At 38.6% G+C, this 133,114-nt stretch overlaps 5 protein-coding genes and 1 long non-coding RNA gene across 7 annotated transcripts; 2 read left to right on the plus strand and 4 right to left on the minus strand.

The window, feature by feature from the left end:
* The first annotated feature begins 8,946 nt into the window (after window positions 1-8,946).
* Window positions 8,947-14,076, plus strand: LOC130737753 (E3 ubiquitin-protein ligase RGLG2-like). Of its 2 annotated transcripts, XM_057589603.1 has the most exons (13): window positions 8,947-9,298; window positions 9,570-9,646; window positions 10,083-10,400; window positions 10,731-10,815; window positions 10,910-11,050; window positions 11,143-11,256; window positions 11,360-11,457; window positions 12,243-12,322; window positions 12,403-12,508; window positions 12,610-12,737; window positions 12,852-13,101; window positions 13,551-13,607; window positions 13,704-14,076. In XM_057589603.1, exons 3-13 carry the CDS (start codon window positions 10,095-10,097, stop codon window positions 13,782-13,784), a joined length of 1,446 nt encoding a protein of 481 aa, XP_057445586.1. In that variant the 5' UTR covers window positions 8,947-9,298; window positions 9,570-9,646; window positions 10,083-10,094; the 3' UTR covers window positions 13,785-14,076. The 2 variants fall into 2 exon arrangements, with proteins under 2 accessions (XP_057445586.1, XP_057445585.1); XM_057589602.1 differs by lacking the exon at window positions 9,570-9,646 and having other exon boundaries at window positions 8,948-9,298.
* Window positions 14,077-17,573: 3,497 nt separating this feature from the next.
* LOC130736196 (inactive poly [ADP-ribose] polymerase RCD1-like) lies at window positions 17,574-20,542 on the minus strand. The gene is made up of 7 exons (XM_057588041.1): window positions 20,267-20,542; window positions 19,565-20,205; window positions 19,226-19,485; window positions 18,736-18,851; window positions 18,071-18,214; window positions 17,892-17,987; window positions 17,574-17,621 (listed from the first exon to the last, which is right to left on the minus strand). Exons 1-7 carry the CDS (start codon window positions 20,540-20,542, stop codon window positions 17,574-17,576), a joined length of 1,581 nt encoding a protein of 526 aa, XP_057444024.1.
* Window positions 20,543-29,063: 8,521 nt separating this feature from the next.
* On the minus strand, window positions 29,064-29,770 carry LOC130736197 (uncharacterized). Its single transcript, XM_057588042.1, has 3 exons — window positions 29,699-29,770; window positions 29,301-29,615; window positions 29,064-29,186 (listed from the first exon to the last, which is right to left on the minus strand). The coding sequence occupies exons 1-3, from the start codon at window positions 29,768-29,770 to the stop codon at window positions 29,064-29,066; spliced, it is 510 nt and encodes a 169-aa protein (XP_057444025.1).
* Window positions 29,771-45,403: 15,633 nt separating this feature from the next.
* On the plus strand, window positions 45,404-46,862 carry LOC130735291 (uncharacterized). The gene is made up of 5 exons (XR_009018373.1): window positions 45,404-45,509; window positions 45,611-45,738; window positions 45,853-45,887; window positions 46,337-46,393; window positions 46,490-46,862. It is a non-coding gene; the product is annotated as an uncharacterized LOC130735291 (long non-coding RNA).
* Window positions 46,863-52,397: 5,535 nt separating this feature from the next.
* Window positions 52,398-54,556, minus strand: LOC130736198 (inactive poly [ADP-ribose] polymerase RCD1-like). Its single transcript, XM_057588043.1, has 6 exons — window positions 54,345-54,556; window positions 54,006-54,265; window positions 53,503-53,618; window positions 52,836-52,979; window positions 52,661-52,756; window positions 52,398-52,433 (listed from the first exon to the last, which is right to left on the minus strand). Exons 1-6 carry the CDS (start codon window positions 54,554-54,556, stop codon window positions 52,398-52,400), a joined length of 864 nt encoding a protein of 287 aa, XP_057444026.1.
* A 1,208-nt stretch (window positions 54,557-55,764) lies between these two features.
* LOC130736199 (inactive poly [ADP-ribose] polymerase RCD1-like) lies at window positions 55,765-56,538 on the minus strand. Its single transcript, XM_057588044.1, has one exon. The coding sequence runs from the start codon at window positions 56,536-56,538 to the stop codon at window positions 55,765-55,767; it is 774 nt and encodes a 257-aa protein (XP_057444027.1).
* Between the last annotated feature and the right edge of the window lie 76,576 nt (window positions 56,539-133,114).

The following is a 133,114-nucleotide window of genomic DNA, read 5'->3' on the forward strand; positions in this document are numbered from 1 at the left end:
ATATCAAAGTACCACCACCACCTTCGGGGAAAATGACGAGATCTGGAGCGGCGGCGGCGAGATCTCAATTCCCCAGATCCCTTAACCTTTTCTTCTCCTTCTGCATCTGGCGCCGGCGACGACGAGATATGATGGAGCGACAATTCTTTCTCACGTGAAGGCCAATTGCATAAATCCATCAAAGGAACCACCTTGATACCATGAGAGGCCCATATTTTTCAAGATCTGTTTGAATTTTTTAGTGAGGGTGAGGGGGTTTTAGTGAGTCGTAGATCTGGAGGAAGGAATCGTCGTCGATCTGGTCTCCGAAGGAACCATCTTCGATCTAGAGAGTGCTCGCTGTTGGAGCTTCTGGAGGAAACGTCTTCCATTGTCACTTGAGCAAACATATTCAATTTCTCGTGATGCTTTCCTGTGCTGACTGAACGAGAGAATGTTAGAGGTTCAGGTTAGAATTTTGATGGGGTTGAGAATGGAGCTTTGGATTTTGATGGAGGGTGTTGAAGAAAAGGTTATGAGAAGTTTGTGGTTTCAGAGTTTCATGGGGGAGAAGAAGATGTTGGTGATGGTGAACGACTGAACGGTGATGAAGCTTTAGAAAATTAAGATAAAGAATAAAAGAAATCCTTGGATGATTAATTAATATCTGTTTTATAAATTAAGATTTATATTATAATTTAAATGAAAAATAAATAAATAAATCCACCTGGCCTCATTAATCCCACGTGGCCATGCCACATGAGCCACCGGAGCTCCGACGTTGACTCAGAGCTCCGGAGGGACCAAAACCAAACATTTTGACAAAGGTTAGGGACTAAAACCCACCTTTACTCCGGCGAGGGACGAAAACCAAGCATTTGGTAAAGGTTAGGGACCAAAAACTTATTTAAGCCTAAAATTAATTTCACATAATTTGTGTGATAAAAGGTAGGAGGTGAGATTTAAGTAGTATATATATAAGAAATTATTCTATTTAATCCATTTTTTATGTTTAATCAAACATTGTAATTAATCTTATGATATATTTTATAAGTTCATTTACTAAGAATGCTTTCACTTGGTTCACAACTTTGCCTCCTAATTCGATTCGTAATTGGAATCAATTGGAGGCAATTTTTCATGGGCAACTCTTTAGAGGTGAAATGAATAAGTCTAAAAGAATATACTAGAGGTGAAATATAAGTAAATGAGCCAATTAACGATTATCTAAACAAGTTTAAGCTAATTAACTCAAAGTGTTTTACTGAAGTGCCTGAACATGAGTTGGTTGGAATGCTGCTTGATGATTGATTATCCAATTAGAAAGAAGTTGCAAATTGAGTATTTAAGACTCGAAAAACTTAAGTATGCAAAAATTCCTAAGAGAGAAAAAGATTTTCTACATTAAAATTGAAAGTAATATAGGTAGAAATGAACCGGTCTATTATAATGATGATAAATATTTCTAGGAAAGTGAGGTCCATGTCGCTGAATTAAAGCTAGGAGCTCCTTACGTCAGTAAATCTTTAAGGTCGTGTGAAAATAAAACTTGCGACAAAAATAATTCGAAATTTCTTGTAAAATTTTTTATGTGACCAAATGTGATGTAAAATAGGATATTCATGTAAAATATAGTCAAATCGAAGTTTCAACTAATCAAAAGCGGAAACCTTTAGAACAAAGGAAAGGTTGAAAGTTTTGTAAGTTTAACAATTCATTTAAGGCTTAATTGCACTTTTCGTCCCTGATGTATATCCATTGTGCAATTTTGGTCCCCTTTATTTAAAACGAGCAATTTTGGTACAACATAAATCTAGATGTGACAATTGGGTCCTTCCGTTAGTTTTCCGTCAAATTTCAAACAGAATATTCTTATCTTGATTCTTTTTTAATAACTACACCAATGACATGTCAGTAAATTAAAAAATAAAAAATAAAACAAATTATTTAATATGAAAGATTATCCTAAAATCACTCTTCTACCATCTTGACCCTATCACCACATTAAAATAATAAAAAAAACTTCATTATAAATCTTCCACCACATTCACCCAAACATTCAGAAAATCACAAAATCCAGAATTTTTAATGATCTTCATCTCCCCCTTCATCCTCAATCCTCCCCCTTCATCCATTTCCTCTAACAACCCACAAAACCTAGAATTTTTTTTAACGCTCCTCATCTTCATCTTCATCTTCCCCTTCATCCTCAACCCACCTTCATCTAAAAAAATTTCAACGCTTTTAACAACACCCTCCAACACTCTATGTGAGTTAGCACCATAGATTGATATTTGCAACAAAACAAGAATCAAGAGAAATTGATCTCTTTAGGGTGAATGGGTACTCACCACCCCTGCATCTGTGCCTTTAGTTTCACAAACCCTAGACCCACCTTCAACTTCCAAGTTCCAATCGGCCTTCATCATCTACCATATTCCTCAATTCAGCAGAATCAGAAGCACTATTTTCCATTCCTTCACCAGATTCACCACTATTTTTCAATCTCCCCCTTTCATCCTCAACAGTCAACCCTCCCCTTTCATCCCTTACCTCTGACAATCATGATTTGAAACCCATAAAATCCAGGAACCACTGCGTTGTCCTCCTTATCTACGCTTATTACCACCGCGTGATTGCCCTCTTCATAACCACCATCATCCAAACTCAAGCCCAGAACCACAGATCTGCGCCACCCCTTGCCTCCACAGATTTGGTACAGAAGATGGGCGTGGTGATGAATTCAATGGAGATTGGGGTTTTTGAGTTATGGGCAGATAGAGGGTGACGCTTGAAGAAGAAAAAGAAAAAGATGGTTAGATGAATGGAGTTTGGAGAAGAAGAAGAGGTGATACCGTGATATGTTGAAGAAGATGGAGATTTAGAAGAAAAAGGAAAAATAAAATAAAAGAAAAGGAATTAGAATTAGAGATAATTTATTTTTAAAAGAAAAAAATATGACATGGCATCCTATAGCATCCTAGTGGCACACACTGTCAAGTCCACCTCATTAACGAGGTCCACATAAGCAACATCTGTTAGCAATTGGACGGTAGGGACCCAATTGTCACAAATTGATCTTTCGTGTACCAAAATCGCTCATTTTAAACAAAGGGGATCAAAATTGCACAGGGGCTTAAGGTCAGGGACGAAAAGTGCAATTAAGCCTTCATTTAATCATTTGACTAATAGTCATGTGCGTTTCAGGGATTTGGTCCAGCAAGGGATTAAAGATGGCAGATTGGAATTTGAAGAGAAAGACAAAACAACGATAAATATTGATTCAGATCCACTACAAATTAGTAGCACTAACTATGTTGAACCTATTTGTATCATGATGGTTGATGTTATTGAGAACTCCGATGTCAACATGAGTGAAGTAACTAGGGTTGAGATATTTGAAGTCGAGAAGACCAGGTTGCCTGAAGCTAAGGGGTAGGCCAAACATCTCATTATCGTGGACTGGAAACTATCTCGAACACTCACACTTCAAGCATCCTAACGCCTCGAATACGCAAATTTTGGGGCAATTATTACGGGAAATGGTAGGCTCAATGTACTTTGCCCCAATATCAATAACGTCTTCGGAACATGAGGATAAGGACTTTAAATAATGTTATTCCTATAATTCAAAATATGATTTGTTATATCTTCAGATATCTCTATCATATCATTGATAATTTCTTCCAGATTTGATATACCATATATATATATATATATATATATATATATATATATATAAATATACACTATGAGGCACACCCAAGAACACACTTCATTCAAACTCTTTATTTTTTCTTCAACTTTGCTGACTTAAGTGTCGGAGTGTCTAGCAGGTACATATCTTTCATGCCCACCAAATTGCTGGAATGAGAAGATGAAGTTCTTCTTGGAGAAGAGCAATCCAACAAAGCACTATCATTACGCTATTCGTTCTTAGTCCAATCAAATAATCTGTTGCCAGAACAATACCAACATGGTAATCTTTAGTAATTAGTATCCAAATGGAAAAGTTTTCAATGTTTGAGTGAAGAAAATTTTACTTAGAAAGTCAAAAGTCTTGCAAAAAAGAGTTGAAAACTAGTGAGTACAGAACTTATAACATAAAAAACTCAACAAGATGCAAGTACTTACTAAAAAGTGAAAATATATTATCCAATAAAAATTATGGAAAGTAAAAAAATAATACCAGGCTGTCATATAAGGACCTTTTATTAAAAAAAAAATAAGAACAAATTTTATTTCTGAAAAATAAGAACCGCTTATAATTTAATTAAATGTCTAATGATTTATTTAGAATAATAATTTATTTACACTTTTAATTTTTTCCACTCTATTTTTACCAAAATTTATTTATATATATATATATATCCTCTCTTTTTCCATCATACCATATCCAAATCCTCTCATCATTTGTTAATCTCACATTGTCCTCGAATGATAGCTTAAGTCGTAAGAGACAGAGACATAAGGTTGGGTGAGATGAATGATGAAAGGTCCAGGATTCGAACTCCGAGGATGACTAATTTACTAACATTACTAACAACTGACATTTGCATATAAAAAGTGTTAATCTCATATGATCATGTCATGTGAAGATTTGAGTATCTAATTCTATTTTAATGAAATTTGGGGCTCAATGGATATATGAATGGTGAAAATTAAAAATTATGTGAAAAATATTACCGACCATAAAAAAATAATTAAAGATTCAGATCTTTAACATTACATGATCATGATCACAACTTTTGCCAAAAAACTTTATCAATGAACTTTTCCTCTGTTAGGGTTTCTGCTAACCCTGCGCCGCCAGCTTCCACGGAAGGAGGGGTGTCGAGGAGCGGCGGTTCCCTTTCAATGGCTGCGCTCGCGGATGACGATGAAGCTGAAGGAAAAGATGGAGATCAGGCGAGGAGGAGTGGGTCTTTTTCTGTGGGTGGCTACACTCTGTTCGTTGACGGAATTTCAGAGGCAGTGGGTTACCCCCAAATCAGAGCCCTTTTTGCTCAGATTGGGAGGATAGGGAAGGTTTTTGTGCAACGACAGCGGAAGATCGGAAGAAGATTTCGGTTTGGTTTCGTCTCTTTCTTAGCAAGGATTCATGCTGAGATGGCGGTGGCTCAGCTCAATGGTTCTAAGGTAGGCGGCTCCCACCTGTCCATGACGGTGGCGAAGTTCCCCCTGTCGTTGGGTTCTTCGAAGGCCCTGGCTTCCAGTCTTAGTGGAGCTCATCATGGTTTGCAGAAGGTGGGAGGTAAGGGGTTTGGGACATGTATGTTGCCTGGGTCGTGGCGTGATGTTGTTGCGGGTAATCTCGGTGTGCGGCGGAGGCGTGATCTAGTGGTGGCTGAAGAATGCATGTTTCTGGCATCTTGGAGGGGGTGTGAGGAGGTTGCTAGGCTGCCGGTGGAAGTTCTTTTCCCGGAGCTCGTCGCTGATCGGTGGTCTGTGGGGGTTCAATGCGGAGTGAAGGAGGCAAATAGGATGCCGTTGGATGCTCTGTTTCCCGAGTGGCGTTTTGAGGAGAGCAGCTTGGAAGGTGGAGAGGACCTGTCTGTTCAGGAACTGGGTAGTGATGCTGTCCAAGTGACTGAGGAGCCCCCCTTTCCCTCTTCCTTGGCTGGTCTTGGTTCTCCGGTTGCTGGTGGAAATTGTTCTAGGCTTTCTTCTTCTGAGGTGGCTGATCTTACCTCTGTTGATGCTGCAGTAGGATCGTTGGGGCTTCCTAGACGGCGTGGTCGTCCTAAAAAGATCCGTGACGATGTTACTGGCAGTGCTTTGGTCGTTGATCCTGGAGAAGGGTCCTCTAGGGGTTGCGTTTCTCGCCCCCGAGGGAGACCCAGGAAAGGGGTGAGTTCGTCTTTGGGTTTAGAGCCTGTGAGGTCTTCCTCCCCAAGCTCGGGGGAGGGCGTTTTGGTTGCTGCAGAGAATCAATTGGTGGTTTTTGATCCTCAGAGAGACAAGGGTCCTTTGGGTGTTATGACGCGTGCGAGAGCGGCGCTGGCCATAGGGGTTCGTTTGGGTTTGTCTTACTCTTGCTCTGACGATGAGGCTCTCCAAAGCATAGCAGCTAATATCAGGTCCCGTGGGCTTAGTTAGTTGGTTTTTAGAGGTTTCTTGGTGGTTTGCCAGTGGTTCCTTTTGGTTGGTTTGTTTTCCCTGGTTTAAGGATTTTTTTTGGGGCTTTTCTTGGTGTTCCTCTTTGGGGGTGGAGTTTAGTGATAGATGATTAGCTTTTTAGTCTACTAATCATCAGTTTCCCCTGTTTTTTCCTGAGTCTTGATATATATATATTTCCCCTTTTGCTTTAAAAAAAAACATTACATGATCATATAAAATTAATACATGAGATGATACAAATATTTTTTCTCCCTCTTCTCTTTCAATCTCTCACCTGACACCTCCCCTCACTCTTTTCCACTAAAATAAGGCGTCCACAAACTATGTAATGTAATGGCTTATAAAAAAACAAACTATGTAGTAATAATTTATCATTTATTTAATGTGTTCATATCCTTTACGAAATGTCCTTGAAAATAATACTATTATTAATATTCACGAATTGAACATGAATCCATTAAAATTTGAATCTCAGAAAAAGAGACACATGAAAGACAAAAATTAAAGTAAATAATAAAATGACAAATGACGTCACCGTGGAAGACAAACCGCGCGCCACCATTCCAGTTGAAGCAACAATTGACTCCAACCTCATATCATGGTGGCAGTCACCATCATTTTGCTTTCCACTTTGTCATCTCAGAAAAAAAAATATGAATAATGCAAAAAAAAAAAAATTACTAAAAAGGGGTAAAAAAAATGGTATTTACACGAATGGTGTGTTTTTGGCCAGCTGGGAGCTTGTGTGGTAAGAGAGTGAGATTCGCTCCACCCAACACGAATCCAAAGCATTGAATTCGCCCCACATAAAACGCATGCAAGGCATCATCAATCCGTCAGAGAAAATTCGCCTCAAAGAAAACGAATGATGTTTGTAAAGGATTCGCCTCATACCAAGCGCATCCCTGTCATGTACTACAAAGCTCAGATCCCACCTTGGGAAACGAAGGAATCTCACTGAATCTGGCACATGGAATTCGTTTCATATAGGGCGAATCCATATGCATGCGTTTTATGTGGGGCGAATTCAGTGCTTTGGATTCGTGTTGGGTGGAGCGAATCCCACCCCCTTGCCACACAAGCTCCCAGCTGGCAAAAAACACATCATTCCTGTAAATTCGATTTTTTTTACCTTTTTTAGTAATTAATTTTTTTTTCCACATTATTCATATTTTTTTTCGTCATCTCACATGATTCATGCCTATCCCCCGAAGCCTAGAAATCCAGCTTGTAAGTTTCATTTGAGTGTAACACTTATGGAATAAAGAAAGTTCGGTAAAAGGAGAAATAAGGAGCAATAGCAACTTTTATGGATCTACTATGAATATAATTTATTTTAACTTTTTCAAATAAATATAAATTTAGAAAATAAAATTGACTGAAGCCAACTTTTATGTATCTACTTACTTAGTTTTTTAAGGTTAAATATGTTTGTATCCCTAACTTATACATCATACCCTAAAATAATTCTTCTCAAAAAGTTTCATAGTTTTCAGATTTTGGAAAAAAATTGTTTGATCGAAAATAATGTTTATGACATTAGAAAACATTTTTAAACTATTTTTTACCAAAGTTATCATTCAACGTGACAACTCTATTGAGAATTTAAGTGTGAGTAATTAGTCCCACATTGGAAGATAAAGATAAGTTTGAGTAGTTTATAAGTGTGAGTACCCATACACCTGTTGCCTTAAGGTTTTGGGTGAAAGATGTGGTGTCTAGTCCACTTATGATTTGCTTTTTAGAGCCCACTGTGGAGTTTGATCCTCTTGTTTTAAACCATCTCCTTTGTTTGGGTCTTTCTTTGGCCCAACAGTGGTATCAGAAACGATGATTGTTTGATCATGGGCTTGGGTCTCTGAGACTCAGCAGCACAAGTCTAGAATGACGACCTCTGAGGGGTTCTGGACGAGTACAAGCCCAACTTTCATTTGAGATTGACTCACACTTGAGGGGGAGAATGTTGTGTATCAAGTGTGAGTACGTCCCACATTGGAAGATAATGATAAGTTTGAGTGGTTTATAAGTGTGAGGACCCATACACTCATTGCCTTAAGGTTTTTAGTGAAAGATGTGATGTCTGGTCCACTTATGGTTTGCTCTTTAGCCCAATGTGGAGTTTTATCCCATTGTTTTAAACAATTTCCTTTGTTTAGGTCTTTCTTTGGCCCAACAAATTCTAGTCAGATATAGATGACTACGAGTAACTTTCACATCAGTTTTAGTCATTTAAAATTTTCTTTTATCAAATCTAGTCATTCTCTTATTTTCCCTTTCTTCCTCTTCTCACTCTAAAGATGGCGTCTTCTGCATCGAAAACCTAGGCAAGACCTTTTATTATCAATTGTGCGAATTGGAGCCCTAGGTTTTCATTTTAGGGTTTTTCTATTTGTTATCCCAAGTCTTGATCACACGAGGGGCACATGCGTCGGCCAAGTCATCACTCTCTCCCGACTTTGGGTATGATATCCTTCTCTTCTCCTTCCATTAAAAAGACTAGTTTCTAACAGAGGTACAAAAGTACCAACACAGGTTGACTCGGTCGATAAGTTATAACATTTTTCCATAAAAAATTGTGTGTTTACTTTTCACCGCAGATGTAAGGACCGTGTAGATGGACAATCTATAATTACCATTATTGATAACCTATAGTTTCGAAGTGCCTCACCAGTAGTGGTGGCCGGACACAGTCTCAACTTTTATACATCTATAATGAAGATGGTTTTTTTTTTTTGAATAGCAATGAAGATGGTTAGTTAGATTTGTTTTAATAACAGAACTAAACTAAGTTACTTAGATTTATAAAAAGATTCGGAGGAAGTATAAATGAGAAAAAGATTCCCGTAGTACATTATTTATCAATTTTTGTTGGGTCTTCAATCGAATGATAGTAGTTGCAGCAGACTTCTTCCTCTTGTAACCAAGAAATAAAATAAAATTGCAACAGACTCCATTTGCATTTGCATCCCTTTACCATCTTCACCTTCATCTTTTTCACTACAAAACACAAAATAATCTAAAAAAGCAGAACAAAAAGACTGCGTGAGTCTGTCTCACTCTCAGCTTTTTCAAGAATCAATTATCCAAACAAACAACCTCTCTCTCTCTCTCTCTCTCTCTCTGCATCGCCGCGCTGTCAAACTTCGACGGCGATTCCAGAATATTCCAAACGCTATGTTCCATCACCGTCCAGATCAAGGTAATTTGAGTTTGGATATAAAATTGATTTTGATTTAAAGTGTCTCTGAAAAGTTACCTTCATTTTCATGATCCAATTGAGTTTGTTTGATTGCTGACAAAATCAACTTTAATTTAAAATAATCAAACACATGAACTTTTCGTAAAATCACGTTTTGAAAAAATCAAAGTAAACGTGATTCTGCGATTGTGATTTCACGTTTTCTGCAATGTTGTTTCGTTTTTCGCAAATCATTGCTGATGATGTTGTTCTCTCTGTGTTGGTGAATCAGGGGAAGATGATTTATTGCACTTGATAAGCATCGAAATCGAAATGTGAATGTGTAGAAATTGAATTGCTATTGTTAGGGTAATTTAATTTAATTTTATATTTTTTTTCCTTGTACCGTTGAATGTGATTTTGTCTTGTTTTGGTGTTTGGACAACAACCCAAGTTGCCGTGTGTTGATTGTGTTTGAAGATCTATGGCGGCGCGCAATAGGCTTTTATTTTTACTTCTGTATTTATGATGATTACTTAAAGAGGTTGTATTTGTTTTCAGTCGGTGGGTTTTGTTTGTATGAATTGAATTGGTCTTGTTGGTTTGTTTCAGAATTTGCTTGGAAATTAGGAAACTTCAACCTTACAGAAGCTAACTTTATCCATATATAGCATCTGGAATTAGTTTGTGTTCATATTTGCTATCTGGGTATTTCATTTTGTGAAGCATTTTTGGGAAGGAGATAAGAGGGAGATATATAGAAATTTAGTAAAAAAATTGTTGGTTGTTATTTTGGTTTTTTCAGAGAATTGAGTTGATGGGGGGTCAAAGTTCTAAGGAGGATAATAATTTGAGGCAGAATTCATCTCTGCGTTCGAGTGCCTCTCGTTCTTCTTGGAGTCCATATCCTGACCCGCATTCGGGTTATGGTCAAGGGGGTTATTCCTATGACCCACAACAGCCGCCTTCTTATCCTACACAAGACTATTATGCTCCCCCACCTCCTCCTCAAAACTATGGCTATGAACCTCATGCTAGTGGTAGGGTGACTGGCCGTGATGATAAGAGGAGGTTAGAGAGGAAGTACTCGAGAATCGCTGATAATTACAACTCCATAGATGAGGTAAGAGTCCAAGAGATGCTCTGCATGTAACTTCTGTTGTTGTTGTGTTTATCTTTAGCTTATCATGAAATTAACCCCTGCATAGATATTTTTTATCCTTCCGGAAATTGAATTACTTTTCATCACCTTTAGAGCTATGCATTTTTCTACTTTTATTTTCTTTTGATAGGCATGAGTTTGATGAAAATAATATGGTCTTGCAATCTATATATTCTTTTCTCACTGATGGCTTCTACTTATTCATCTCTACGTTTCAGAAAAACTTTGGATTCTTTGTGATTATTTTAATTCTTAACATTCTAGTTTTTTCGTTCATATATTTAATTACAGGTGACTGAGGCTCTTGCACGTGCAGGCCTTGAGTCTTCCAATCTTATTCTTGGTATTGATTGCACTAAGAGCAATGAGTGGACAGGTTAGACATAGTTATATGTTTGTAATTTTTTAAACCAAAGTTGAAATACATGCAGTGTTGTTGTGAAATATATGCTGAGCTATGTTGCTTTCAGGAAAGCATTCATTTAACAGACAAAGCTTGCATCACATTGGGAATGTTCCGAATCCATATGAACAAGCAATATCCATTATTGGGAAAACCATGGCTGCATTTGATGAGGATAACTTGATTCCTTGTTTTGGATTTGGCGATGGTATCTTTTTCTACGTTCTCACACTTGTACATTATAGAATTTTGGTTTGTAGTTTACATGTGCTAATGGGCATTACTGTGGTATCATTGCAGCATCAACGCATGATCAAGATGTCTTCAGTTTCTATCCAGATGAAAGATTTTGCAATGGATTTGAAGAAGTGCTGAGTCGGTACAGGGAAATTATTCCTAATATTCGACTTGCAGGTTATAAATCTACTACTTGTCTTGCTGTTTTCATGGGAACTCTTCTTATTTCTGCCATAGATATTGTAATATTGAGCTAACAAAACTTACGGTTTTATGTCAGGCCCTACTTCATTTGCACCAATCATTGAAATGGCCATGACAATTGTTGAGCAGAGTGGAGGCCAATATCATGTTTTGGTGATAGTTGCAGATGGCCAGGTATTCTGTTCTTCATCCAATTTGCACGGAATTGACTCTGAAATCTGAATGTATCAGATAGAGTACAAAATTCTCATCTGTGACTGAGTTCCCCACCCCTTTATCCTTTCATATTTTTAACATTCTGGGTCGAACTCAGTAACTCGGGTTTTTAAGACTCAATTGCTTCATATCTTACCAAGATCAAACTGCAGTTACAAAAAAATACTACTTAAGTAGTTATTGTGGAGGAGAAGGAACCGAACTTGAAGATGTTTCTAAAACACTATTGTTATTTGCTTTGGCATTTAATGTTTTATTCATGGTATTTAAGAATCTTGTAACCATCATCATACACCCACATATACAAATCTCTAATAATCCTTTCCTTCCACCAATTTCCATTTTTATTTTTAATGTTGTAAGAAGACATTCCCATTCTAAGGGATGAACTCGGTTAGAAGCTAGCTAATGGCATTTTTTAGTGTCTGAGCTTTATAGTTTACTGACTCCTGGGCATGTTTTGAAAGATAGTGTGTCCAAACAAAATTTTCTATTTATTTTCTAAAACATTATGAAAAAAATACAAACAGAATCAAATAGGGCTTGTGCCTGTGACAGATGGTATGCCACTTGCTCTCATCACAAAATGAATAGTTGGTGGAGTTCATGATATATTTTCTCCAAAGTTTTAACAATTGATACTTTGGGCTCCTGATTCTTCGTTTGTTTATTTTCTTGTGTTTTCCTGACTCTGTATGGTTTCAAAACTTCTGATTTTATATGTATGATTTTGTTTGGTGCAGGTAACAAGAAGTATTGACACTGAAAGTGGGAGGCTAAGTCCACAGGAGCAAAAGACTGTTGATGCTATTGTTGAGGCCAGGTGATTATTATGTTGTATGGTTTTGCTCAACAGTGTTTTATTTGTACGAATACATATCTTACTTAGCTGCTTTGTCACAGTAAATTTCCTCTTTCAATCATATTGGTTGGTGTTGGAGATGGACCTTGGGACATGATGAGAGAGTTTGATGATAATATCCCCTCTCGGGCCTTTGATAATTTCCAGGTAAGAAGATGCATACAAAATATTGAGTACTTTTTAAAATGTTCTAAATAATTGGAATTCATCCACTGATTTATTGTGGGGTTCTCTTTGTGCTTCTTTAGTTTGTAAATTTCACGGAAATTATGTCAAAGAACATCCCTGCTTCACGAAAAGAAGCAGCATTTGCTCTTTCAGCATTGATGGAAATTCCTTCTCAATATAAAGCAGCAATCGAGCTTAATCTACTGGGGTAAATTTGTGATTCTTTACCTTCGGTATCATCCTTTTTTTAGAAAAAAATTCGAGTTCTTCTTGAGACAATTTTGGTTGCTGATTGTGCTTACTGCTTATTACTCTCAAACAGTAGTCGGAATGCTACTGCTCCCCAGAGAGTTGCCCTCCCAACTCCTTCATATGGTGCAACATCTATGGGCGCTTCAAAACCTTTTGGTTCAGCGTCTTTTGGCCCTTCAAAACCTTTTGGTTCAGAATCTTTTGGCACTTCAAAACCTTCTCATGCGACTAGCTTTGAGCCCAGTGTCCCTTCTTTCAATGACAATAGCAGTGTAGTTGGCACAGCTCCTCCGGCTCCAAGTTCTGCTTATGATAATCAGGTACGACCTGCAAAATTTTTATAATAGAAGTGTGTCATGTTCTTAATCATGTCTTTTAGGAAAATTCTTGGGTTTATGTGAATATATGTTATTTTTTCTTGTTCCTATCTAGCTTTTTTCAGCATTTCCTTCACATGCCTCAGTTAAGAAATTAGATTAGCTGTGTAACAAGCCAGCTACTTGGCCAAATGAGGATAGAGTCATGGCATCAATTACCTACTGCTAAATCTTGTTGCTTAGTTTCGTGGTCTTTTGCCGTTTTATATCTATAATTTAATGACTGAATAGTTGTCATAAATCCAGGTTGTAGTTTCATTATTTTAGTGTCTTGTTGCTTGCTGTGCATTTTTTATGCCTAGTGTAGGGACTGAATTTGAAATGATTCTTGTTATTAATTTATTATAGAAGATTGGCGTACCTTATAATTAAACTTAATTGGTCTTGTGCAGCTTTGCCCTATATGTTTGACAAATTCAAAAGACATGGCTTTCGGATGTGGGCATCAGGTAAAAACAATATTTTCAATTCTTTCCAATTTTCTTGATGTGGACCTTAAGATAAGGAGAGTGCTTATGATATCTTTGTTTATGTTTACATGACAGACATGTTGTGAGTGTGGGCAAGATCTTCAGTCGTGTCCCATCTGTAGGAGCCCCATTAACACCAGAATAAAGCTTTACTAAGCGGGTTCTTTCCTTGGGGAGTAATTAATTTGTATGGTGTTGGCGAAAATTCTTTAAATTATTTTATCTGGTTTCATATAACATTTGATCAAATCTCTGTTTCTACAAATGAAAAGATGTACCTACAGCATGTAATCATTCCATGATTTTTTTTTCTTTTCCTCATTGCTTTTGGTTCATGACTGTAACGATTTGAAGAGTTACAGGCCTAGTGTGGTGTTTGTACAGTGTAAATGGATTATTTTGGTTTGATTTGTATTAATGAAAGCTTAGAGGTGACTTCCCAATAGAAGGAAGGGCGTGTTGTCTCAAAAAAAAATTAGGTGTAGTCTATGGCCCAGTTTGGAAGAGCTTATTTGAGCTTATCTGACAGCATAAGCTCTTATGCCAGTGTTTGGGAGAGCTTATGCAAACAGCTTATGGTCTGCCATAAGCTATTTTCAGCTTATTTTCATAAGCTACTCAGGATAGCTTATGAAAAACAGCTTATGCTTATACACAGCTTATTTTTAATTTATTTCAATAAATTTTTAAAAATAGCTTATGAATAAGCGCTTATGTCATAAGCGCTTATGACCATAAGCGCTTAATTAAGCTGTTTATCCAAACGGGGCCTATAGATGCTTGTTTGATTAATGATTCCCTTTTTTTTGTTGAAATTTGAAAATTATTTTAAGAACAATCTTTGCACCTTTGATAAGAACTAGGTAAAGCTGAATGTGGATTTTATTGAAACACTCTGGAAATTCCCTCCTTTTATCTAACTGCTAATATGGGACTGGGCAATCTTCCCAGCAGGTTACAACTAACAACTGACACACTAACACCTATTCAGGAGAGTCATAATTCTCTGCAGCTCTCTTAGGCTTCCTTCAGTAGACCTTCCTGCATCCTAGCTGCTGATTCCCAACTGTTCTAATAGCAACTGTACCAACACCTTAACATCCCCTAATAGTAGTTGGCCACACCAACAATTTCTGATCTTCACTGAACCTCAGGTAGTGGGTGAGGCTGTTAGTCCCCACCACCTTCTTTAAAAGAAAAATATGAAAGACTGGATGGACCTTGGTAGAAGGTTATTCCAGTCTATAGGTCACTTCCCCCACCCTAGAAAGCACCTTAAATGACCCATAAAACCTGAGCGTCAACTTGTCAGTCAACTTTGTAGGCCAAGGCTACCTTTGTTGAGGTTGTGATTTAAGAAAAACCCAAACTCACCCCCCCCCCTCACCTCAATCTCAACAGCATGGCGGTGTTTGTTAGTAGAAGCATGTATCAAATCCTGGGATTTAAGCAAATTGTCCCTCAAATCCGGCAACAACTCATCCCTGATGCTCATCATCTGATTTACCTCTTTCATGCGAGGAGGATCTTGGCCATATAAGGCCTTAAAAGGGGTAATTTTACTTGAAGCATTATAATTGGAATTGAACGAAAATTTTGCCCAAGCCAAGCATATACACTACTTCTTAGGTCGTGTACCAGTTAAACACCGCAAATAAGCCTCTGAACCCCTATTAACCACTTTAGTTTTCCTATTCGATTGAAGATAATAGGCTCAGCTAAGTTTCTGTTCAGTCCCTGTAATTGAAAAGAATTTTCCAAAAATTACTCGGGAAAATGAAATCTCAAGTGGAGACAATAGTGCAAGGAAAGCCATATAACCTCATAATTTCCTGCGCAAATATTGTTGCAACCTCACTAGCAGTGTATGGATGACTCATCTCAAAGGAAGAAAATGAGCCTAATGATGGTGTCCTTCCCCTTTGACGTTGGTAAAGCCCCTCACAAAATCCATAGATATCCAAATAGAAGTAGGAACTTGTAAAGGTTGCAGCAGGCCAGCAGGGGACGGAGTGGCATACTTGTTCCTTTGGCACACATCACAACCAACCACAAACTCCTTAATAAGTATTTTCATGTCCTCCCAATAAACTACATTGGCTACATTGGCAATCCTCTAAAATGCTTGAAAATAACCTGAATGTCCTCCCATGAGTGGAAAATGAAAATTCTTTCAAGATAATGAGAATTCTTGTAGAAGCCTTGGGTAATATCACAATGTAGTTTTAGAATAATTTATGATCCCTTAAAACATTTATGAGAAGTTGGATTCACTAACAAATCCTGAATAATGCTCTTCAATTTTTCATCTTGTTGGACCGATCTTGCCACTCTTCGAAATTCTGCATTTTTAAAATGGAAATGGAAGAATAACAGCTCGTTCTTGACGTGGTATCAAATGCTGAATTATCCTTCCCAGGTTTGTACTATACTTCAAAATCATAGCTGGACAGTGTAGTAATCCCCAATCTGTAATCTGTATGGAATTTCAAACTTTTTTCGTCAGTCGTCCTAGCAATGAAATGAGTGAAAATGCTTTCATTTTTTGATTGCTTTTACCACTGCCATCAATTATCTCTCATAAGCTGGCTTCCTTTGTTTCCTTTTTGATAAGGTGGAACTCTGAAAAGCTAGAGGTCTCCTTTCTTGCAACAAGATAACACCTAAACCAGTCCCTAAAAAATTTGGAATTGCCATTTTAGGAAGCAGGCAAAGTATTGAAACATCATCAAGTTTTTCGTAGAAGTCCTTCTGTTTCATTTTCTAAAATTTGATGAATGAAGTACATAGCGTTTATTGGTGTTTTATATTCCCACTGTCCCACATAGAATAAACTCATTCCATTAAAGATTGTGACAAATGCCTTCTTTGGCACTGCAAAGATTCCTATGGATTATAACCGACATAATGCAAGTTCAATACACAAAGTGCGCCTATTTTGAGGAGAAAACCAGTACGACCTCTTTTATAAGGGGAAAACTTAGATGCAGCTCATGTACTGTTATTACTGTTCTCCAACCAAAATATAACACTTTGACATTTTTTCCATGTCATCATCCTTAATCATCTTTCCCCTTTCCCCTTCACCTATGCGCCCCTTTTCCCCTTAACTTCTGCGCACAGGAATTTTAATTTGATGGAGAAAAACCCATGTTTATGGAGCTGGTGATACAATTTCACCAGTTGTAGTGACAATTGCCATTATTTGAGGATCCACCCTCTATATCCCGCTGCAGCAAAGCTAATCTTAGTTTTCATGGAGCTAGATTTTTCATGTGCACTCCCAAAGTAAATACCTAATTTTGTGGATGTGCCTTCTCCTCACTGTTCTAATCTCCAGTGTCCCGTTATTGGTCATGTATGGGTGTGGGAGTTGAGTAATTTTGAGAACCATGAACTGAGGTTGGGTGTAGAGATTTGTACAAACGAGTCATGGTGGTGCGGTTTAAAGAGACGGAACAACCGAAGGTGGGTGGTGGTGGTTGTCTCATCATGGGGTGATGGATGGTTGCGAGAATCACATAGAAGTATGAGAGGACTGGAGAGCAGAGCCATGATCAGTTATGGTAACCAAATGGAGAACAGAGTCATGGTGGTCTGGGGTGAGAGAGACCGGAACAGCAGAGCGTGAGAACGAGGGAAAAAGAGTTGGTGTGACATGGAAAAAATGTCCAAGTGTTATATTTTGGTTGGAGAACAGTAATAACAGTACATAAGGTACTGCACCTAAGTTTTGCCCCTTTTATAAAACCTTAACATAAGGAGTCTAACCTATGAAAAATCTAATAATTAAGTTCCAAGTAGAAATAAATAGCGAAAAGTAATGGAAAAATAAATTTCATAGTAACAAAAAATATCACAAAATCATTTTGATTGCAAACAAAAAATGTTGACAACAGTTAACTCCTAGTGCAAAGTTGTCTAGATCCTCATACAAAGTCCGCCTCAACCTTCATTCAGGTTCAAGCCTTCCAAATCACCATTTGATGGAATCTGCAAGAAACCAAATATATATTAAATATTTAAGAGACATAACTATATAGTAAAAGACTACACATAAGATATCACAATTTATTTCTTAAAGAAAGCGGTAGTCTATTATATATTTAACAAGTAATTTCCTCTTATGTATAACCAAAACATTCCCGTCAAAAAAATAAAATAAAATAACCAAAACATTAGACAATGCACCAGCATGGTAATTCAATGTTAAATTAAATCTTTATGAAAAGTAAAGTAATATGATACAAAATAAATTTATACCCGGAATTGAAAACTTTCTATTGTAGCTCTTAATAGAGGGTCTCCAACTATCAACCTTAGCTCCTTTACAAAATCACCACGGGAAATCAGTTGTGCCTAATTTAGAATAGTTTATATATTAGATGCATTATATCAATAAAGATCTATATATGGGAAAGAATGGGAGCTATTGTACATACCTTGTAGAATTCATAATGTGCATTTATAAGACTTATATCACTAGGAGTAACCTTGTCAGTGATAGCAGCTATAAGCATTGAAAAAGGCAGCCAAGAAGATTTCGGAATTTTTTGGATGCTAACAATCCCATTTGATGCTATTCCCTAATATATTCCATAACAAAAGAAGTTCTTCATATAGGCACTAAAGATAATAAAAATGATTTAAAAACATAAGACAATTATAAAAAGCTCAAAGTCCCTACAAGTTGTGCATGAACACATGAATATGTTTATCAAAAAACCTCACATGAAGCACTAAAGGAAACAAGATGAGTTAGTAAAACAATGGTGACTTGAAGATGTACCCAATCACATAAAAAGATTATTACATGATCATATCCCTTAAAATTGGCATCATATTTGTTTGTTCAACCTAGAAATTCTTCCACAAGATAGACATATTAAGATAACCCCCTTTGACTTTTTAAGATAGAAAAACCACGTCATCTTTCTCACCAAGATAAACTAAAGCTAAGGAAATGATATTTAAAGTACAAGGTGAAAAGGTGAAAGCATTCTTACATAAAAACAACAATTAAAAAATTGGTATCAATATTATCTTTTATAAAGAAAAAACTTAGATAAACATAAGATGCAAAACTCATATATATGAAGTAACTTACATTATCCACTATAGAGGGTGATTGTAACAAGCCACCAGAACCATGACTAGATGAATTGACCCCAAAAGAATTAGCCCTATAAACATTATTCTCTCCCACATTTCCACAAAAATGGCCTGTAAGAAAACATCATATATATATTGGTGATAGAGAAGAAAACTTTTCTTGAAAGGAATAGTACTAAATATTTTAGCAATAAAAATGGTTGTTTGGTTGTTTCATTAAACCAGAGTGTTATCAATATGTTGAATATAAGAGAGCCCATATACAAGGAGATAACAATTTATCGATGGAGCCTTGTTTCCTAAGACCAGTTTTTAGAACTATTTTATCCAAAATGGAAACAATGAATCATAAATACCAGCTATTTTGTCTTTGATCAACCCATTGATAATTAATAATATAAATGCACAAACTATTTCTTCTAGGAAATCATATGTTAATAACATGTCATTGCAAACGCACATAGAAAGGGAACAATGTATAATACCTTCAAGATCACCGGAGACCTTAAAACTAACAACAAATTCAGGGTAGATGTGGGTGTTTATATTCACATTCCATACTGTGTAGTTTCTTGGACATTGAATGTCATCCACCCCATTATCATATTTAAAGTTGTTGGGTTGAAACTGACCATTGTTGGTGCTCGTGCTAGTGCAAGGTTGAAGAAGCTCCATCTTCCCCATTATTACACGACAAAGGACCAAGTGTCGAACACCATTTTCATCAGTATCATAATAGCGAGCACTATAAATATGGAACAAAAATTAGTATTAGTTTACAAAAGATCATGTTATTTTAAAAAATTGATCATATAAAAACTAACCTGGCATAAGGGCAAGTAACAGCTGCAAGATGAACACCAATTCCGTATGAGCATTTGGTTGCACGTAGTGGACAATGCCCAAGCCCATACTCCATCATTTTAGATAATTCTCCTTTATTAAAAGGAAGCCAAGCATATCGAACATTAGCATCCCCATGTAATTCTTTTATAATCTTAGCTTGCATCCGGAATAGCTCAAATCGCGCAGGCATTGATGAACCTGAGCAGCGGTATGTCTCAACTATCTCAAAATCAGTACTGCCAAAACTACTCATTCCATTACGAAACAACTCTTGTACATAATGTAGATCTATTTTTTCATGTACACATTCAGCACAAGAAGCAAAAAGTAACTCTTGATTTTTCTCAAAAGCTTCACCAACATAGTCACAATCCATTTTATTTTTCCTATTTCCAACTTTCACTCGAGTATACTTAACTAAAGCATTGGGCTCCCCAAACTCACTCAAGTTGGATTCAGTAACCCCCTTCACTTTGATTTGAATGTATAATTTCATACCCTCATATTTGCATAAATTATAGGATTCTTCATCCGAAGTAGCATATACTTCAGGGAAAAAGCATTTGCCTTCCTCATCAATCCAAGCAATGGGTTGTTGGAGACTAGTTCTCAAGTCCACCTGACACGTGTAAAAAATCTAGCATAAGATCTTGGTCATTTAACTTTATTTCCACAATTGCCTTTTTCATTTCAAAATCTTTGTTAACCAAGTCAACAACATATTCTGGGTATTCCAACCATTCACCATTATTGTAGCACATCATACTCTCAAGTCTTCCACTTCTCTTATAGTTTAAATAATACCTAAGATAGGATTTTCGACTCAAGTTTTTGACATCGCTACTTGGTGTTATTGCAAAAGGTGGTTGTTGAAATATCGTTGGTCGCAAAGCTCCCTTAAGATGTGCAGCACATTGGGTAGCTGGACTTTTCTTCAGTGCAGTTTTAGCTTCCATTTATGTGTACTAGATTGATATCTATAAACACATACAATTATAAAATGTCAGGCGCAACAATCAAATAGAACCGTAGACCTAGAGAAGGTTAAAGAACATTGTGGCAGTGATGGTGAATTCAAAGAGATCGAGAATATTTTATAGTCCCTAGATACTTAAACTTTTTAGAACATTGGACTAATATATATGATCATGTATAAAGTTGACACTATAGGTAAGACCGTAAGAGGATTTAATTAATAAAATAATTTCTTGTATCACAAACCGAGTAATCTGAAGCATTTACACTGACAAAATATTTCAAAAGCACATCTCAAAAACAATTTGATAAAACAAAATTTACAACTTGTAAAATAAACAAACTGATGAGTATTCAATATCATGCCATTAGTATGTTAGCTTTAAATTTTAAAGACTTAAATAAGAAGAATTTCAATCAAAATTAAAAGATAATGTCATTTAATTTCATTTTTAGTAAATTTCGTGCATCAAACATTTTTAACTATTTAATACTATTTGGTCTTCATGAGGCCAAATATAACAAAACCCCAAGAAAATACAAGTTGGAGGATATGAAAAATTGATAACACCAAAGACATATATACAGTATATTTCTTAACTGATTGTTTGTTTGTGCAGAATAATAAGGGAGGAAAAGAGAGGGAGAGAAACCGATCGAAAAATTAGTTTCTTCCATTTGTTTGAGTAGCGTAACCCACCAATTTTTTTCGTCCCTAACATGAAAAGAAAATTGCTTGAGAAAGCAAATTTTTTTAAAACAAATATGCCCTTAATTATTTCAGTCTACGTGAACACTTATTTTGACTGGTATTAAAATGATGAAAGTTATTATATATCTATCGATTTCCCCATTTCTTCACCCTTTTCCATCCAAGCTAGATCCAACCAAGAAAACAGAAGTAAAGCTCTCAAATTTCTTTCTTTCCTTTTCTATCTAACTAGATCATATAAAAAAATTTCTTCCTTTCTTTTCTTTCTTATAATTTCGCAATTAATGTTTCAAAAACAAAAAAATAATAATAATAATAATACAGGTCTATATATAGTTAGTTCTTTTGAGCCTTATTATTACTAGATTAGATTTCATGAGAAGAACAAATCCAAACAAGAAAAAAAAACCCAAATATATAGTTGTTTAATTGCAATTTTAGAAAAGACTTAATTGCAGTTTTGCTCCCTCATCACACTCACAAATTTACGGTTATTTTCATGAAAAATAAAGAATAATTTACCCTTTCTATCATCATTGAAAATAAAGGCCAAGGAAAACTGAATTTTTTTCTCAAGTAGTTCAGTTAATGCTTGTATCTAAAGATTGAAGCACCAACGACACAATTCAAGCATAAGAAAAAATATTAAAAAATTTGATAAACTAGAGAAAGGGCACTAAATTGTCAAAAAATACACAAGAAGAAACCAGCAGTATTGTTGGTGTTCACTCTATACAAGTCGTGCCCAAAAACAGGTACACTCATTATAATGGAATTTTTTTTTTGAAAAAAATAAGTTTTGTATAGTTTAATAAACCAGGTTTTTTTTGAACGTTAATAAACAAGGTTGTATCAATAACCGAACTGATCCAAACTACACTATGATAATCAACCCCGACCAAATGATGAAAAAAAAGAAAAAATGGGTTCAAATTCAGAGAACAACATAAAATGACCTCTATATATTGAAATCAATCTCTAACTAGACAAATAAAACAAACATTAAAGTTTTGCAAAACATAAGAAGTCACTCAAATTTCGAATGAGAAATGCATGGAATGAAAAAAAACTAAAGAGAGAAGGCTTAAAACTCTACCTGCCTCAAAGCACAGAATACAACCCACAGAATGAACCTAATAAAACCTTTACCGCTGATTATCTCTCTTTTACTAAATGCTTTAAAATGTGTGTCGAATAAGAGGGTAGAGAGCCCTATTTATACAAAAAATGGGGGGGGGGGGGGGATATGGTAGAATTTGGTGGATATGGAAGCAACGAGACTACAAAGTAAGATGGTTGATGGCGGGTTTTTTTCCCCTCTATGGCTCTGCTAGTCTTCCCCTTTATCACTTTTCCAAGAAAACCTAACCCTATGCGAAATCATCACATGGAGTTTGATGTAGTTACCATGAACTTCAATAACATACATCACACCTTTTTTTTGTGAGGGAAATAACATACATCACACCTTAACACTCTGTTTGTTTTAATGGAAAAGTGCAGAAAGGAATAAGGCTGGAAAGGAAAAGGAAAGGAAAAAGGAATCTTTGTCTATTTGGAACAGGCTGGAAAAGGAAAGGGAGATGAAATTGGATGGTGAATAGTACCAAATTATTTTCCGCGCATCTTTGCCGTGAAAACGAAAAAGGGAACGTCATTTTGTTAAAAAGACAATAAAAGCCTTTAAATTTTATGCAACACATCACTTGCCACTGAAGAATTAGAGCTATGACTCTCTCCTATTGTATTATCCATATGCAGCTTTTACTACTTATTCAATATTGTCGGTGTTATTCAATTATTTAATCCTAATAAATAAGTCATCATAAATAATTAACGTTATCAAATGTCCTATTAAACCATATGTTATATCTATAATGCAAACCGTTTAAAAAAAAACGCAACCAATGTTTTATTTAATCATAATTTAAATTTGTATATAAACAACAATAGTTTAATAATTTAATTTTTTTTATCAAAGAAACAATTATTAAATTTTAAAAAGTTAAAATTTTTTGATAATCAGTTAAAAAAGTTATATATATATATATATAAACTACAAACAAGAGGATAAAGTTGTCATTGCATAACATACTCATTCTCATTTTTCTTACTTTTCCATCTATTATCCTTTCCTTTTCACACAATCCAAACAACTTCAAAATCCTTTCATTTTAACTTCCTTCTACCTTCTTTCCTTTCATTTTCATTCCTCCTATTTTCACTTTACATCCAAACAGAGCGAGCTTGAACAATTTCATTTTTTTTTCTTAAAATGGAACAATTAGTTAAATTTTTTTTATAAACAAATTAGTTACAAAGTTAAATTCTATATTAAGTACTTTTATGATCTACTATATATTATTATGTCGATGATTTATATTCTAAAATAGTATTATATTTAAAAGGAATCTTTGTCTGTTTGGAAAAGGCTGGAAAAGGAAAGGGAGATGAAATTGGATGGTGAATAGAACCGAATTATTTTATGCGCATCTTTGTCGTGAAAACGAAAAAGGGAACATCATTTTGTTAAAAAGAAAATAAAAGCCTTTAAATTTTTTGCAACACGTCACTGACCACAGAATAATTGGAGCTATGACTCTCTCTCATAGTATTATCCATATGCTGCTTTTACTACTTATTCAATATTGTCGGTGTTATTCAATTATTTAATCCTAATAAATAATTCATCATAAACAATTAACGTTATCAAATGTCCTATTAAACCATATGTTATATCTATAATGCAAACGGTTTTAAAAAAAAAAATAGCGCAACCAATGTTTTATTTAATCATAATTTAAATTTGTATATAAACAATAATAGTTTAATAATTTAATTTTTTTATCAAAGAAATAATTATTAAATTTTAAAAGGTTACATTTTTTTATAATCAGTTAAAATTATATATATATATATATATATATATATATATATATAAACTACAAACAAGAGGATAAAGTTGTCATTGCATAACATACTCATTTTCATTTTTCTTACTTTTCCATCTATTATCCTTCCTTTTCACACAATCCAAACAACTTCAAAATCCTTTCATTTTCCTTTCATTTTCATTCCTCTTATTTTCACTTCATATCCAAACAGAGCATAAGAGCTTGAACAATTTCATAATTTTTTTTCTTAAAATGGAACAAGTAGTTAAAAAAAAAAAATTTAAACAAATTAGTTACAAAGTTAAATTCTATATTAAGTTTTTTTATGATCTAATATATATTATTATGTTGATGATTTATATTCTCGATTAGTATTATCTTTAAAATGGATATCTATATAATATACTAAATGAATGTTTTTTTCTAGAAGGTTTTGCCACGTGTCACCCCCATATCATCCTAATAAAAAACATACAAATTTTATTTTTCAATATTAATATGCATTAAAAAACAAATTTTGTTTTTTTAACTTTGAAATACATATTTAAAAAAAAAAACAAATCCGTGCAACAAAGAAAAGAATATATACAAAAGTGCAATATTTGTGAATATTTTCTATTTTTAATCAACATGCACAACAGGTACCTTATCATGGATGGGTAGTCAAGACTATAAAAAGGGAAGCAAAAACCCTTCAAACCTATTTGGGAATAGTTCACCCAAAACAAGAATCACCCTATAAATCTTGTAGTCCAAATTTCTCCATGATCGTTTTTTCTAATGAGGGTCAAAAACCTTTGTTTAACGTCACATTATCAGAGTCACAAGCATCTGGCACCTTCGTTTAACGTCACATTATCAGAGTCACAAGCATCTGACAGTCAATTGGTACTGATTATTTATCGTCATTTATTTTAATGATACAAATTCGTTATACTTATTAGTTATTCACTATTTTTATGCCTCCTACACATACAATTCCAAAACAAATTGCCCAAAATTATTTTTCTAATACAACTATTTTAGTTCAACTAAGAGATCAAGTCAGTACTTAACATACATGCAAAGTCTTGAAGGGTTGTAAGGGAAAGGAGAGCCTGGAGTTTGGATCAGGGTGGAAAGAGTTTTGCACATCGAATGACGTCCGTGAAGGGGATATATGTTGTTTCAAGTTTCAACATATAAAATCAAATATTGTTGATGTATCTATAGTCTATCAAGTGGTTTAGGATTTCGAGCAGTGTTTACATTTGGTTTGTTTTGTTTTAGGTTGGTTTTAATCCACTACTCTATTGAACTATTCAATATGAATTTTAATTTTTAAGAAAATTGTATATTATGCTACATTAATTTAGTTCTTATAAATTTCTTTCTTTCTTTTTTCATACTTACCTCATTTGAATGCTAAAGCTTTCTAATTAGCTAGAACATGACATACCTTAAAAAAAGGGTAGAACATGACATGAAAAGGTCAATAAGTAAAAAAAACGGAACAACCTAATTGTAAGTTAAAATTTTCAAATTTACTTCAAAATGTTATCATGATCGAACATAACAACAATAATTTTTTTTGGTAAACACATAACAACAATAATGATATAGAAAAAGGAATCAAACAATATTTGTTCAAATTTATTTGATCACGTTCCAAAATTCAAGTTTGGTGGACCATGTGGTGGTTAAATTTTGAAGTTTGCAAAATTTAATGATATTTATTAAAAAAATAAAATTTATATCTTTCTAATTTCAAAAAAATAAAATTTATTGTTTCTTTTTTTTGATAACAAAAAGAAATTTATTAGATAGAGGCCAAACCAACAAAGGCCTAAATGTCCCCATGCCAAAACACACCTAGAGATTGAGCCTCATTAAAACCTTCAAAAGAAAAATCCAAAGAGAAAAAACCAATGAAAAAAAAAGAGTACTACAATCACTAGATAGGCAAGGGAACAAACCAATATTCAAGAGGAACAACTCATCTCTTTACAACAAAACCTGCACTCATGCACTAACCTTCCTAAATCAAACCGTATATAATAAACAAGCACCCGTAGGCCTAAAATTTATTGTTTCTTTTTTATGATTAGTTTTATAAAAATAATATTATTTAATCAAATTTGAACTGCCAATTTGATACGTTCAAAAATCATCTACTTGAGATCTTGGATGTAGAAAACATAAAAATTTTTGTATGCACCTATTTTTATTAAACCTATCTACAACTATTAAAAAAGAATTTTTAGAATATTTGCTTAATCTTTAACAAAATCAATCTCGGTTGGAATCGATAAAAAAGTCAAATTTAAAAAAAAAACTAATTTCATTTAATTACATGGCGTAATATAGTTTAGATTGAGAATTAAAATTAAATGAAATTCGTTTACTTGCTCTTATAATTTATCTTTTAGTTTTTATATCCAAGTGTGGTCTTTGATTTAGACGGGATATTAGAAGTGTCGAATGCCACATATTTCTAAGTCTTGATTTAGACTGAGTTGAGTCCAAAGCAGTTTAGGTAGTACTTCTTAGTTCTTACTTTTTAAATATTTAAATTTTAGGTATCCAACAATAGATAACATGAGCAAATCACACAAGTGGATTGGACACCACATTTTTGGATGTATGAGAGATCTTTCACTTATAAAGTGCTAAACACTCCTCTAATCATCCAATGTGAAACTTTCTCAAACATAATATTTTCCAAATATTACAAAGTAATTAAAAATATAATTTTTTTGATAAATTACAAAATAGTTAGAGTAAAAAGTTACATAAAATATTCATGTTTAAAAAAATATATATCTGTATTTCATTTTTTATTTAATTCTGTATTTAAAATATTAATTTCTAACTTTTTGATTATTTATGATGTATTTTTGTTTCTTCTTTGATATGTTTTCAAATAGAATCCCAAGTTAAGGTACATAAAAATTTGAAATAAAGTGGGCCATGCTCCTATTTAATTAAATTAGATAATAGTAACTGTTAGAATATTTGTTGAGTTAAAAAAAACTTTTAGAATATTTGTTTAATCTTTAACAAAATCCATCTCGGGTGGAATCAATAAAAAAACAAAATTTTCTTTAAAAATAGGAAACGAATTTCATTTAATTACATGGCGTTTAAATTTGGTTATTTCCTATTTAAATCAATTTGTCAATCTATTTTGTTTTGAACTACCAATTTGATTGTTCTTTTTTTAACAGTATTCCATTTAGTCAATAATCTTTAATTAATGCAATGATTTTACAAATTAACTTAAGTACCTTCCTACCTACTTCATAATTATGAACAAAGGTTCTAGAACGATTTGTGAGGGACCTGGAAGCTACCCTCAACGCTGAGTTGCAGAACATGAAGCCATTTCTGATTTTTGAGTTTTTTTTTGGTTCAAAAAATTTATGAGCTTTAACTGAACCCTAACTGAAGGGAAAACCTGCCAGTATTCTTTTTTTATTGGGCTGACCCAGAGAAAAATGGGAAAGGAGCCCAATCTTATTTGGTATTGAGGTTAAACTTCAAATATACTGCACTGTTTTGCCACTCTCCGGCCCTTCATTCTTCATTCACCCGGTGTTAGAATTCAAGTGTGGGTAAAAATCTTTTAAAAAGTCACACATTGACCGAAAATGTGAATGTTGAATAATTTATAAGTGAAATGTGAGTGTCGAATAATATATAAGTGAAATGACTAAGTGAAGCTGCCGATGGCAGCCAAGACGGCTTCAACGCCGCGGCCCATGGTAGGAAGAGAGAAAGAGGTTCTTACGGGATGAGAGAGGAATGATTGAGTGTAAGAATAGAATGGAAGGTGGGTGAGTGATTTTTCGTGGAATGTGTGTGGTGGGAAAGAAGATTTGACTAGTCAACATAATTATAATAAGATTTAAAGTTTAAAAGTTGACTAAAATTAATTCGTGGAATGTGTGTGGCGGGAAAGAAGATTTGACAAGTCAACATAATTATAATAAGATTTAAAATTTAAAAGTTGACTAAAATTAATTTTTAAAATTTTGAAAAAAAATCAATTATATCATAATTAAATAAGAAAAAAGGTGATGGTAGATTAAAACACATTGTACTTCTTAAAAAAAAAACCACAATGTTGAAAACATATATAGTTAAAAAAATTATTAAGATGTATTTACTAAAAGGTAAAAAAAAATAGTGTCACACAACATTTAGATTTACAATTTTATTAAACAAAAGTCACCCGTACGTGCAGGGCACGGAATATGATAAAAGTCACTCGTGCCTTGCACGGGTGATTCTGCTAGTTTTTTTTTGTTACAAGAGGAAAATATTCTGCTAGTTTATATACTAAAAGAGTCAAATTTATATTAACGTTCTAGGAAACAAATATTTGAAATCATATTTGATATGGTAAACAAGTGAGAGTCAAATTAATTTTAACATTTTAGAAAAGGGCATATCTGAATTCATATTTAATTTGGTACTACATTTAATATTTTTCAGTAATGCAATATTTCTATATTTAAACTCATAATTTTAATTTCATGAGGTCAAACTAATAATACAAGGATAATATTTTAATACAAAATCTAATTTTGAATAAATAACATAAAAAAATTCTTCCAACCCTTGTTTGCATAAATTTTAAAACTTTACAGCTTGTAAAGTTTCATATTTAATTTTCTCATAAATAATTTTTCTTAAAAATGAACATTTAGTTAAAAATAAACTATATTCTATTTTAAATAATTTTATGATTATATAGATTACTCCCTTCAAAAATGATTATATATATTACTATACCATTAATTATTTTTTTTATTGATCATGAAAATTTTACATTTTTTCCTTTAAAGTGGATATTTGTATATTTAAAATTAATATTTTATCTTTTTTTTTTTGAGTAAAAGTTTTGGCATTTAATTAATCCAAGAAAGTAGCATCTACAAACAAGGCATGTGCAACCACAGGTGGAGGATCATGCCACCAAACATGAAAAGGAAAATCACAAGCTATAGCAGCCAATTCATGTGCCACTCCATTGGCCTATCTACGAGCATGACTGAAACGTATTATAGGAAATAGAGAAATTAAAGTCTTGCAATCCACTATCACTGCTTCTATTTCTGGTGGACAAGAATGGGTCTTTAAGGCATGTACTATCGGTAATGAATCAGATTCTATCACCACATTTTCCATTTCCATTTCAGCAGCCATTTGAAGACCCCAGCGAACCGCATAAGCTTCAGCCAAGAGAGAGTCCAGTCGATTATGTTCCAATTTTGTAGCTGCCGTCATAAACTCACCTCTTCCTGATCTAGCAACCAGACCAAAACCAGTAGAACTACTTCCAGTCCAACCAGCATCAACATTTAGCTTTATAACTCCTTGCGGTGGTGCTTCCCATCTAACATCCCTTGGCTGATCATCAATTATCACTCCTCGTCGTTCCTGCGCCTCCAACCACTCAAAGTGCTTCTCCAAGGATAAACGTATTGACATTCCAGGATCAGATACAAGTAAGCCTTATTACGTGCCCTCCAAATAACATGAAGTACCTGTATAACAGCAGCAACCCAATGTTCATCATTTTGACGAAATCCCTGTTTCAGCCATTCATTAAATTCCATAACAACAGAATCAGAGTGTAGGCCTAGTGGATGAGCAAACCAAGCAGCTCGTGCCCAATTACAGTGCAGAAAAAGATGGGTGAGATTTTCTTCCACTTGTTGTTGGCAAAGCAAACACTCTTGTTGAACCTGCAATCCTTTTTTCGCCAGATTAGCTCTACAAGCCAAGGTGTTTGTTACAGCCTTGTATGCAAAATGCTTGAATTTGTTAGGGACTTTAGCTGACCAGAGTGCTTTCCATGAGAATTGAGAAGTGACAGAGGGACCTGCTAGGCTGCCACATTACTCTCCTTCTTTTGCTGTAAATGAATATACGTTGATCTGACTGAGAATTCCCCAAATCCGCTCCACCTCCAGAAGGCTCTGTCTCGTCTTTCTTCCCAACTCAGCGGAATAAGCTTGATCTTCAATGCTTCCTCATGGGTAAAAATTCGGTCTATTAGTAGCCCATCCCATCTTCTGCCCTCTGGTAAAATAAGTGAAGATACTAAAGCATTTTGAGGGAGTATGGATTGAGGAGAACGGACAGTACAATCCCCACAACCAGGGAGCCATGAATCATGCCAAATTCTAATGTCTTGTCCATTTCCAACTCTCCATTTCAAGCCACCCCGTACAGTTCTAAGGGTTTCCCAAACGCTCCTCCAAGAATAGCTAGGCTGATAGCCAATTTGTGCATTTAGTATAGAGGTCCTTGGGAAATATCTTGCTTTCCATACCCTGTACAATAGTGAGTTCTCAGCCGAAAATAGCCTCCATGCTTGTTTGGTTAATAGCGCATGATTGAAATCCACTAAGTCCCGGAAGCCCATCCCACCTTTATTTTTCGGCTTACATAAATGCTTCCAACTGATCCAATGAATTTTACGTTCATCCCGCTGCTGTCCCCACCAAAAACTAGCCATGGAACCCTCAATTTTGTGGCAGATTCCCTCCAGAATTTTAAAGCAACTCATGACATAGGTAGGAATAGATTGGGCTACTGATTTGAGAAGAACTTCTTTACCTGCCTTAGACAAAGTTTTCCCCTTCCAATCTTGTAGTTTTCGCCACACACGTTCTTGGACTCGTGCAAAGATTGTTTTCTTGGATCTTCCAATAACTGTAGGCAAACCAAGGTACTTATCATAGACCTCCACAGCCTTTACCCCCATCCTTTCTTGGATCATAACCATACTGGTGCTTATCACATTTCGGCTAAAAGAAATTTCAGACTTGTCCATGTTAACCAACTGACCTGAAGCTTGCTCATACAGTTTTATGACCTTTAAGATACAATCTGCCCCCTCCATAGTTGCTTTACCAAAAATCAAACTGTCATTAGCAAAGAAGAGATGACTAATCAATGGCGCCCCCCTTGCTATTTTCACACCATGAAGCGAATTACTTCTCACTTGCTCAGACAATAAACTAGAGAAAACTTCTGCACATAAAATGAAGAGGTAAGGGGAAAGAGGATCTCCCTGTCTAAGACCTCTATGAGGGGAGAAGAAAGGGGCATGTTCTCCATTAATCAAAGGTGCATAAGTAACCGAAGATACACATCTAATAATAAGTTGTGTAAAGCCAAGCGGGAATCCCATAGCTAGTAAGACCTGATGTAAAAAATCTCACTCAATGCGATCATAAGCCTTTGCCATATCCAATTTGAGTGCCATGTACCCTTTTTTACCCTTCTTCTTTTTCTTCATATAATGGAATGCTTCAAACCCCACTAAGGCATTATCAGTTATGAGCCTCCCCGGAATAAAAGCACTTTGACATTCATCAACCACAGAATCAAGCATAAACTTCATACGGTTAGCAATACACTTGGTGACAATTTTCATGATCACATTACATAAACTGATGGGCCTAAATTCCTTGGGTCCTTCCGGAGTTTTAACCTTTGGAATCAAGCAAATAAAAGTCTGATTAATACCTGCAGGATCTTCCCCATCATTTAAAATTGCCAAGACCTTGTTAGTGACCTCATCTCCCACAATTCTCCAATATTTTTGATAAAATAGGGCAGGAAAACCATCTGGTCCCGATGCTTTTAATGGATGCATTTGTTGGAGAGCTTCCACAATATCTTCTCTTGTGAAAGGGTGTTGTAACTCTTGCACCATGATTGGAGAAAGTTTAGCCCGTAAAGCACTACAAGCTTCTTGTACTCTACTTGGTTGTTCTGATTGAAATAAGCCCATAAAGTAGTCCCTTCCCATTATCATTCCGCAATCTCTTAATTGTATTTCTCTTCTTTCTTTGATTTGCTTTCCCATGAAAAAATTTTGTATTATGATCCCCATCTTTAAGCCATAAAGCCCTTGATCTTTGACGCCAATACAATTCCTCCTTCTCTAAGAGTTCTGCAAGTTCTTTGCCAATTTCACGCTTCCGTTCATAATTTTCAGGAGTTTCTGGCCATGTCTGAGCCTTTTCCATCTTCTTCTCTAGTATCACAATTTCCTTCTTAAAATTTCCTTTTTGGTTGCTCAACTGTGAACATAATTCCCGGGCAGCCTGCATTTTACTAGTGAGATCATTACCTGCTTCCGACCAAGAACCCCGTAAATGAAATGCTAAATCAGAATCACGTGTCAAGTGCTCTTCAAATCTAAAAATTCTTTCCTTGCGTCTTTTACTTTCTATTTCCTGTGAGCTTGAATGGATCAAAAGGGGTGAGTGATCAGAAGTATACTGTAACAAGTGACGGACTTGAGAAGCACCCAACACATCAAGATAGTTCTGAGTAGCCATGCACCTGTCCAAGCGTTGTTTAATGCTTGCTGCACCTTCTCTTCCATTCGACCAGGTGTAAGGATAATTACCAATAAAGCCCAGATCCAGTAAATCACATGACCAGAGACAATTTATTAGAAGATGCTACAAATTTCTAGAAGTTACTATATGATACCATTGTAAAACTAGAAAAGTCTAGACTATGTGATATCATGTAAAATCTAGAAGCTCTCTAGATTGTACTAATTATAAAGAATGTTTATGATGAGCCTATAAATAGGCCATGAACCATTGTAATTGATCATCAACAATCAATACAATTTCTTCCTAAGTTAACCGACTTGTGCCACTATCTTTCCTATATACCTTGGCCTCCAACAACATAATTATATTCTTTCAACTACTACTTCAATTACTAACAAGTGGTACCAGAGCTACGTTCGATCATACATTGGGCGTAGTTATATTACCTCCCTACTATTTCAAAACTACCCCACCTACTACTAAAAATTTCCCTTGCACTTATAACCCACTTCCATAATTTTTCTAAGCTATGGCCAACGCCTCCCAACCTTCATCTATCACTGTCCCTATTTTCAATGGGGAAAACTATGATTATTGGAGTGCAAAAATGAAGACATATTTTTGCTTCCAAGACTGTTGGGATGTCGTAGAAGAAGGATATACTGCTCCTGCAGATACTTCAGCTCTCACTGCGGCACAAAAGAAAGAGCTGAAGGAGAATAAGCTCAAAGATTCAAAGGCGTTATTCATTTTGCAACAGGCAGTGACCGACGCAATTTTTCCAAGAATATTGGGTTCTAAAAGTGCAAAAGAGGCTTGGGATAAGTTAAAGGAGGAGTTCCAAGGTAGCGACAAGGTACGTGCCATCAAACTACAGACTCTAAGACGAGATTTTGAATTATTGAAGATGAAAGAGTCTGAAACTGTTAAAGACTACTATTCTAGAATTAAAGAAATAGTAAATCAAATGAGAGCCTTTGGGGAAGATATTCTTGACAAGAAAATTGTAGAGAAAATTCTAATTACTGTTCCCCGAAAATATGACTCAATCGTGACAACGATTGAGCAGACCAAAGATCTGTCTACTCTATCAGTGACAGAACTAATGGGCTCTCTTGAAGCATATGAGCAAAGATTGTGTAGGCATGATGAAGATACACTTGAAAATGCCTTCCAATCAAAGCTCAAATTTCGATCTCAAAATAAAGGAGATGGAGGAAGAAGGAACTATGGAGAAAGTTCTAGAAAAAGAGAAAGTTCTAGAAATTTCTCCAAGAGCAATCCAAATAAATATCCTCCATGCAGCATATGCAAAAGGCTAGGTCATGCAGAAGTAGATTGTCGATACCGTAATAGGCCACAATGCAACTACTGCAAGATGTTTGGGCACGTCGAGAAATATTGTCGCAATAAAAATAGGCATCAAGCCAACCTTGCAGAAGAGGAAGAACAAGATCAGTATCTTCTCTATGCCACTCAAGACTCAGTCGAAGAAAAAGGAGGAAGCTGGTATTTGGATAGCGGTTGCAGCAATCATATGGCCAAGGATGAGAGTATCTTCAAAAATATTGACGACTCTGTCAAAGTGAAAGTTCGTATGGGAAATGACACCGTGGTGGAGTCAAAAGGTAAAGGCACTGTCATGGTGGAGACGAAGAAAGGTACGAGACTCATCAGCGATGTTTTACTAGTTCCTAACCTAAAGGAGAATCTCTTAAGCATTGGCCAAATGATAGAAAGAGGCTACGCTCTTCACTTTGAAGGAGATGCATGCCGGATCTATGATAAGAATGATAAAAGGGTTGAGATAGCCAAAGTGAAGATGCAAAAGAGCAACCGAAGCTTCCCGTTAAATTTTAAATATGTAACTAACATTGCCATGAAGGTGCAAGTTGACGATTCATGGCTTTGGCATCGAAGATTTGGCCACTTCAACATACATGCCCTGAAGCTGCTATATCATAAGAAGATGATGAGAGAACTTCCATATTTAAAGGAGAGCAATGAAGCCTGCGAAGGATGTCTCCTCGGAAAGCAACACAGAGTGTCGTTCTCAACAGGAAAGGCATGGAGAGCAAAACACGTGTTGGAATTGATACATACAGACGTATGTGGACCGATGAGGACGCCATCACATGACAACAACAGGTATTTCATCCTCTTCACTGATGACTTCTCTAGAATGACATGGGTCTATTTCCTAAAAGCAAAATCAGAAGTTTTTGGGGTATTCAAAAAGTTCAAGGCCCTTGTCGAGAAACAAAGTGGAAAACATATAAAAGTACTTAGAAGTGATCGTGGAAAGGAGTATACATCCCGCGAGTTTGACAAATTCTGCGAGGATGAAGGCATAGAAAGACAACTTACAGTCGCATATACTCCACAACAAAATGGTGTGTCGGAAAGAAAGAATCGCACAGTTATGGAGATGGCTAGATCGATGCTCAAGGAGAAGAGAATGCCTAACACCTTTTGGGCAGAAGCAGTCTACACGGCTGTCTATATACTCAACAGATGTCCAACAAACGCAGTACAAAATAAAACTCCAATTGAAGCTTGGAGCGGCAAGAAGCCATCGGCAAAGCACCTAAGAGTCTTTGGATCTATATGCTACATTCATGTGCCAGATGTAAAGAGGCACAAACTAGAAGACAAGACTGTACGAGGTATCTTCCTCGGGTATAGCACAAAGTCTAAAGGCTACAGGGTCTACAACCTACAGACAAAGAAGCTTATGATCAGTCGAGATGTTGAAGTCGACGAGAATGCTGCCTGGAATTGGGATGAAGAAAAAGTGGAGAAGAACATCCCCGTACTAAAGCATCTACCTCACGAAGAAGAAGGTGAAGAAGCAGCAGAAAACCCAGGTGAGCCTCCTTCACCTCCACAACAACCACAAGAAGAAATTTCTTCACCTGAATCTACTCCTATACGAGTAAGATCATTGGCAGACATATATGAAACCTGCAACTTGGCCATACTTGAGCCTGAAAGCTTTGAAGCTGCATCAAAGCAAGAAGTATGGGTCAAGGCAATGGAAGAAGAAATAAAGATGATTGAGAAAAACAACACATGGGAGTTAGTAGATTGCCCACATGGAAAAGACATCATTGGGGTTAAGTGGGTCTACAAGACAAAGCTCAACCCTAATGGCACTATACAGAAGCACAAGGCGAGGCTAGTAGTGAAGGGTTACTCACAACAACCTGGCATCGACTATAATGTGACATTTGCACCAGTAGCTCGTCTTGATACGATAAGAGCTCTAATAGCTCTTGCAGCACAAAAAGGTTGGAGCATCCATCAACTAGATGTCAAATCAGCCTTCCTCAACGGTGTACTCGAAGAAGAGATCTATGTGGAGCAACCACAAGGGTTCGTGTGCAAAGGAAATGAAAGCAAAGTGCTAAGACTTAGAAAAGCTCTCTATGGCTTGAAGCAAGCTCCTCGAGCATGGTATAGTCGGATTGATCAGTACTTCATCGATCGAGGATTCAGGAGGAGCAAGAGTGAGCCTACACTATACATCAAGACTCAAGGTCAGCATACTCTCCTACTCTCCTTGTACGTAGATGATCTTATCTACACAGGAAATAATACGAAGATGATGATGGAGTTCAAAGAAGACATGATGAAGACCTTCGAGATGACCGACCTTGGCTTGATGAGCTACTTCCTCGGTATAGAGGTAAGTCAAAGAAATGATGGGATATTTATCTCACAAAAGAAATACACGGAAGGCTTACTCAAGAAGTTCAAGATGTATGACTGCAAGCCTGTAAGTACGCCACTCGTGACAAATGAGAAACTACAGAAGGATGATGGAGCACCAGAAGCTGATGCATCGCGCTACAGGAGTCTAATTGGAAGTCTTCTATATCTGACGGCTACACGGCCAGACATTATGTATGCTACAAGTCTACTATCAAGATTCATGCAAAGCCCAAGTCAGATTCACTTTGGAGCAGGAAAAAGAATTCTAAGATACTTACAAGGCACAAAGGAGTTTGGCATTTGGTACACTACCACATCCAACTTAAGATTGCTCGGCTACACCGACAGTGATTGGGCAGGTTCGGTTGATGACATGAAGAGCACTTCTGGCTATGCTTTCTCACTTGGATCAAGAATATTTTCTTGGGCATCTAAGAAGCAAGCTACAGTAGCACAATCAACAGCTGAAGCAGAGTACATGGCAGCTGCTGAGGCAACGAGTCAAGCAATATGGCTACGGAGAATACTCGAAGATATGGGAGAAAAACAAGATGGACCTACTACCATCAACTGCGACAACAAATCAACAATCGCAATGGCGAAGAATCCAGTGCATCACAGCAGAACAAAGCACATAGCAATTAAATATCACTTCATCAGAGAAGCAGAGACAACTAAAGAGATCCAGCTTGAGTATTGCAAGACCGAAGAGCAAGTTGCAGACATATTCACAAAGGCATTACCGAGACCAAGATTTGAAGAGCTACGCACTATGCTTGGAGTTAAAGAAATTTGCAGCAAGGAGGAGTATTAGAAGATGCTACAAATTTCTAGAAGTTACTATATGATACCATTGTAAAACTAGAAAAGTCTAGACTATGTGATATCATGTAAAATCTAGAAGCTCTCTAGATTGTACTAATTATAAAGAATGTTTATGATGAGCCTATAAATAGGCCATGAACCATTGTAATTGATCATCAACAATCAATACAATTTCTTCCTAAGTTAACCGACTTGTGCCACTATCTTTCCTATATACCTTGGCCTCCAACAACATAATTATATTCTTTCAACTACTACTTCAATTACTAACACAATTCTTAAATGCATTCAGTTGATCTACCGTTCGATCGACACCCCCTTTCTTCTCATCATTTGACACAATAGCATTAAAATCTCCGAAGCAAAGCCATAGACCTGTTATCATGACACGGATCCGTCACATAAGTGCCCAAGTTTTATATTTATTTTGTTCCTCTGGATGACCATAAAACCCAGTCACACTAACTGTCCTTCCCTCTACATTCCTGCACTGACCGTATATATGATTAGGAGAGTAATTTATAAGCACAAAATCAACCTCCTCCTTCCAGAAAACAGCCAAGCTTCCCCCCCTTAATTTTCCTTCCCCACGACAATCAACACCAAAGAAAAACTGCATACCAATATGTCTACCAACACTTCCTAATTCTCCTTGCTTTCTTCTTGTTTCAGAAAGAAAAACAAGGTCGGGATCTTCGAAATTAACAAGCCTTTCAAGAACTCGTTCTGCACGAGGGTTCCCAAGCCCTCGGCAGCTCCAACATAATGTTTTCATGGCTCTCGGCAGTGCTGGCCTCCAGCACCGCCGAATCATCTGCTTGAGACATAACAGACTTGTTTCTTTTTCCAACACCATTGAGATTATCTTTATCATCCACTTGAGACTTTGATCTTTTTCTACCATCACTGCCTGAATTTTGTCTCCCACCTCTACAAAGTTCTCCTGTACAAGCCACCCTTTTTCTCTGTTTGAGATTTGGTTCTTCCATGTCATGACTAGAACTACCGAGACACTCAAGTTTAGATTGTGTTGGAGAGACATAACCCTCATTGGCAGTGTCTAATTGCTCAGTAGAAGCAGCAATCTGAGCATTATTAATGATCTTCTCTGTGCTTAGTTCATTTAAAATGGGAGGGGACATCACAGCAAGAGTATTGTCTGCCACTTTCTCATGTTGCACCAGTGGACTGAACATTTCAACGTGTTTTCCCTTCATGGTATCATCTTCATTCCCAAGACCTACGTTATCTCCTCGCACTTGTTGGTGGATCCCTAGATCAGATAACCCCAACTCTGAGTCCATGGAATCAGTGTTCATAATTGACTTATTCACTTTATTCTGCATGGTAAAAGAGGCTAATTTTCCCAAAATCTCCGAAGTGAAGACCCTTTTAACCTGGCCTTGACGATGTGAACTTGATGGGTTTTGGGAATTCTTTTTGTCCATAACTTTCCTCCCCTGCATAGTTGCTCTCAGAAAAGGACCAAGGTTCCTAGAAGCGTCATAAGTTTCTGGTCCTGCTTGAAGAATTTTATGACAAAATTGATCACTGTGTCCAATAATGCCACAAAAGTAACAGAATTGAGGGAGTTTTTCGTATTTGAAGTCTACCCAAAACAATCCATCCTTCTGGTTTCCTGTATATATTCCTGGCATCAGTGGTTTCATCACATCAAGTTCTACAAGTACCTTAACAATAATTTTCTTATCAGGCAACTCAAAAAGATCCACATCCAAAACTTCGCCCACCGATGCACCAATCTTGGCTCCAATCTTTACCGTACGACAATGAAGAGGCAGTCCCCAGAGTTGTATCCAAGTAGAGGCATATTTAAAAACCATATCTGTTGGTTCTAGATGACGGTTCCAGGGTTTGATAAGCAACCAGGAATTTCGGAAAACCCATGGACTTCCTTGACAAATACGTTTCGCATCATTCTCATCATCCAGTCTGATTAAGTACGTTTTGTCACAGACTTCTTCAAGACGGAAACCTTTCGGACTGCACCAAATATTGCTAAGAGCACTGAAAAGTGAGCCCTTGTGAATTGGCATTTCAGTAAGAAATTTCCCTACCAGGCTGTTTTCATACTCTGCCGCTGCTTCATCTGCATCATCTTCATCAAAAACAACTATCGGAACGTCCTCAGATGAGGGACTTCTTTTTTCATCATCCAAATCCCGTACCTCTGAGTCTCCTTGAGAGGAAACCGTCGTCATCCGCACAAAGGCGACAACAATCCCGACTCGGACGACTTGAAATTCACGACACGCGGTTGAAGATTCACTATACGAAGTTGCTCCCAATAGGAAACCCTAGCAGAGAGTCATAACCGTCGTAAGGAGTTTGCAGTTTGTAGTTATTAATATTTTATCTTAGACATATCAATAATCATATAATTTTTTATTAATTATAATAACTCAAAAAAAATTCTGTCAAGTGTATATTTGTATATATATCAATCTAATATAAGGTTGCAGGGGATCTAGGAATGGGGAGCCCCACTGGCTCTGCTAGGAATGGGGGTGTTCGGGATCAAAGACAGAGTGAGAGTTGTGCGTTTACAGTCTTTGTCGATGGCGTGTCTGACAATGTAACATATTATGAATTCAGAAACGTGTTCGCACGGTTTGGCGCATTGCATGGGGTGTTCTTGCAGAGGAGGAAGAAGCCTGAGAGAAGCTGTCGGTTTGGTTTCATTAGATTCAAGTATGACCAGGACGCATGCGAGGCTATTCGATGCCTAGATGGGGCATGGCTTCTGGAATCCTATTTGGTCGTGAAGAAGGCGCGCTATGATCATATGTGCAGGGGTTACGACAAGAAACTCAAGGTTTGGAGGCAGAATCAGGTGGATGTGGAGCAATTTGTGAGGCAGCAACCAGTTAAAAAAGTGTGGCGGGAGAAGGTTCAAATGCGAGTAGATCAAGATGTGATTTTCCGCACAACGGATGAGGACCAGAAGAGGTTAGAAACTTGGGCGGAGGCATCTTTAGATGAGTTGTATACTATTGGCGTTTTACAAGAGTTCCTCAATATGAATGGCCTCGGGTCAGTGAGAGTGAAGCCCTTAGGGGCAAAGGAGGTGCTGTTACAATTCCAAAATAGAGATGAGATGATGGATATTATACGAGATGGGTTTTTACTGCAAAAATTTCAGGCAGTACACCTTGCACGATGACCACTCGTTATAGAAATCATGCAACATGGTTCAAGGTTAGGAATGTGCCAGTATATGCATGGAGTTATGAGTTCTTTGAGTCACTTGCTTGTTCTTTCGGGCGTCTAGTTTGTTTGGATGGCCCGACCTCGGTTGGTGATCGGTATGATGTGGCCCGAATGCTGATTGATACGTCTGTTCCGGTATCATCTGTTCGTGAAATAAAAGTCCTGCTAGATGGGGTGTTGGTTAAGGTCACGGTTGAGCCAGATCAAATATCAAGTGTTTACTCGGGTATTGGATTACGTTCGAGGAGGATCAAGGCAGTATCTTTGTCGTCAGATGAGTCGGAAATTGGGGAGGAAGGGATCAACGTGGAGGAGCATGGTGTTTCGCCAGTGGTAACGGAAAAAAAAAAACGGTCATGCACGTTGAAGATGAGATGGGTGAAACGCTGCAACATTTATTGGATGCTGGTTATTCTTGGGAGGAATTAAAGGATTTTCCAGGTTTGAAAAATTGGGACTTAATGAAATATGAGGAAGCTGGTTTTGCGGATTATTTTCAGGGTCAAGCTTCAAAAATTGAAAATTGTGATTCACGTTTGGTGCAATTTAGTGGGGAGGCGGTTTCTGGTGATTGCAAATCAAGGGGAATATGCATTTTTAACCAAGGAATGACTAGTGTGGAGACTATTCAGAAATTAAATGTGTTTAATAACCCAGTAGGCTTAATTACAACTTTGGTCCCCGACGTTTACCAATGCCACGATTTTGGTCCCCCACCTAATTTAATTATATAGATGGTCCCCGACGTTGTAGGCTGCGTGCAACGTTAGTCCTACCGTTTATTTCTTAATGGAGGAGGCTTACGTGGACGTCTAGTTGGAGAGAAAAAGGAGATCTGAGGAGAGAGGGGAGCACGTGAGTATCACGTGAACCTTATATGAACCCATTATACCCAAATCTGAAACCCTAGGGATCTAAATCGCGTTACCTTCTTCGTTCCAGGGAGGTCAGGGGTTTGGGTATAATGGGTTCAGATAAGGGTCACGTGATACTCACGTGCTTCCCTCTCTCCTCATACCTCCTTTCTCTCTCCAACTGGACGTCCACGTAAGCCTCCTCCATTAAGAAATAAACGGTAGGACTAACGTTGCACACGGCCTACAACGTCGAGGACCATCCATGTAATTAAATTAGGTGGGGGACCAAAATCGTGGCATTGGTAAACGTCGGGGACCAAAGTTGCAATTAAGCCTAACCCAGTATTTATGCCCTCTTAGTTATCAGATTCTAATTTGGGTGAAAATAATGGTTATTGGGCCATGGGTGAGACAACCCGTTTGAAGGGTGAGAATGAGTCACAGGAAATTAGTGGGAGCTTGGGTCTTGGAGCGGGTCGGGTAACAGAGCGGGTTGTGGGGCAGAGTGTATTGGTACATGGGGTAAATCCAACGCGGAAAACAGAAAAGAAAGCAAGGACAGTAACCTTCGACGAAAACATCCAGAAATTATTTTTTTCTCCAGAAACGAGCAAACCGTCTCTGGCCGGTGAGGGCTCTTCAGATGCGACTCCAGTGGCTTTGTCTGCGGCAAGCAAAGAAGGTTCTTCTGACACCAAACGTGGGAGAGGGTGTCCCAAGGGCAGTAGAAATAATAAGTTTGAGCCAGTTTCACTGGTGATAGGAGCAGAGTCTGATAATGGAATCTTATCAAATGCTATGATGCCGGTTTCAAATGTTTGGAGAAGATGTGAAGGAGGCGTAACTGATTCTGATCATAAAAACACGAGGAGTGAGGTAAAGAGTGTGGGTCAATGTGGAGGGGGAAAGTTGGTTCAGAAGGTGTGACAAGGATGGCTTGGCTGCTGAAAAAATCTTTCAATGGCCCAAGAATGTCTGTGCGTGATATTAAGGCTTTGGCAAGGACCATTAAGCCTAAGGGACTATCTGTAAAGATATTGTCTCAGGCAAACAATGTTGTTGATGGTCTTGCAAAAAAAAATGTTGTTGATGGTGGGACAGCGACAATTAATTGTTTTGCAGAGGAGGAGGGGCCATTCTATGAGCATCAAACCTACATTCAGTCCTCTGAGATTGCAAAAACTGAGTTCTCTGATGACGCAATTTTAGCAGCGGTGAAACAAAGGAGAGGGGGTTATAAAGGAAGGTTTTCCAGAAGCAATCGAGGTAGAAAGGTAGGGGGCAAAGCAAAAGCAAAACGAGGCAGACCAAAGGGGAGTAAGAATAAACCAAAAATACTGCGAGAGGAGGAAGAGAATTCTGTTTGGTCAGATGAAAAATCAGAGGATGAGAGCATAGCATCGAGAGCTAGACAGACGTGGAAATTGGCGAAGCATTTGGGGGTCGTGTATGATGGTGCCGAGGAGGAGATAATCAGAAGGTTGGAGAATCAGATCAGAGAAAATCATCCCAACCTGCACTAACATAGTTTAGTCTTGGAATGAATTTCAGCATGGATGTTGGATTGATTACAGCTTGTTTGGGAGGGTTGGTATGAGTGCTGAATATATGTGTGAGTTATTGTGTGTTGGGCTTTGGCTGAGCTGGTAGGAATAATGCAGGTAAATGGAAGAGCTGTGGTGACATGAGTTATTTTGTCATGGTGGGCTATATGCAAATGGTTAATATTGGGTTGGTATGAGTGCTTTATGTTAATATTGTGAATGTGAGGTGTTTTGGCAGATGGTGGAACTGTGAGCTGATGAGGAGGAATCGTGGGATGGAGATTCTTTTGGGCTTGGCTCAATGAGATGGCTCTTGGTACTTTTGGTCTTGGAGATAATCCCGTATGGTAGAATGAGATACTTATTGGCTTTTTGGGAGTCTATTTTCCGGTTATGTTTAGAATGTAATGGTGTGGTCTGGCAAGGTGGCATGTTTTAAGCTACTTATGATTTTGGTGTGTTTTGTTTGTAATTTACTAAGAGTATGGTGTACTCTTTTTCCTTCACTAGGTTTTTATCTCTTTTGAGTTTTTCCTAATAAGGTTTTAATGAGGCTCATACTCTAATAATATAGGTATTGGTTGGTTTGTATATTTACCTTCTTGAGCATGTTGTTCTCATGAAGAATTCATTTCAATAAAATATCTTTTCTGCTGTAAAAAAAAAGTGTATATTTGTATATTAAAAGACCCAAATTCATATTTACATCCTAGAAAATTTATATTTAAATTCATATTTATTTTGGAAAGAAATTTAATATTTATAATTATACATAATGACGTTTTTGTTATGGTTTAACTGGGTTTGGTTTGGCATTCCCCTTATTAATGAGAGGGGTGTTCTCTTGTTGTGTTATATTCCAATAATATTTTCAGCTTTCAAAATAAATTATACATAACGATTATTTATATTTTTGAATTTGGAGTCAATATTTTATACATTTAAATAGTCAAATTCATATAATCATTTAAGGAAACTTCATATGTGAATTCATATTTAATTGGCTTAAACATGTTTTTGGTCCCTAACCTTTACCATATGCTTGGTTTTCATCTCTCCGGAGCTCTGGGTCAACGTCGGAGCTTCGGTGGCCTATATGGCAATGCCACATGGTATTAATGAGGCAAAGTGTTATTTTTATTTATTTATTTTAAAAAAAGGAAATTAACTCAGTAATTAAAAAACCCTTAACTCAGTTTCAAAAAAAAACCATTAACTTACTAATTAAAAATCTCAATTAACCTAAACTAATCCCTCACTACTAATTAACACTCATTCACCACCAACTACCTCATCAACAATTTCAACTTCTCCCCTGAAAACCTCTCCACTCGAGTTTCTCTCGACAACTCAGACTCGACTCAACAGCCCACAGTTTCTCTCCTCCGATCCCAACACCGCCATTCTTTCCAAATTCAACTTCCTTCTCTCAAAGGGTGCTTCATGTTCTGATCTTGTGCAAATCGTCACCAGGAACCCCTTTGTTTTGCACCTGGGTTTGGAGACTAACATGACCACTCGTGAGATATCCATGGTGCATGCGGGCATCTGAGGAGAAAATTCAGGCCATGATGGAGTTTTTGGTCAACCGCATGGGTTGGGACTTTCTGGTGCTTGCCAAAACCCCAATACTGCTTCTGCTGAGTTTGGAGAACAATTGGAAGATCATGTGTTGCCTAATTTGGACTGGTGGGATTCCATAATGAAGGTTGGATCTGAGATGCCGGTGGAAATCTGGATTTGAGATGCATGTGAAAACCCAGATCTGGGTTGGATTTGGGTTTCAATGAGTGCCCCTCTACATCTCGTTCTCTCCTCCTCTCCTCCTCCTTGTCCTTTCAGTCGCACCCTTTGTATAACCACTGATGGCTTCACAGTGGCTCCGGCCATGGTGGTAAGTGTTTGAATAAAAGGTTGGATTTGGGGGAATGGGTTGTTTAAAGTTGCGATTTTGAGGAAGAATCAGTGGTGAAGATGGGGTGGAGATGGTGTTGGGGTTGCTAGGGTTGGGATGGAATGTCTGTAAACAATTTCTGGGCTTGGGATGAGGATAAAGGAGAAGAAGACGAGGAAGGATGATGGTGTTGATGATGATGAAGAAGAAATCTGGGTGAGGGTTTTAATTAATTAAAAAAGAGGTTAATTAGTGGGAGTTAATTTCCTATTTTTTTTTTAAATAAAAATAACAACTGACCTCATTAATCCCATGTGGCATTGCCACATGGGCCACCGGAGCTCCGGCGTTGACCTAGAGCTCCGGAGGGGTGAAAACCAAACCTTTTGGCAAAGGTTAGGGACTAAAACCCACCTTTGCTCCGGCGAGGGACGAAAACCAAGCATATGATAAAGATTAGGGACCAAAAACTTATTTAAGCCTATTTAATTTGATAAAAAAATAATATCTGTTCTTCTACATTTTTTTTTGACAACAAAAAAGATTTATATATATAAATGAAAGGAAATGCGCTTCAAAACAGCACACCCAAGAAAGTTCAAAAACTGAAACACAACCAAAACAGCACACTAAACCCCCAACCTGGCCAAAGGATGATCTTTGAAAATGAGTCTGATTAAAACCTTTCTAAGAAAAATTCAATGAGATAAAAACTTAGATAAGGAAAAAGAGTACCCAAAAATTTCAAAGAGGGCACTAAAAATACAATTACCCCCCTCTCTTGTACGAATACATATCTTACTTAGCTGCTTTGTCACAGTAAATTTCCTCTTTCAATCATATTGGTTGGTGTTGGAGATGGACCTTGGGACATGATGAGAGAGTTTGATGATAATATCCCCTCTCGGGCCTTTGATAATTTCCAGGTAAGAAGATGCATACAAAATATTGAGTACTTTTTAAAATGTTCTAAATAATTGGAATTCATCCACTGATTTATTGTGGGGTTCTCTTTGTGCTTCTTTAGTTTGTAAATTTCACGGAAATTATGTCAAAGAACATCCCTACTTCACGAAAAGAAGCAGCATTTGCTCTTTCAGCATTGATGGAAATTCCTTCTCAATATAAAGCAGCAATCGAGCTTAATCTACTGGGGTAAATTTGTGATTCTTTACCTTCGGTATCATCCTTTTTTTAGAAAAAAATTCGAGTTCTTCTTGAGACAATTTTGGTTGCTGATTGTGCTTACTGCTTATTACTCTCAAACAGCTCCTCCGGCTCCAAGTTCTGCTTATGATAATCAGGTACGACCTGCAAAATTTTTATAATAGAAGTGTGTCATGTTCTTAATCATGTCTTTTAGGAAAATTCTTGGGTTTATGTGAATATATGTTATTTTTTCTTGTTCCTATCTAGCTTTTTTCAGCATTTCCTTCACATGCCTCAGTTAAGAAATTAGATTAGCTGTGTAACAAGCCAGCTACTTGGCCAAATGAGGATAGAGTCATGGCATCAATTACCTACTGCTAAATCTTGTTGCTTAGTTTCGTGGTCTTTTGCCGTTTTATATCTATAATTTAATGACTGAATAGTTGTCATAAATCCAGGTTGTAGTTTCATTATTTTAGTGTCTTGTTGCTTGCTGTGCATTTTGTATGTCTAATGTGGGGACTGAATTTGAAATGATTCTTGTTATTAATTTATTATAGAAGATTGGCGTACTTTACAATTAAACTTAATTGGTCTTGTGCAGCTTTGCCCTATATGTTTGACAAATTCAAAAGACATGGCTTTCGGATGTGGGCATCAGGTAAAAACAATATTTTCAATTCTTTCCAATTTTCTTGATGTGGACCTTAAGATAAGGAGAGTGCTTATGATATCTTTGTTTATGTTTACATGACAGACATGTTGTGAGTGTGGACAAGATCTTCAGTCGTGTCCCATCTGTAGGAGCCCCATTAACACAAGAATAAAGCTTTACTAAGCGGGTTCTTTCCTTGGGGAGTAATTAATTTGTACGGTGTTGGCGAAAATTCTTTAAATTATTTTATCTGGTTCATATAACATTTGATCAAATCTCTGTTTCTACAAATGAAAAGATGTACCTACAGCATGTAATCATTCCATGATTTTTTTTTTCTTTTCCTCATTGCTTTTGGTTCATGACTGTAACGATTTGAAGAGTTACAGGCCTAGTGTGGTGTTTGTACAGTGTAAATGGATTATTTTGGTTTGATTTGTATTAATGAAAGCTTAGAGCTGACTTCCCAATAGAAGGAAGGGCGTGTTGTCCCAAAAACAATTAGGTGTAGTCTATAGATGCTTGTTTGATTAATGATGATTCCCTTCTTTTCTTGTTGAAATTTGAAAATTGAAATTTTTTTTTAGAACAATCTTTGCACCTTTGATAAGAACTAGGTAAAGCTGAATGTGAATTTTATTGAAACACTCTGGAAATTCCCTCCTTTTATCTAACTTGGAAATTCCCTCCTTTTATCTAACTGCTAATATGGGACTGGGCAATCTTCCCAGTAGGTTACAACTAACAACTGACACACTAACACCTATTCAGGAGAGTTATAATTCTCTGCAGCTCTCTTAGGCTTCCTTCAGTAGACCTTCCTGCATCCTAGCTACTGATTCCCAACTGTTCTAATAGCAACTGTACCAACACCTTAACATCCCCTAATAGTAGTTGGCCACACCAACAATTTCTGATCTTCATTGAACCTAAGGTAGTGGGTGAGGCTGTTAGTCCCCACCACCTTCTTTAAAAGAAAAATATGAAAGACTGGATGGACCTTGGTAGAAGGTGATTCCAGTCTATAGGTCACTTCCTCTCATGTTACCAAAGATGGGATCAGACAGCATAAAGTCGACAGGAGTAGGTTGCTGGTTTGGAGGAGAACTCTCTTTCTCGTCAGCGTTCAGATGGCTGACGGTAGGAGAACAGAGGCGAGGAGAAGGTGAGATGGCAGGAGCTTGATCCTCGTCGTTACAGACCATTTCGTGGATTGGGGAGGCTCTGGGTGAGCTTACCTCAGCTTGTCGGGATGTATGGTCAGAAGGGGATGTTGTTTGAGTGGGATCAGAAGCGGCGTTCCCGGAGGCACCTTGACCAATAGGAGTCTCCTTGAGAAAAGGCGAGGGTTCCACCCCGCCCTGGGGATTTGGTTCGTCCTCGCCCACCACGCCATGGCGAGGAACGAATGACATGTCGGTTTTGACCCCTTTGGCTTTCTTCTTTTTCTTTTTTAGCAGAGGGATAGCGATTATAGTTCCTCCGTCCGTGCCAAGATCAGCCTCTTTGGATTTGTGGGATTCTCCCACTAGGGAAGGGAGAGCCTTGTTGGTAGAGCCCGGCGCCGACTCGTCAGTCTCAGGAGGAATGACAGCGTCAGGCGTTGGCTCGCTGGACCAGGAGCTGCAATGTGTGGCGTTGCTCCGCCGGCCTCAGGAGAGGCAGTGTTGACTGTGGATCCTGGCGCAGGCTCAACCGATGTGGACCCTCGTACCTGTTTCTTTGGGGAAGGGACGGTGGTCTCGGTGTCAGCATCCACAACAGTGCGTTTTCTCTTACTTCCGCTAGTATTGAAGACGGGAGGAAACTCGAAAGTTTTGGCGGCCAGGGCACGCTCCAGTTCGACTTTAGTGAAATTTATTCCTCCCAGGAATGAGTCAAGGGTGTTCTTGCGAGCGGCCTCGAGCAATTGGGAGCACTCAAGGACCGAAAGCCCAGAAAGAAAGCTAAGGACGATTTTATTTTCATCACTCAGCAACGCGTCTGAAGGCAGCGGAACAGCGCGGGGGCTCTTGGTCCAGTAGAAGGGAAACATGGCAGTCCCGTCCCGAAGGGTGAAAGCTTCTGGATAAGTGGGATGCACGATTATGCGGAAGTATCGGCGCCCAGGCCCCATCTTGACGTTGCTCTTGTAGGGGTGAAGACGCTGGCGGCATGTGCATGATTTCAGGGAAACCCACCCTGGGGTTTTGGTTTTAAAAGTTTTCGGCTCCACAGCGTAGAAGTAAAAGAAGTGGGCGGTTTTTGGTTCAAGGCCAATGACATCGCAGAGAATCTCAAAACAACGAATGAAGGCCCAGGCGTTCTGATGGAGTTGGAAGGGGGCCACATTGATTTCCCTCATAACTTGGCGAAGGAAGGAGGAGAAGGGCAGTTTGATTCCCAGGTCGAGGAATAGATATTCGTAGACATAAAAGAAGTGGGGTCTCTCCACGCCATGGTCAACCGCACGGTGCTGCTAGGGCCGGCGAATTGTTGGGCACCTCCCGGTGACAAGAACATCTTCGAGAGATTTCTCGTAACAAAGCCCACCAGCCTGGCGGGCCATCTCAGTGACAGACTCATCGGAGGACAATTCAGAGGTTTGACAAATGGTCTTTTGAACGGGGGTTTTATCTGCGGACTCTGGAAGGGTGGCAAACACCCTGCGCCAGAAGGCGGTGATTCCCCCCTCGCCCAGGGGAAGTCCTCCGGAGGGAGGAAGGTCAACTGAAGGCGGAGGTACAGGAGCCGTGCTTCGGGATCGAGAAGATTTTTTAGTACGGCGTGGGGAAGTGAGTAGCGGTTGGGAAATCGTGTCCCATCGTGGTAAGATGAAATGATTACACTGGGAGAACATGACGCGATTTTTGGGGAATGGGAACGGCACAATAAGTGAAAAGTTGCAACCGCTGAAGTTCATTGGTTTAAATTCAAATTGGTAGGCTTTATTGTGGTTTGAAGGGACATATCAGAGATAGCGGTTAAGATTTTGTAGATTCGTTGGACTTTGTGTTATTCTAATGCGTTACATGTGGCTTACACGCGTCAATCCATCATGGTCCACGGCGATCACTGCTGGAGCGGGGCGAGGGATCCGAGCGCTGTCGCCACGAGCCAACTTGTGGACTCGTGGGATCGAAGGAACTCGTTAGGAAAATCAAAGAATTAGTCTTAGGCTCTAGTTATCAAGCCATGTTGGCAATTGTTTTAAGTCATTAGACCTCGGCATTAGGTAGCTTACTCATGATCGTCGCCTTGTGTTTCTTCTTAAAAGACACACTCAACTCTCATGCTTTGAGCTCGGTGTCTTGTGGACTGGGCGAGACCCTAGGGTCCCTCGCCCAGGCGCGCCAGCCCAGGGCGACATACAAGCCAGGAAATTGGGCCTTCTCCCGGGAGGCCCAACCGGCCCATTAGGAGAAATTAAGGGCGCCGAGCCCAACCCCCGAATCTATAAATAGGAGACGATTACCAATTGTAAAGGACTCTTAGCTCATTTGAGAAATAAAAGCTTGAAATTCAGTTACTTTTTCTCTCTAAGCGGTTACGCTCTAAAATCTCTCTAGATTCTCACATCACAATCCTCTCACTACGGGTACCGTACCTCATCTCTATGTTCTTGGATTGAACAGAAATAGATAAAGGCAGGAAATGTAATTTGAAAGTGAGAAAGGAAATAAATTTAATGACAAACGTAAAAACATAATGAAGTAATTGAGGGAATAAGAAGAGGGGAAGAAGAAGATGAAGAGCTGGGTTTGACGAAAACAAAAACAAACAAAATACCATTACATAAATGAATCAAGAAAAAAAGCTAAAGTAGCATATATTCACTAAATTTGAATGGACTTGTATGTACAATATTACATTATACAATAAACGTGTAATTCAAATTTTATAATTTCCTTTAACATGAGACAGAGTATATGTTTTGGATTGTTCTTACATAACGGCCTGAAAATTTGCTCTGCCCAGCCGAAATCTTTTCAGAGGTAGCTCCTCAAAAAAATTGAATTCCTCCAACACCTTTTTGCCAATCCTATTTTCAGAGGTTAAAAAAATGTTTTCAACCTTTCATATTTCAAGAGACATTCAACGCACATGATATATCACATGAAACTTTTCTTTCTTAAATCAATCGTTATGAGTGAATATTAAAGGGGGAGAAAAAATCGATTTTAACATTATAGACAATATTTTAGAAAATAGAATCTAGACTTCACCAGTGCATAAGTAGTTTGAAACCATGATCTGGTAATCATCACTTGCAATTGAAAAAGCACTCAACTTATTAATAGTTAACGGAAAAAATTCAGATTTAACAGGTCGATTGAATGAAAAATAGGGAAGAATACCGAGAATGATTGACCGGAGAGCAAGAGAGGCTGAGAGTTGTGGAAATCAAATGATGGAGAGAGATTCAAATTATGGAGAGAGAAATGATGAATTAGAGTCTTAAATAGACTTTTTAAGAGATTATTATTCAAAAGGCTTTCAATAATGAACCTCCATACAAAACTCAAATGAAAATGAGCTGGTAATATTTTGGTCCAAATCTATATGAGGGTGACATTTGTCAGCCAAAGAGGGGCGTTGGGTAAGAGTTATTCTTGGAGTGACAAATTAGCTAAGTGAGGCTCACAATGTTCCTCTTTTCTAAAGTATATAGATTTGTCAGAATAAAATGAGTGATTGCTTTTACCACTGCCATCAATTACCTCTCCTAAGCTGGCTTCCGATGTTTCCGTTTTGATAAGGTGGAAATCCGAAAAGTTAGAGGTCTCCCTTCTTGCAACAAGACAACACCTAAACCACTCCTTGAAAAAAATTGGAATTGTCAATTTAGGAAGCAGGCAAAGTATTGAAATAGAGCATTGCTATTTGTCCCGAATAAATTTTCAACGAAACTCAGGAATAGAGTTTATGGCCAATCACACAAAAGGGAACTTACACGTAGTCATTGGAGTGAGAAGGAATTTTTTTTTGAAATACATGGCCATGTGGATTCGTCAATTTCGTTTCAGGACATAAAGCATTCGAATGAGATTTTTCGTAGAAGTCCTTCTGTTTCATTTTCTAAAATTTGATATTGAAAATTGCAAGGTGTTTTATATGCCCACATAGAATATTCCATTGAAGAATGTGACCAATGCCTTTTTGGCACTGCAGAGATTCTTATTAGTGGCTTTCATATGAGTAATGATACATACACACCTCACTTTTTCTTTCATCACATTTCCACCTATTTTTCTTTGCATTTCCTGCAAATCATATCATTCATTTCTCTCTCATTTCTACATAATCTCCCAAGGTGGAAGTGAAATTGGTATGTTAAGTAAACATTATTCTATTCATATGAGTTATATGGATTATAACAGACATAATACAAGTTCAATACAAAGTGCGCCTACTTTGAAGAGAAAGCCACTCCGACCTCTTTTATAAAACACTGACATAAGGAGTCTAACCTATGAGTTGAGATAAAAAAAAATATCTAATGAAGTTCCAAGTAGAAATAAATTGCGAAAAGTAATGGAAAAATAAAATTTCATAGTAACTATTAGAAATTGGAAGACCTATACTCAACCACAAAAGCTAGCTCAAGAGTTGAGGTTTGCATTACCCTTATAAAGATTATCCATGCTCTATCTCTAGCCAATGTGTGACATCTAACACACCCCCTCACGTCCAGAACTGAACAACCTGGAACGTGGGATTAACAACAACGGGTGACCCAATTATGGGAGGTCTCCACAACAAACAACAAATGGATCTAGGATAGGCTCCGATACCATATTAGAAATTGGGAGGTCTATATTCAACCACAAAAGCTAGCTCAAGAGTTGAAGTTTGCACTACCCTTATAAAGACTATCTATGCTCTATCTCTAGCCAATGCGAGACTTCTAACAGTAACAAAAAAAAATATCACAACATCATTTTGATTGCAAAGAAAAAATGTTGACAACAGTTAACTCCTAGTGCAAAGTTCTCATGATCCTCATACAAAGTCCGGCTCAACCTTCATTCTAGTCTGAGCCTTCCAAATCACCATTTGATGGTATCTGCAAGAAATCAAATATTAAATATTTAAGAGATATAACCATATAGTAAAAGACTACACATAAGATATCACAATTTATTTCTTAAAGAAAGTTGTAGTCTATTATATTTAACAAGTAATTTCCTCTTATGTATAACCACAACATAAGACAATGCACCAGCATAATAATTTAATGTTAAATTAATCTTTATGAAAAGTAAAGTAATATAATACAAAATAAATACATACCCGGAATTGAAAACTTTCTATTGTAGCTCTTAATAGAGTATCTCCAACTATTAACCTTAACCCCTTTACAAAATCACCACGAGAAATCTGTTGTGCCTAATTTAGAATAGTTTATATATTAGACGCATTATATCAGTAAAGATATACGGGAAAGGATCGGAGCTATTGTACATACCTTGTAGAATTCATAATGTGCATTTATAAGACTTATGTCACTAGGAGAAACCTTGTCAGTGATAGCCGTTATAAGCATTGGAAAAGGCAACCAAGGAGATTTTGGAATTTTTTGAGTGTTGACAATCCCATTCGAAATTATTCCCTAATATATTCCACAATAAAAGAAGTTCATATAGACACTTAAATCAAAAGATTAAAAAAAAAAAGTGATTTAAAACCATATATAAGACAATTATAAAAAGCTCAAAGTCCCTACAAGTTGTGCATGAACACACATGAATATGTTTATCAAACAAACTCACATAAAGGAAACAAGATTAGTTAGTAAGACAATGGTGACTTGAAGATGCACTCAATTACAGAAAAAAATTATTACATGATCATATCCCTTAAAATTGGCATTATATTTGTTGGTTCAACCTAAAAATTATTCCGTAAAATAGACATATCAAGATAACCCCTTTTAACTTTGTAAGAATAGAAAAACCACGTCATCTTTCTCACCAAGATAAATTAAAACTAAGGAAATGATATTTAAAGTACAAGGTGAAAAGGTGAAAGCATTCTTACATGAAAACAACAATTAAAAAATTGGTTTCAATATTGTCTTTTACATAGAAAACTTAGATAAACATAAGATGCAAAACTCATATGAAGTAACTTACATTGTCCACTATAGAGGCTGATTGTAACAAGTCACCAAAACCATGACTATATGAATTGACCCCAAAAGAATTGGCCCTAGAAAGATTATTCTCTCCCACATTTCCACAAAAATGACCTGTAAGAAAAACATCATATATTGGTGATAGAGAAGAAAACTTTTCTTGAAAGGAATAGTACTGCTATACATTTTAGAAATAAAAATGGTTGGTTGGTTGTTTCATTGAACTATAGTAAAGTTATCAATATGTTGAATGTAAGAGAGCCCATATACAAGGAGATAACAATTTATCAATGAAGCCATGTTTCCTAAGACCAGTTTTTAGAACTTTTTCATCCAAAATGGAAATAATGAATCATAAATACCAACTATTTTGCCTTTGATCAACCCATTGAGTACTAATTATATAAATGCACAAATTATTTCTTCTAGGAAATTATATATTAATAACATATGTCATTTGCAAACGCACATAAAAAATAATAAGGGAACAATGTATATTACCTTCAAGATGACCGAAGACCTTGAAACTAACAACAAATTCAGGGTAGATGTGGGTGTTTATATGCACATTCCATACTGTGTAGGTTCTTGGACATTGAATGTCATCCACCCCATTATCATATTTGAAGCTGTTGGGTTGAAACTGACCATTGTAAGTGCCAGTGCTAGTGCAAGGACGAAGAGGCTCCATCTTCCCCATTATTAAACGACAAAGGACCAAGTGTCGAACACCATTTTCATCAGTATCACAATAACGAGCACTATAAATATGGAACAAAACTTATTATAATTAGTATATAAAAGTTGTTATTTTTAAAAATTGATCATATGAAAACTAACCTGGCATAAGGGCAAGTCATAGCTGCAAGATGAACACCAATTCCGTATGTGCATTTGGTTGCACGTAGTGGACAACGCCCAAGCCCATACTCCATCATTGTAGATAATTCTCTTTTATTTAAAGGAAGCCAAGCATATCGAACATTAGCATCCCCATGGAATTCTTTTATAATCTTAGCTTGCATCCAGAATAGCTCAAATCGTGCATGCATTGATTGAAGGTATGAAAAACGGTAGAAAGGGGGGGTTTGAATAACGTTTTCAGAACAAAACTTCCACCTTAAAGATTTTGACAAATCTTTCGAGAACTTAAGTGCTAAAGATAAGAGATAGAAAAACACACAAGGATTTTATCCTGGTTCACTTGATAAATCACTCAAGCTACTCCAGTCCACCCGTTAAGGTGATTTCTTCCTTCTTAGAATGAAGGCAATCCACTAATCAGGTAAGAGTTACAACTGCACTTGAAACCTACAAGTGACTAACAATTACACTGACTTAGCTCACACTAAGATTCACTCTCTTAGTCTTCTCTAGGATCCGATCAACCTTGATCTCCTAAAGGAACTAAACAAACTGTTTATCAAAGAATTGTTTACAAGAGATTTGCTTCTAAAAAGCTAATAGTAAACACAATGAATTTCAGATGAAAGAAGGCTTAGAATATTTTGAATATGTCTTGCGCGTATATGTGTTTCTTTCTTGCCGCTTCTTTCAATCTTCAGCCTCTATATATACTCCAAGGATTAGGGTTGAGCGTTGCATGGGAAATGCTACCGTTGGAGGGCTGTTCTGGAAAATCCAGCTTCTGCTGTGGCTGAGAACGTTAGGTAGGTCGTCAGGAAGGTACACTTGCTTTTGTACTTGGATAGCGACTTGACCTTTTAACCTAGGAGACTTCTGATCAGGGGAATACTTCATATTGGAACTTGTAAGCCGGTTGATCAGAGTCAGAGGGAAAGCACAGATCCTCTGACCATTGTATCTTCTGATTCTGAACTCAGAGGGAAGAACATGGCCTTCAGAGTTTCTTGCTTCTGGACTTCAGAGTTTCCACTATTCAGCTTCTGGATCTTCAGAGTCTTCTACACCATCAGAACATCTGAACCTTCAGTGTTTCTTGGTTATCAGAACTTCTGGATCTTCAGAGCTTCTAGCGACTGAGTCCACATCAGAGTTTGTATAGCTTCAGAACTTCTGAAGCTTTTCCACTGTTCATACTGAACATGGTGAATGCGAAAGCGTTGCTTGGGTTACCCTTTATACACAGTGCTTCTGATTTGTGTGAGATTGAGTTGAGGTCAGAGCCTGTAAATAGCACACTCAGAAAAACACGTTAGAGTACCACAATTGTTCATATCAAAAGGTTAACTTGTAATCATCAAAACATAGAGTTGTACTACTAGATCAAAACTTGATCTTACATTGATGAACCTGAGCAACGGTATGTCTCAACTATCTCAAAATCAGTACTGCCAAAACTACTCATTCCATTACGAAATAACTCTTGTACATAATGTAGATCTAATTTTCCATGTACACATTCAGCATAAGAAGCAAAAAGCAACTCTTGATTTTTCTCAAAAGCTTCACCAGCATATTCACAATCCATTTTGTTTTTCCTCTTTCCAACTTTCACTTGAGTATACTTAACTAAAGCATTGGGCTCCCGAAACTCACTCAAGTTTGATTTAGTAACCCCCTTCACTTTGATTTGAATGTGTGATTTCATACCCTCATGTTTGCATAAATTATAGGATTCTTCATCCGAAGTAGCATATACTTCAGGGAAAAAGCATTTGCCTTCCTCATCAATCCAAGCAATGGGTTGTTGGAGACTAGTTCTCAAGTCCACCTGACACATGTGTAAGAAATCTAGCATAAGATCATGGTCATTTAACCTTATTTCTACAACTGCCTTTTTCATTTCAAAATCTTTGTTAGCCAAGTCAACAACATCTTTAGGATATTCCAACCATTCACCATTATTGTAGCACATCAAGCTTTCAAGTCTTCCACTTTTCTTATAGTTTAAATAATACCTAAGATAGGATTGTCGAATCAAGTTTTTGACATCGCTACTTCTTGATATTGCAAAATGTGGTTGTTGACATATCGTTGGTCGCAAAGCTCCCTTAAGATGTGCAACACATTGGGTGGCTGGACTTTTCTTCAGTGTAGTTCTAGCTTCCATTTATGTGTACTAGATGGATATCTATAAACACATTCAAATATAAAATTTCAGGCGCAACAATCAAATAGAACCGTAGACCTAGAGAAGGTTAAAGAACATTGTGGCAGCGATGGTGAATACAAAGAGATCGAGAATATTTTATGGTCCCTAAATGTTTAAAACTTTTTAGAACAATGGACTAATATATATGATCATGTATAAAGTTGACATTATAGGTAAGAGGATTTAATTAATAAAATAATTTCTTGTATCACAAACCTGAATAGCTCAAAGCATTTACACATACGAAATATTTCAAAAGCACATCTCAAAACGATTTGATAAAACATAATGTATAACTTGTAAAATAAACAAACTGAGTATTCAATATCATCCCTTAGTATGTTAGCTTTAAATTTTAAAGACTTGAATATGAAAAATTTCAATCAAAAAGATAATGTCATTTCATTTTGAGGAACTTTCGCGCATCAAACATTTGCAAAACACAAATTTCGAATGAGAAATGCATGGAATGAAAAAAAAAACTAAGAGTGAAGGCTTAAAACTCTACCTGAACTCGAAGCACAAAATACAACCCACAGATGAACCTAGTAAAACCTTTACCGCTGATTTTCTCTCTTTTACTAAATGCTTTAAAATGTGTGTCGAATCAGGGGGAGGGACCCCTATTTATACAAAAACGAAATTAAGGGGGGATATGGTAGAATTTGGTGGAAATGGAAGCAACGAGACCATAAAGTAAGATGGTTGATGGCAGTGGTGGAACTAGAAAAAATAATATGAGGGGGCTAAAATAAAATATGAAACATAAATATAAAGTTTTTCTTATTAGGAATGAACTCAAATATATACAAAAGTTAATGACTAAACTAAATTATATACTTACTTGAAAATTTATTATAAGTTATATTAATAATGTTGGAAATTTTCTAGTTCATTTTTCACAAATGTTTCTCTTGAAAAAACATATAAATTTGTCAAAATGGAAGTATTATTAAAAAACCTTCTAAGAAAGTTTTGAACCACCGAGAAATATTTTAATTCTTGAACTAATTAATTTTATAAAAGTTATTAAGTAATAATAAGTGAATTTACATAGTAGCAAAAAAAATAAGTTTGTCAAAATGGCATATTAATCAAAAAATTGACTTAGGGAGGGACCCCTATTTATACATAAAAGAAATTAAGGGGGGATAATGTAGAATTTGGTGGATATGGAAGCAACGAGACCATAAAGTAAGATGGTTGATGGCAGTGACGGAACTAGAAAAAATAATATGAGCGGGCTAAAATAAAATATGAAACATAAATATAAAGTTTTTCTTATTAGGAATGAACTCAAATATACACAAAAGTTAATGACTAAACTAAATTATATACTTATTGATAATTTATTATAAGTTATATTAATAATGTTGGAAATTTTCTTTCTAAAAATAATGTTGGAAATTTGCTAGTTCATTTTTTAAACATGTTTCTCTTGAAAAAAAAAAAAATTGTCAAAATGGAAGTATTATTAAAAAACCTTCTAAGAGAGTTTTGAACCGCCAAGAAATATTTTAATTCTTGAACTAATTAATTGTATAAAAGTTATTAAGTAATAATAACTAAATTTACATAATAGCAGAAAAAATAAGTTTGTCAAAATGGCATATTAATCAAAAAATGACTTAGGGAGGAACCCCTATTTATACAAAAAAGAAATTAAGGGTGGATATGTTAGCAACGAGACCATAAAGTAAGATGGTTGATGGCTTGATGGAGGGTCTTTTTCCCCTCTATGGCTTTGCTAGTCTTCCCCTTTAGCACTTTTCTAAGAAAAACTAACCCTATGCGAATTCATCACATGGAGTTTGATGTAGTTACCATGAACTTCAATAACATACATCACACCTTTACCGCTTGAAAAATTTCATAAATAAATTTTTTTCTTAAAATATTAATGAAAAAATTAGTTAAAAACTTAAATTCTATATTTAGTACTTTTATGACCTACTATATATTATTATGTCAATGATTTATATTCTTAATTATTAATTTTTTTTTTTGAAAATGAAATGAATATTATTAAATAATTGGTTGAGCCAAAATGAACTCAAGGCAAGAGCAAAGTACAATCTGAACAAGAATGGTTCCTGAAAAACCTAAGTGCATAAAAGTGCACAAAATTCTTAATTATTGTTATTATCATAACTCTATATTTTTCTAATTTAAAATGGATATTTACATACTAATTAAAAGAGTCAAATTCATAATAACGTTCTATGAAAAAAAAATTGAAATCAAATTTAATTTGGTAACAAATTTAATATTTGTACTTATAAATATGAATATTTTAATTTTAAAGTGAATATTTTATATTTTAAAAGAATCAAGTTAATTTTAATTAACTTTTAGCAAAGGGCATATTTGAATTCATATTTAATTTGGTACCATATTTAATATTTTTCGGTAATACACAATATTTCTATATTGGTTTTGACAGACACAATATTTCTATATTTAAAATCATAATTTTAATTTCATGGTCAAACTAATAATACAAGGATAATATTTTAATACGAAAACTAATTTTGAATAAATAACATAAAAAAATCTTCTAACCCATGTTTGCATAATTTTTAAGACTTTATAGCGTGTAAAGTTCCATATTTAATTTTTTCATATATCTTCTTAAAAAATGAACATTAAGTTAAAAATAAACTATATTCCAATTTAAATATATTTATGATTATATATATTATTCCCTTAAAAAATAATTATATATATTATTATTATACCTTTAATGATTTTTTTATTGATCATGAAAATTTTATATTTTTTCTTTTAAAGTTGATATTTATTTTTTTTTCTAAAATGAAACTTTATTGAATGAAACAGTGAGATATGGGAACATCCCTCCCATTTAAGCTAAAAATTGGTCTCAGTGAAAGACCAAATTACATCAGATCTGCCACATCCTTGTTTAGCCCAAAAATCAGCTACTCCATTACCCTCCCTTAGAATGTGTTGTATTCCCACACAAGATACCAATTCCCACAGATAATCAATCTGATTAAAAATCTGCTGTAACTTCCATGGTCTCCTATGACTATTTAAAGTCCACCCTATTGCTAACGTAGAATCACTTTCAATAAGAACCTGATGACAGTTAAAATGATGACAGAACAGTAGAGCATGTAGGATAGCCTGTACCTCCGCCTCATAAGCCCACAAAATACCAGTTGACATGGAGAAATAACCCAAAATGTTGCCATTTGAATTATGCAACACCCCTCCAATCCCACTAACTCCTGGGCTACCTTTAGCAGCCCCGTCCACATTAAATTTTAAAACCCCATATGGTGGGGGTGTCCAAACCACATTACCTCGCGGTACCTGATTTTTATGCAGCTTCACAAATTCAAAACCTGCTACAAATTGCTCCAACGAGTATGCAAAATCATCCCTATTACCTTTCACCCACCAATATACACGAGCAAGCATTATATCCCAAACATTTTCCACACAGAAGAGTTTTTGGGAGAAGATAACAGCGTTTCTTTCAAGCCAGCATGACCAGAATAACGCAAACGGTATCAGTGACCATACATGTTTATCGGTTTTAAATCCCAGCACCTCCCAGCATTGTAACAAGGATGGTATGGTCCCCGGCAGTACCCATGCGATACCTTCCCGTTGTAATACTCTATGCCACAAGGATGCCACCACATTGCAATGTAGAAAAAGATGACTTGTGGATTCCAAATCCTCGGCACACAATGCACACATCGCTCCCTCCTCCAAATGAACACCTCTCGCTACCAAATTTGCCTTGGTTGCAATTCGATTGCTCTGAACTTGCCAAGCGAACAAGGCAACCTTTGCTGGTAGCCAATTAACCACTGTCCCTGGTATTTTCCAAACAGCATGATTACAGTGTTTTTCCTCCACCAGCTTTGTCAACGCCTTTACTGAGAAAAAACCCAATTTGTCACCCTTCCAGAGCACAGAATCATCATTGGATTTTGATGGAACCAAAGCATTAATTCGCTGTAAAAACTATTATATTGTTGGTGCTCCCAACCCAGGAAATCACGACGAAAGTCCAGCGCCCAAACCCACTTGCCCCCAACAATTGTTCCAACATCACTAATCAGCGCTTGTTTGTCATTGGAGAGGGCAAAAACACGAGGATATTCAGTTTGCAAAGCCCCGTCGGAGCACCAAGGATCTGCCCAAAATCGGACTCTTGTTCCATTACCCACCTTACACATCAACCCCTCGCCGAATAGCATAGCCTCTTGAGTTTGACCCTTAAAGATTTTCAATATATCAGCAGCTAATATTGAACACTCACTCTGTTTGATATCTTCCACTTTGAGTAACACCATTCTTTCTTCCAAGCCATATTTGGTACAAATCACATGTCGCCATAACGCATCTGGTTCTCTACCAAAACGCCATATCCACTTCAATAGCAATGCTTTATTTTTACTCGCTAAATAGCCAACGCCTAAGCCCCCAAAGCTCTTCCCTTTGCATACATCCTCCCAAGCCACCCATGCTATTTTCCTCTTACCTTCAACCCCACCCCATAGGAATCCTCTCATGATCTTCTCAAAGCTCCTCACCACTCCAATTGGAGCTAAAAAATTTGCCATATGGTACAAAGGAATGGAGTTTAAAGCTGCTTTCAGTAGTACAAGCTTACCACTCAAAGATAAATGTTTTGAGTTCCAGGATCCCAATTTCTTCTTCATTTTGGCCTCCACAGAATTCCAGAAGTTTATTCTTCTCGGATTGCCACCTAACGGGCACCCCAAATACATTACAGGCAAATTTCCCACACTGAAATTGAGCAAATCAGCTGCCTGGGACATCAAATCAGCTTCCTTATTCACCCCAATGAGTTCTGATTTTGAAAAGCTCAACTTCAGACCTGAAACAAAAAGATAGGCTTCCAAAACCCATGCAATCCTTTCCAATTGCATGAAATCATTCTCACAAAAAATCAACACATCATCCGCAAATTGCAAATGATTCAAATACAAGTCTCCCCCCAAACAAACCCCACAAGGATCAGCATCTTCCACAATTTGATTTAACATGACAGACAGACCATTTGCACAGATATTAAATAACAGAGGCGACAACGGATCCCCCTGTCTCAGCCCTTTTTGAATCTCAAAAAACTCTGAGGGCGATCCATTAATTAGAACCGCCAATGAAGCTGTAGTCACACACGCCTAAATCCATCTCACCCAACGCTCCCCAAACTCCATTTCCCTCATTAAATTAAATAAGAAATCCCATTCTACTTTATCGTAAGCTTTAGCGAGATCAAGTTTCAATAGCAGTCCACCCCCAACCCTCCGTTGCAACGTATGGACAACTTCATTGGCAATGAGGATGCAATCTGAAATCTGCCTCCCCTTTGTAAAAGCAAACTGATTAGCGGATAACAAATCTGGTAGTACCATAGCCAATCTGTTCGCTAACACCTTAGATAACAACTTATAGATACTGCCAATTAAGCTAATTGGCCTGTAATCAGCTATTGAGCGCTGTTGCATACCCTTTGGAATTAGAGAAATGAATGTCGAGTTCAGCCCTTTCACAATCTTACCTGTGCGATAAAAATCAGAAAAGAATGAAACTAGATCACCCTTAATTGTTTCCCAGAATTCTCTGTAAAAAGCCAAAGTAAAACCATCAGGTCCTGGCGATTTATTTCCCTCACAACCTTTGACTGCATCCCATATTTCAGCTTCTGAAAAATCTGATTCAAGAAACAGTGCCATTGCTGGAGACACCTTTTTCAATCCTCTATTACGGAGAACTGGTCTTGCACACGCCTCTTGTTGAAAGAAAGTCTGAAAATGCTGTTTAATAGCTTCCTTTATCTCATTAGGATCCTCCAGCACTCTGCCTCCAAACTCCAACTGACTCAAGTTCTTCTTAGCCATCTTGACTTTGCATACCTTATGGAAATAACGAGAATTTCGGTCTCCCTCTTTCATCCAACGCAGCCTTGATTTAGCAAGCCAAGTTCGTTCTTCCACTCGATATTCCTTCCATAAATCCTCTAAAATAACCAACCTGTCTCTCCTCAAGTTCTCAGACACTCCCTCATTTTCCATCCGCTGCATAATGCCATTCAATGATTCCTCTAAAATCTTTATTTTCTCCACACCCCAGGAACCTTTCTTTTTTCTCCACTCTCTAATTTTCACCCTTAGTCCCTTTAACTTGGACTGTAATACAAAGCCAGACCAGCCCTCAACTATAGCTGAATCCCACCAGTCCCGCACAAGCTCCTGGAAACCATCCTCCAATACCCAGTGATTGAAATAATAAAATGGCTTTGGTCCAAAATCTTTTGACCCAAAAGAGATTGAGACCGCACGATGATCAGAGCAGCTCCAATCCAACACTGTCTGTGTGACATTAGTACATAGCATCATGAAATCCTCCGATACAAACCATCTGTCCAGTCTGCTCCAGATGCCATTGTTGCGCGAGGAGAACCAAGTGAATTGTGAATTCTGAAGAGGGAAATCCAGCAGTCCTGCCTCACCCACAAACTCCTTAAACTCACGATCCCCCACTCCCAATCCTGCCTCATTTTTCCTCTCCCCATCCTTTAAAATTGTGTTATAGTCACCCCCTAGAATCATACCCCCAATATGACCTTGCATTTCCTCCAACAATTCTGCATACATCAGTCTTCGATTTTCCCCTGTATGAGCCCCGTATATATTCCCCACCAACAAAATTTCAGCTATACCTGGGTACTTAACAAATAAAAGTATGTACCTTCTCTCACACCTCAACCCCACAACCTCCAAGGAACCTAATCTCCACAATGTTGCTAACCCTCCTGATGTCCCTGATGCTGGTACGGTCACAAGACCCATATGTAAGGTCTTGGCCATATCCTCCAAATTGTGTTGTCTCTGAGCATCAAGCTTTGTTTCTTGAAACAGCAGCACCGTTGGCTTTAGTTTAGACACTGCATGCTTCACCACCCTCCTCTTCCCTGAGCCACATAATCCCCTCACATTCCATGTGACCCACACCCCCAACTCCATTAATTAGGTACAGATGGATGATTAGAAGCAATTTGTGCCTCCAATCCCTCAATCATAAGCTCCTCTGATCCCTGATACACCAAACCCAACTCTTTTCCAAGAATCCAGGTTTTCTGAGCACGTGTTAGCATGCGTTGCTCCCCCTTTGCTTCTGCACGCCAAGATGAAGTTCCCTTTCTGCGCACCTGCTTATTTTTGCTCCCACGAGGACGCCCTCTACCCCTTCTCGCCGTTGTTTCAGCTTCCTTGGTCTGCCTCTTTTTCTCGTTACAGGCACAGCATCATCGATCTCTGTTTGTGATATATCATCAAAGAGAGATCCCTCAAAATCATTCGGTCCTCCAGCTTGTTGACCCATCTCTAGTAGGGCCAAATCAGATTCATTCAATGTGTTATTGTTGGCAATAAGTTGCGGCCCACACAAACGTTTTTGAGATTCAAACAAAGAACCCATAACCGCTGGTCCATGGGAGAAAACCCGTGTGGGCCCTTTGGACAAAACTAATACATCTCCCTTATTATTTGAAATCTGTAACTGTCCATTTAATAATTCCAAAGACCACTCCTGATCATTTGCCCACAATCTCTCCCCCCCCATCAAAGTTTGACCACCCGTTATGGCATTCAGATTCCTTAATTCCTCTGCGTTTTGATGCTGTGTTTGGATTGACCATTGCAAAGATTGCTGAATCAGCCGTTCTTTTTCAAACAAAATCAGCGACTGATTTCTATCCCCCAATTCCGCCTCGTCGTTTCTGTAAGACCCAAGATTTTAAGCTTAGGATCAGTGGAAGAGATTTCCATTTACGATTAGGGTTGATGTATTGTGAAGGGAAACCTGAACTAGAGTTTACCAAATGAAATAAATTTATGAAGGAGAAAGTTCAGGAAAAGTCAAAGGATTACATCATGATCGATAAAAGTTATAGTACGATCGTTATACGCTTAACCTAGGTCAGAAACCCTAGTATATAGCTAATTTTCACTTTTAGGCACGATGGAAGTTAATTCCAAAAATCTTCAGAGAAATGTTAGAACTTCTCTTTTTCCATATATCAAAATCGTTTCGAGGCGAAACTCTAGGATCTACGAACGTCCGTGTAACACCCCGATTTCGGTGGCGTCACTTTAGTAACCAAAATAAACTTAATGCGGAAAAACGTGAATATTTTTTTTTTCGATAATAACTAAGACAAGACTGAATTAAATAAAACCCAACAATAACAATAATCAGAACTAATATACAATATATAAACAGCCCCCGCTGTAGTAGTAACCTCGTCACGAGTAAACCTCCAGTGACGGAAAGAAAAGTGTAACGCCCGAAGGCAAAAGGTACAATCCACAAGAAAGGTCAAGTGTCCGCAACACCATCCCTCAAAACTGAGAATAAGCTGGCCCATCGGCCTGAAGCAAGACCTCCTAAGTCCAACCAACTCTCTGTGATTCTCGTAAAGAACCACACAAAAAGCTATAGGTGGGAAACTACCCTGTCCCCAAAGAAAACAAATGATGTTCAGAGCTAAGACTCTACTCCTACACTAATCCCATCTCGAGGAGCTCACACTAACACTCATTCCTACATGCTAGCGTGATCGTCGTCCGAATTTGAAATCCAGAACGACCTAGTCTATGTACACCATCCGTCCTCCTCTCGCTACCGCGATACGCTCCAGTTCCCGCATCTCAACCCTAGTTCCTCCCGAAGGATGAACCATCATGAATCAGCCCGCCAAAGACATCTGACAAAGGGCGTTTGTTCGCCAAAGCACACACAGAAGACGCGAGGGTCAACTCCAAAGAATTATGTAAATAATAGCACCAATAGATATAAATAAGATAATAGCCACTTAGGCTTATAACTAGGGATAACATCCTAGGGTTGCATATTTCCACAAAGAATATAACGACTGTAAATCACAGTTAACATGCATCAAGTAGAACTAACAAGTATCAAACACACTCATCAACTATGTCAGTATGCATGTTGCATGAAATGATATGCAGGTTAACCCAGTCAACCAATATGCAATCCGGAACGGATGGACATCAAACGGATCAATCCTAGCACCAGCAACGGTGGGACCATTTCTGCCCGCGTGCCTCTTACACCAAACAAAGGTATGGACAACAACGAGTCAATCCTAGCACCAGCAACGGTGGGACCATTTCCGCTCGCGTGCCTCTGGGATGGACATCAACGGGTCAATCCTAGCACCAGCAACAGTGGGACCATTTCTGCCCGCGTGTCTCTTACACCACACAAAGGTAGTCAGATCAGCCGTAACCCGTAGGTCTGCCATTTCGGTCTGCTACAAGAGACGTTTACAAACGCTCTTTCACGGAAATCCGGGTCTTATGACCATTTTGGAATCCGACGAGGTCCAGAGTACGTCCTGTGTTAATACCCCATTAATGTTGCATGAATGCAGGATGATTAGTCAACCAACGTCTCCGATCTCACTCGACACGTCGCCACGTGTTCTAGGTAAATTAAAGTTTCTAAAAGCTTACCCTAAGGTAAAGTCGATTCTGCGACAAAATACAATAATCATAAAATGAGTGCAACCACTCACGATGACTCTTCGGGTCATCAATGCTCTCACGAAGTCTCACGCTTCAGTGAAGTTTCATGCTCTCACAAGGTCTCACGCCTCAGTGGAGTTCCATGCTTTCCACAAGGTCTCACGCCTCAGTGGAGTATCCCGCATTCACAAGGTCTCACGCCTCAGTGAAGCTTCATGCTGTTCACGAGGTCTCACGCCTCAGTGAAGGTCCATGCTTTCCACAAGGTCTCACGCCTCAGTGGAGTATCACGCATTCACAAGGTCTCACGCCTCAGTGAAGCTTCTCGGCTCATCCCTTGGATGGCTAACAAACTGCTCAACGAGCGAAGGAGTACCAACATACTCAGAACTTACCAAACTCCTCAACACTTGGATCCGACGACACTCCTCGTTTTTCCAAAACTATGACTTGACTTCCAATGCCTTCCTTCGAGGTTGTTATCATTACTTAAAGATTTTGAGGTTATTTAAGGTCTTATGAATTTTCTTTATAAAATAGATTCCATTTCGTCTTATCGCAAGTCTTATACATTTGCAGGATCTCCCAATCCCAAGTCGCTTCCAGAGGATGTCTCGATCCACTAAACAAAATTAAGGTTCTGAACCTCGTTCGTCCTATCAAACTTTCTCAAAACTCTCAAAATAAAATCGGCATGACCTGCCCGCTATTCTCACCATTCAGAATCTCAGATTCCAGTACAGAGCATATTTAAATCATCACAATCAACAACATGTCATATATCAATAAATCGCATCATAAACACTTAGCACTTAGCATATAAAGCATGCACCACACATCCTAGATTACCCACATAGCACAAAGCATGTAAGACAATCTCAAAAACATTCAGTAGATGAATCATCTACATTGTCAGCCGAAGCCTCAGAAAACATTTTCCAATCACACACAATTCCAGTGCATAAACAGTAAACAATGTCGAAACATCGACCCTAAGCATTAACTAGAGATTCAGTGAGAAGCCCTCACCTGCAGATTCTCCAGGATTATCTTCTAACTCTTCCTCACAAGCAAAGCGTTGCTCCTCAGGAAATTCCTCAAAAGTTCCTTTAAAGCAAAGTCACAGAAATACTATCAGAATCTATCGAAAACTAAGCTATCGATACTGACTAAGGTTACTCGAAGTAATCTATACTCTAAGGTACGATAATCTAGCGCGAAAAGACAAGTTTTCGGAAAAGGAAATTTTCCTCCTCCCCCCTAATAGGGCTCGGCCACTTTGTGCAATTAGGAGACTCGATTTTTCTTCGATCAAACTTGGTTCCTATACTATCATTAGCCGTAACTAAGGGTATTCTGGACTCGGAAAAATTATCGGATCAAAAACTGTCGCAGGGGTATTTTGGTCATGATTTTTAACTTAGAAATTTCAAAACTGAAATCCCAAAAACCAAATTTTGCAGGGACGTCACCAACGGCGTTTATGACAACTAATCCTACTAGCACTAAGCTAAGGCGATAGTTTTCAGCCTAAAGGTTGAAGCTTTACCTCAAAAACCCCAAAAATGGGTATTTTAGGCTAAAATTGATTCCGGCGGAATTCCGGCGACATAACGGAAAATCTAATCCGGCAGAAGTGATCTTGGGCACATAAAGAAGAGGTTTAGAATCAGAAATGAAAGATTCAGGATAGTTTTCCATAGCTTTTCTGTAGAGTTTTCTGAGCGGATAGTTTATGGGTTTTTGCAAAACTATCCAGAATCTTTCATTTCTGATTCTAAACCTCTTCTATATGTGCCCAAGATCACTTCTTCCGGGTTAAATTTTCCGTTATGTCGCCGGAATTCCGCCGGAATCAATTTTAGCCTTAAATACCCATTTTTGGAGTTTTTGAGGTAAAGCTTCAACCTTTAGGCTAAAAACTATCGCCTTAGCTTAGTGTTAGTAGGATTAGTTGTCATAAACGTCGTTAGTAACGTCCCTGCAAAATTTGGTTTTTGGGATTTCAGTTTTGAAATTTCTAAGTTAAAAATCATGACCAAAATACCCCTGCAACAGTTTTTGATCCGATAATTTTTCCGAGTTCAGAATACCCTTAGTTACGGCTAATGAAAGCATAGGAACCAAGTTTGATCGAAGAAAAATCGAGCCCCACAATTGTGAAAAGTGGCCGAGCCCTATAGAGGAGGAGGGGGAAAATTCCTTTTCCGAAAACTTGTCCTTTCGCGCTAGATTATCGTACCTCGGAGTATGAACTACTTCGTGTAACCTTAGTGAGCATTGATAGCTTAGTTTCCGATAGATTTTGATAGAATTCTGTGGTTTTACTTTAAAACTTCTTTTGAAGAATATCCTGAAGATCAAGGAGCTCATTGTGAAGGAACGTTTGAGGAGAACGCTAGAATAACTAGAGGTAAGGGCAACTTACCTTGCTAGTTAATGCTTTAGGTGTCGATGAATTCGACTTGATTTATTGTTTATGCACTTGTTTGTGTTTGACTGGTAAAATGTTTTCTGAGGCTTCGGCTGACAATGTAGATGATTCATCTACTGAATGTTTTTGAGAGTGAATTACATGCTATTGTGCTATGTGGGTAATCTAGGATGTGTGGTGCATGCTTTATACGCTAAGTGTTAAGTGTTTATGATGAGATTTATGGATATATGACATGTTGTTGATTGTGATGATTTAAATATGCTTTGCGCTAGAAACTGAGATTCTGAATGGTGAGGATAGCGGGCAGGTCATGCCGATTTTATTTTGAGAGTTTTGGAGGAAGTTTGATAGGACGAATGAGATTAGGGCCTTGTTATGATGTGTATGGATCGAGACATTCTCTGGAGTCATTTGGGGATTTGGAGATCCCGAGAACTTATAGGATTTGCGATAAGACTAAAAGGATATTATTTTGAAAAGAAAACTTATAAGACATTAAACAACCTCTAAATCTTTAAGTAATGGCGTTAACCTCGAAAGGAAGCTTTGGATGCAAATCTTAGTTGTGGAAAACGAGAAGAGTCGTCGGATCCAAGTGTTGAGAAAGTTGAGAAGTTTTGAGTATGTTGATACTCTTGTGCTGTGGGAGCAGTTATGTTGTTGGGCTATCCGAGGGATAAGCCGGGAGACTGATAGTTTTCGAGTATGTCGATACTCTTTGCTCGCTGAGCAGTTTTTGACCATCGGATGGAGATGAGTCGGATGATTCGAGGAATCATCATGAGTTAAGTTTATACCTTCGGGTACAGTTTATGCCTTCGGGTACAGTTTATGCCTTCGGGTACAGTTTATGCCTTCGGGTACAGTTTATGGCTTCGGGTACAGTTTATGCCTTGGGGTACAGTTTATGCCTTCGGGTACAGTTTATGCCTTCGGGTACAGTTTATACCTTCGGGTACAGTTTATCCCTTCGGGTACAGTTTATGCCTTCGGGTACAGTTTATACCTTCGGGTACAGTTTATGCCTTCGGGTACAGTTTATACCTTCGGGTACAGTTTATGCCTTCGGGTACAGTTTATGCCTTCGGGTACTGTTTATACCTTCGGGTACAGTTTATACCTTCGGGTAATTCGGACATCGACGGGGGATATGATCGACCGTGAGGTTAGGATCGACCTGTTGATTGTCGGGCATAGCGGAGGGAAAAGTCGACCCGCAGGGTTAGGACTGATCCGGCTATGTCAAGGTTGTAAGTGACACTCGGGGTTTATGGTCGACACAATGCCAGTGTTAGGACCGACTCAAACGTGCCCAGCCTACTCTTTCTGGAACCGTCGAGAGTGACGTTGCATTGACATATCATGCACTCTAATTGTATCGTTATATGTTTTGATGAGTTGATGTTGATAAACATCGTTATGTGTTTTGATGAGTAGATGTTGATAGATATCGTTATGTGCTTTGATGATGGAATTGTACTAGAGTGTTGATAACATGCTATGTTTAAACCTTAGGGTAGACAATGCAGAACTTATATGTATATAGACAACATATATATATATACCCCTTATACTTTATCTGGTGTCTTGTATTTTCTATCCTATATTCCGTAAGTTGACCCTTGCACGTGCTACCTGTGTTTGGGGGGCTATGTATGCCCTTTTTGTCAGATGCCGTCGATGGATTCTTTCGTGATTCTTCGTCATTCGGGGAAGACCCGGAGCGAAATGACTACCGCTGAGCCTTCGACGTGGACCCGGACTTCATGCATGACCAGATGAGAGTCGATGATGGAAGTATAGGGGATGGGTGTTTAGAGTCTACTAAGGTTGGGTGTTAGTGTCATAGCTCTGACTTATTCTTATTTTTGGAGGGCTTGTGTTGCTGACACTTGACCTATCATTTTGGGGATTGTACATTTTGCCTACGGGCGTTACACTTTTCTACTTTCCGTCACTGGAGGTTACTCGTGACGAGGTCGCTACTTACAGCGGGGAATGTTATATGTATTGTGTATTAGTTCTGTTACCTTTCGCATTTGGGTTTTATTCAATTCAGTCTTGTCTTAGTTATTATTATAAAAAAAAAATATTTACGTTTTTCCGCATTAAGTTTATTTTGGTTACTAAAGTGACGCCACCGAAATCGGGGTGTTACATTGTGGTATCAGAGCACGGTCGAGTCTTTCGGGAGTTGTTGGGGAATAGGTCTTCTGTGCTAGGTTGTGTGACTCTGCAAAGAGTAAAAAAATTGATTGTCTGCAAGCGATTTTTCGCTTAGAATTGATTGAAGTTATTGCTTAATCATATTGTATAGTCATGCTAGATGCTATCTTATGATGAGTACTAACTGTTTGCTTAACTTAACAGAACATGGTGAACTCTAACCAACTTGCTGAGATGGTGGCCACTTTGGTCCAAGCAATGACTGTACAGACGAATGACAATGCACATAGGCGTGCTACTGAGGATACACGTGAGCTACACCGGCTTCAGAGAGAAGCAGCCCTGGACCAGAACAGGGGATTGAATGATTTCAGAAGACAGAATCCACCCAAGTTCACGGGTGGGACCGACCCGGACAAGGCGGATCTCTGGATCCAAGAGATTGAGAAGATTTTTGAAGTACTACAGACTAGTGAAGGGGCCAAGGTGGGCCTGGCAACTTATCTGCTGCTGGGCGACGCTGAGTACTGGTGGAAGGGTACCAGAGGAATTATGAGGGCTAACCACGAAGAGGTGAATTGGAACTCCTTTCGTACTGCGTTTCTAGAGAAGTACTTTCCAACTAGCGCTCGAGACGAGCGGGAGGCACAATTTCTGACCCTGGGTCAAGGGAGCATGACCGTACCTGAGTATGCTTCCAAGCTGGAATCATTGGCTAAGCACTTCCAGTTTTTCAACAACCATGTTGATGAACGCTACATGTGTAAGCGGTTTCTGAATGGGCTGAGAGCAGACATCGAAGATTCAGTGAGGCCTTTGGGGATTATACGATTTCAAGCTTTGGTGGAGAAGGCCACAGAGGTGGAGCTGATGAAAAATAGAAGGATGAATGGAGCTGGAACTGGGGGACCGATGAGGTCGAGTTCCCAAGACAATCTTGGAAAAGGAAGGTTTCAGATGAAGAAGCCTTATCAGCGCCCTATGGGGGAAGGTTATACCCTAGGGCAGTACAAACCGATGACCCTTGCTACTGGAGGTGCAAGGCATCAAGTCGGCAACACGGATGTGACATGTTTCAGGTGTGGGAAGACTGGACATTTTGCTGACAAGTGCCCAGTGACTGGACCAAGATGCTTTAATTGCAACCGAGTGGGACATCGAGCTGTGGATTGTAAGGCGCCCAAGAAGGAGCCATCTGTTCACACTGCAAGGGGAAAGCGCCTCACTACTAGAGGAAGAGTTTATATCATGGACGGAGGAGGATCGAAGAAGTTAGCCAGAGGAGAGCGCAAGAACGACGGTAACCTTCTAACCATTCTTTCTCATTTCAGTATAATATATTCCATTACTCTCGTAGCGTGTGCAAACACACCTAACTTACTTATACTGTCTAAGCTTTGACCTTATAGTTATTACGCCTATTAATACCTTATTTGACCGTAGCTCGTATTTTAGCTATAGAAGTTATACGAGGTTTAGAATGACACGCTAAGCTTAGAAAGTAGTCTTCTACCGATACGTTTAAAAGGAAGCTAGAAGCTGAAGAATGAATCTCATAGAGATTTCTTATGGATAGTATACGTATGATGTCGAGGGCGTGTAGTTCCGTAGCGGAATCGTTGAGGATTTGAGGTCAGGATATTTGTGACTATTGGATGATAGGAACTCATTGACTGTTCCAGTGGGTTTTTCTAAATTTCACCTTCGATGTATTAGGCTTGATCAACTTAATATTGAGGGGGTGATATTCGGAATCAGAGCTGGCTATGGACTTTGATAGAAGGATTGGTAAGATTAACTTGATTGGATCGAGAATTAGTCGAGCTGGGGGGAAAAAGTTCGCATTAAGTATAAGTTCTCTTGCGAAGGAGATATAGTTTGAAGAAATGGATATTCATTTAGGAAGCATTGAAGAATTAACGGACATTAGAGGTCCAAACTTGGTGAAGGTTCAGGTTTTAAGTCTATGAATTGTTGTCTCAAGTTTCTAGGACTCGAAGTTGGTTCGAATTTGATAGAGAGATTAAGAAGTTGATTGACGAGATGGTGATCAGGTTACAGAAAAGGGAAGTGTTAGTATTAAGATGAACACTTGAGGTTGTCATATTTGGACAAGTTGCTTAAAGTCTAAGAGTGAATGAAACTTGTTATGGATTTCGGTGATACAAGCTAGAGATTAGCGAGTGAATTTTGCTAAGTGGAATGAGAATCTTAGGGTAAAGATTGACTTCAGAAGCTGGAGATCATATTCGAGTAAGAGTTTTAGTGGTGTCATCATTGACGATTGTAGTTAAACCTCGGCAAGTTGAAAGATGTTATGTCTGTTGAGACGCCGTCGAACCAGCATTGGGGCTAGAAGAGTGAAACAATCGAAGAGAAAGCAGAGTGTTTTAGTGAAAATTATTTGGAATAAAGACACGGACGGTGTTATGTGGGAGTTAGAGGAAAAGATCAAGGAATAATATCCAGAACTATTACTGACCCTTAAGTTTCGAGGACGAAACTTTCTTTTTGGAGGGTAGTAATGTAAGACCCAAGATTTTAAGCTTAGGATCAGTGGAAGAGATTTCCATTTACGATTAGGGTTGATGTATTGTGAAGGGAAACCTGAACTAGAGTTTACCAAATGAAATAAATTTATGAAGGAGAAAGTTCAGGAAAAGTCAAAGGATTACATCATGATCGATAAAAGTTATAGTACGATCGTTATACGCTTAACCTAGGTCAGAAACCCTAGTATATAGCTAATTTTCACTTTTAGGCACGATGGAAGTTAATTCCAAAAATCTTCAGAGAAATGTTAGAACTTCTCTTTTTCCATATATCAAAATCGTTTCGAGGCGAAACTCTAGGATCTACGAACGTCCGATTCCAATCATCGGAAGTTTGCCGAAACCGAATACCTGGTATTTCAAAACCCTAGAATTTCTCGACGATGAAGACTTTTTCTATTCAGAGCTTCAAATGATTATTCTACACGCGTACACCCATTTCTCTTGATGATTTCAATCTTTCTTCCGAAGGAAGTTTTCCATTCCGACATTCGATGCAAAAAGCAACTTATCGGGTAAAATAGTTTTATACCGACTATGCTTTAGTTGCCAAAAATACAAAGAGACCTCATTTTAGTTTTGGAATTCTTTCGCCAAAACATATCTACTAATTCACGGAGTATGACGCCGGAAAAATTAGATTCGCAAAACTTTCATTTTCCCGCGAATTTCCAACTTTTATATATAGCAAAGAAAGGAAGAAAAACTCAAATTTTCCTCCATTTTCTTCATCAAGGCCGCGAGTTCTACAAGGGAGGGAGAAGAGAAGATTTTCTTCATCGTTTGCTTGATCGTCGATCAATCAATTGCTACTTCAAGGCTTCGAGGTATAGTCGCTAATCCTTACCTCTGATCGCTTTTTCCATAGCTTTTCTGTAGAGTTTTCTGAGCGGATAGTTTATGGGTTTTTGCAAAACTATCCTGAATCTTTCATTTCTGATTCTAAACCTCTTCTATATGTGCCCAAGATCACTTCTGCCGGGTTAAATTTTCCGTTATGTCGCCGGAATTCCGCCGGAATCAATTTTAGCCTTAAATACCCATTTTTGGAGTTTTTGAGGTAAAGCTTCAACCTTTAGGCTAAAACATATCGCCTTAGCTTAGTGTTAGTAGGATTAGTTGTCATAAACGTCGTTAGTAACGTCCCTGCAAAATTTGGTTTTTGGGATTTCAGTTTTGAAATTTCTAAGTTAAAAATCATGACCAAAATACCCCTGCGACAGTTTTTGATCCGATAATTTTTCCGAGTTCAGAATACCCTTAGTTACGGCTAATGAAAGCATAGGAACCAAGTTTGATCGAAGAAAAATTGAGCCCCACAATTGTGAAAAGTGGCCGAGCCCTATAGAGGAGGAGGGGGAAAATTCCTTTTCCGAAAACTTGTCCTTTCGCGCTAGATTATCGTACCTCGGAGTATGAACTACTTCGTGTAACCTTAGTGAGCATTGATAGCTTAGTTTCCGATAGATTTTGATAGAATTATGTGGTTTTACTTTAAAGGTTCTTTTGAAGAATTTCCTGAAGATCAAGGAGCTCATTGTGAAGGAACGTTTGAGGAGAACGCTGGAATAACTAGAGGTAAGGGCAACTTACCTTGCTAGTTAATGCTTTAGGTGTCGATGAATTCGACTAGATTTATTGTTTATGCACTTGTTTGTGTTTGACTGGTAAAATGTTTTCTGAGGCTTCGGCTGACAATGTAGATGATTCATCTACTGAATGTTTTTGAGAGTGAATTACATGCTATTGTGCTATGTGGGTAATCTAGGATGTGTGGTGCATGCTTTATACGCTAAGTGTTAAGTGTTTATGATGAGATTTATGGATATATGACATGTTGTTGATTGTGATGATTTAAATATGCTTTGCGCTAGAAACTGAGATTCTGAATGGTGAGGATAGCGGGCAGGTCATGCCGATTTTATTTTGAGAGTTTTGGAGGAAGTTTGATAGGACGAATGAGATTAGGGCCTTGTTATGATGTGTATGGATCGAGACATTCTCTGGAGTCATTTGGGGATTTGGAGATCCCGAGAACTTATAGGATTTGCGATAAGACTAAAAGGATATTATTTTGAAAAGAAAACTCATAAGACATTAAACAACCTCTAAATCTTTAAGTAATGGCGTTAACCTCGAAAGGAAGCTTTGGATGCAAATCTTAGTTGTGGAAAATGAGAAGTGTCGTCGGATCCAAGTGTTGAGAAAGTTGAGAAGTTTTGAGTATGTTGATACTCTTGTGCTGTGGGAGCAGTTATGTCGTTGGGCTATCCGAGGGATAAGCCGGGAGACTGATAGTTTTCGAGTATGTCGATACTCTTTGCTCGCTGAGCAGTTTTTGACCATCGGATGGAGATGAGTCGGATGATTCGAGGAATCATCATGAGTTAAGTGTATACCTTCGGGTACAGTTTATGCCTTCGGGTACAGTTTATGCCTTCGGGTACAGTTTATGCCTTCGGGTACAGTTTATGCCTTCGGGTACAGTTTATACCTTCGGGTACAGTTTATGCCTTCGGGTACAGTTTATGCCTTCAGGTACAGTTTATGCCTTCGGGTACAGTTTATGCCTTCGGGTACAGTTTATACCTTCGGGTACAGTTTATGCCTTCGGGTACAGTTTATGCCTTCGGGTACAGTTTATGCCTTCGGGTACAGTTTATACCTTCGGGTACAGTTTATGCCTTCGGGTACAGTTTATGCCTTCGGGTACAGTTTATACCTTCGGGTAATTCGGACATCGACGGGGGATATGATCGACCGTGAGGTTAGGATCGACCTGTTGATTGTCGGGCATAGCGGAGGGAAAAGTCGACCCGCAGGGTTAGGACTGATCCGGCTATGTCAAGGTTGTAAGTGACACTCGGGGGTTATGGTCGACACAATGCCAGTGTTAGGACCGACTCAAACGTGCCCAACCTACTCTTTCTGGAACCGTCGAGAGTGACGTTTCATTGACATATCATGCACTCTAATTGTATCGTTATATGTTTTGATGAGTTGATGTTGATAAACATCGTTATGTGTTTTGATGAGTAGATGTTGATAGATATCGTTATGTGCTTTGATGATGGAATTGTACTAGAGTGTTGATAACATGCTATGTTTAAACCTTAGGGTAGACAATGCAGAACTTATATGTATATAGACAACATATATATATATACCCCTTATACTTTATCTGGTGTCTTGTATTCTCTATCCTATATTCCGTAAGTTGACCCTTGCACGTGCTACCTGTGTTTGGGGGGCTATGTATGCCCTTTTTGTCAGATGCCGTCGATGGATTCTTTCGTGATTCTTCGTCATTCGGGGAAGACCCGGAGCGAAATGACTACCGCTGAGCCTTCGACGTGGACCCGGACTTCATGCATGACCAGATGAGAGTCGATGATGGAAGTATAGGGGATGAGTGTTTAGAGTCTACTAAGGTTGGGTGTTAGTGTCATAGCTCTGACTTATTCTTATTTTTGGAGGGCTTGTGTTGCTGACACTTGACCTATCATTTTGGGGATTGTACATTTTGCCTACGGGCGTTACACTTTTCTACTTTCCGTCACTGGAGGTTACTCGTGACGAGGTCGCTACTTACAGCGGGGAATGTTATATGTATTGTGTATTAGTTCTGTTACCTTTCGCATTTGGGTTTTATTCAATTCAGTCTTGTCTTAGTTATTATTATAAAAAAAAAATATTTACGTTTTTCCGCATTAAGTTTATTTTGGTTACTAAAGTGACGCCACCGAAATCGGGGTGTTACAGTTTCCTTGATTGCGCCACGTGTCTTCTAACTCGTCAGGTTTGTTCACCCTCTCACCGGCGTTTCTGGTCACCGTTCCTCCGCCGTGCCCAGTGTTGGACAAATCATCAGTATTTGAAACATCTTCTGGATCCATATTTCGCTGAGAAATGTCTTCCTCATCTCCGTTCTCCCAAGTGTTCGTTTCCTTTGAGTCCAATGATGAATTATCAACAGGATTTTCAGCATGAGCCTCCTCCCTTTTACAATCATGAGCGAGTGAAGTTTCCCGTTCGATAATAATCGAGCTGACCCCGGATTCGAACTGTATTGTTACTTCTCGAGGGTTGAATACCGGTACCGTCGTCTCCACCAATATTCTTGCATAATCCAAGTGTTCTTTTCTTTCTGTAGGACCATCCATACATACGTACCTTCCAAAAGTAGTTGCCACCATATCAAAAAAATCACCATTCCAGGCACACATCGGTACCTTCCATAGTCTCACCCACACCAAGTGTGATGTAGCACACCATAACTCTGGTGTCAAAGAGATTCCTTCAAAGCGATCCTCAAAAAAACCCCTCGCTTCCTTTAAAAAATCTTTATCCTCTTCGGATTGAAATTCTAATAACACTTCCTTCGCCCCCATGGGTTTGATGTTAAAGCTTGTTAAACCATTTCTAATAAAAATCTCCTGCAAGCTTTCTATGGACTGTAAACCATGCATCGATGCCCCCGCGCACCGTTTGAGCCATTCTTTATCTATATTGGACGTCGTGTATGAAAGGCTCCCATCTCCTTGAAGTTTTTCTGTCAAGGCACCTGTAGCTTTCACCTTTGGTTTCCAAATTTTTTGTTGATGCGATTTATCGATCTTCCTAGTCTCTGAGGGTCTCCATATACGTTGTGCTTCGCCTTGACGAGGTACTCTTTGATACTTGGCTTTCTTTACCTCCAGGAACGCCCCATCCAACCGTAATCCATTGAACTTTCGGATTGCAATCCAAGCTTCCTCATCAGTGTTGTAACGTACAAAACCAACTCTGAAACGCCTTCCCACCCTTCTCTGCCTTTGGACGAAAATTTCACGCAGATGTCCAGCTTTAGAAAATATGTTTTCCACTTTCCTCCTTGAAATCCTATCACCCAAGCCATCAATGAAAACGGAGAAGGATAATGTTTGTCTCCGATCATTGGTTTGCATTTGTCTTCCATTCCGTGGCCAGTGATCCTGCCGGACATCGCCTGCCCTAGCAGAGCGTGAAAACATTATTCAATCCATCAAAAATTATTATTAATATATGTATATAAAAACTGTCAAATTAAAGTTGATATTTATATATTTTAAAATCATATTAAAATTTATGTTAATTTATATTCGAGTTCATATTTAATTTGTTAACGTAATTAATATTCTATCTTATAAATATCAATAATCATATAATTTTTTTTTACATAAAAAGGGAGCATAATGCCAATGATGAGGATGAGAACACAAGACTTAAGATTAAACCCAAGTTTATTGCATAGAAAAAAGAGAGACAAAATCACCAAAACCCATTCTTCTTGTACATGCCAGTAATCTAATCCTAAAATGCAATAAATCATGTAGCATAATCATAGTTAGAGAATTAAAAATTAAACCCCAGTTGATCCAAAACCACCTTCACCTCTGACAGTATCATCCAAATCCTCAACTTCAGCAACCTCAAGCGTCACGATCTTCTCCATAATCATCTGAGCAACCTATCCCCCTTCTTCACTTCAAAATCAACATCTGAGAAATTGAACAATATCACCCCAACCGGACCCCTGTAAACGACGTCGATCACTCCGGCACCAACATCAATCGAATGCTTCCAAGCCAACCCGATCGCGGTGCGATATGAGCATAGGTTTTTCCAATCATATAAATTTTTTATTAATTAGAATAACTCAAAAAAAAATATTCTGTCAAGTGTATATTTGTATATTAAAAGACCCTTATTCATATTTACATATTAGAAAATTTATATTTAAATTCATATTTTTGGAAAGAAATTTAATATTTTTAATTTTACATAATGATATTTTTGTTATGTTTTAACAGGATTTCGTTTGACATTCCCCTTATTTATGAGAGGGGTGTTCTCTTTTTTTTTTGGTAACATGGAGGGGCTAGGCCCCGAAAGCGAAAACAACGCTAAGCTACACGGAGTTGGCTTCCCGCAAAACCTGTTGGAATTGAATCTCCACATGAGGTGGGATAGCACTACGAATAGCATCAACCATCTCCCGGTACGGACTAACCAATCGCAATGATGATAATATTTTCAGCTTTTGAAAAAAAAAATATACATAATGATTATTTCTTTTACTGAAATAGAACATTAGGTTAAAAAATTCGAATAAGAATTATACTCCATTTGAAATAATTTTATGTTTTGATATATATTTTATACAATTGTTTAATGTTTTATTAATGATCATAAATCTGATTTTTAAACAAATGTATTCAAATTCATATTAACATTTAAGAAAAAATTATATTTTGGTTATGTTTAGTAAGGAAATAATTTTAATATATTTGCTTATACCAATGTTCACTAAGCATGAATAGTGATTGAATCGGTCGAGACACCAGTTCAAGATTTAATGGTCGAATTGTGGTTTAATAAGTAGTAATTAAATTATTATTTTTATTTTTTTTAAAGAGATATATATATTAGTCTACTTTTATATAATACATTACACAAGGTAGTAAGAAATTTACACTAGTTATTATAGGATGTTGTCTTATATAACTTTTATATAATACATTACAGATGTTTTTTTTTTGGGTTTTACTTAGTCGTTTTCTTCTGAGGTTGAATATAGTGAGTGATGATTAGTTTATTCTGTGTTTTAATCATCTTTTTCCCCTGTTTTTCCTGAGCTTTGGCCTCAATATTATACATCTATTATAATAAATAATAAGCGGTTAATATATTTTAAATAAAAAATGCAAAAAAAAGTAAGTGTTAAAAACGATCTTATTCAACCAGGTTTGGTGCACCGATTTTTGAACGATAATTTGGCAATTTTTTCATCATGTGACCATATCGGTTACCAGATCGATCAAATCAGTTTGCCTGATTCGATTTTTCAAATAGTAACTTACAAGGATTTATCTCGCGTCATGCACAGATAGAATAAGAGTGCTTTGTCGATATACATAAGACATTTTCATATTTCATCTCTCATTTTTTTCTTTTAAATATGCATATCACCTAGTTATTTTTTCTAATCCTAGTTATATTCTAATTCCCTTTATTTTTCTAATTTGTTGGTGTTGGACACATATGCCTTTTGGTTTGCCTAGTTTATTGGTCTTTTATTAATAATACTAGTGTTTTTTACCCGCGCGTTGCACGGAGAATATGTCTATTGTATTTGAAACATAAATCAATATTTTAAATTATAAAAAATTTAAGATAGTAAGAATGTAAGAACAATCATAATAAAGATGTAGATTTTAAAGAGCATACATTCAGACACTCAATTCTAGTGCTTTGTAAGCATATACTGAATTAACTAATATAAAGTGGCTAAAAAGATAAACTATCATTAAGACTTATTTTGGCTTCCAGATGTTGCATAAAATTATATCAAAACTTATTTCTCTATGCTCGTTCCCCTCGTAGGAACTTTTAATTCTTTAAACATAAATAAATATAAATTGTATATGTACTAATGTTTTCTAATCTTCGCACAAAAAAAATTTATCATCAAATTGAGAGTCGCCCAAAAATAAAAACATGATACTGTGTTGTATAATATAGAAATTATATTAAAACTTATTTCTCTATTAAATTTTTCATGCTTGTTCCCCTTGTATGAACTTTTAATTCTTTAAACATAAATAAATATAAATTATATCTGTACTAATATTTTCTAATCTCCGCACAAATATTTTTATCATCAAATTATCAAACAGTTAATTATATTTACATCTAAAGTTGGTTTTAAAAACTAAAAAAAGTACTGAAATGATATTAAAATTAATTTTTATGTTAGTTTTAACATGGAATTATTTGTATGCGAATATACTAATAGTTATCTAGTCGTAGTACGACACATAATTTTAAATGTTACACTGAGATTAGTTTATGGAGCATAAGCCATAAATTATATACATGGAAGTGAAGAGAGATTTTCCATGACATAATTCACTTTCAAGCAGTGGCGGAGGCATAGGGGTGACTTATCCATTCTTAGTCACCCATGAATTTTAGGAATGTCTCAAGAAAAAAAATTGAAGCAGTGTGAGACTTGAGAATGAGAGGAGGGAGGGGAAGGTTGAGCTGAGAGGAAGGGGTGATCTCTATGTTGTTTGCGTTTCTCTTTCAGATTCAGTAGACATTCTATTGAACCTCAGTGTTATCCACTAACAATTAAAGTTAGAAATAGATATTAGGTTTTGTTACATATGGACCTTTTTTATTAGACCTGAAAGCTATTGGGCTGCACTTTTTTTGATATTAGAGTTGCACCTCTTTCCAACATAGTAATAAAAAATTTAAAAGAATAGTTTTAACTTATACGAAGCATTTGATAGCATTTTTTTAATCGGTCTGATTATATGAGATTAAATTTGTGGTTCTTGTGTTTTTCTTGTATAAAAAAGTTATAAAAATTATGCACACCAACTGTTTGTAAAATGTCCCCTTTAAGTTCTGGCCTTCAACAAAGGAGTTTTTTCTTAGGTTGGGCTACTACTTCATTCTTGTTTTGTTTATGTTTTTTTTTGCACATTCTTTAGATGATAAAAATTAATATTTTCTTACAAATTATGTTCATTTATATCTTAGTCCCGCCTTTCTGAAATTCATGCATCCGCCCCTGCTTTCAAGTCAAATAAAATATACACCATTAAGCTATTATTTAATAGTTAGATTGTCCTAATATTATGATGAATCACCGACTAATAAACTTGGAAGAAAATAGCAAAGTTATTCTGACACAAAAACACAGTTGAATGAAAATTTGTTTTTTAATCAAAAAGTTTGGATTAAATATAAAATATGATACAAAACCTTCTATATTCTACAACTAAAAGAAACTACTCACTACAAATATCATAACAACTTTTCTTTGGACTTTGAGATGGGATCAATCCTCCATTCTCCCAAAACTTTCTTTCACCAGAAAAATAAAGTTTGCAGACCAATGATCCAACCCAAGAACAATGATGATGATCGCATTTAAAAATTATCACAATACTTGACAATACTCAACTTCCTTAATGCAAAGCAACCGCAATTGAGGAGACATAGTCATAGAATGAAGCATAATTATCTCATAACAATGAAGAAAAACCTGATACACAAATGAAAAGAAAAACTTATAAGAAAATAAGCATAAACCCTGTCAATGAAACTGAAATCTAGTGAAGAAAGGATTTAAATTTCATCATTTAAGCGTTCTCATCTTATCTCGGCTAGCAAATTAACTCAAAAGAGAAGGAACATCAATTAATTAGCCTTCATGCATCATAACCAACTTGAAAAGAAATATAATGAATGATTAAACATAAAAGAGATCTTTGATACCAAATATCTGAGTTGAAGCCATAAGGAAAATCAGCAAGCACCTCCGAGCACCTGTAACTTGGGGAGAAAAGCTTATAAAAAATTCTCACATCGAACCTGATTCAGAAACTCACCTCTCACACGAACTTAGATTCTTCTTTCTTCTCTTGTCAATTAATGGGTTCCTATAGTTTCTTCTCGTTAGGATTCTCTTTCTCCTACTCAGAAAAGAACAAAGAAATAAAATGAAAACAGAAAATAAGAACCCAAATAAATATTGATAATCCAAAGCAAGAAGAGAAAGAGTAGAGAATTGAATACCTTGAATGGCAAGATGGAGATTTGACTCATACAGGAAGACACCGCAGGCTCCTTCTTTTCGAAAAAAAAAATCAATAAATATTGTGATAAATGGAAACAATATAGAAACAACCGCAGTCCGCAGCTAATGAGAAACTTCTTGCTTTCTATATTGTTTCCATTTATCAAAAGAGGATGAGGAAAATAATCTAATTACTCAACAACATTTATGTCAAACACTTACACAATTATCAGCACCACATGAAGCAAGTTGCATACTCGAGTGATCTTCCTAATTTTTCCTCCATGCCAACCGGTTCACAGTAGAGGCATATAGGGGAGGAGATGACTGATGCAGTATTAGTAATGAGTAATCTGGGTAAATCTTAAATAATTAAGGCAAATCTTTTAAAATTTTAAAATTTTATTAAAAGTTTTATCAGATTTAAAATTACCTATAAAAAATCGGTTTCAAGATTTGTTATGGAAATAAATTTTAGGTGAAGAAATAATTTATTTTTAGAGTATTAATTAAATTTTTTATGTTATTTTTATTGAATTTTCAGATTTTTATTTAATTAAGGATTTAAAGATAAAATCAAGAAATAAACAACCTAAATCCTAATCAAAACTAAAATTTAAAAATATAATAAATATATATAGATAAAAACTACAAAAATCTAGCAAATCACAATAAAAACTCATAAAATCATGAATTAATTAAAAATCCGAAAATTCAACAAAAATACCATAAAAATTAATTAATACTCTAAAAATAAATAATAAGATAAATTAAGATAAAATCATGAAATAAACAACCTAAATCCTAATCAAATCTAAAATTTAAAAATGTACTAAATAAATATAGATGAAAACTATCAAAATCTAGAAAATCACAATAAGAACTCATAAAATCCTGAATTAATTAAAAATCCGAAAATTCAATAAAAATACCAATAAAAATTAATTAATACTCTAAAAATAAATAAAAAATAAATTAAGATAAAATCAAGAAATAAACAACCTAAATCCTAATCAAATCTAAAATTTTAAAATATATTTTTTATGAGAATTAACCTGAGAATGACACATGAAATTATTTTAATGAGAATTAACCTGAGAATGACACGTCACTAAGAATTAACGTGAGAATGACACGTCACTAAATCAGTCTGATAGAAGTTCTTCTTTTCTAATATATATTGATATTGATATTGATTGATATTGATATTGATGAATTTCAGTTATCAAAAAAAAAAATACCAAAATCAGTTTAATCTTCCAAATGTATAAGGAAACATAAAATACAAAATTTGTCAGTTAATTTCTAAATCAATCCTTTAAAACTAATTGATATCATTTTGAACGTAAGATATTACATTCAAATTTTTTATATTGTATTATAAAAAATAACCATAATCATTATAAAAATTCAGCATACATCTTAATGGTAGAAAAGTCACAATTGACTTTTATTATATATTTTAATGTCATTAAAAACATTTAATTTCATATTAATACAGTAGTTATTTTAAAAAAAAATGCATAATTGACTTTTGTTAATTATTATAATATCATTAGTAACTATTAAGTGCAATATTGATAAATTACTTATTTTTGAAAATATGAAATTATTTAATATTTAAATCACTAAAAAATAAAAAATGTAAATATGACATCATCTACCAAATTTGAATTGCCATTTATTTTGGTAATAAATTTAGTGTTTGTACTTATACATTTAAATATTTATATACTCAATGCATCATTTAATTTTTGTGTTCAAACCAATAAAACGACTGTTATATGTTTGTTTCCTTATTCATCAATAATATATTTTGTTTTGGAAAAAAATATTTTGATATCAAAATATTGTAAGAATAATATAATAAATTGTATTACCCTTAAATTTAAAATTTTCAAAATTTCGTAGCTTAATGGTTTATTAATAGAGTTTGATGGATAAGTTTAATTTCTATGCACCGACGATGTAAAGTTTTTTTTACACCATCAATCAATCAGATTTCAAGGATGTGAGAAAATTTCTTTTTATTGAATTTCATTAATTGACGTGACACATCCTTGAAATCTGATTGGTTGACAGTGTAAATAAACTTTACACTGTCGGTGCATCATCCTTTTTCTCTAATTGATATGCACCGTATGTGTAAAAAGATTTTATACTAACTTCAAATATTTTTATGCCACATAGACTAACCTATTACATTTCTCTTTTATTTAAATTAAATTAAAGTTGTATTTAATGATGTGGCAAAAAACAATTAAGTGTCTATGTTAAAAAAATTACACTCACGATGTATTTTCATTAAAGTCTTATTAATAAGTTTTTCATCAATGTTTATTTCTTAAAGTAGAACATTTAGAAAAAAAGTAAAAAATATAAATCAATGATTCACTATACCAATGATTTTTTTATTAATTATCATAGCTCTACATTCCTTTCTTTTAAATTGGGTATTTTTATATTGAAAGAGTCAATTTCATGTTAACATTACATAAAATTTTATATTTGTACTTTTTTTGTCTAGAACAAAAATGATCACCCCATCTAGACCCATTAGTAAACAACAAACATAAGCCCCAAACCTAACCGAAAAAAGAACCCCGAACAACCGGCATAGCAAAGAGAGACTATAAGATGACAACCCCTTGTTGAAAACTTACCATTCCTCTCTTAATTCCTCTGTGAGGCCACAAATAGTCTCCTCATTGCTCCCGGGAAAAACCATGCCATCCTTTTTACCCATCAACCCTATCTTCTTTTCCCGCGTGTAATGGGGCCCAATGAAGGAGGAAAGATCAGTAGGCGGAGGAGTCTCCACATCTTCCTCAACGAAAAAATTTCCTAGGGCGCCCTCGAGGCATGAGAGGACCCGCAAAGGACTGCTTTCTGAACCAACTTTTTCTCGGAGTCTGGGGCTCAAAAGTTGAAACTTCAAGCACTAAACCTGACGAAGGAGATCGGACAACCAATTCTTCCCAAGTACTAATAAAAAAGAACTGACTTTTCTGTATACTCTCCCCGGTTCCGTTGCTACCACGTGCTTTACGCAATCGATCGGATCGTATAGATATTCAGACTCCTCGACGTTGTGCCTGACCACCCCAACCCAAGAAGCAATAAGCTCGAGAAACACCACCTCCTCAAATGAAGGAGAATCTACACCCTACGGAACATACGAGAAACTTGAGCCCGAGCAATGAGGTCACGGGAATGGAGGAAAACAAATGGAATCGATCAGAACTTCCGAACCATGGAAATTAAAAGATAGAAGAACATGGATTCCCTCCGTCGAGCACATTACAACCCTATTTGTGTGTGAAATCCAGTTGGTAGCCCACCGAAGTAAAAATGCCAAACTGCAGTGGCCTAAAAGGAAAACAAATTGCACCTAAGACTCCTTGTTTCCTAATGGCACCAAAGGCAATGGAGAACATGAGTCGACCATGGCACCGTCCACCTCTGCGTCTTAAACAATGTGAAGCCCACCAACCGCTTCTGGAAACAAATAGTCATCAGGGATCCTTGGTCCCAAACTCCCAAATAAAATAACCTCCCCCTGTCCACAGACATATCTTCCTCCATGGCACTGAACGATCTCGAGTTGCACTCCTTCGGCTTGCCGGACACAACCTTCACGCCAAGATCTTGATGCCATTGGCATTGCCATCTTTTTTCCCAAACGAACTGGAAAACTCTATTTCTTCATCTCCCTCACCACTGCTAGAGGAACAGAACGTTGCTCGATTAGACCTCTGTTACTCGAGCACGAGAACTTCGCTGGAGAAACAAATAGGAAAATGCCACCAACCCTAACCCCATCAAGACGCTTCAAAACTGGCACCACCTCCACCATGGATTCATAGCAAACTAACCCAAATATGAACCTCTTCCTAGCCTTCTACTGTCGTTGGATGAACACGTTCTTCACTTTCCCATGTCGCTGAAAAGGATCTCTCACCTTGTGAAACCAGTGGATACCGAGTTGCCATCACCCCTGGCTCCCTGACAAATCCATCATCTTGTTGATTGTCTTCAGCCTCGCCGCCAGTTAGCATATCTCCTTCTTGCTCTGAACTAGCCCCAAAAGTCGCCTTGCAAGCTGAAGTAGAAGAAGCCCTAACAAGGCTCTTTTATCCTTACATTGTTTATGTTAAAATAATTCTTAACTATTTAGAATTATACTTATAATTATTTAATTTTTTTTTGAAAGTATAATTATTTAATTTAATGTTAATATTTCGTGCATTAACATAGTCAAATTCATATTATCATTTACGAAAAAGACATATTTGAACTAATATTTAATTTGGCAAAAAATTAATTTTTTTACAGATACCTTTGAATGTTTATATCTTCAAACTCATCATCAACATTTTTAAGTCATATTTGAACTCATATTTGATTTTTTTTCATACATACATATTTTCTTGAAATAGAACATTTTGTATAAATTAAACAAAAGTTATACTCCATTTTAAATACTTTATCATTTACTATGTATGATTATACTAATTATTATTATTTTTTATTTATGTAATCTCATATTTTTTTCTTTTGAAGTATATATTTATATATTAAAAATGTCAATTCATGTTGGAACATTATCCCAAATGGGTTTTTCCTAGTAAGGTTTGAATGAGGCTCAATCCTTAAGTTTGGGTTACTCTATGGGGTGTATTGTGTTTTGGTATCATGTACTTTCTATCATTTAATAAATTATCTTTTTGCTGTAAAAAATATTAATAATTTGGTAACAAATTATCTTTTTGCTGTAAAAAAAAATTAATAATTTGGTAACAAATTTAATATTTGTACTTATAGTATTCAACATTTATTTTGTTTTGTATAATTATAAAGTAGATATTTTACAAATTAAAAGAATTAAATTCATATTAACATTTTAGAATAACTTTTTTTTTTAATTTTGTAACGTACTAGTATTTTAGTTAGTGCAATGCACGTGCATTGCACGGTAAAATATTTGTTGAAATATGTAAATGTAAAATATAAATTTATGATAAATTGATATTTATTAATAAAATTTATATTTTAAATTTCAAATTAATATATAAAATTTTATATATAGATACCAAACTATTTTTCCAATTAGTAATTTTTAAATTTATAATACAAATATAGAATATTACTAGTTTTAATTAATATATTTATTTATGTTCTTCTCGAATTCTTGATTGCTTCTCTTGCTGTGCTCGATGGTGGAGCTCTATTGTGGCTTGACCTGATATAGTGGTGGTGTTGGCCTCAAGCGTAAGGAGAGTACCAACAAAAGACACTCTGGCGCTCAACTAAGTGGATGATCAATGAGAGAAATCAGGAGTCATAGAAGAATTTAGGAAGTACTAAGAATGAATAACATGTTATGTAAGTGAGCGATGAACCTGTATTTATAGGCTCGAAGTTCATGTGCCCTTTAAGTGAAGCTTCCGAGCGTATGGTTGGCTTGGTGCCATTGTAACACCCTGATTTTCAATGGTCACAATAGTGACCTTAAATTGAAATAAACTATGCAAATTTTCTTCCAAGACAGAAAGCAAGATTTGTTTTTCTTTTCAAAAAGATGCTCTACGTCATGCATGCACAAATAACCCATCTATAACCATTTTAAGAAGAAAGTAATTATAAGTCATAAGTATCCCGACGAAAGTAGTTTTCAAGTTACAACCAAATAAATTATAATTTGAATAAAACCCTTTTTGCTTTCCGCAATAAATATATTACCCACGACTCCCACTTATAAAATTAACAACATACAAAACATATGGCTTTCATAAAATGAACTAATCTTGTTACACAAACGACGTCTCAAGTAGGTCATTCGCTTAATAAGCATTCTTCATCTTTATCTTTCGTTGCTGACACTAGAAGGCACATCCCGAATTCAAAGATTGTTCGTCATCGTCTGGTAGAGAGAATTCACAGTGGTGGGTGTTGTTGGGATCACCATAAATCTCGCTGAAACAACGAAGAGAATTCACAGTGGTGGTGCTTCCATGGAGGGAAAGGAAATGTGAGAGAAAGAAGAAAGTTGATGGTGATGATAATGAATAGGAAATAATGGTCATGGTGAGGAGGATGGATAAGAAAAAGAGAGATACATGAGTTAGAGAGAAAATGGGGATTGTGATAAAGTTTTATTGGAGGATAATCTCAAGAGATAAGGTAGAATGGTTATCATAGGTCATCGTGGAAGGAAATCTGTTAGTGCAGGTCATTCTTTTATTGAAGGGAGTGAAAAGTGAGCGCGAGTTAATTTAAGAAATATAAATTTCTAGGAATTATAATTAGAAGGTAAATCATGGAAATAATTATAATATTATTCCTAATAACAATGAACACTTTTAATTTAGACCCGTCTGATATTAAAAAATTGTCAAAACCACTGGCGGATGTGTATGCTGTTTGACATGAGAGTGGGCTCGTTGGGGGAGTTTTCAGGGACGGATTGGCTTGCTAGGTTGGCAGGGGGGTTGGTGTGTTATTTTGGCTGGATCATTGGGCTGGTTCTGCTCCTCTCAGCTTGGCTTATCCTCGCGTTTTCGCTTTGGCAGCAAACAAGCGGGCAACAGTTATGCAATGTGGCATGGTCGCAGGTCATCATTGGGTGTTGAACTTAACTTTTTTGCGTGATTATTTGACATTGGAACGTAAACAGTATGATGATTTTAAGACACTTCTTTAGAGCTTAGTCCCAAAGCAGGGAGAGAGGGCGGAGCTTGACATGCTGATTTGGAAACATGACAATATGGGGCTGTACAATGTTAAATCCTTATGTTCTGTTGTTGAAGCCCGATGGTTCACGAAGGAGGGATGGTCGGTCCCAAAATTCCTCCGGCCAATTTCACCTTCCAAAATTATTTTGTTTTTATGGCAGGTACAAAAAAACAGGATAGCTTCCAAAGTGAATCTGTTACAACGAGGAGTTGCTCTACATGAAGGAGTAGCCTGCGCATTGTGTTTGTCTGCTCCGGAAACGGTGACACGTCTTTTCTTACATTGTCCGAGGATTTGGTATCTATGGGCTGATGTGTTATATAGGGAGGGCGTATTATGGATAGTCCCAAAATCAATTCCGACATGGTTGGCAGAATCGGGTGTCTTGCGTAAAAGCACTTAAAAAATTATGTGGGAATTGATTCCATATGCGATATGTTGGGTGGTATGAATGACACGAAATAATGCGATTTTTAATGATAAGCCTTTTGATGCAGAAGCAGTTTGGGAGTCTCATATGTTTTGTTTGTTCTCTTGGATAAAAGCTTGGTGGAAGGATTGTCCTTATGGCGCAGATCAATTTGCAAGGGGATTCACAAAAATAGATTTTGATGGACAGGTTGTTGTTAGGCCTGTAACTCCGTGGAAACCGCCACAAGGCATGAACTTGAAATTTAATGTAGTTCTTTCCAATCAGGATGCGCAGGTATTGGGGGAATTTTGAGGGATAGAGAAGGAAAAGTGTTGGGAGACTTTCTAGAAAAGGGGAGGTGCGCCGAGCTAATGAGGCGGAGGTGTTGGCTATCTTGTATGTATTGAATCAAGCGCTTACCACTACGCCAAAAGCAATTGCTGTTAGTGAGGGCGCAACTTTATTTCCTTATAGCACAGAGTCCTCAAGGGGCTGCGATGTTAAGCGCCATGGGGTGGGATGTTAAGCCCATCGAATCCTAAGGGTGACGCGGGATTTATAAATCCAACAATCTCCCCCCCAGTGTTAGCCGGGGGATTCGAACCCATGACCTTGCTCTGATACCAATTGAAGGTGTGAAAAACGACTAGAAGGGGGGGTGAATAGAGTTTTGAATGTAAAAACTTTCCCCTTAAGATTTAAAGTAAATCTTTTCGGTTTATCTGAGATAGATGGTGCAGCGGATAAAGATAGAGAGAAGAGAGAAGCACACAAGTATTTTATCCTGGTTCACTTGATAAATCCCTCAAGCTAATCCAGTCCACCCGTTAAGGTGATTTCTTCCTTCTTAGAATGAAGGCAATCCACTAATCAGGTAAATGTTACAACTGCACTTGAAACCTACAAGTGACTAACAATACACTGACTTAGCTATCACTAAGATTCACTCTCTTAGTCTTCTCTAGGATCCGATCAACCTTGATCTCCTAAAGGAATCACCACTAAGATACACAGATCCTAGTCTTCTTAAGGATACTGACCTACCCGGTCCCTTAAGGTAAATCAAACAACTGTTTGAGGTTGGTGTTTACAAAGGTTTGCTTCTGAGTAAGCTGAGTGTAAACTAAATAAGAACAGATGAAGAAAGTAGAGGCTTGAATCTTTTCTTGTATTGCAGCTCTTGGTTTCTCTCTCTTATCTTTCTTCTTTTCTTCAGCCTTAAATAGTCCAAGGTGCAAAGGATATTTCTGTTGAGAGAATGTGACCATTGGAGGGCATTTCTGGAACTTCCTGAACCTGATGTGGCTGAACTTTGGTAGGTAGGCTTGTCAGAATAGTACACTGCTCTTGTACTACTTGATAGAGACATTTGCCTTTAACCATTGACTACTGATCTGACGACGCTTCATGTTGGAACTTGTGAAGCTTGGTGATCAGAGTCAGAGGGAAGCTTGGATCCTCTGACCTTCGTAACTTCAGAGCTTCTGGACCTTCAGAGTCTCTGGTCCTTCAGAGCTTCTGATCCTTCAGAGCTTCTGGACCTTCAGAGCTTCTGGTCTTCAGATCTTCTGATCCTCAGATCTTCTGATCTTCAGAACTTCTGATCCTCAGATCTTCTGGTCTTCAGATCTTCTGATCTTCAGAACTTCTGATCGTCAGATCTTCTGGTCTTCAGATCTTCTGATCTTCAGATCTTCTGGTCTTCAGATCTTCTGATCTTCAGAACTTCTGATCTTCAGATCTTCTGATCTTCAGTTCTTCTGATGAATATATCTTCTGGTGTCAGAATCAGAACCTGTTTGTCAAAACACTCAAGACAAACGTAAGAGTATCATAATTGTTCATCCACAAATAAATACTTGTTATCATCAAGACATAGAGTTGTACCACATGACCAAATCTTGATCTTACAGTATGCTGTAAGGCCCTAAACTCATTTTATACTATTCAAGTGGAAAATTGAATAAAAATGAAGGTTTTGACAAGGTTTGAGTTTTGACAGATTCTGGCTGTCACTTTGTACGAATTTTTAGAGGGTCTTAACGACCTAATTTGGGACAACGTCCTTCATGAAAGTTGTATCCCTTTAAGTTAAGAAAACTCTCCAAGTGGTTTCAAGTCATTCCGATCTCGGTAGCCCGAGATATTCACGTTTTAGTGAGCAGAGGTCTGGCTGTACAGTTTTCACGATTTTGCTATAAGAATTGAGTTATTTCCGAAATTCATTTTCAAAATTCAAAAGAGTTGGGTTTCTAAATAAGGAATGGAGTTAAATCCTTATTTATGTGTTGGGAGTCAGTTTTATTTTATTTAAAACTGAATGTTTAGCTTTAATTTCAAATAAATCAAGGGGAGTATTTTGTGCAAATTAACCCTTATGGGCCTTGGTGGCCGCAAGTTGACTAAGGAGGAGAATAAGGTTTCAGCTTATTTTCCTTAAGAGTAAAATGGCTGAGAGAAAGATCTTCAACTCACATTTTACACGTTGAAGCACAAGAGAGAAAAGAAAAAGAAGATAGGCCGTGAGAGAGTGAAGTGAGGGACGCAAGTTGAAAGGGAGAAGAAGAAAGAGCAGCCGAGAAAGAGAAAGGAAAAGAGAGGGGACGTGAAGGAGAGGAAGGAAAGCAAGGATTCTATACTCTTCATCTTCATTCTTCTCAAATCACAAAGACCAAGGCTGATATAGAAAACACAACACTTAAGAAAAGAAAGAAGAGAAAAGGAGAAGAGAGAGAGAGAGAGAGAGAGAGAGAGAGAGAGAGAGAGAGAGAGAGAGAGAGAGAGAGAGAGAGAGAGAGAGAGAGAGAGAGAGAGAGAGAAGGGAGTGTTAGAATTTTGGGTCACAAATATAACTTTTAATTGTGTTAGGGCCATTATTTAATTAGCCAAACTAAAGTGGTCTATTTAATATTGATCTTATGGCTAAGGGCATATGTGTTATGAAAAGGTATTGTGCAGATACCATAAGGCAATATTCTAATTTGATGAGGGGCCAAATTAGAAATATTGAAAACAGAATTGTAACTGATGCAGTTACTTATAGGGTTATGGTCCCCAATTGTAGACACAACGTAACAACGTAAAAAAAAGTTTCTCCTCATCCCCATCAGAGGAGAACATCAGGAAACCCTAAGGGTGATCTACAATTGGAAGATCACAACCCCAGATCCTTCAGCGATTCTCATGGCTCATTCAGGTACGCTTCCGCTCTAGATCTTCATCATGTTTTTCGGGTATGGGTTAATCAAGTGTGATTTAGGATTATGCTCCTATTTTCTATATGGGTAGAAAAGCATGTGGTTAGGAACAAATCCTTATTTGTAAGAAACCTACAAGTGGTATCAGAGCCACCCATGCCTGATTCATGTATGATTTTGGTAATTTTTTTAAGATTAGGGTTTCAATTTTGTGATATTGGGAATTATGTTCATCGAACAGTTTCATGAGAAAATATGTTTCCGCCATTTATTGCGTTATGTGATAGTGTGGTTTTTTTTTATTTTAACACCGGTGGCGGTGATTAATTTTTTTTGGTGCTGTGATGGTGTTGCTTTTATTGGGGATTTGCTGCACTGTTTTCATTTCACATGTCTGCCACGCTTGCACTCCATGTGTGAATTCAGTCAAAGAAACTATATAGACTTGATTCAGTTTTATAATTGCATTCATTCAACAGTTTCGTCTTTTATATATATATGAAACGTGAATATCAAAAACAGCATGGATATTGATTTATTTGCAAAGCACGTGAATATCAAAATTGCATTCAGTTTTGTTTGCAATATGGATATATTGATTGTGAATCAATTTATGTTTTCTGGGTTCACGTGAATCATGAATTCTTTTTTTCATATATGTAAGTTTTTGAATTTGACATGTTAAAAGAGATTATATAATTGTGAACCATGCTTCTGTTTCAATTCGTTGATAATTCGGCTATGGGTATATGGAAAATTATTAGTGTGCGTTCAAATTTTGGCTATGGTTTGTATTTTTTTATACAATTGTTTAATATTTTAAATGAGTCAATTAAAATAAGAAAGTCACAAAAGTGACCTCTTTTTATGGAGATTGCTCATAAGAAATATTAAAAGTTTGTGCGTGTGTATGTTTATCCATGCGAGTATTAATGGACCCCAAAGGAAAAGTTAATGCTTGGCCGGATTTCATACACACCTGTGATGATAAACATGTGATAATTTTAAGGGTTTACATGTGAATGATAAATCAATCCAAAGAAGGGTTTGTTATTTGACATGATTTATTATCAATGTTTGATCATTACAACAAGAGTACCACTAGCAATTAGTATTACTGTCAAAAGACATGATATTGATGGTGCACTAGGTATCTTGAGATGGGTTATGTCATTATTTGAACATACAAATGATTTGGTTTTTCTAGTTTATAATGTGAGTATATTTATAGTATCTATTTTGTTCTACATTCAGCTACTATTGGTTCGATATCTGCTAATCTAAATTTGGTTCTGGTCCTTAATGGAACAAATTTTAAGGACTGGAAAGAGAACATGGAAATTGTTCTTGGCTGCATGGATCTTGACCTTGCATTAAGGGGGGCCTAACCCGCTTCTCTTACGGAATCTAGTACCTCTGTACAGAGGAAAGATTATGAGAAGTGGGATCGCTCCAATCGCATGAGTCTCATGATCATTAAGCGCATCATTCCTGAGGTCTTTAGGGGTACTATCTTGCAAGAGATAAAAGGTGCCAAAGATTTCCTTGCTGAAATTGAAAAGCGCTTCGTAAAAAAGCGATAAGGCGGAAACAAGTACTCTTCTTCAGAACTTGATTTCCATGAAATATCAGGGCAAAGGAAATATAAGGAATACATTATGGGCATGTCAAATATTGCTTCAAAACTTAAGGCGCTAAACTTGAGCTGTCGGATGACTTGCTCATTCATTTAGTATTTGCTTTCTCTTCCTGCACAATTCAGTCAGTTTAAGATATCTTATAACTGTCAAAAGGAGAAATGATCTCTTAACGAGCTCATTTCATTTTGTGTGCAAGAAGAGGAAAGGTTGAAGCAAGAAAAGAAAGTGCTAATTTTGTTAGCACCTCTAAAGACAAGGGAAAAAGAAAGAAAACTGTTGAGCCCAAGAATGAAGCTCCAAATGCTCCAGCACAAAAGAAACAGAATGAGGATGATAACTGTTTCTTTTGCAATGTGTCTGGGCATGTGAAAAAGAAATGTCCTAAATATCACGCTTGACGTGCAAGGAAAGGTACATTTATGAGGTCAATTTAGCTTCAGTACCTAGAAACACTTGGTGGTTAGACTCCGGTGCAACTACTAACATCAGTGTTTCAAGGCTGGGCTGCCTGAACTACCGAAAGCCAAATGATGTTGAAAAATACATTTATGTTGGAGATGGCAAGTCGGTGGATGTGGCAGCTACAAGGCATTTTAGATTATTATTGTGTACTGGATTTTATTTGGATTTGAAAGATACTTTTGTGGTTCCGTCATTTAGACGGAATTTGGTTTCGGTTTCTTATATGGACAAATATGGTTATTTATGTTCATTTGGAAACAATAAATTCAAGTTGTCTTTTAACTCAAATGTTGTTGGAACCGGTCCACTTATGGGATATGATAATCTATATTTGTTGATACTGTAGCTACTATAGTGAATCTCTGAATGTGGAATCGTCCCACAGTACACCATGCCAGGGTCACCTAGCATGAATGGTGTGGCTAAAAGACGAAACCGGACTCTTAAGGATATGGTAAGGAGTATGATTTGTCATCCTACCTTGCCAGAGTCACTTTGGGGAGAGGCACTAAAGACTGCAGCTTACATTCTAAATAGAGTGCCAACCAAGGCAGCTGCCAAAACACCTTATGAGCTTTGGACTGGGCGAAAGCCTAGTTTGAAACATTTTCATGTATGGGGATGTCCAGCTGAGGCAAGGCCTTATAGGCCAAATGAAAAGAAATTGGACTCCCGAACAGTGAGCAGCTACTTTATTGGTTATTCTGAAAGATCCAGGGGCTATAAATTTTATGATCCCAAATTAAAGACAATTTTTGAGACGGGAACAGCCACGTTCTTTGAGGATATAGAGTTTGGAGGGGAGAATAAGATTAGAGACTTTGTTTTAGAGGAAGAGTCGGTAACAATTCCAAAACCGATTCATACAGTTACTTTTGATGAAGCAAGTACGGAACCTCTACAAGACATTGTTGTTGAATCTCCTCCTACTCAAGGTGATATGGTGGTTCATGAAGAACAAACTCAAGATCCTCAAGAACAAGTGTTACAAGAACCAATACCTTTGCGGAGATCCACTAGAGAAAGGAGAAATGCTATTCCAGATGATTACATAGTCTTTCTCCAAGAACATGAGGAAAATAATGGTATGATGGAAGTTGATCCAATCAACTTCCAGCAAGCCATGCAGGATTCCAACTCTAAAAAGTGGATTGAAGCAATGAAGGAAGAGTATAAGTCCATGCAAGACAATAAGGTTTGGGAACTTGTCCCATTACCAGAAGGTGTGAAACCCATTGGTTGCAAATGGATATTTAAGACCAAGCGGGATTCTAATGGTAATGTGGAGAGGTATAAGGCTCGTCTTGTGGCTAAGTGTTATACTCAAAAGGAAGGGATTGACTTTAAAGAGACTTTCTCTCCGGTTTCATCGAAAGACTCTTTTAGGACAATCATGGCTCTTGTTGCACATTATGATTTGAAACTTCATCAAATGGATGTCAAGACAGCGTTTCTCAATGGAAACATTGATGAGACAATCTATATGGTGCAACCAGAAAACTTTGTGTCAGGACACCCAAAGAATATGGCTTGCAAATTGACAAAATCCATTTATGGACTAAAGCAGGCATCTCGTCAATGGTACCACAAATTTCATGAAGTAATTCTCTCATTTGGTTTCGAGGTGAATGTTGTTGAGCATTGTGTGTATCACAAATTCAGTGGGAGCAAGTATATTTTCCCGGTTCTGTATGTTGATGACATACTGCTTGCCACTAATGATATAGGCATGTTGCACGAAACCAAGAGATTTCTATCAAGAAAATTTGAAATGAAAGATCTTGGTGACGCTTCCTTTGTTTTAGGAATTCAGATACACCGAGACCGATCTCGGGGTATTCTGGGATTGTCACAAAGGAACTATATCGAAAAGGTACTTAAAAGGTTTGGCATGCAGAATTGTACATCAGGGGATACTCCAGTTGCTAAGGGAGACAAATTTAGTCTCAGTCAATGCCCAAAAGGAAACTTATAAATTCAGGAAATGCAAAAGATTCCTTATGCATCAACTGTAGGGAGTCCTATGTATGCCCAAGTTTGTACGCGTCCAGATATGTTGGGATGTTAGGCAGATATTTGAGCAATCCAGGAATGGATCATTGGAAAGCAGCCAAAAGAGTTATGAGGTATTTACAGAGAACAAAAGATTATATGCTCACATATAGGAAGTCAGACCAATTAGAGATCATTGGATATTCTGACTGATTTTATGGGATGCCATGATAGTAAAAGATCCACTTCGGGCTATATTTTCATGTTGACTGGTGGTGCAGTTTCTTGGCGTAGTACCAAGCAAACTCTTATTGCTTCATCCACCATGGCAGCTGAATTTGTAGCATTTTTGGGGCATCTAACCATGGGATTTGGTTGATGAATTTTGTCACTGGGCTGCGAATTGTGGAAGGAATTGAAAGACCGCTTAAGTTATACTGTGACAATAAATCAACCATCCTATTTTCAACAATAATAGGAGCTCGACCAAGTCAAAACATATTGACATCAAGTTCCTAGTTGTTAAGGAAAGGGTACAAAGTTGACATTTTTCTATAGAACACATAGGGACAAACTCCATGATAGCGGATCCTCTTACAAAAGGTCTACCGCATAAGGTCTTTCATGAGCACACTGCTCACATGGGTGTTTTTCCGTGTGAGGAATGCTTAGTTTAGTGGGAGTTAGTCATTTATAAATTTTGTGTTCTATGTTTGGTATTATGCATGCATACTCTAGTATTTGGATTTTTTTGGTTAATTATAAAGTTTGGTATTCTGTCATTTATGCTTTGTACAATAAGGTTATTGGATGATCTCACTAAAGTAAAGTAGGACCAGCTGAAAATTGACAAGTACAGGCCACCTTCTTGTGATTTTCATGCTGCACATTTCATAATGAATCTATGTCATTTAGTTATGTCAGTACTAGTAATCACTGATGGGTTTAGTTATGATTGATATAACGAAAATCGCTTTGGTTCTATGTACTGGCATGACTAATGGACGAGATTATTTGGATATGCTTAAGGTATATAATGGCAAATTTTTGAGCTCATAAAGTCTAACACGTGTGTAAAGTTACATATGTGACCAGTGGGAGATTGTTAGAATTTTGGGTCACAAATATAACTTTTAATTGTGTTAGGGCCATTATTTAATTAGCCAAACTAAAGTGGTCTATTTAATATTGATCTTATGGCTAAGGGCATATGTGTTATGAAAAGGTATTGTGCAGATACCATAAGGCAATATTCTAATTTGATGAGGGGCCAAATTAGAAATATTGAAAACAGAATTGTAACTGATGCAGTTACTTATAGGGTTATGGTCCCCAATTGTAGACACAACGTAACAACGTAAAAAAAAGTTTCTCCTCATCCCCATCAGAGGAGAACATCAGGAAACCCTAAGGGTGATCTACAATTGGAAGATCACAACCCCAGATCCTTCAGCGATTCTCATGGCTCATTCAGGTACGCTTCCGCTCTAGATCTTCATCATGTTTTTCGGGTATGGGTTAATCAAGTGTGATTTAGGATTATGCTCCTATTTTCTATATGGGTAGAAAAGCATGTGGTTAGGAACAAATCCTTATTTGTAAGAAACCTACAGGGAGAGGAAGAAGAGGGTATGTTCAGCAGCTTGTTGGGGCTCTCTTTGTGCATCAAACCCTCTTCTTTTTCATCAACTTTGACAAAGGTAAGGGCTGGTCTAGGTTGAGTAGTTTGCTTAGGATATTTGCCAAGTTTTGCCATGAGAAAAACCATGATCTTGATCTCTTTTGCATAAGTTTTATGATCATGGTGCTTGCTGGACTTTTGCTTGAAAATACCATGCTTTCTAATCTATATTTGTTGCAATTGCCATGGATCTATCATCTTATGGGGAGTTCATATGATAACTTGCTAAAATTTGAATTGTTTTCCACTTGTTGCAACATGATTAGTGATGTTTGTTGATGATGGTTCAAATCTGGAAATTTTGGGTGTTTGGATTGATGGTTGGGGCTGTACTAAGGCTTATGTGAATGAAGGGAAAGAAAAGAAAAAGTTTTGTAAAACCCTAGAGCCATTTTGATGGTTCGGCCGAACCTAGATTTGAGGTTTCAGGCCATTCTTTTCTTTCTTTTTCTTGCACAAGTTGTTAGACGCCTCGATTGATTTATTTGCCATGATTATGTGTTTGAAAGACATGCAAATTATGACTATGGGTATGCATATGCGTTGTATTATGCATATTAGAGAATTCGTTACAAAGGGTCGCTCACCTAGCTGTAATTCCCGTTGTGACTGTGATTGTTCTATCGTTATATTTATTCGATGCATGTGTAAGACTCTAGGATAATGTTAGAGTCTTAACCAAGAGAATGAGATTAATCGCTTGCAAGTAAACGAGAAATAATGGAACATAGGTCTAGGTGAGACTATGCACCATGAGAACGATGGTGCCGTTAGAGAAAAAACGGTAGCTTGCACGCGAGGGAGATTTGTGGATCGATGTGGATCCTCGTGATTTGGTTGACTGCGGTCACCTTGTGATTGTGGATCATTGCGAATCCATGTGATTGTACATCTGCGGATGTATGTGATTGGCCGAGGAGTTTTGGTGGGTTGTGTGATGTGAGGAATGCGCTAGCCTAACTGTCTAACTTCATAAGACTTAATATTTCGTAATATAATTGACTTTTGTACCTTATGATATGGACTGTGTTTATTTTATTTTTGACCTGACCCTTGCACTACTTGTTATTTGTTATTTGTGGGGGGGGGGGGGTAGATGGTCGTGAAGATAACGGCGACGACCCATCCTTGGGAGCTGAAACTCCGTGACGAGCCACTACCGGATGACGACTACACTCTGATGAGGAGGAAGAAGATAAAGAGGAAGAGGCCAAGGAATAGGTTTGGGTTGAGAGACATCCATTTTCTCTAAAGGTCGAGAGTACCGAGTTTGGAACGCATTGAACAATTATTTTGCTTTCATTTGGATAAATAAAGTTGATGTAATTTACTTTGGTTTTAGATGTATATTTCATACTTATTGTATTTAATTCAAAAGTTTTGGGATGATGTTTACTTCCGCGAGATTTGTAAAGGTTAATCTTTCAAGAGTTTTGCAATTAATGAACCTTTGTCATTAATCAAAGATTAATAATTGAATCGACGAAAATTCTTTACGAAAATTGGATTAGTTGGTTACTGTGTGACACTCGAGAAATCAGGGCGTTACATATGCTTTGATGTTTTGCGAACAATTTATGGTTCTTTATGTGGAGATTGAGAGTGATTCTACTCTTGCTGTTGGTTGGATAAGCGGGGTGAAAAACAAGCCATGGAACCTCACAAATGAGTTGAATATGATAGACTACCTATTACCAATGGTGGCTTGTAACGGCGTATATCATATATTAAGGGAAGAGAATGCGGAGGCGGGTGAACTGGCCAAGGAAGGGTGCTTCCGTGTGGAGCCGATTTGGACTTATGTGGGTAATACAGGGCCATTAAACATTTTCTTTGCTGTTTTAATTTGTCTGCAGGGTGTTTGGAGTGGCTGTTTTCGTTTTTGTTGCTGCTGGTTGCTGTTTTGGTTGTCGTTTATTTGCTGTTACTGCTGTTGCTGTTGCTGTTTTGCCGCTGTTTCCTGTTGCTGTTTGCTGCTGCTGCTGATGATGATTTATACTGTTGTTGTTACTGTTACGAAATTGACTGTTGTTGTGGTTGTTGTTTACTGCTGTTGCTGCTGTTGCCTATGACTGCTGCTGCTGCTATTAATAAAACGTTTTGGCCTGCTGTTGCTGCTGATTTTCGTGGATTATGATGCAAATTGAAGTAGTTTTAGTGATGTAAAGGTCCATGGATTGAGCTAATGTTAATTATTTGTTTCAAGGATTGTAGTGCTTATTTGTACTAGTGCAGAATGACTATCCCAGGATTGTGGTACTCTTTTTCCTTGCTTCGTTTTTATCCCATTGGGTTTTTCCAAGTAAGGTTTTAATGAGGCTCCTTCTTGGGATTCTGTCTAAGTCATTCTGTGGGTTGGTGGTGGGTTATAGCACAACTTAGGTTTCTTTGTTGCTTTTGTTTACTTCATTTCAGATTGTACTTGGTTCATGCCTTGAGTGTTTTTGGCTCAGGCTTTTTATGATAATATACATTCTGTTCCATCCAAGAACATAGAGGTGAGGTATTGTACCTAGAGTGAAGGGATTGCAATGTGAGAATTTAGAGAAAGAGAGAGAGCATGTAACCGCTTAGAGAGAGAATGTAACTGAATTTCAAATTTCTTATTTCTCAAATGAGCTAAGAGTCCCTTACAATTGGTAACCGCCCCCTATTTATAGGCTAGGGGTTGGGTCTAGCATTCCTAACTGTCCTTACTGGGCTAGTTGGGCCTTCTGGGAGAGGCCCAACTCCCTGGCTCGCGCACTGCCCTGAAGCAAGCGCCCCTGGGGTCTCGCCCAGTCCACAAGTCCACAAGACACCGAGCTCGAAGCATGAGAGCTAAGAGTGTCTTAATAATCGAGGCGACAAAAATGAGAAGAACTAACTAATGCCAAAGCCTAGTGATCAAGAATGATTGCCAACATGGCATAGTAAGTAAAGCTAAGGCCAATTTCTGATTCTCTTCACGAGTCCCTCCGAGTCCACGAGTCCACAGGTAGGCTTGAGGCGACGGTGCTTGGTTCTCTCGCCCAGTTCCAACTGTGATCACCGTGAATCATGGTGGCTTGACGTGTGTAGGCCACATGTAACGTACTGAAGAAATGCAAAGGTCAGCGAATCTGCAGAATCCCAACCGCTGTCCTCGAAACGTCCCCTTGAACCGTAATAAAGCCTGCCAATTTGAATTTAAACCAATCAACCGTCATAATTTTTATTTAATGCGCCACTCCCACTCCCTGAAATACGCGTCCTTTCCTCTAGGAATCACTTCACCTTGCCATTATAGGTCACGATTCCTTTCTTAACTGTAAACATTCCCTTTCCCCTTTCTTCATTAACTCATCCCTTATTACCAACTACCTTCATATTCTTTCCTGGCTCTCACACTAGCTTCTCTTGACAACCCTGCGAACTCCGACCTTTCCTGCTCTCTTCTACACAGTTTCTTTTTGGTTAGTATTCTCGTCCCTGTTTTTACTCTTTCCTTTTTTCTTCACGATGCCTTCAACAAGAGCTCTTTCTTCTGTGGAGGAAATCAAAGCTCACCGCTTGAAAACCTTCGCCACTCTCCCTTCTCCGGTCCAGAACGCTCCTGACCAAGGGATCCTTGACCAACCCTCGGAACTTGCCACTGATGAGTCTATTTCTGACCTTGTCCGCAGGGTTGGTGGTCTCTGTAGCACCCTGTTGTTAGAAAACCTCCTTCGCACCACAGGTTGCAAGGGCCAAAACCGCCCGTGGCAACAACGCGCACTCAAGAACCCCAAGTACTCCCATTTCCTTTTCATATATGAATATATGTTCCTTGACCTTGGCATCAAACTCCCTTTCTCCCCATTTCTTAGCCAAGTGCGGAGTGGCGTTAACGTCTCCCCTTGCCAACTTCATCCCCACGCCTGGGCTTACTTGATGTGTTTTGAAATTCTTTGCAACTGTGTCGATGTAGTTCCTTCAACTGCCCTCTTCTTCTTTTTCTTTGAAGTAGATCCCCGATCCCTGGGATCCCATGGCTGGGTCGTACTGGCGCCCCGCCTGGGCCGGGAACGACTCATCCCTTACCAGGGTGACCCTGCACCCCATCTAGCTCGTCGGTACTTCTAGGTCGTCGTCCACCCAGCTTACCCTTCGTCATTTACACAAAGAGAAGGGAAAGCTCTCTTCCTGTTTTACTGGACCAAGTGCCCTAAACCCGTAGCCGACCCTTCTAAAGCACTCATGTCTGCTAGAGAGAAATTCGCCCTCGGGATCCTCTCCCGACTTCCCCGCCTTAGTTGTGCTGAGTTACTCGACGCTCCTACGGGCTCCAAACTACTCCCGCGATTAGGTTCCCCCTTTAAATGTTCTTTCAGGTCTCCCCTTGACCTTTCTGTTGCTAACAACTTTCCCTTTTGTTTTTTCAAGGAACATGAAGTTCTCCACTGCCGAGCTCGTGAAGGCTTTCACCTCTGGGAATGCCAAGGTGTCTTCCTTAGCCCAGGTTGGGGAAAAAAGGAAATGCTCGCCGGTGAACGCCGGCTCGCCCAAGAGAAGAAATTTGGGTGAGCCAAACCCCCAAGCTACCCCTTTGATCAGCACAGATGGAGGACCTGTCACATCTGAATCTGCCCGTGGGTCCCCCTCCGAATGGCGCTCGCAACCCACTGGTGTCCACTCATCATGGTGAGACGGGCACCTCTCCGCCTCCAGACGCTCCTCACACCGCGGACCCATTGGAAGGGCAAAAATAACCTTTCTCTGTCCGCCCGCCGTCTCCCTCACCCGGCCCGACTACCTTTGACCCATCAACCCCCCACCTTCCCGGGGCTGGCGGTGGAGGAGGGAATCTTCCTGCGGACCGCCCGAAGAGTCCTTCCAGCAGCTCCTCCCAAGATCCCTTTGTATTCCTCCTTTCTCACCTCTATCTTGAGAAATTGAGGGAGGCTTCTGGTCAGGACCCGCATGATGTTGCCCAGAAACCCGTGTCTAACCTCCTCCGTGCCGAGTGCTTGTTCGTCCAAGTGGCACAGCAAGCACGACCTCTTGCAGGAGTTGCCGAGCTCCGCCAGGAGGTGGAGAAGCTGTGTTCTGACAACCTTCGGGTGAGTGATACTTGCTCTAAACTGTCCAATCAATTGACAGCAGAGGAGGGAAAGGTTAAAAAGATGCGGCAAAAGCTCAAGGAGCCGAGGCTGGCACTGTTAACGACGAACGAGAAAGAAGAAGGACTCGAGACCCGAATTGAGGAGCCCCAACGGGACCTCAACGCCAAAGAGATCATTGCTGCCTCACAGGAGGAAAACCTGGCCACCAAAGATAAAGAGATCACCACCTTGCGTGAAGAACTGGCGAGTAAGGGTAAGGCACTCGCTGAGGCCAAGGTGGATATGTCGTCTAAGTGCAAGCTTGCGGCTGAAAAGGACGCCCAAGCCAAGGCTCTAGAAGAGAAAATAAGAGAGGAAGCTGCCCAGGCGGTGGCCAAAGAGCGCGTTCGCGGCTTCCTCATCGCCAAGGCCCAAGTCAAGCACCCCCACCCTTTCGTTAACCTCGACTCGTTGGGAATCTTTAAAAAGGTCACCCCAATCAGGCTGGAGGGTCCAAAAGATCCACCAGAAGTTGCCCAGTTGATCTCGGGGATGCTGTGGAACAAGAGAAGAAAATATAATGTTAACTATCTTTAATAATTGTAATGCTAGTACTTCTTTTGCCATTCAATCATGAACTTGTTTCAATTGTATGTTTCGATTCTAAGTTGATTAGTTCAGCTTTATTTCCTATGTTTGTTTTAATGCTTTTCCGAAATTTTCCAACGCTTCCCTCTCAGTCTCCGTGGGTCTGAATTACGTTTGACGACATTGATGGTGTGCTGGGTTTAACTAGGACTTTTGCTTAGTTTTGAACTGAGGCTTTGTTCACACACTTTTCCCGTAAGATCAGGTGTGGCCTTGCCAGTTTTGCTTGGCGAGGACTTACGGTGGCTCGGGTCCCAATGGTCATGTGGGTTGCCCGAGACTTAACCTAGTTAGGTTCGCTCGCCCAAATTTTGGGGAGGCTGTTTGGATAAGAAGCTTATTCGCACACGTCGCCAACGGGTGACGGTGAGCAGCGTCGGCTTTTCCGGTGCGATCCCCAGACATCAAGGTCGTGTTGGGATCTCCACCTCCAGGGAACTTTTCCCACCTAGCACTTGCCGCAATTCAGTGTGATTGAAATCGCTTGATACAATTTTTGTATTTCCAATCAGACGTTATAGTCAACAAACTCCCGAGATGGAGAACAAGAATGTGTCTTCGTTTTTACAATTTAGGTGTTTTAGCCAACAAACTCCCGAGATGGAGAACAAGAACATGTCTTTGTTTTAATCCCGCAGTCTTCATGAGTCTTGCTTAGTCGATTGCCCCTGTCCCAATCCGATCTCTTCCTCAATCCTCATCTGTAGTAGTACCTCAAGCTTGATGCGTTCCAAGATCGCGACACTCGCCTCCCATCCAAACTCTCGAGGTGGTAGGCCCCTTTCCCCAACGCTCTCAAGATTCTGTAAGGGCCCTCCCAGACCAAACTCAACTTGTTCCCCACATTCCCGGTCCGTTTCTTAAGAACCAAATCTCCCTCCTGCATCGCCCTTGGGTGGACTTTTCTGTCATACCTCGCTGCAGCCCGCTGTTTCATCGCAGCCTCTCTGACACGAGCCTCATCCCGCGTTTCCGACAGCAAGTCCAACTCCACAGCCATGTTAGAAGAATTCTCGCCCTCAAATTGTGGTCCTGTCCGCCAAGAGCTGTTGTCTATTTCCTTTGTGGTTGAGTGCGACATCGTGTTGTAGGACCAAATAACAACCGGGAGCTCGTCCAGCCAAGCTCCCTTTGCCTCAGAGAGTCAGCGCTTTAAACCTCGCAAGATCACTTTATTTGCTGACTCTGCCTGTCCATTGGTCTGAGGGTGTTCTACCGAAGAAAATCTCCGTTGTATGCCCATCTCCTCACATAACTCCCTTGCCTGTTTACTTGTAAACTGCGTCCCATTGTCCGAGACGGTCGCCCTCGGGACCCCAAACCGGCACACGATCCTTTTCCAGTAGAAACTTACGATATTTCCTGCGGTGATGCTCGCAAGAGGCTCAGCTTCTACCCACTTTGTGAAGTAATCCACCGCCACGAGGATGAATTTCATCTGTGATCTGGCAGTCAGAAAGGGTCCCACCAGGCCGACTCCCCACATGGCAAAGGGCCACGACGCGCTGATCGTAGCCAACTGCTCTGGCGGGGCTTTGGGCAAGTTGGCAAACATCTGGCATTTTTTGCATCTCTTCACAAATTCCGCGCAATCTTTCCTCATCGTGGGCCAGTAGAAACCTGCCCTGAGGACCTTGCACGCCAAGGACCTTCCCCCGATGTGGCTGGGGCAGACTCCCTCATGAACCTCCGCCATAACGGCCTCGTACTTTCCGGGCGGCAGACACCTTAGGAGGGGCGAGCTAAATCCTCTTCGAAAAAGCATGCCATCGATCAGCGTGTAGTGTCTCGCCTCTCGCCTTTTCTCCTTCGCGTACTTTGTAACACCCCGATTTCCAGGTGTCACTTTAATAACCAAAAATAAACTTTACGCGGAAAACAGGTAATTTTTTTTTTTTGATTGTTTCCTTTTAATAAAAGCAATAAAGAAATAAAGACAAAGCCCAACAACTAAACTAACCGATAAACAACATATACAAAGGTACAGCCTCTGCTGCACTATCCCGTCACGCGCACACGCAGTGACTCCAAGGTAGCGTGCCCGTAGGCGAATATATACAAACCAGAACTGTACGCAAAAGCATCAAATATACCACTATCCAAGAGAAAGTCGGCCTCAAAATGGCCTCAACCCAAGACCCCTATAGTCCGACAGACTCTCTGTGATCCTCAGCAAGAGAACCACACAAAAAGCCATATATCGGGAACCTACCCGGTCCCAAAAGTAAGACGAATCAGAGCTATGACAGTGACAACCAACTCAAAAGACTCTAACCACCCATATCCCACACTACTATTATCGACTCTCCCTCGATCAGCCATGAAGTCCGGGTCCTCGTCGAAAGCTTCAGTAATAGACATTTCGCTCCGGGTCTTTCCCGCACAACGAATCATCACGAACCGGCTGACAGACGCCTGGCAGCAGGCCGACCGCCCAAACACAAACATACAAACAAAGCCAAGGTGCTAGGGTCAACTTACAGAATACAATAGATATACAATCAACATGCGATAAAGGGGGTATATATATATGTTGTATATATACATATAAGTTATGTATTGTATCAACTCCCTAATACAATTCAATCATCAAAACACATAACGATGTTTATCAACATCAAATCACCAATATCTCAACAGATATAGTTAGAGTGCATGATATGTCAATGCAACGTCAATTAAGAAGGTTCCGGAAGAAATAGGCTGGGCACGATCGAGTCGGTCCTAGCACTAGCATTGTGCCGACCATAACCCTCGGGTGTCACTTACAACCTTGACATAGTCGGATCAGTCCTAACCCTGCGGGTCAACTTTTCCCTCCAACGAATGCCCGAGTTACCCGAAGGCATGCTGTACCCGAAGGTATATACTGTACCCGAAGGTATATAGATATACTGTACCCGAAGGTATATACTGTACCCGAAGGTATATAGATATACTGTACCCGAAGGTATATACTGTACCCGAAGGTATATAGATATACTGTACCCGAAGGTATATACTGTACCCGAAGGTATATAGATATACTGTACCCGAAGGTATATACTGTACCCGAAGGTATATAGATATACTGTACCCGAAGGTATATAGATATACTGTACCCGAAGGTATATACTGTACCCGAAGGTATATAGATATACTGTACCCGAAGGTATATGTCGATTCGGCGACAAAAGACAATTAATTATGAAAGGAGTGCGATCACCCTTGATGACTTCTTGAGTCATCTGACTCATCAAATCTCGATGGTCAAAAACTGCTCCGACCCAAACTCAAAACAACCCAAGAGTTAGTGTCGGTCTATACAACACAACTCCACCAACAAGATTACACGAGGGTCTAGTGTCGGTCAATACAACACAGCCCAAACAACAAGATCACTAGGTGTCGGTCAATACAACACGGCTCCACAACACTCCCCAAGAGTACTAACGTACTCGGTGACTTTCAATCATCACCATAGCTCACCTTAGTGGCTTTCCCAATTCCGATAACTCTCCAAACCCACAACAAAGGTCGACTTTTCCCCGCCTTTCGTAAATATTTTTCCCCTTCAGTTCTCCTATGCTTAAACGTTAATAAAAATGATTTCAATTCAAATTAGTCAAATTATGAGTTTATTTCTCAAAGTCTAAGTTTCCCAAGTCTTTATTTTTCGAAAGCTCTATCATTCTAAGTTTCCAAAAATCAACCACCCAAAATACATTTCCCGGGGAAAGTCTAGGAATTCCAACGAATCCCAACAAATGGCTAAGTCTCAACCCCACATTTGGACTTGCCTAGGTTTGTTCATCCAACCCGAAATTTCAAAGATCACCGGATCAATGAACCTCCACTCCGAAGTTGCGTCAAAACGCTCAATTCAACACATCATCAATATCATAAGTTATGAAAACAATCATAACAATAAATCATCATCATAAACAACATCAGATAAAGCATAAGTTGAATTTATCGACGCCTATCATACAATCATAGCTAAATATAGCAAGTTGCCCTAACCTCGAGCTGTTCCAGCTTCGCAAACAAAGTTCTCCTCAAACAATTGCTCTGAGTATTCCAAAGTTCCTTCAACTGAACCTCGGAGGAAAACAAAGCAGAAACCAAACAAAATCGATTAGTTCGATCGCAAAACAATACATAAACGATAGACAAAGCATTAAAGCTTCAGAATACGACAATCGGGTACGAAAGGACAAGTTTTCGAAAACGAAAAACTCCCCCCCCCCTTAGGAAATAGCCCACGGCCATAAGGAGAAAAGGGCTTCGGCTCTTTTTCTTCGATCAAATCAATTCACAAGGTAGTTTTAGGGTAAAACTAAGGCAAAGAAACTGTCGGAACAATTTTCGGACAATCGGGCCGAAATACAACTATCCAGGGGCATTTTGGTCCAAAATAAAGGCTCAAAACTTCAAAGTTATCAGTTCTGAAAACAAATTTGACAGCAATGATCCTCATGACATCCGTGACAACAAATCCTAAAGGCACGAAGTCAGATTAAGTCTTTTCGACAATAAAGTTTCGAAATGTGAGACAAATAGGGTTTTGAAACAGTTTTTCAGATCTTGGACAACTGGATCACAATCAGCGTTTACTGACAGAGGTTTTAGACTCAGGGGAACGTAAGGAACATAACCCAACCAAGAAATCGAAGAAATCGAACCATTTTAGAAAAAGCTCAAAACTGTGAGCACAGAAACGACTTTAGAAACGCAACAGAAACAACAATCAGAGGTAGAAATCGTGTTAGTTACCTCGATACCTAGAAGTAGGGACGAACTGCGCGAAGATTGGTCAAGTTTTCGCGAAAATCTCCTCCCCCCTTGCTCTCCACGAAATTCAGCCACAATAGGAAGAAAATGAAGGAATTTTTGCTTTTTGAGCTATTTATAGGCAGGCGAAATCGCGGGAAAATGAAAATTTCGCGATTCCGATTTTTGCAGCACGATTACCGTGGAATTCTAAGAGAGATTCTGGCGTCAGAATTCCAGAACTCAAAACAAATATCTAAGATTTAGGAAAAACGATATCCAAAACGCCAAAAGCGGTGTAAGTTAGTCTGTCCCGAAAAACTACTTTTTGCTGTGATGCTCAGACGACAAAACTTCCAACAGAAGAAAGATTGGAAATGTCGAAACAAGTCCGGCAACGCGAACGGAATCTTCATTAGAAGTCCCGAATAGAAAAAGTCTTCATCCTTCGCTCAAAACTAAGGTTTCGAAGCAAAGAAATTAGCGTCGGCGGACATCCGAAAAGTAAATACTATCGTGCGTACAGTCCAGAGTTCCGAAATGAAATGCTGGTCGAAGGAAAAATAAAGAGAATCTTTAAATTTTTCAAGAATTCGAAATATCGCCTAAACATTGCTTTAAAAGCGAAATTAGCCTATTCTGGACATGCTCGCCATAAGGCAGGTGTGCAGACGACTCGCACTAGCTCCGAAAGAAACAACGCCACATTCCTCGAGCAATTCCTGAACTTTCTTCTTCATTAATCTTTCTCAAATATCAAACTCCTGTCACACTTACACTGATTCCACGCGTGAGTCGGAAATTAACTTGTTCCGAAAATCCGGGTCTTACAATACTCCCCTCCAAAAAGAAAGTTTCGTCCTCGAAACTCAAAGTTCTGAGAAAATTCCGGAATACAGTTCCTTGATTTGGTCTTCCAATTCCCATGTAGCATTGCCCGTGTCATTGTTCCTCATAACCTTTACTTAAGCAAGTTGTTTTCCCCTTAACTGTTTCACTCTTCTATCCCCACTGCTAACTGTCGGTGTCTCAAAAGACAAACCATCATTCAACTTCATGTCGTCTGGCTCGATCACTTGCGTCGGATCTCTGCTTGAAATGATACCGGTTGGCACTCCGTGCAGTCGCTCAATCTTAGCCACTTGTTTTTTTTTTTTTTACTGTCGGTCATCCGAAATCCTTCTTAAACTCGGTGCCTCTCTGTCATCTCAAAGTAGATACTCAACTTGTCCTCGTGATCTTCATCTACAGTCCAAAACTCCACTTGTTCGTTCGATAACTCCTAGACGAATCCTCCCCCTTGGAAACCGCTAGTCCATTAAAACACCTCTAACTTCGTAACTATCTTTACACACACCAAGAAATCACACTTCTACTTAGTCACTATTCGAATTAAAGCTCGACTTATGTCCTTATTTCTTGTCCTTCACTAATCTTATCCCCTTCAACATCAATTTATCAACAACTTATAAGATAATCCTCCTCTTAATACCTAACAATCCATTATTATCGTCTTCTTCCTCAAAACTTCCCTCACTCAAACCTATTTACACTTACTGAAATCCCTAACACTTCGCACAAATCGAGACTTATCCTCTAGAAGATTAAATCATAACTATACCTCAAGGGACTTAACTAGCCATTTTATCATCCGATCCTTCAACATTCTGAGATTTAACTGTTATCGTAGCCGCTAACACCACTAAATCTCTTGTGTGTACATGAATCTCAGCTCACTAGGTCAACCTTAGCCCTAGGATTCTCATTCAACTTTAGTAAAATTCACTTGTTACCCGTAATATGCATCATCAAAATCCATAACAAAGTCCCATTGACTCTTATACTCTACGAAACTCGTCAAAATATAACAACCTCAGGTATTCATCTTAATAGTAACACCTTCCTTTTTGTGACTCAATCACCATCTCGTCAATCAACTTCTTAATCTCTCAATCAAATTCTGACAACCTTCGAGTCTTACACACCTTAGACAGACATTCATAGATTTAAAGCCTAAACCTTCACCAAGTTTGGTCCTCTAGTGACCTTTAATCCTTCAATACTTCTTAAATGAATATCCGTTTCTTAAAAACTATAACTCCTTCACTTACCCAAACGACCTGACCAGTGGCGTCATGCTTTCACATTCACAACTTATTATGCTAACATCATTCAAATCTTGTCACATGGTCATTATGTCCGCAACCTCATAATCAACATCAATCGATCACCAACCTTAACACTCCACACAACCCAGAATTCCTTTACTTCAAGATCTCTCTTATATTATACCTCAATGGTCTTAACCCGAAGCTCACCTTCAGGTCTTCAATCTTCTAAGATTCAACTCCTATTGTCACACCTACAACCATAAGATCTCCTATTCGTACGCGATTCTTGACTCTCAAGATTCAATCTTAACCCTAAGATTTCAATCCAACTTAGTAAATCTCACTTAGTAATCTTAGCATATTTCTTTGGAATCCATATCAACAACCTCAAGTATTCAACTTATGCTAAAACTTTCTTTCTCCAACTTAATCATTAATTCAACACTTTTCAAGCGAAAATTCATCTCTTAAGACTATAATGTCTCCACATATTAATCCAACGCTTAGCAAAACTTATTCCTCGAACTCGACTATAACAATCTAGTTCAGAGTTAATTCTTCTCAATCTCGCTACCATCAAGCTATCATCTAAAACCTGATTACATTCAACTTATTTAGTCTCTAACAATTCCACTCAGTAATCACATAACCTATGACTTCATAACTTCCGAGAAACTACTTAATACTTTTCCGGCATTAAACCTCTTGACTTAGTCTACCTCTACTTGGAGTAATCACACGAACTAACCAATCAATGTCTATACGACACTCATCGAATTCCAAAGATTTAAATCTTAATCTTTCACAATCAAGTGCTTAACACGAACTTTCCTCCCAAATCCGACTAATCCTCAATCAATTCAAATTCATCTTACACATCCTTCTATCAAAGTCCATAACCAGCTGTGATTCCGAATATCACCCCCTCAATATTAGGTTGATCAGGCCTAATACATCGAAGGTGGAAATTTAGAAAAACCCACTGGAACAGTCAATGAGTTCCTATCCTCCAGTAGTCACAAATATCCTGATACTAAATCCTTTAAGGATCCCGCTACGGAACTACACACCCTCAACATAACACGTATACTACCCATACGGAATCTCCCTAAGATTCGTTCTTCAACTACTAGCTTCCTCATAAACGCATCGGTGGAAGACTACTTTCTAGACTTAGTGTGCTATTCCCAACCTCGTGTAACTTCTATAGTTAAATCACGAGCAACCTCGAATAAGGTCCTACATCGTTCCCACGTTCTTCCTCGTTCAACTCCTCAGCTCTTGCCCTCCTTGGCATGAATCCTTTCCTCTGGAGCAAGTTGTTTTCCTTTCCCAACATTCCCTGATGATTCGCCTCTGAGTGCCTTGCAATCTTGGGAGAAATGTCCCGGTTGGTTGCAATTGAAGCATAGACTTTCTTTGGTCTTGCAGTTCACAGCTAGATGCCCCTCTCGGTTACACTTGAAGCATCTCCGTCCAATCACTGAGAATTTGTTAGCAAAATGCCCAAACTTTCTGCAACGAAAACATGTCACTCCTTTGTCACCAACTGGCTTCCCCCCCAGTATCAGCAGTCGTCGTTTTGTACTCTCTTGAGATAAGATTTCTTCCCTCGGAACGCTGATATGGTCCCCACTTATGGTAGCTCTTCCTTCCGTTGTAGCCTTGGGAACCTGACCTCATTGGTCCCCCAGCTCCAGTTCGGTTCATTCCTCTTTGTTGATACATTGCTGTCGCCATCAGTCGTTGATGATGCTCACGTGTAGCCTCCGCCATCCGGTTAAGATCCACCATCCTATATCCCATCGAACGTCCGATTAGTACTAACCATACGGTAGCACTAGACAAACCACTCAATCCGATTGAGTAGTAACGCAAGCAATTAGAGCGAAAATCGCTCTGCAGACAATCAATTTTCACTCTTTGCAGAGTCACACAACCTAGCACAGAAGACCTATTCCCCAAAGACTCCCAAAAGACTCGACTAAGCTCTGATACCACAATGTAACACCCCGATTTCCAGGTGTCACTTTAATAACCAAAAATAAACTTTACGCGGAAAACAGGTAATTTTTTTTTTTTGATTGTTTCCTTTTAATAAAAGCAATAAAGAAATAAAGACAAAGCCCAACAACTAAACTAACCGATAAACAACATATACAAAGGTACAACCTCTGCTGCACTATCCCGTCACGCGCACACGCAGTGACTCCAAGGTAGCGTGCCCGTAGGCGAATATATACAAACCAGAACTGTACGCAAAAGCATCAAATATACCACTATCCAAGAGAAAGTCGGCCTCAAAATGGCCTCAACCCAAGACCCCTATAGTCCGACAGAATCTCTGTGATCCTCAGCAAGAGAACCACACAAAAAGCCATATATCGGGAACCTACCCGGTCCCAAAAGTAAGACGAATCAGAGCTATGACAGTGACAACCAACTCAAAAGACTTTAACCACCCATATCCCACACTACTATTATCGACTCTCCCTCGATCAGCCATGAAGTCCGGGTCCTCGTCGAAAGCTTCAGTAATAGACATTTCGCTCCGGGTCTTTCCCGCACAACGAATCATCACGAACCGGCTGACAGACGCCTGGCAGCAGGCCGACCGCCCAAACACAAACATACAAACAAAGCCCAGGTGCTAGGGTCAACTTACAGAATACAATAGATATACAATCAACATGCGATAAAGGGGGTATATATATATGTTGTATATATACATATAAGTTATGTATTGTATCAACTCCCTAATACAATTCAATCATCAAAACACATAACGATGTTTATCAACATCAAATCATCAATATCTCAACAGATATAGTTAGAGTGCATGATATGTCAATGCAACGTCAATTAAGAAGGTTCCGGAAGAAATAGGCTGGGCACGATCGAGTCGGTCCTAGCACTAGCATTGTGCCGACCATAACCCTCGGGTGTCACTTACAACCTTGACATAGTCGGATCAGTCCTAACCCTGCGGGTCAACTTTTCCCTCCAACGAATGCCCGAGTTACCCGAAGGCATGCTGTACCCGAAGGTATATACTGTACCCGAAGGTATATAGATATACTGTACCCGAAGGTATATACTGTACCCGAAGGTATATAGATATACTGTACCCGAAGGTATATACTGTACCCGAAGGTATATAGATATACTGTACCCGAAGGTATATACTGTACCCGAAGGTATATAGATATACTGTACCCGAAGGTATATAGATATACTGTACCCGAAGGTATATACTGTACCCGAAGGTATATAGATATACTGTACCCGAAGGTATATGTCGATTCGGCGACAAAAGACAATTAATTATGAAAGGAGTGCGATCACCCTTGATGACTTCTTGAGTCATCTGACTCATCAAATCTCGATGGTCAAAAACTGCTCCGACCCAAACTCAAAACAACCCAAGAGTTAGTGTCGGTCTATACAACACAACTCCACCAACAAGATTACACGAGGGTCTAGTGTCGGTCAATACAACACAGCCCAAACAACAAGATCACTAGGTGTCGGTCAATACAACACGGCTCCACAACACTCCCCAAGAGTACTAACGTACTCGGTGACTTTCAATCATCACCATAGCTCACCTTAGTGGCTTTCCCAATTCCGATAACTCTCCAAACCCACAACAAAGGTCGACTTTTCCCCGCCTTTCGTAAATATTTTTCCCCTTCAGTTCTCCTATGCTTAAACGTTAATAAAAATGATTTCAATTCAAATTAGTCAAATTATGAGTTTATTTCTCAAAGTCTAAGTTTCCCAAGTCTTTATTTTTCGAAAGCTCTATCATTCTAAGTTTCCAAAAATCAACCACCCAAAATACATTTCCCGGGGAAAGTCTAGGAATTCCAACGAATCCCAACAAATGGCTAAGTCTCAACCCCACATTTGGACTTGCCTAGGTTTGTTCATCCAACCCGAAATTTCAAAGATCACCGGATCAATGAACCTCCACTCCGAAGTTGCGTCAAAACGCTCAATTCAACACATCATCAATATCATAAGTTATGAAAACAATCATAACAATAAATCATCATCATAAACAACATCAGATAAAGCATAAGTCGAATTTATCGACGCCTATCATACAATCATAGCTAAATATAGCAAGTTGCCCTAACCTCGAGCTGTTCCAGCTTCGCAAACAAAGTTCTCCTCAAACAATTGCTCTGAGTATTCCAAAGTTCCTTCAACTGAACCTCGGAGGAAAACAAAGCAGAAACCAAACAAAATCGATTAGTTCGATCGCAAAACAATACATAAACGATAGACAAAGCATTAAAGCTTCAGAATACGACAATCGGGTACGAAAGGACAAGTTTTCGAAAACGAAAAACTCCCCCCCCCCTTAGGAAATAGCCCACGGCCATAAGGAGAAAAGGGCTTCGGCTCTTTTTCTTCGATCAAATCAATTCACAAGGTAGTTTTAGGGTAAAACTAAGGCAAAGAAACTGTCGGAACAATTTTCGGACAATCGGGCCGAAATACAACTATCCAGGGGCATTTTGGTCCAAAATAAAGGCTCAAAACTTCAAAGTTATCAGTTCTGAAAACAAATTTGACAGCAATGATCCTCATGACATCCGTGACAACAAATCCTAAAGGCACGAAGTCAGATTAAGTCTTTTCGACAATAAAGTTTCGAAATGTGAGACAAATAGGGTTTTGAAACAGTTTTTCAGATCTTGGACAACTGGATCACAATCAGCGTTTACTGACAGAGGTTTTAGACTCAGGGGAACGTAAGGAACATAACCCAACCAAGAAATCGAAGAAATCGAACCATTTTAGAAAAAGCTCAAAACTGTGAGCACAGAAACGACTTTAGAAACGCAACAGAAACAACAATCAGAGGTAGGAATCGTGTTAGTTACCTCGATACCTAGAAGTAGGGACGAACTGCGCGAAGATTGGTCAAGTTTTCGCGAAAATCTCCTCCCCCCTTGCTCTCCACGAAATTCAGCCACAATAGGAAGAAAATGAAGGAATTTTTGCTTTTTGAGCTATTTATAGGCAGGCGAAATCGCGGGAAAATGAAAATTTCGCGATTCCGATTTTTGCAGCACGATTACCGTGGAATTCTAAGAGAGATTCTGGCGTCAGAATTCCAGAACTCAAAACAAATATCTAAGATTTAGGAAAAACGATATCCAAAACGCCAAAAGCGGTGTAAGTTAGTCTGTCCCGAAAAACTACTTTTTGCTGTGATGCTCAGACGACAAAACTTCCAACAGAAGAAAGATTGGAAATGTCGAAACAAGTCCGGCAACGCGAACGGAATCTTCATTAGAAGTCCCGAATAGAAAAAGTCTTCATCCTTCGCTCAAAACTAAGGTTTCGAAGCAAAGAAATTAGCGTCGGCGGACATCCGAAAAGTAAATACTATCGTGCGTACAGTCCAGAGTTCCGAAATGAAATGCTGGTCGAAGGAAAAATAAAGAGAATCTTTAAATTTTCCAAGAATTCGAAATATCGCCTAAACATTGCTTTAAAAGCGAAATTAGCCTATTCTGGACATGCTCGCCATAAGGCAGGTGTGCAGACGACTCGCACTAGCTCCGAAAGAAACAACGCCACATTCCTCGAGCAATTCCTGAACTTTCTTCTTCATTAATCTTTCTCAAATATCAAACTCCTGTCACACTTACACTGATTCCACGCGTGAGTCGGAAATTAACTTGTTCCGAAAATCCGGGTCTTACATACTTTACTACCTCGCCCGGTTCCCCTGCCAAGATGTCCACGATTGGGTTCATCCAAGTTTCCTGGCGCTCGACACTGGCCACCAGCTCCCCTCTATACTTGGATTGGCCAGTGTCTCCTGAATCACACTTCGATTATTCCCAGGCTTCCGGGTACTTGCCAGCTTTACCAGGCCATCCGCCCTTTGATTCTACGCCCTTAGCACGAACTCAACTACCACCTCCTGCAGTCGACCCATTAGGAGTCGCACGCGCTCCAGATATTTTATTAGGGCATGCTCTTTCACCTGAAATACCTCGTTTACCTGATTTGCTACCAGCAACGAATCTGTTCTAACCAGCAAACTGTCGATCTGAACCTCGATGGCCAACTTCAAGCCCGCGATTAACGCTTCGTACTCCGCCTGATTGTTGCTTGCTTTAAACTGAAATCTCAAAGACTGTTCTAGTATTAATTCCCCAAGTCCTTGCAGCGTGACCCCTGCTCCGCTTCCATTCTCATTCGACGATCCATCGACGAACAACGTCCATTGAGTACTTTGTAACACCCCGATTTCGGTGGCGTCACTTTAGTAACCAAAAATAAACTTAATGCGGAAAAACGTGAATATTTTTTTTTTGTCGATAAATATAGACAAGACTGAAATAAATAAAACGCAAATGCGAAAGATAACAGAACTAATATACAATATATATTACAGCCCCCGCTGTAAGTAGCAACCTCGTCACGAGTAACCTCCAGTGACGGTAAGTAGAAAGTGTAACGCCCGTAGGCAATATATACAAACCAAATGAAAAGGTTGAGTGTCCGCAACACAAACCTTCAAAAACGAGGATAAGTCAGCCCAATCGGCCTAAAAGAAGACCTCCTAAGTCCAACCAACTCTCTGTGATTCCCGTAAGGAAACCACACAAAAAGCTATAGGTGGGAAACTACCCTGTCCCCAAGGAAACAAATGACAGTCAGAGCTAAGACTCTACTCCTACACTAATCCTATCTCGAGGAGCTCACACCAGCACTAAAACCTACGTGCTAGCATGATCGTCGTCCGAATTCGAAATCCAGAACGACCTAGTCTATGTACACCATCCGTCCTCCTCTCGCGACCGCGATGCGCTCCTGTTCCAGCATCCCAAACCTAGTTCCCCCCGAAGGGTGAACCGTCGTGAACCAGCCCGCCAAAGACATCTGACAAAGGGCGTAGTCCGCCAAAACACACACAGAAGACGCGAGGGTCAACTCCAAAGAATTATGTAAATATTAAACCCAATAGGTACAGATAAGAGAATAGCCACTTAGGCTTATAACTAGAGATAGCATCCTAGGGTTGCATGTTCCATAACGAACATAAATGACAGTAATAACAATTAACATGTTCCAAATAGGATTAACAAGTAACAATCACACTCAGCAACTAAGTTAGTATGCATGTTGCATGAAATGCAGATGCCGGTTAACCCAGTCAACCAATATGCATTCCGGAAACGGATGGACATCAACGGATCAATCCAAGCACCAGCAACGGTGGGACCATTTCTGCCCGCGTGCCTCTTACACCACACAAAGGTAGCCAGATCAGCAGTAAACCCGAAGGTCTGCCATTTCGGTCTGCTACTAAGAGTCACCTAGCAGCGCTCTTACGCGGAAATCCGGGTCTTATGACCATTTTGGAATCCACCGAGGTCCGGTATCACGCCGTGTATTAACCTCCTATGTGTGCATGAATGTAATGTGATTAGCCAAACAACGTCTCCGACCTCACTCGACACGTTGCCACGTGTTCTAGCTAAATTAATGTCTCTAAAAGCTTACCCTAAGGTAAAGTCGATTCTGCGACAAAATACAATTAATCATAAAATGAGTGCAAACACTCACGATAACTCTTCGAGTCATCAATGCTCTCACGAAGTCTCACGCTTCAGTGGAGTCTTACACATTCACAAAGTCTCACGCTTCAGTGAAGTTTTATGCTTTCACGAGGTCTCACGCCTCAGTGAATTTACACACTTACACGAAGTCTCACGCTTCAATGAAGTTTCATGCCGTTCACGAGGTCTCACGCCTCAGTGAAGATTCATGCTTTCCACAAGGTCTCACGCCTCAGTGAAGTATCACGCATTCACAAGGTCTCACGCCTCAGTGAAGCTTCTCGGCTCATCCCTTGGATGGCTAAACAAACTGCTCAAAGAGCGAAGGAGTATCAACATACTCAGAACTTACAATTCTTCTCAACACTTGGATCCGACGACACTTCTCGTTTTCCAAAACTAAGATTTGCATCCAAAGCTTCCTTTCGAGTTTATTATCATTATTTGAAGATTTAGAGGTTGTTTAATGTCTTATGAGTTTTCTTTACAAAATAATATCCTTTTAGTCTTATCGCAAATCTTATGAGTTTTCAACATCCCATAATCCCAATTAACTCCCCGAGAATGTCTCGATCCATTATAACCATAACAAGGCCCGAATCTCATTCATCCTATCAACTTTCCCCAAAATCTCAAAATAAAATCGGCATGACCTGCCCGCTATTCTCACTACTCAGATTCACAGATATCAGTGCAAGGACATGATTAAATCAGCACAATCAATAACATGTCATATATCAACACATTCTAAAATAACCACGTAGCACTTAGCATATAAAGCATGCATCACACATCCTAGATTACCCACTTAGCACGTACCATGTAATTCAATCTCAAAAACATTCAGTAGATGAATCATCTACATTGTCAGCCGAAGCCTCAGAAAACATTTTTCCAATCAAACACAAACAAGTGCATAAACAGTAAATCAATGTCGAAAGCATCGACCCTAAGCATTAACTAAAGATTCAGTGAGTAGCCCTCACCTGTAGATTCTCCAGGGTTATCTTCGAAAGTTCCTTCACAATCCGCTCCTCGATCTTCAGGAAATTCCTCAAAAGAACCTTTAGAGTAAAACCACAGAATTCCATCAAAAACTATCAGAAACTCAGTAATCAAAACTCACTAAGGTAACACGAAGTAGTACATACTCCGAGGTACGATAATCTAGCGCGAAAGGACAAGTTTTCGAAAAAGGAATTTTCCTCCTCCCCCCTTAGGGTGCTCGGCCACTATTGGTAATTAGGTGGGTCGATTTTTCTTCGATCAAACTTGGTTCCTAGGTTATTATTAGTCGTAACTAAGGGTATTCTAAACTCGGAAAAATTATTGGATCAAAAACTGTCGTAGGGGTATTTTGGTCATTATTTTTAGCTCAGAAATTCAAAACTGAAATTTCAAAAAGCAAATTGGATGGGGACGTCACCAACGACGTTTATGACAACTAATCCTACTAGCACTAAGCTAAGGCGATAGTTTTCAGCCCAAAGGACGAAGCTTTGCCCCAAAATGGGTATTTTAAGCAGAATTGAAACTCGACGGTAGTTTTTCGAGAATCGGCGCAGTATTATTAGATAAACATACTCAGGAGAACGTAGGGAAGATGTTTAGAATCAAAAATGGAATTATCAGGATAGTTTTTCAAAAACCTAAAAACTATGAGCACAGAAAGACATAGAGAAAAGCTATGGAAAAGACGATCAGAGGTAAGGATTAGCGACTATACCTCGATACCTTCAAGCAGCAACTGTCGAATCAACGATCAAGCAAGAAATGAACAAAATCTCTTCTCCTCCTCCTCTTGTGAAACTCGCGGCCCTTGGAGAGAAAATGGTGAAGTTTTGTGATTTTTTTCTCATTTCTTGGCTATATATAGAGGATGGAAAAACGCGGTAAAATGAAAGTTTCGCGATTCCGATTTTTCCGGCTTCATTCTCCATGAATTCTAAGATATGTTTTGGCGACATAAATCCAAAACTCAAAAAAGGTTTCCTTGTATTTTAGGTGACTAATGCAAAGTCGGTGTAAAACTATTTTACCCGATAAGTTACTTTTTGCATCGAATGTCGGAATAGAAAACTTCCTTCTGAAGAAAGATTGAAATCATCAAGAGAAATGGGTGTACGCGTGTGGAATTTTCATTTGAAGCTCTGAATAGAGAAAGTCTTCATTGTCGGTTGATTCTAGGGTTTTTGAACTATCAGGGTTTTAGTTTCGGCAAACTTCCGATGATTGGAATCGGACGTTCGTACATTCTAGAGTTTTGCCTTGAAACGATTGTGATATATGGATTAAGAGAAATTCTAACATTTCTCTGAAGATTTTTGGAATTAGTTTCCATCGCGACTTTAAGTGAAAACTAGCTATTTACTAGGGTTTCTGACCTAGGTTTAAGCGTATATCGATCGTGCTATACCTTTTATCGATCATGATGCAATCCTTAGACTTTTCCTGAACTTTCCCCTTCATAAATTTATTTCATTTAGTAAACTCTTGTTCAGGTTTTTCCTTCACGATACGTCAAGCCTAATCGTAAATGGAAATCTCTTCCACTTATTCTAAGCTTAAAAACTTGGGTCTTACATACTTACCCTCTCGCCGGCTTCCGTTGTTAATTCTTCCACGAAATCTGCTAAAGCTTGCGCTCCTATCTTTCCACTCTTGTCATACTGCAAACCATACTCCGTCAGTTCTACTGACCACGCGACAAGCCTTCCCGATAAGTCTGGCTTCTGCAACACCTGCCTCAAAGGTAGATCAGTTCTTACCTTTACCTAAAAGCTCTGGAAGTAAGGCCTTAGGCATCTGGCGGTCACGAGCACGGCGAGCGCCGCCTTCTCAATCTTCTGGTACCTGATCTCTCCGCCCTGAAGTGTATGGCTCACAAAGTAGACTATTTTTTGTTCGCCCTCCACTTCTTGGAGAATTACTGAGCTGATTGCATGGTCGCTGACAGAGAAATACAAATGTAAGGGGAGGCCTTGGACAGGTTTTGACAGAACTGGTGGTGCGGACAACAGTTCCTTGAGGCGATTAGAAGCCTCCTCGCACTCTGGACTACACTCAAAAGCCGTATTTTTCTTAAGGCATTTGAAAAACGGAGCTGACTTGTCGCCCGAGTGAGGGAGGAATCTGGAATGGGCCGCAATCCGCCCCGTCAGACGCTCCACCTCTTTCACACTGCTTGGACTCTTTATTTCCTGAATTGCTTTGCACTTGTCCGGGTTGATCTCAATTCCTCTCGATGTTATCATGAAGCCTAGAAACTTTCCTCCTTGTATCCTGAAAGAACACTTTTCTGGATTGAGTCTCATGTTGTGCTTTCGGAGCCTGCCAAAAGCTTCCAGTAAATCCTCATGATGATTTGCTCCCAGAACGGATTTTACGATCATGTCATCTACGTAGACTTCCATGTTTCTTCCTACCTGGTCTGCGAAGACCCTATCCATCAGCCGTTGATATGTCGCCCTGACATTCTTCAATCCAAAAGGCATTGTCTGATAGTAGTAATTCACCCTGGCGGTCATGAAGGCCGTTTTGTCCTCGTCTGACGGGTACATCTTGATTTGGTGGTAACCTGAGTAGGCATCCATTAGGCTCAGCAATTCATTGTCGAACGCTCCGTCCACTAGTTTGTCTATACTTGACAATGGGTAAGAATTTTTTGGGCATGCCTTGTTCAGATCTATGTAGTCCACGCACATGCGCCATTTCCTGTTTGCCTTATTCACCATCACCACGTTCGCCAACCATGTAGGATATTTGATTTCACGGATAAATTCTGCTGCCAGTAATTTGTTTACTTCTTGCTGAACGACTTTCTCCTTTTCATCGCCCATGCGCTGGCGTGTCTGGGTTACCGGCTTAATCCCGGGGTCTAATGCTAGCATGTCTCCAAATTTCAGCTCCTTGGTTTCCTCGATCGGCGTGGGCCTGTTAACGCGGCCTTCGCCTCTCGGATCCAGTTTTTCCGCTGGCACATCGACCTCATGGCATCGGTGTCCTGTTGAGGCACTCTTCCCTCAACGAAATCTACCGATCCCCACAGACGGCGCCAAATGTTCTATCTAAGAACATAGAGGTGAGATATGGTACCTAGAGTGAAGGGATTGCAATGTGATAATTTAGAGAGAGAGAGAGCGTGTAACCGCTTAGAGAGAGAATGAAACTGAATTTCAAGTTTGTTATTTCTCAAATGAGCTAAGAGTCCCTTACAATTGGTAACCTGCCCCTATTTATAGGCTCGGGGTTGGGCCTAGCGCTTCTAATCGTCCTTAGTCGGCCAGTTGGGCCTCTCGGGAGAGGTCCAAACTCCCTAGCTCGCTCACCGCCCTAAGGCAAGTGCGGGGGCCCTCGCCCAGTCCACAAGTCCACAAGACACCGAGCTCGAAGCATGAGAGCTTAAAGTGTCTTAATTATCAAAACTAACTAATTCCAAAGCCTAGTGATCAAGAATGATTGCCAACATGGCATAGCAAGTAAAGCTAAAGCTAATTTCTGACTCTCTTCACGAGTTTCCCCGAGTCCACGAGTCCACAGGTAGGCTTGTGGCGACGGTGCTTGGCCCTCTCGCCCAGCCCCAACTGTGATCGCCGTGAATCATGGTGGCTTGACGCATGTAGGCCACATGTAACTTCCTGAAGAAATGCAAAGGTCAGCGAATCTGCAGAATCCCAACCGCTGCCCTCGAAACGTCCCCTCGAACCGTAATAAAGCCTGCCAATTTGAATTTGTGCCAATCAGCGCCAGCCATTATAGCTTTTTATTTAATGTACCGGTTCCCATCCCCCAAAATCCATGCTACTTTTCAAAAGTAATCATTTCATCTTGTCATAATGGGACACGATCTCCCACAATCCTCCACACGCGGCCACGATCCCAACCGTTACCCCTCTTAATCTTTAATTTCTCTCTTACTCCATCATTCACCACTTTTGGAATCCTCATACCCTGCGAAAGAGCTAACAACCTAGCACCCCTTCCCATCCTCGTTCTTACTTTGTCTTTAGCGAAAATGACTTCCCAACGCCGCTCTAAGAAATCCTCCCATTCTCAAAGCATTGCCCCTGCGTCACCGTCCCCAGTTGACCTTCCCCCTCCGGAGAACTTCCCCTTGGCGATGGGGACATCGAAGCCTTTTAGCTCCGCTTGTTTGCCACCCTTCCTGAGCCCACGGACCAGACCCCCACCTAGGAGGCCGTTTGTCAGCCTTCCGAGCAGGCCTCCGACGACTCCGTGATGACCCGGATTTAGTCTTGTTTTTAGGGTCATTTCTTTGTAGGTTTTGAGTCTTTTTCTTGTGTCTCATGTAGTGTTTCATGCATTCTCATGCATTTTTGCCTTTCTTTGTGTTTTTACTTTGTTTTGGTAATTTCATAGTTTCATAGGGACTTTTCTTGCATTTTAAGTAAGTTTAGGACTTGCATAATTTTCCTATTTTATTTGAGGGTTCTCTTTGCTAATAGACTCTTGGAGCTCCTAGATATTTCCCTGGCTTTATGTTTAAGTAATCAGGACTGAAACTGAAGGAGAAGGAAGGTCAAGAAGCTTGGTGAATTGAAGGGAGGCTTAAAGAGGCTTGAAGAGGAGTAAAGAGGAAGTTAAAAAGGTTTTCCAGCGAGCTTGGAGCGCCTAGGCGTGCTCCATTGGCACCTAGGCGCCAATTGCTGTTGTAAGATCAAGTTTTGATCTAGTAGTACAACTCTATGTTTTGATGATTACAAGTTAACCTTTTGATATGAACAATTGTGGTACTCTAACGTGTTTTTCTGAGTGTGCTATTTACAGGCTCTGACCTCAAATCAATCTCACACAAATCAGAAGCACTGTGTATAAAGAGTGACCCAAGCAACGCTTTCGCATTCACCATGTTCAGTATGAACAGTGGAAAAGCTTCAGAAATTCTGAAGTTATACAAACTCTGATGAGGACTCAGTCACTAGAAGCTCTGAAGATCCAGAAGTTCTGATAACCAAGAAACACTGAAGGCTCTGATGTTCTGATGGTGTAGAAGACTCTGAAGATCCAGAAGCTGAATAGTGGAAACTCTGAAGTCCAGAAGCAAGAAACTCTGAAGGCCATGTTCTTCCCTCTGAGTTCAGAATCAGAAGATACAATGGTCAGAGGATCTGTGCTTTCCCTCTGACTCTGATCAACTGGCTTCACAAGTTCCAATATGAAGCATTCCCCTGATCAGAAGTCTCCTAGGTTTAAAGGTCGCGTCGCTATCCAAGTACAAAAGCTACTGTACCTTCCTAACGACCTACCTAACGTTCTCAGCCACAGCAGAAGCTGGATTTTCCAGAACTGCCCTCCAACGGTAGCATTTCCCATGCATCGCTCAACCCTAATCCTTGGAGTATATAAAGAGGCTGAAGACTGAAAGAAACGGCGAGGAGAAGCATTCACATACGCAAGACATATTCAAAATCTTCTAAGTTTTCTTTCATCTGAAATTCATTGAGTTTACTATTAGCTTTTTAGAAGCAAATCTCTTGTAAACAATTCTTTGATAAACAGTTTGTTTAGTTCCTTTAGGAGATCAAGGTTGATCGGATCCTAGAGAAGACTAAGAGAGTGAATCTTAGTGTGAGCTAAGTCAGTGTAATTGTTAGTCACTTGTAGGTTTCAAGTGCAGTTGTAACTCTTACCTGATTAGTGGATTGCCTTCATTCTAAGAAGGAAGAAATCACCTTAACGGGTGGACTGGAGTAGCTTGAGTGATTTATCAAGTGAACCAGGATAAAATCCTTGTGTGCTTTTCTATCTCTTATCTTTAGCACTTAAGTTCTCGAAATATTTGTCAAAATCTTTAAGGTGGAAGTTTTATACTGAAAACGTTATTCAAACCCCCCCTTTCTACCGTTTTTCATACCTTCAATTGGTATCAGAGCGCAAGTTTTGATTACCACACCTAACAGTGTTCAGTGATCCGGGCCGGTGTGAAAAACAATGGCTGCCACCACCAGTGAAACTCAAAGAGATGGTTACAATGCAAAGCCTCCTATGTTCGACGGTCAAAGGTTCGAATATTGGAAAGATAGACTGGAAAGTTTCTTTCTGGGTTTCGATGCAGATCTCTGGGATATTATTGTGGATGGCTACGAGCGTCCAGTTGATGTAGATGGCAAGAAGATCCCAAGGTCAGAGATGACTGCAGATCAAAAGAAGCTGTACTCACAACATCACAAAGCAAGAGCAATTCTTCTAAGTGCTATTTCCTATGAAGAGTACCAGAAGATTACAGATCGTGAGTTTGCAAAAGGCATTTTCGAATCTCTGAAGATGTCTCATGAAGGAAACAAGAAAGTCAAAGAATCAAAGGCATTGTCTTTGATCCAAAAGTATGAATCCTTCATCATGGAGCCAAATGAGTCCATTGAAGAAATGTTCTCCAGATTTCAGTTGCTTGTAGCTGGCATACGACCTCTCAACAAGAGCTACACAACAAAAGATCATGTCATAAGGGTCATCAGGTGTCTTCCTGAAAGTTGGATGCCTTTGGTGACTTCAATAGAGCTCACGAGAGACGTTGAGAATATGAGTTTAGAAGAACTCATCAGCATTTTGAAATGCCATGAGCTGAAGCGCTCAGAGATGCAAGATCTGAGGAAAAAGTCCATAGCCTTGAAATCCAAATCTGAAAAGGCTAAGGTTGAGAAGTCAAAAGCTCTTCAAGCTGAAGAAGAGGAATCTGAAGAAGCATCAGAAGATTCTGATGAAGATGAGCTGACTCTGATCTCCAAGAGACTCAATCGCATCTGGAAGCACAGGCAGAGCAAATACAAAGGCTCTGGAAAGGCAAAAGGAAAGTCTGAATCCTCAGGTCAGAAGAAGTCCTCGCTTAAGGAAGTCACATGCTTTGAGTGCAAAGAATCAGGGCACTACAAAAGTGACTGTCCAAGATTGAAGAAGGACAAGAAGCCAAAGAAGCACTTCAAGACGAAGAAGAGTCTGATGGTGACATTTGATGAATCAGAGTCAGAGGATGTTGACTCTGATGGTGAAGTCCAAGGACTCATGGCTATTGTCAAAGACAAGGAAGCAGAGTCAAAGGAAGCTGTTGACTCTGACTCAGAATCAGAAGGAGATCCTAACTCAGACGATGAAAATGAGGTATTCGCTTCTTTCTCTACCTCTGAACTGAAACATGCATTGTCTGATATTATGGATAAGTATAACTCCTTATTGTCTAAGCATAAGAAGCTGAAAAAGAACTTATCTGCTGTTTCCAAGACTCCTTCTGAACATGAGAAAATTATTTCTGATTTGAAAAATGATAATCATGCCTTGATCAATTCTAACTCTGTGCTTAAGAACCAAATTGCTAAGTTAGAAGAAATTGTTGCATGTGATGCCTCTGATTGTAGAAATGAATCTAAGTATGAAAAGTCTTTTCAAAGATTCCTAGCTAAAAGCGTGGATAGAAGCTTAATGGCTTCAATGATCTATGGCGTAAGCAGAAATGGAATGCATGGCATTGGCTATTCTAAACCAATTAGAAATGAGCCCTCTGTGTCTAAAGCTAAATCCTTATATGAATGCTTTGCTCCCTCTGGTACCATATTGCCTGATCCTGTACCTGCTAAAGTTGCTAAAAACCCTCTTAAAAATGGATCTTTCTCTATGACTAAATATCATGCAAATATTCCTTTAAAATATCATGTTGAGACACCCAAGGTGATCAGAACCTCTGGGGTAACTAACAAGAGAGGACCCAGAAAGTGGGTACCTAAGGACAAGATTTTCTATGTTGCAGATATCCTTGATAGCTCCACTGAAACACCAATCATGGTATCTGGACAGTGGATGCTCGCGTCACATGACGGGAGAAAGGCGTATGTTCCGAGAGCTGAAACTTAAGCCTGGAGGCGAAGTTGGCTTTGGAGGAAATGAAAAGGGTAAAATTGTTGGTACTGGCACTATTTGTGTAGATAGTAGTCCATGCATTGATAATGTGTTATTGGTAGACGGCTTAACACATAACTTATTGTCTATAAGTCAATTAGCTGACAAGGGTTATGATGTTATATTCAATCAAAAGTCCTGCCGGGCTGTAAGTCAGATCGATGGCTCTGTTCTGTTTAACAGCAAGAGGAAGAACAACATTTATAAGATCAGATTATCTGAGTTGGAGGCTCAGAATGTGAAGTGCCTTCTGTCTGTTAATGAAGAGCAGTGGGTATGGCATAGACGGTTAGGGCATGCCAGTATGAGAAAGATTTCTCAGCTGAGCAAGCTAAACCTTGTCAGGGGCTTACCCAATCTGAAGTTCGCTTCAGACGCTCTTTGTGAAGCATGTCAGAAAGGCAAATTCACAAAAGTCCCTTTCAAGGCAAAGAATGTTGTCTCAACCTCAAGGCCGTTGGAACTTCTGCATATCGACCTTTTTGGACCAGTGAAAACTGAGTCTATAGGTGGCAAGAGATATGGGATGGTTATCGTTGATGACTATAGCCGCTGGACATGGGTAAAGTTTCTAACCCGCAAGGATGAGTCTCATGCTGTGTTCTCTACCTTCATTGCTCAAGTGCAAAACGAGAAGGCTTGTAGGATTGTGCGTGTCAGAAGTGACCATGGTGGAGAGTTTGAGAATGACAAGTTTGAGAGTCTGTTTGATTCCTATGGAATTGCACATGATTTCTCTTGTCCCAGAACTCCTCAACAAAATGGTGTTGTTGAGAGGAAGAACAGAACTCTTCAGGAGATGGCTAGAACCATGCTCCAAGAAACTGGCATGACTAAGCACTTTTGGGCAGAGGCAGTAATACAGCATGTTACATTCAGAACAGAATCTCTGTGAGACCAATTCTGAATAAGACTCCTTATGAATTGTGGAAGAACATAAAACCCAACATTTCTTATTTTCATCCTTTTGGCTGTGTTTGTAATGTTCTCAATACTAAGGATAGATTGCATAAATTTGATGCTAAGTCTTCTAAGTGTCTATTACTCGGTTACTTTGAGAGATCTAAAGGTTTTAGATTTTATAATACTGATACTAAGACTATTGAAGAATCTATTCATGTTAGATTTGACGATAAGCTTGACTTTGACCAGTCAAAGCTAGTTGAAAAGTTTGCAGATTTAAGCATTAATGTTTCTGACAAAGGCAAAGCTCCAGAGGAAGATGAGCCAGAGGAAGATGAACCAGAGGAAGAAGCTGGTCCCTCTAACTCACAAACTCTGAAGAAGAGCAGAATCACTGCAGCTCACCCTAAGGAATTGATTCTGGGCAACAAAGACGAACCAGTCAGAACCAGATCTGCCTTCAGACCCTCTGAAGAGACCTTGCTCAGTCTGAAAGGATTGGTGTCCTTAATTGAACCCAAGTCCATAGATGAAGCTCTTCAGGACATGGATTGGATTCTGGCCATGGAAGAAGAATTGAATCAATTCTCCAAGAATGATGTTTGGAGCTTAGTGAAGAAACCTGAGAGTGTCCATGTTATTGGAACGAAGTGGGTATTCAGAAACAAGCTGAATGAGAAAGGAGATGTAGTCAGAAACAAGGCAAGGCTAGTTGCTCAAGGCTACAGCCAGCAGGAAGGAATAGACTACACTGAAACATTTGCTCCAGTAGCAAGACTGGAGGCAATCAGACTGTTGATCTCTTTCTCAGTAAATCACAACATAGTTCTACATCAGATGGACGTAAAGAGTGCCTTCCTAAATGGTTATATATCAGAGGAAGTCTATGTTCATCAACCCCCAGGTTTTGAAGATGAGAAGAAACCAGACCATGTGTTCAAATTGAAGAAATCACTCTACGGTCTGAAGCAAGCTCCCAGAGCATGGTATGAGAGACTTAGCTCATTCCTTCTGGAGAATGAGTTTGTAAGGGGTAAAGTAGATACAACTCTTTTTTGCAAGACTTATAAAGATGATATCTTAATTGTGCAAATTTATGTTGATGATATTATATTTGGTTCTGCTAATCAATCTCTATGCAAAGAATTTTCTGAGATGATGCAGGCTGAATTTGAGATGAGTATGATGGGAGAATTAAAGTACTTTCTGGGAATACAAGTTGATCAAACACCAGAAGGAACATATATCCATCAGAGCAAGTACACTAAAGAACTTCTGAAGAAGTTCAATATGCTGGAATCTACAGTGGCCAAGACTCCAATGCATCCTACATGCATTCTGGAGAAAGAAGATAAAAGTGGTAAAGTATGTCAGAAGCTCTATCGTGGCATGATAGGTTCACTTCTATACTTAACTGCATCTAGGCCAGACATACTATTTAGTGTTCATTTATGTGCTCGTTTCCAATCAGATCCAAGGGAAACCCACTTAACTGCTGTTAAGAGGATCCTAAGGTATCTGAAAGGAACCACTAACCTTGGCTTGATGTATAAGAAAACATCAGAGTATAAGCTTTCAGGTTACTGTGATGTTGATTATGCTGGAGATAGAACAGAGAGAAAAAGTACTTCCGGAAATTGTCAATTTCTGGGAAGCAATCTAGTCTCATGGGCAAGCAAGAGGCAATCAACCATTGCACTATCAACTGCAGAGGCAGAATATATCTCAGCAGCAATATGCAGCACTCAGATGCTCTGGATGAAACATCAGCTGGAGGATTATCAGATCCTTGAGTGCAATATCCCAATCTATTGTGATAACACTGCTGCTATTTCATTGAGTAAGAATCCTATCCTGCATTCAAGGGCAAAGCACATTGAGGTAAAGTATCACTTTATTAGAGATTATGTACAGAAGGGCGTACTTCTTCTGAAGTTTGTTGATACTGACCATCAATGGGCAGATATCTTTACAAAGCCCTTAGCAGAGGATAGATTTAATTTTATTCTGAAAAATCTAAACATGGACTTTTGTCCAGAGTGAAGATGGATCAGAACCTCTGACTATGATACTTCTTGATCAGAAGATGTCTAGTCCAGAAGGTAACTCAATCAGAGTGTGTGTACCCACTGGTACTGACTCTGAAGCTGAGACAACAACACGTGTGTCAGTATTTCTGATGCATAGTTCCTTGTGCCCGTGTGACAGTCTGTTATGATTGCGTGTAGATATGCTTCTCTCCTGTGTGTGATTTGTGTATTTTACTGTTACTATCTATCTTTAATTTTCAACCGTTGATCTTAAAGTGCTTTTTGAATCAACAACGGTTATTTGATAAAACCCACTATACACACACGATCTACTTCACTTCCGGTTTTTACTCTCGCTCTCTCTGCTTTTTCAAAACCGCTTGTTCTCGATTTCTCTCTCGATCTCTCTTCATCTTTCAACCTTCATCTTCTACCTCAAACCTTCAACCCTTCAAAAATGGTGAGTCAAACCAGAAGATCTACTGCAGATGCACCTCAGTTCCCTCACATGGTAGTTGGTCTAGCAACGGGTCAAAGGGGCCCTGAGAATCCGACACAAGATCAAGGTGAAGCTCAAGACCAGAGTGTTCCAATTGCAGAACGGGGCTGTGCCGTTCACTGTGTATATGCTCCTGAGGAACTCCAAGTCCTGGCAGAATGGAGATTTGACCTCGACAACCTGGCTACAAATGGGTATGATCTTCGTCCCGAAGTCCAAGCTCAAGGTTGGGGAAATTACTTCAACAGACTTCGAGGACCGGTGTATGATAGATTGGTTAAGGAATTCTGGAAGCACGCCGACTGCGATGATACTCAGGTGGTATCTTACATTCTCGGAAGAAAGATCATCATCACCGAGAAGTCTTTCGTGAATTTGCTGGGTGCAGACACTGCTTATGGGTATCGTTTCCAACTCACGGAATCGAAGCTGAAACCCAGCACCAAGGATATAATCAACCAGGCCCTGTACACCACTTACAAACCGGGCAAGACGAGTTACAAGGTGATGGACCTTCATCCCAAGCTCAGGATCTGGCACAAAATCCTGCTCCACTGCATAAACCAGAGACCAAAGGGCAGTTCTCCAGACTACATCAACTTCAACCAGAAGGTGATGTTGTTCTTCATCCAAGACCAGAAGAAGATCTGCCTTCCCTACTTCCTGTTCTCCTACTTGAAGGAATGCATCCGGAAGTCTCGCACCACTGCCTCCATCAAGTCAGCAATCAAATATATCCCCTTTGGGAGACTGCTCTCAGACTTTCTCATTGAAAGCAACCTGGTGCAAGATCTGGTCAATGCTGGATGTGTAGAGGATCTGAGCACCATGGTCAGTGATGTCTTCACTGCAAATTCTCTGAAGAAGATGGGTTTGGTCCAGAAGAAGATTGCTCCTGCTCATGAAGACACATCTTCTGAGATCAGAAGCAGAAGGATGCCTCTGAATGACTACCCTCTGTGGACACAGGCAGACAATCCTGACGCCATCAGGTGCTATGTTGAAGACCTAAGGGCTCAAGGATTCGAGATTGATCTTGATGATTTCGTCAGCAGACTACCGCCAGCTCCAGAGTTTCCTTCTCCTCCCAAGAAGAAAGCTCAGAGGAAGATGATAATGGACGAATCTTCTGAGGAATCCGATGTCCCTCTGGTCAAAAAGAAGAAGAGAAAGCCTGATGATGGTGATGATAGTGACAATGAGGATGGTCCTCCTAAGAAGAAGAAGAAGAAGCAGGTCAGAATCGTGGTGAAGCCTACTCGGGTGGAACCAGCTGCTGAAGTGGTCAGAAGGAATGAACCTCCTGCCAGAGTGACTAGATCATCAGCACATTCAAGTAAGCCTGCACTTGCTTCTGATGATGATTTGAATTTATTTGATGCACTCCCTATATCTGCCATGCTCAAACACTCCTCAAATCCCCTCACTCCTATTCCTGAATCCCAACCAGCTGCACAAACCACCACTCCACCACATTCCCCAAGATCTTCATTCTTTCAACCTTCCCCTACTGAAGCACCTCTCTGGAATTTGCTTCAGAACCAACCCTCTAGGTCAGAAGAACCAACCTCTCTCATTACCATCCCGTACGACCCCATTATCTTCT

The sequence above is a fragment of the Lotus japonicus genome, chromosome 2 (assembly GCF_012489685.1).
Source record: "Lotus japonicus ecotype B-129 chromosome 2, LjGifu_v1.2".
NCBI classification, from domain to species: domain Eukaryota; kingdom Viridiplantae; phylum Streptophyta; class Magnoliopsida; order Fabales; family Fabaceae; genus Lotus; species Lotus japonicus.

Excerpts from the sequence above, each read along its gene's own strand:
- LOC130737753 (XM_057589603.1), top strand. The coding sequence starts at position 10,095 with ATGGGGGGTCAAAGTTCTAAGGAGGATAATAATTTGAGGCAGAATTCA. Across the intron at positions 11,257-11,359 it reads TCCTAATATTCGACTTGCAG|GCCCTACTTCATTTGCACCA; the intron begins GTTATAAATCTA and ends GTTTTATGTCAG. Across the intron at positions 12,509-12,609 it reads GGGCCTTTGATAATTTCCAG|TTTGTAAATTTCACGGAAAT; the intron begins GTAAGAAGATGC and ends GTGCTTCTTTAG.
- LOC130736196 (XM_057588041.1), bottom strand. The coding sequence starts at position 20,542 with ATGGAAGCTAAAACTGCACTGAAGAAAAGTCCAGCTACCCAATGTGCT. Across the intron at positions 18,852-19,225 it reads GGTCTCCGGTGATCTTGAAG|GCCATTTTTGTGGAAATGTG; the intron begins GTATTATACATT and ends GTTTTCTTACAG. Across the intron at positions 18,215-18,735 it reads CACCCTCTATAGTGGATAAT|GGAATAGCATCAAATGGGAT; the intron begins GTAAGTTACTTC and ends GGAATATATTAG.
- LOC130736197 (XM_057588042.1), bottom strand. The coding sequence starts at position 29,770 with ATGGAATTTAATGAATGGCTGAAACAGGGATTTCGTCAAAATGATGAA. Across the intron at positions 29,616-29,698 it reads GGGTTGCTGCTGTTATACAG|CACTTTGAGTGGTTGGAGGC; the intron begins GTACTTCATGTT and ends TCCTTGGAGAAG. Across the intron at positions 29,187-29,300 it reads AATCTGATTCATTACCGATA|GCCAATGGAGTGGCACATGA; the intron begins GTACATGCCTTA and ends GCTCGTAGATAG.
- LOC130736198 (XM_057588043.1), bottom strand. The coding sequence starts at position 54,556 with ATGCATGCACGATTTGAGCTATTCTGGATGCAAGCTAAGATTATAAAA. Across the intron at positions 52,980-53,502 it reads CAGCCTCTATAGTGGACAAT|GGAATAATTTCGAATGGGAT; the intron begins GTAAGTTACTTC and ends GGAATATATTAG. Across the intron at positions 52,434-52,660 it reads TAGAAAGTTTTCAATTCCGG|ATACCATCAAATGGTGATTT; the intron begins GTATGTATTTAT and ends GATTTCTTGCAG.
- LOC130736199 (XM_057588044.1), bottom strand. The coding sequence starts at position 56,538 with ATGGAAGCTAGAACTACACTGAAGAAAAGTCCAGCCACCCAATGTGTT.